This window comes from Carica papaya, chromosome 2 (genome assembly GCF_054855325.1).
Source record: "Carica papaya isolate Zhongbai chromosome 2, ASM5485532v1, whole genome shotgun sequence".
In the NCBI taxonomy this organism is placed as follows: Eukaryota; Viridiplantae; Streptophyta; class Magnoliopsida; order Brassicales; family Caricaceae; genus Carica; species Carica papaya.
In genome coordinates this window covers 4,354,950-4,499,128 of record NC_142310.1, presented here as the reverse complement: position 1 = coordinate 4,499,128, position 144,179 = coordinate 4,354,950, and the positions used below count along the sequence as shown (strand labels likewise).

General features: G+C 36.3%; 9 protein-coding genes and 1 long non-coding RNA gene across 10 annotated transcripts in view; 4 read left to right on the top strand and 6 right to left on the bottom strand.

Annotated features, from left to right (window-relative positions):
- Nucleotides 1-13,543: 13,543 nt before the first annotated feature.
- Nucleotides 13,544-18,858, bottom strand: LOC110824490 (flocculation protein). Its single transcript, XM_088212841.1, has 4 exons — nucleotides 18,136-18,858; nucleotides 17,773-17,888; nucleotides 15,289-15,532; nucleotides 13,544-15,050 (listed from the first exon to the last, which is right to left on the bottom strand). Exons 1-4 carry the CDS (start codon nucleotides 18,538-18,540, stop codon nucleotides 13,737-13,739), a joined length of 2,079 nt encoding a protein of 692 aa, XP_088068967.1. The 5' UTR covers nucleotides 18,541-18,858; the 3' UTR covers nucleotides 13,544-13,736.
- A 20,207-nt stretch (nucleotides 18,859-39,065) lies between these two features.
- LOC110824797 (Microsomal signal peptidase 25 kDa subunit (SPC25)) lies at nucleotides 39,066-43,343 on the bottom strand. The gene is made up of 5 exons (XM_088212840.1): nucleotides 43,151-43,343; nucleotides 42,887-43,038; nucleotides 42,039-42,120; nucleotides 39,759-39,901; nucleotides 39,066-39,303 (listed from the first exon to the last, which is right to left on the bottom strand). Exons 1-5 carry the CDS (start codon nucleotides 43,229-43,231, stop codon nucleotides 39,207-39,209), a joined length of 555 nt encoding a protein of 184 aa, XP_088068966.1. The 5' UTR covers nucleotides 43,232-43,343; the 3' UTR covers nucleotides 39,066-39,206.
- Nucleotides 43,344-53,870: 10,527 nt separating this feature from the next.
- PXN (Mitochondrial substrate carrier family protein) lies at nucleotides 53,871-61,122 on the bottom strand. Its single transcript, XM_088212839.1, has 11 exons — nucleotides 60,796-61,122; nucleotides 60,600-60,677; nucleotides 60,320-60,394; nucleotides 59,146-59,276; nucleotides 58,637-58,691; nucleotides 57,891-57,998; nucleotides 57,037-57,105; nucleotides 56,867-56,971; nucleotides 56,648-56,716; nucleotides 55,966-56,020; nucleotides 53,871-54,196 (listed from the first exon to the last, which is right to left on the bottom strand). The coding sequence occupies exons 1-11, from the start codon at nucleotides 60,874-60,876 to the stop codon at nucleotides 54,003-54,005; spliced, it is 1,020 nt and encodes a 339-aa protein (XP_088068965.1). The 5' UTR covers nucleotides 60,877-61,122; the 3' UTR covers nucleotides 53,871-54,002.
- A 4,727-nt stretch (nucleotides 61,123-65,849) lies between these two features.
- Nucleotides 65,850-72,634, top strand: LOC110819348 (U3 snoRNP-associated protein-like EMB2271). Its single transcript, XM_022048508.2, has 8 exons — nucleotides 65,850-66,002; nucleotides 67,824-68,285; nucleotides 68,792-69,134; nucleotides 69,828-70,052; nucleotides 70,454-70,682; nucleotides 71,163-71,341; nucleotides 71,674-71,739; nucleotides 72,205-72,634. Exons 2-8 carry the CDS (start codon nucleotides 67,831-67,833, stop codon nucleotides 72,280-72,282), a joined length of 1,575 nt encoding a protein of 524 aa, XP_021904200.1. The 5' UTR covers nucleotides 65,850-66,002; nucleotides 67,824-67,830; the 3' UTR covers nucleotides 72,283-72,634.
- Nucleotides 72,635-74,324: 1,690 nt separating this feature from the next.
- LOC110819203 (Nucleolar histone methyltransferase-related protein) lies at nucleotides 74,325-81,442 on the bottom strand. Its single transcript, XM_022048320.2, has 4 exons — nucleotides 81,208-81,442; nucleotides 80,992-81,093; nucleotides 80,544-80,687; nucleotides 74,325-75,105 (listed from the first exon to the last, which is right to left on the bottom strand). The coding sequence occupies exons 1-4, from the start codon at nucleotides 81,232-81,234 to the stop codon at nucleotides 74,671-74,673; spliced, it is 708 nt and encodes a 235-aa protein (XP_021904012.1). The 5' UTR covers nucleotides 81,235-81,442; the 3' UTR covers nucleotides 74,325-74,670.
- A 5,140-nt stretch (nucleotides 81,443-86,582) lies between these two features.
- Nucleotides 86,583-91,720, bottom strand: LOC110819265 (auxin transporter-like protein 2). The gene is made up of 9 exons (XM_022048390.2): nucleotides 90,794-91,720; nucleotides 90,464-90,653; nucleotides 90,136-90,321; nucleotides 89,883-89,995; nucleotides 89,370-89,553; nucleotides 89,173-89,270; nucleotides 88,226-88,433; nucleotides 87,861-88,118; nucleotides 86,583-86,934 (listed from the first exon to the last, which is right to left on the bottom strand). Exons 2-9 carry the CDS (start codon nucleotides 90,620-90,622, stop codon nucleotides 86,728-86,730), a joined length of 1,413 nt encoding a protein of 470 aa, XP_021904082.1. The 5' UTR covers nucleotides 90,623-90,653; nucleotides 90,794-91,720; the 3' UTR covers nucleotides 86,583-86,727.
- Nucleotides 91,721-104,953: 13,233 nt separating this feature from the next.
- SYP31 (syntaxin of plants 31) lies at nucleotides 104,954-108,876 on the bottom strand. The gene is made up of 6 exons (XM_022048556.2): nucleotides 108,567-108,876; nucleotides 107,670-107,920; nucleotides 107,428-107,573; nucleotides 106,699-106,737; nucleotides 105,634-105,831; nucleotides 104,954-105,516 (listed from the first exon to the last, which is right to left on the bottom strand). Exons 1-6 carry the CDS (start codon nucleotides 108,787-108,789, stop codon nucleotides 105,357-105,359), a joined length of 1,017 nt encoding a protein of 338 aa, XP_021904248.1. The 5' UTR covers nucleotides 108,790-108,876; the 3' UTR covers nucleotides 104,954-105,356.
- Nucleotides 108,877-109,135: 259 nt separating this feature from the next.
- LOC110819288 (Ribosomal protein L10 family protein) lies at nucleotides 109,136-111,413 on the top strand. Its single transcript, XM_022048418.2, has 4 exons — nucleotides 109,136-109,620; nucleotides 109,754-109,822; nucleotides 110,525-111,016; nucleotides 111,104-111,413. The coding sequence occupies exons 1-4, from the start codon at nucleotides 109,363-109,365 to the stop codon at nucleotides 111,248-111,250; spliced, it is 966 nt and encodes a 321-aa protein (XP_021904110.1). The 5' UTR covers nucleotides 109,136-109,362; the 3' UTR covers nucleotides 111,251-111,413.
- A 22,859-nt stretch (nucleotides 111,414-134,272) lies between these two features.
- LOC148268683 (uncharacterized) lies at nucleotides 134,273-136,192 on the top strand. The gene is made up of 2 exons (XR_015816706.1): nucleotides 134,273-134,593; nucleotides 135,978-136,192. It is a non-coding gene; the product is annotated as an uncharacterized LOC148268683 (long non-coding RNA).
- A 6,933-nt stretch (nucleotides 136,193-143,125) lies between these two features.
- The window catches only part of HSPRO2 (Hs1pro-1_N and Hs1pro-1_C domain-containing protein), a 1,812-nt gene continuing 758 nt past the window's right edge, over nucleotides 143,126-144,179 (top strand). The window contains exon 1 of the mRNA XM_022048386.2: nucleotides 143,126-144,179. This exon is cut by the window's right edge and continues 758 nt beyond it. Within this exon, the coding sequence (XP_021904078.1) occupies nucleotides 143,252-144,179 (928 nt within the window). The 5' untranslated portion in view covers nucleotides 143,126-143,251.

Here is a 144,179-nt window from a genome sequence, read left to right as displayed (position 1 = left end):
AAAAATTACAAAAAGTTGAACTTATTGGCGGGGAGGGGGGGATCTTTAGGTACGGCGACTCCACCTGTCCTCATTTGCAGCTGGGGTTCTTTCCTCGACTAACCTGCACGAAAAAGGACGCTGAACACAATGATAAAAAAATTTCGTGAAACAAGAAGCAAGAAGGGACTCATCGGAGGAATTTTTGAGTTTTGACTGTGGCAGCTTCGCTGGGTTTTGCCTACAGTTTTCAACTCACCCGCTATCCCTCTTGCTCCAATTTGGCCACAGGGATGCTCAAAATTTAATTTCGAGCAGGTAGGGAAAATTTTACATTTTTTGGGCGACTTGGGTGGGTAAGATGTGGCGATGGTTGGCAGTCGACCTTCTCATTCGGTGCCTGGTTCTTCTTCTCCGGCAGGGGCTAGCGGCTAAGGTTTGGGTTTGCTTATAACGCGAAGTATTTATACCCATTCTATGTCGATCTAGGCCGTTCACTGCGATTGATCTCGTCCGTCCGATCGTGCCTAAGTAAGAAATGAATATGAATTGTTCATCGCGATTGATCTCGTCCGTCTGATCGTGCTTAACGAAGGAATGAATTTGAGTTGTTCACGTGCGTGGAATCGAACCTGGGTCGTCGGATCGCTAGGCATGCGGATCGCTCACATGGCCTCTCATGTGGTGTCGACGTTAGCGTGTCTTGACACGTGGTATGTTCCGATTCGTCGGGGCTGCTGACTAGGCCGTCCCACGCGTTCGAATTTTTTTTGTACTTTGACCCCCTGTTTCTAATTTTTCTTTCAAAAGCACCCCCTAAACTCAAATTTTCACCCATTTTTTTCAAAATTATTTTTAATCTCGTCCCCAATCTATTTTTTCTCAAAAATTTAATAAAATAAAAATATAATAACTTGAATAATTATTTTAATTAAATAATTTAATAAGAAAATTTTATCCTGGGACACTTTTCGAGCCCGAGTATCACAACTCTTCCTCCCTTAAGAAAATTTAATCCCTTAAATTGGTCACTCTCTCACTCAATCGAACAGCTAGGGATACTGGGCCCTGAAGTTTGATTTCAGTTTTTAAGTGGCCTCTTCCTGCATATGATTATGCTATAGGACCTTGACGAAGGGAATTTCTCAATTGTAGAGTACTCTACTCTTCCGGTCTATAATGCCTACTAGTATCTCCTCATAGGATAGATCTTTCTAGAGTGAAAAGGGCTCGTGGAACAGGATGTGTGAGAGGTTCGGGTTGTACTTACGTAGCATGAATATGTTAAACATATTATGAACTCTAGATAGCTTTGTAGGTAGTGTTAGTTTGTAGGCAGTCCTACTAATCCTGTCTGAGATCTCAAATGGCCTGATGAACCAATGATTTAATTTTTTCCTCTTGCCAAATCTACTAATTTTTTTGAAAGGGGTGACCTTAAGAAACACTCGATCACCTTTTTCAAATTCCAAATCCTTCCTCCAGGTGTCTGCATAACTCTTCTACCTACTTTGAGCTGTCTGAATGTTCTTCTTGATTTTAACTATCTTGGTTATAGTCTCCTCTACAAGATCTGAGCCGAACACCTTTCGATCACACACCTTTTTCTAACAGATTGGTGACCTGCAGGGGTGGCCATATAATGCCTTGTACAGGGCCATGCCGATACTTGTTTGGTAGCTGTTATTGTAGGCGAACTCTATCAAAGGTAGGTGATCGTTCCAATGGCCTCCAAAGTCTAGAACACAAGCTTTGAATATATCTTCTAATGTGTGGATCATCCTCTCTTATTGTCCATCGATTTGAGGGTAGAATGCAGTACTGAAGGATAGTTTTGCTCCCATAACTTGCTGAAAACTAAACTAAAACCGAGAGGTGAACCTGAGGTCTCTGTCGGATACTACTGTCACTGGAACTTCATTTAACTTGACTATCTTCCAGATATATATTCTTGCTAACTTACACAAGGGGTCGATCATCTTGATAGCCAAGAAGTGGGAGGACTTGGTGAGCCGGTCGATAATTACCCAGATAGCATCATGTCCTGAACGGGGCTTAAACAACCTATTCACAAAATCCATTGTAATATATTCTCACTTTCACTTCGGGATCGGTAATGGTTGAAATACCCCGCATGCGCATTGGTGCTCTGCCTTCACCTATTGACATACTAGACACTTGAAGATAAAGTTTGCTATCTCTCTCTTCAACGTTCTCTACCGAAACTGGGGTCACATACTTTAATATATTTTAGTACTTTCAGGATGTATAGCGAATTCTCAGCTGTTAGCCTTTGTCATGATGTCCATTTTTAGTTCACTATCATCTGAAACACACATCATGTCCTAAAACCTGAGCAACCCATCGGCAGAGACTCGAAATTTTAGATTTGCTCCATATTCTGCACCCCTCTTGAGAGTTTCTATGGTGAAATCGGTTGATTGGACTTCTTTTATTCTCTGGATCAATTTGGGTTGGACAGTCAGTTGGACCAAACACGCAACTTTCTTCAAATCCTAAAGTCGTATTTGTTGTGCGAGCCCTATTACCTTGTATTCAGAAACCATTAGGTGAACTAACATACCTGCATTTTTTTTGTTGAGCGTGTCAGCTAGCACATTGTCCTTACTTGGGTATACAAAATATTACAATCGTAGTCCTTGAGAAGTTCTATCCAATGCATCTGACGCATGTTGAGGTCTTTTTGAGTTAATATGTGCTTCAAACTCTTATGGTCAGTATAAATCTCAAAAGTCTTCCCATACAGGTAATGGCGCCTGGTCTTCAAGGTGTGAATGAATGATGACGACAAGTTTTAAATCGTGGATGAGATAATTTTTCTTATGACTCTTCAACTGCCAGAAAACATAGATTATGACCTTGCCATGCTGCATCAAAACATAACCCAACCCCAAGTAGGAGGCATCACTATGCACTGTATATCCACCCGTCCTACTCGATAAAGCCAACATATTTGCAATAGTCAATCGCTTTTTAAGCTTCGTAAAGCTCATTTCACAATCCTCATTCAATTCAAACTTAATGTTCTTCTTTGTCAACCAGGCCAAAGGAGCGGCTAGGCTAGAAAATCATTTCACAAATCTGCGATAATAACCTGTCATTCTCAAAAAGTTACGAATCTCCTTAACTGATGTCAATTTCTCCCAACCAAGTATTTTCTTAAGTTTTTTAGAATTTACTGATACTTTATCCCTTGATATGATGTGCTCTAAAAATGTAGTTTACTCGAGCCAGAACCCACACTTACTCAATTTTGCATATAGTTTCTTCTCCTTGAGAACTTGTAAAACCTGAGTCAGGTGGTGAGTATGTTTCTCTCTGCTTTTTGAATAAATCAAGATATCATCGATAAATACAATGACGAACTGATCTAGGAATTATATGAAAATCATGTTCATCAAGTCCATAAAAATAGCTAGTGCATTGGTTAGTACAAATAATATGACCAGCAGCTCATAATGTTTGTACCTGGTTTTGAAGGTTGTTTTAGTAATGTCCTCTAACCTGATCTTTACTTGATGATAACTTGAATGTAATTCTATTTTGAAGAAGACTTAGGCACCCTGTAACTGGTCAAAAAAGTCATAAATTTTTGGGATTGGGTACTTGTTCTTGATCGTGATCATGTTTAATCCCCTGTAGTCAATACATAATCTTAACGTCTTATCCTCTTTCCTTATAAATATGACTCCAGCACCTCAAGGAGACACACTATGTCGGATGAACCCACTATCTTATAATTTATTAATCTGTTTTCTCAGTTCTTTCATCTCAACACAGCTCATGCGGTAAGGGACAATCGAGATAGGATGGGTACTTGGTTAAAGATCTATGATGAACTCAACTTTTCTATCCATTGACAGTCCAAGTAGTTCATCAAAAAATACATTCAGGAAGTCTCGGACTACAGAATCTCTTGAACGTAAACTTCTTTCTTAAGTTTGCCTAATATAGAGAAGACAAATGAGTTAAAGTACAATATAATAAGGAAATTTTCATGAGGTAATAACATTTAAAATTTTTATTAAATTGTAAATGGATCTTTTTTAGGAGGGTTGAATACAAGTTTCTTGTAAAAACAATCTACGGTGGTGTAGTATATCACTAACCAATTCATTACTAGGATTACATCAAAGTCCCCTATGTCAATCTCTATCAGGTCCACACTCAATTTTCTATATGTTATGTGTATATTACAAGCTTTGTATATAACCTCCTCTAGTAGTGTCCTACTTCCAAGAGTAGATACAAACAATACAGAATTAAGTCTTTTAGGTAATACATTTAAGTTTTGTGTAAAAATGTGTGAGACAAACGAATATAAAATATCAGTATCAATCAAAATATGTGTAAGGTGATTGCTGATGGTGTATGTACCCTGTATTACATCCGAGTTAGCTTCAGTGTCCTGCTGAGTGAGGTTATAAGCTCCACTCTAGATAGGAGGTCTAGTCTAATTTTGATTCTGCGGGCACTCTCTCGCGTAGTGTTGGACATTCCTACATATGCAGCAGACATTATTAAGACAATAGCAGGTTGGTCCCCATGATCTTTGCAACAATGTTGACAAGTTCTTCCACGTCCTCTTATTGGAGCCTGAGTCACCATCCTAAGCCTCTTGTTTTGCTGAACTTGTGTAGTAGGTGTTGATCTGCAGTGTGAAACCGGGGTCTAGAATTCCACATTGTTGGAGGAAAGATGTGAAGGTTTCTCTCTACTAACTGTGCCTTAGCCAAAACGGCTGAGTAGGTGCTGAGTTCAAATGCATACAACTGCTGTCTAATCTCAGGACGGAGGCCCCACTCGAACTTCTTTATCTTCTTGCCTTCATCCATCATGCTCTTAGGGGAATACTGGCCTAACTCTAGGAAATTTCGAGCATACTTCAACACAGTCATATCACTCTAGATTAGGTGTGCAAACTCTATTTTCTTCAAATGCTGGAGATGCTTTAAGAGGTACTTTGTATTGAAGGCTATCAGGAACTGTTCCCAAGTGACTGGAACAGGCAGGGTGGCCTGTTTGACCTTCCACCAGTGACTTGCCTCTTCCACAAGCATGTAGGTAACTAGTACAACTTTTCATTCGGTAACTACTCCAAGAGTCGTGAAGGCCATTTCTGTCTCAACTAACCAATATTCGACCTCTTTGAAAGAGGATACCCCTGTAAAAGTATATGAGTTTAGTATTTTATACCTTTCAATGTAGCTTGAATCCATCATGGATGGAACTAAGTCCCATGAAAGAGGAACTAAATTACACTATGGTGGGACCGAATGGCCTTGTGGTGGTACCGAATGATACGATGGAGGTATCGGATTGTACTGTAATGGTGTCGGATAATACAGTTGAAGAACAGGGTTGTACTAGGGTGGCTGCAAATCTTTCTGCTGTAAGGGTGGCTCAAACTGTGGCAGCGGAAGAGGGTAAGATGACTCTCTCTAGCATCTCAAAGAGTCGGTCAACATACTCTCAAAATGAATCATCCCGGGCTGCTCGATTTAGTGGGGACTTTCCTCTCCTCATATTCTTGTACCTGTATTTCACAAGGAATGGTTGAACGGTAGTTTGTATTTAATGTTTTTAAGTCTTTGTGTAAGGAATGGTTTCGAGGAACGTGACTCTGATACCAACTGTAAAGATCTAAAATCTTTAAAAAAATGAATTTATGATTTAAATGCGGAAGTGAATAATAGAGTTAGAGTTTATATTCTTTACACAATAATTTATAATGCTCAATAGAGTTACGAAAATGTCTCTTCTAAAAGACAAACGATAATTAAAGAAATAAAAAAAAGAGCGAATAAATAAGCATCATATAACAACTTTCACTAACACTTGAAGGGAGTCCGGGTGGTGAACTTCTCACAACCCTCTTGCTTATCAGGATTGGATCTTGGTCTTCTTGATCTTAAATAGTTAATGAAATGGTAAGCTATACTACCCCAGTAAGAATATCACATTAATCACATATATGGAAAACTTAAAATTGATAGAAATAAGAAAAATAACTAATGGAGCCCTTACTTTTATTAAATACATTTGACTTAAAGATGTTTGTTTGGTACTTACCATAACGAGTTTTTCAAAAAATAACCTATGAATACCCATATCCATATCACCTTTTATTTTCACGCATAAGAGAACAAGAAACGATAATTTTCATTTCTTACTTGCTTACTGGTACCCCTGGAAGTCCATAGGGATGTTCTCCTATTTGTAAATTCAATATCTAATTTTAATAATTAACTGGTTGTCCTCATTCCCTGTCCAGTAATAGGCGCCAAATATTCCATCACTTTGATACCATGTCCGGTATGAAGGTGAACCATATCTCCCAAACTTTTTCGGTTAGGGAATTCTCAACCTCGTTCAACTGAGGCAACGTTCACAGTAGGGTTCCCTATATACCGGGTATGTCCACAATTTCCTTGGATATCCAGTAAGTTTTTTACATAAAGATTGTTATCAACAAAACAAACAATAAACGTATACTAATATATTATATTATATTTACAGATCAATTAGACAACATTATTGCAGACGATATAGTTTGTTATAATAACGGATAGAATAACCAGATAACCTGTAACGCCCAATAAATTTTAATTTTTTACTATTATTATTTTTATTAATTTTATTGTTATTTATTTTATTTTATTTTTATTAAATTAAATTAAAATAAACCTAATAAAATAAAATAAATATAAAATTAGGTAAAAATATTAATTGGATTTAATTGAAATTAAATTTGGAAAAAAGGGGTGAAAATTAGAATTCTGGGGGTATTTTTGAAAAGAAAATATGAAACCGGGGGTCAAAATGTAATTTAAAAAAATTGTGCCCCGTCAGCAGCCACGTCAGCGGTCCAGTCAGTAGCCCTGGCCAACTAGGACCTGCCGCATGGCAAGACCACGTCGACCCGGGAACGGGCCACGTGGGCGATCCGCGTGCGCGCGATCGGACGGCCCAGATACGTCCCCGTGCGCACGGACGGCCCAGATGCACGCGCACGGGCGGCCCAGATTCAATCGCACACGGACGGCCCAGATTTAATCAAAATGGACTGCTGTGATCAAAAGGCAAAAGGATATAAATAGAACCCCCATACCTGACCACAAAAACCCTAGTCGCCTGCCCTCGCCGGAGAAGACGAACCAGACGCCGGAGGAGCCGGCCGCCGCCACCCGCCGCCACCACCCGCTGTCGCACCGAGGAGTTTTCTGACCGCCGATCGAGGTAAATTTCATACCCCCGGCTCGTTTTTCTACGCTGAGTTCCCATGTGGCCAAATCGGAGCCAAAATTCCGGCCAAACGGCTGGAAAACACGGCCGAAACCCAACGGCGCCGCCGCGCCCCTCAGTTTTGGCCTCCGATAAGGCCCTTCCCGACCTCCGTTTGATACAATTTTTATATCACCGTGATCACCATTCTTTTCTCTACAGGTTGATCAGAGCAAAATCACCAAAACACGAACCTCGCCGGAGAGCCGCCGCACCCGAGAGCACCGCCGGTAAGCTTCGGTTTTTTGTAATTTTTTGGCTCCCTGAGGGCCCTAGGGTTGTTTTATCATAGGGACCGATGCAAGTGTGGCCGAATTCGGCAGAAAACGGCCAACCCGCGCCGTCGCCGGAGCATGGCAGAGCCGCCGTGCCAGAATTGCGATATTGGCCGAAAGGGGCTCTGGGTCTAATTTGGGATTTTTCGAGACACGTGCAGGTACCAGTAGTGCGTTTCAATTTCCCAAAAAAAATTCAGAAAAAATTAGGGACAGCCTGCAGGCGCACTGTAGAGCCGTATTTGGACCCCGAAACAAGTAAGGACCCCTCACCCTATTTCCTATCACGGTATTAAAGTTCAATAAATGATAAAAACGGTATTTCATGAATCAATATATGTGTGAAATTGTTTAAGGTCGCTAATGGAGCCCGAGTCTGGTGTGTTTGTCGGTTAGCTATTGTTTGGCCTATTTTACGGTTTTAAATGCAGTATGAGGTCTTATGTTTTCATTTCATAGTTTCATGTGCATATATTACTGTTTTATTGATTATGGGTTGAATGATTGAGAAACTGATGTTGTATGTTGTCTTGTTTGGCATAAATTACTGGTTTACTTGTTTGTGTGTGAATTGATGATACTGATTGAGGAAAAGGGGAATGAAATGTATGTAAATTGATAATTGTATAATGTGGTCAGCCTGACTAGATATCCTGGGAGATGGTGGACGGACCGGGTCCGTAGGGAACCCTACCGGGATTGTGGTCTCTCATACCGGACGGGGTATGGAGACCTTATGTGTTTTGGCGCCCATATCGGACGGGGTATGGGGACGGCCCGTTTCACCCTCATACCGGACGGGGTATTGAGGTTTATAGTTTTGGTGCCCATACCGGACGGGGTATGGGGACGGCCCTGGAATCTGATTACAAGTGTTAAGGGCTCACCGGTAGCGGGACCCCTATGGATACTAGTAAGCTGGTAAATGAGGAAAAATATGTTGTGTAATGATTGAATTGCAAATGTGTGATAACTATTATGTTATACAGCTCATATGATTTCATGATGATGATAATGTTATTGCTTTCGTATATTGTTTTATGAATTTCACCGAGGCAAGTGGATAGTAAAGGATTTTATTATTGATAAAAGAATTTGTTGTAAATTATGCTCCATTGGTCTTTTTGTGTTTTCTACCCACCTTTACCTCCGTGACGGTGAGATAGTGTGATATCTTTACTGGGCTGGTGTAGCTCATTCCTTATTTAATCATTTCAGATTAGGAAGACATTGTTCCCGAGCCCGCTCCGCAGGAAGACGGCGAAGGGGACGCCTAAAGACTCCGTAGTTATATTTATAGCTTTTACTTTCGAGTTTCTCTTTCAGTTAGTTCGTTCTTTTATACTTTGAGCACGTTTTTGGTTTTAGTGTAAGGGATGTTAATCGAAATTTTTATTTTGTTTCTGCATTTGACCTTTTTAATACTCATATTTCATTTTAAATTTCCGGGGCCGTTACATAACCGAATAAACTAAATAAATCGATAAGACCATAGAAACTATAAATTAAGAATATGCACCATAAAATAACTAGCAGGTAAAGCAGTACAGAAAAATAAATAAGAAATTAGGACAATCGTGAACTAACCGGTTCTGGCTCCACTAGTGACTTGTAATTATTTTTTAGGGTTCTCTAATTTTTTCATAAAAATACGAAATTACACATCGTTAAGCCTCAATTTATTGTAACAGAGAATAGGGTGAGGGATCATTACCTGAATTGGGGTTTTAAGACGCTACACTATCTACTACGCCTCCTAATGGGTACCAGGTTTTTTGAATTTTTTATGTGAAATCCAAAACACTCGTCACGTACCTAAAAATACCCCAAAAATATAAAATAAGTGTCCAAAACTCTTTCCGGCCAATTTTGAGGTTCCAGCATGATAGTTTCGCCGGCCACAGCGGCAGTTCACCTCAGTCTGGCCGATTTTGGCTGATTTTACATGTATTCATGCGAAAAAATACGTTAAGGAGACTCGGTTGGCCGAAAAATCACAAAAAAGTTAAACCTACCGATGAGAGGGTCTCTAGGTCCGATGGCTCCGCCGGTCCTCCTTCGTGGCTGAGATTCATTCTTCGGCTAACCTGCACAAAAAAGGATGCTGAACACAATGATTGAAAAATCGTGTGAAGTGGGAAGGGGCTCATCGGAGGAATTTTTAGATTTTGGTTGCGGTGGCTCCACCGGGTTTTGCCCACGATTTTTGGCTCACCCGTCATCCCTCTTACTCCGATTTGGTCACAAGGATGCTCGGAATCGAATTCCGAACGGTTAGGAGGATTTTTACCTTTTTTAGGCAGCGGTCGGTGGCTCCGGTGCGGCGACGGTTGACGGTCGGTGGTTAACCCTTTTCTCCGGCGCCTGGTTCTTCTTCTCCGGTGGGGGCTGTCAGTTAGAGTTTGGGTTTTCCTATGACGCGAAGTATTTGTATCGATTCTTCATCGATCTGAGCAGTTCATCGTGATTGATCTCGTCCGTCCGATCGTACCTACGGAGAAAACGAATCTAGACTGTTTAATGCGATTGAGCTCGTCCGTCCGATCGCACTTAAGGAGAGAACGAATCTGAACTATTCACGGCGGCGGTTTACCTCAGTCTGGTCGATTTTGGCTGATTTTACATGTATCCATGCGAAAAAATATGTTAAAGGAACTCGGTTGGCCGAAAAATCACACGTCGGATCTTTGGGCATGCAGATCGCCTGCGTTGCGTAACCTCCTGCGTGGTGCAGACATTAGCGTGTCTTGACACGCGGCATGCTCCGGTTCGTCGGAGTTGCTGACTGAGTCGTCCCACGTGGCTAAAGTTTTTCTTTTTAAACTTTGACATTCTATTTCTAATTTTTTTAAAAAAAACATTCCCGAACTCTAATATTTATATATTTTTTTCAAAATTATTTTTAATATAATCTTCAATTTATTTTTTCTAAAAAAATTAATAAAATAAAAATATAATAAATTAAATAATTATTTTAATAAAATAATTTAATAAAAAAAAATTATTCTGAACTGTTTTTCGAACCCGAGTATCACAACAAAAATTCTTGGAGAAGGATAAAGAATTCCGATGGATGACTTTGGAGCAGGGAATCGAGTAGTTGATTGTTAAAATCGACTCTTGACGTCTTAAGCGAAGGATCGATCATGTCAAACATGTTGGGACCCATCTCTCATTGAGAGGGATGTAAAGTTGAAAGATATATTGAATTGAAATTAGGATAATAGTCTCTCATGTGCCTGATCAGTTAGCCAATGAGCTCATCACATCTCCAAGAAAGACTTGCCGGACTTTGTTCAAGCTCCTAAGAACTCGAGATACTACTTATTTCTGGATCACTATTATCTTCCATGGCCTGCCTTGGTGGCTACTAATTCTTTTTTTTTTTTTTTTTCTCAATTATAGCACTCCTTTTCTGCTCTCTAAATATCTATATAAAAAAAACAAAGATATACATCTATCTGTGAAGATATAAATATATATATATATATATATACGTGTGCGTGTGTGTGTGTGTGTATATATATATAAAAAGTAGAAGATTGAACAGACATTTCCAACAAAAAGGGTGACAATTTGCCAATTAGTTTCCACCAATCTATTTAGTGTACAAGTAAGCATGATCACATCAAACTGTAACAATTTGACTTCATTCACATCCAACAAATAACAAGACAATTTAATTATCTTTAATTAGTATACAAAAAAGAGTTATAATATATACATATATATATATATGCATGTATGTATAATTTTTATAAAAAAAAAAAAAACCCAAAAGTAAAATAAGTGGTTGAATGCCCATTTCATTTCAATGATGTGGATAAAGTTCGTGAATGTTGTTGTCATAATGACAATACAAACATGAAGGAGGGAAAAAACAGAAAAGGGGATTTATCAAGACACAGTTTACTTAAAAAAACTTTTTGGGAGTTTATCACTTTTCTCTTCTCTTTCTCATAATTTTGTCTTCACAAGCATCAAAATTTTGCCCTACCTTGACTTTGATTAATTAATCTAAATTAATATTGGTAAGAATTATATATAGATATATAGCGCACACATACATATTTTACCACATATTTACTTATTATATTATTGAAGATACATGAATTTCTTACACACGTATATATTATATAATATTAAATTATTTTGAGATTTGAAATGAATATTTGAGCATTTATTATTAATTTTTCTTATTGGGTCATTTTCATTGGTATATTTTATTTGTTTCTATTAATTCATATATATTAATGTAATTAAATAATGTATAGTTGCCTTATTTGACAGAAGATGGAATAGAATCTAAAAAGATAATTAAAAAAAAAATGATGATTAATGGAATGGGCCTGGTATTTGGTACATTAAGTCCACCTCCTCCAGCTTCAGTTTATATATATATATATATATATATATATATATATATATTAGAATCAATTTTTGTGATAATATATATTACTCATCTTTTTGGAGAGATTAAAACTTGTACTGTTACATTTTAAAAAAAAAAATTGCTTAAATATTTAAAACGTGTATTAATTCATGAAAGTATATAAATAGAGTAACTTAAAAGAAAAAAAAAAAAGGGCTAAAAATAATATTTTAAAAATTTTGAATTTCATCATTATTTTTACTATCATTCTCTTCATTGTTAATTAAACTATACACTTTTCTGAACATAATACATACAGATTATAAAAAAATAAAATTAAGAAACATTTTTATTAGAAAATAAATAATTTCATTTTTGTTACATTTTTTTATGTTTTCTCAAGAAAGTAGAGATTTGAAATTTCTAAAAATAAAAAATAAAATACGTAAATAAAAAAAAAAGAAATTCTAAAAAAAATCTATTTATATGATTCAATAATTATGTTTTGAAAGACATGATACCACTATCTACATACAGTTTGTCCCCAACTATTGAAGAGTCATTCACTGTCACCCATTTTTAACTACCAATCCAAATGGCTTATAATGAATTGTGCAACCCGACATACTTTCCATTCTGCGATAATCAAATATTTGATTGAATGTCTATTCTTTTTCGAAGGAAAATATTGCAGCCAATATAAGATTCTCGTAAGTTCTTTCTCTCTCTCTTCTCCATCTTCTAAAGATTTTTTTAAAAAAATTTTCAATATTTATATTAGATACTATAAACGAATAACTCACATACTTAATTCACCAGCTAAGGATCGGGAAAACCACTTGGGTTTTGTGTTGGTATGTGGTTTTTGTTTTCTCGAATAAGATTGAAAAAGGTTTTTGTGAGGTGGTGGTCTTCAATAATTTGAAGTAGTTAATTTACAAGGTTGCCTAGGGCTGTGGCTCGCAGGAGGCAAGAAGGGATGTGGTGGGTCAGGTTTCGTGGTGATGGGGACTCGCCGTGTCCATGGTTAATTGTTTTATGTTCCTCGAGCAAACGTCGGATGGACTTTTTATTTTGTTATTACTTACTCTGTTAGTATTTATTTAATAATCGACTCCCACATCGACAGGAACCTCTTTTTTTTTTTTTTTCCCAGAAAATGCGAAATTATAATTATTTATTTAAAAAATTATGATAATTATTATTTGCATTCCTGTTTCAATCATTCATGACCAAGGACAATTTTGCACACATCCAAACTTGCTAGGAATCATGTTTCCTCCAATACTAAGCCTGCCAACAAAGACTGTATTTTCCTTTTGGAAAATATGCAAAGTTGTTCTCATTTTTTAATTAAAATAATCAAATAATAGTAAAAATTATGACACAACTGAAAATATAAATATTATTCTCAACTTTTTAAAATTTTTCTACTTTAATTATTCTGCAAGTATATAATATACATTAAAAAAGCAAACACATACTTCACAAAACACACCATCCTTTTTTATGTTGAATCTTACCCAGCAAACGCTTAGCGTTTTGAAAAGGCAACACGAAACTTGCTCCAAAAAGAAAAGAGACGACATGAAAACAATTACTTCAAAATCAATTAACTAAAAAAGCCAGCCCATGGATTTCGATGTACTAAAACCATAACGGCAAGTATCTAGTAAGTTTAATTACACTTGAAAATGCCAAACCTGCAGCCACTATTTACATATGTAATTTTTTTTGTCCTTTTAGAACAAAAAGAGATCTACAAAATGAAATACGAAGACTAAAATGTCTAAACACCCTCCAGATCAATTCTCCCCTCCCTCTTCCATATCTTCACATGATTTATCACAACTATCGGATCCCTCCGCTACTGCATTTAGATCGTCACTGCTGCTACATCTTCTCATGACATTTTCCCCACTGCAAGGTGCGGGTTGCGCAACCAAACCCATGGCAGCCATCCTGTCAACAATGGCATTGACATCTCTGGTTCCACTGTACAGGCCTCGACTTCCCATTATGAGTATGTCTCGTTTCTCGTCTGCTTCTGTCAGAACTGCAGGCAGGACATCCATCAATGGAGGGTTGGTCTGGCTCGAACTACTGATAAGCAGCCGCAGTGTTTCTCTAGCACCTTTATCAACAAGAGAATCACTTTCAGGCAACCCTGAGCTCACAAGACTCGGGTGCAAGGGAGGAATGGTGGTCGAAATAGCTGGACCGGCACTAACGAGGTAACCTTGACCTGATGAGCAGATGTCAATAACTGGGATATGAACAATTGGGTCACAAATAAGTGGTGTGAAGGTGGGGATCTGCTGAGAAGTTGGAATGGGTAATCTCACCAATGGGTCTGGCAGCAAAGGTGGGAAGTTCAGAGAGGGAATGTCGGTCAGATTGAGAGGTGGTGTTGGTTTGAACAAACTAGGAGATGCAGTTCCTGATAACAAGGAAGAAAGAGGTGGAAGTGAAGGGAATCCAATTGATGACGAAGGGCACTGTGGGGGAGCTGTTGTTGCCTGTTGTAGACCTGATGCTCCTGGTGGACACCAACAATAGTAGGGAGAAAATAGAGGTGTATCTATTGAAGCCACATGAGATCCTAGGTTTAGAGTCGGTGGAATTGAGAGCTTCCCCATTGATTCCAAAAGGCTTGGTGTCCGTGTACAGCTTCTATCATCTGGAAACTTTTCACTTTCTCTGTGAATAAGACTAACCGGTTCTCTACTGGTTGCACAAGAAACAGTGATGTTGTCAGATGCTGAAAGATGGTTATCTCCTCGTCTTCTAAGTTTCTCTCTTGCAGCACTCCTCAGACTTCTGGGCATTCCTTCTTTGAAGGAATTTGACCTCGGACTGAGGCCGAGTGAATTTGCTTTAACTGGTTGACTGCCAGAGTGCCGCGAACGTGGAGACTTAGTACATACAGATGAAGTAATTGAGAAGTTGGCTGTTGAAACAGGCAGCTGGGTGGTTAATCCTGAAGAACTTGCTTGGGTCTTACCCATTGCTGATCCCATAAGATACACCCGAAGGTAATTTACAAAATAACCAAGGCGCGACTCACTGATTCCAGTTAATTCAGCAATTGATGGTTTTCTCTTAATCAAGTCTTTCATCTGTTATGCAAAATTAAGGATTATTGATTAGAAAACCCCTCCAAAAAAAGGCAACAAATTAAACAACTAGCACTCATACTTCTAGCTGAAGCATGAAAAGGAAACTAAACAATGTTTCTGCATGCCTAAAATAGTAATTGTCTTAATTTGAATACTTCAAGACACTAAATAAATAGACAATTTTCCATCGGTCTATGCAGTTCAATTTGTAATTCGAGTAGGACATGTGACATTATACCTTCAAGAGCAATTCAGTTCCCAAAAGTTTTCCCTTCTCTGAGCACCAGTAGTAAAATACTTTACCATCAGGTATCTTTATAAGGAAAGATCTGCCAGAATTGTCAGCAGGGATATGCTCAATGACCACAGCAGAACACTGAGATTTGCTGCTGAAGGTAAATAGTCTCTCTGTTTGACCATCGTCCCCAATGAAGGAGAGACGCAAATCTGATGTTGGCAAGAGTGCTAGACTTAAATTCCCCCTGTGCCAATTTCAAAAGGGGATGAATAAACCTTAGTCAATGTGAAAGTAGAAATTAAAAAAATTAGAAAAGATCATAGTGTTGTAAAAATAAGCCAATTTAAAGCTTCTTCATCTAGCAGAACTAAAGATTTAGTTGTCATTATTGATGGATTAAGAAGCCTGCAGAGTTTGGTGTCAGTCAATCATAAATCAATTCAATAAATCTCTGCATGACTGCATTTGGAGTGTAACTTAAAGGATTATATCTTATACTTATCTATCTCCAGTTTTGAAGTACCAGTACATCACTATGCGCTAATTGCAACTACCAAATGCTTTTACTTGCACATTCTCAATCCTGTGGAAAAGGAATGTAGGCAATATACAAAGTTCAATACAGGTATTCCAACTTGTAGCAGCTTCACTAACAATTATTGGCCCAAAGGTCATGCCCAATAACCTTCCCTAGCAATGTCCAACAGAGAACAAAATGTAATTGCAATTCAGGCATATTTGGTGTCCGCACTACAAACAAAAGCTAGCGACCCCAAGGTTGCAATCCACCATAGAACTCTTTTTTATGTATGGAAAAATATTTAACATGGAAATTCTTATAGGCATTTTGTCCTAGATATATTTTATTTGGAGAGGTGGAACCCCGGGGGATTCTTTAATCATCAAGTCCCTCATTCTTGAATATCCAACAGCCATACAAGATTTCAATAAATTGCTTACTGACACAAATAAATGTCAAACAAAAATTCTATCAATAAATTAGAAGGTGATCGCTCAAAAATACATCATAATTGAGAACAATTTTATACAGGCAGAAGAAGAAAATTCTTAAAAACCCAAGATGATAGTTCAGAGCAAGATAGGGATTACTACCATCAACTAAAGCATTAACAAATATATGAAACAAGCCCTTTCAATGCCTGACTCTATTACTATTAATTGGAAATGATGACCCCTATGTAACCAAAAGCAGCAGCAAGCTATATAATATAGGAGATGAAACTACCTTCACTTCCTCATAATTCAGAGATCATACTAGAATACGCCCACTTTACCTACAAGTAAAAAGATATATTTATTTGGAAGCATGATCATTATCACCAATAAACTAAAGTATACAATCCTGCAATTTTTACTAATTATGGAATTAGAACCATTCGACCAATGTTTGTTAAAGCCCTATTCAGTCTTCAAAGCATATCATATGACAGAATGCAACCAGAAATAAACAAAGTTAGAAAGTCAACAAACAACCAAATTTAATTAATAAGCAGCCAAATAGGCTGAATCAGCTAAACTATGAAAAGTCCAAAGGATGAGGATATTTCACAGGAATATCAAACAAAAGAAGAAGTGAGAAAAGAATATCACAAGAAATTTTTTTTATGGAAATGTGAAATTAATATAAACGCACAAAAGAAGCCACTTTGCATCCATTCAAAATAAATTCACTAAAAAGAGAAAGCAACTGAAAAATATACTAGCACCAAAAATCAGTAGGCACAAGCATATGTGACATATGCCATGTGAACTTACTGGAACATCAACATATCTCATGTACTCCGAAATATCAGTTGACTTAGAAAACATTTAAAATTTAAACCATCAGCTTGCGTAGGATATTGATGGCAATTTATAATAGTGCAATCAATTACCATTAGATAGCTGGCAAAAAGGCCAATTAATTATGAAATGAACAGAATAAATATGAATATACATAAAGCCAAAAGTAGAGCTAGCACTCAATTATAGACGGAAAAAAAACTCAAAGAAATGACAGATGAATATAATGCCATATAGACCAGTACAACTTAAATTTTAAAGCACAAAGCACAAAACGAAAACAAAATAATGACTTACATAGGCAAATTTAAGTTATTTTGATGTTGTGTTCACAATTTAAACTATGAACTTGCATAGTTATGTCAAGTATCTGAATATCCAAAAATAGACCAGACATTGCATTTTACTTTAAGCTTTTCCAACATCCTTCTGATAAAATTTCCGAACAATACTCGTCAGCAATTCCATTAGTGAACAACCAAAGCAACTGAAACTAAGACAGGAAACCGAAAGGAACAAGTATGGCTCTCGATATTTGCTAGTTACTACGTAAAAAGCCAGAAAAAACCTAATTTAAAACCCCAGTTCCTCTAGCAACATGTCTATCCTACATTAAGATGCGTGTAAAGAAGCGACATTACAGAACGCCCAAATACACAAGGACAGTTGGACTGCAATTACCTTGTTGCGGTAGGGCAGAAAAGAGTCCCTTGCTTGTTGATTTTTCCAACACGAATGGAAACAAGAGGTATACAAAAGCACCTAGCTAGCATGCCGACTTCCGATGGCTCAAAGTGCTGTTCCCGAAAGACAAAATAGAAAACTATTAGCCATATCAATAACATCAGGTATCATTCACAAAAATAATGCTATTAACCTGCAAAGATCCTCAATGCCAACAACACCACAATTCCCCTGGTTTACCCACGAGGAAACACAATAAAGAACTCCCAGGAAAAGCAAACTTCCACAATTACCATCGTCAAGAAATTAAAAGAAATTCAATCCAAAATTATCCATTTCTAATTCAAGCCAAGTACATACCTGACTCAAATGTGCCAGCAATCGATCCTCTGCCAAGCCACTGGAAACATTCATTTTCAGCAAAGGTTTCAACCTCTCGTCAGCCCGACAAGCCCCCATAACTTGCATATCCAGAGCCTGAAGCCACTGCAAAACCCTATCCTCGCGGTCGCTGCGCTGAAGTAACAAATCTCCATCTCCTTCCTCCACAAAGACGTCCATCAATGGCTCCACGAGCCCGATCTCGCCACTGACCCCGCCGTTGGTTCTCAAAACCCTATCAGACCCAACGCTCAACGTCTCGACGCTGGTCGACGATTGAGAAACAGCATCAGCCGAGTACGAGTCCGAAGAATCATTGAAATCCTCACCGTTGGATTGATCCGCACGAGCATCCCCAAAATCTTGTTCTCTAGATCCAGCCATGTCGAAATCGATTACGTTCTTTACCTTTATCCAACAAAAAAGCAAACAAGTAATTCACCACAAGAATCTTAACCTCAAATCTTTCGGTTTCTGCCTCTCCTCAAAACCGATATCCAAATCGTCCAAATCACAACCAGAAAACCTTAAACAGAAAAACCAATACTCTTAACAATCGCAATCTGAGCCTTCAAAATCAGACGCGAAGATCCCTAGCCAGAAAAACCAACACGTGAAGACCAAATCTTCGACAGGAGAGAAATCGCTGAAGGTAGCAAAAAGGTTTAGATAAGGAGAAGATTAAACGGAGATGAAGGGCGAGGGGGTTCGCTGTTATTTATAACAAATAGCTTGCGGATTTGAAAATGAATAATTAAATAAGGGTTTCGTAGTATGTTTGAGGTCCGCCACGGGGCCCACTGATTGCATGTATCCACGTCAGCGTCTATTTGCGGGACCTAACGAGACAAGTGGGACCCACATAAGTGGGCGTTGGGATAGGAGCCACGTCAGGTTGAAAACTTACCGTTTGGGGAGTTCGGGGGATACAGGGAGGGGGCGGATTGGACGGGTTTAATCGCGGTGGGACCACTAAAAGTACAGCTTGGTTGGGTTCATACATTTAAATTTAAAAAAATTAGGTGAATTTTTTGGCTCGTTAAAAAATTATAATAAAATATTTTTTTTATTTAAATATTTGTTACTATAATTCTATTCAAATATTAGTAAATTAAATTATATTTTTTATTAAATAAAATATTATGAAAGAGTTATTATCAACTTATATTATATATATTATAAAGGTCATAAATAATTAAATAAATAATATTAAAATTTATTAGTTTTGCAGAAGTACTTTAAAATTTAGAGTTATATTTTTTATACAATTTAATTAAAATGTTTAATAAAATTACATGAATATTTTTTAAAAAATATAAAAAAGAAAAAGTGTAATCTAGAAGACTTATGTGATTAACTTTCGCTCTGCAACTGGAAAAATGTGAGACAATCTTTTTGCTAATTTTTTTTACTATTCAAGATTCAGATTTTGGTATTCAAATATGAAATTGTTAATAATAAAATTATGAGTTACACTAATTTAATAAAAATATCAATACTTTGCCACCGATACATAAAATCGAAAGTTTATAAAAATCGTAAAACAATCAATGGAACTTATTTTTTTTCTTAAGTAAATTCATTTAACTGAAAATATTTATTCTTCACTCACCTTTTAGTTCCCATATGTCGTTTATGAAGGAAATAACTAGAATAATAATTCATATTAAACATTTTAAAAGACTAAAAGTAATCAACATTTATTTTTTTACTTACTTATCAGAGCCGCTGGCAGTTTATAGGGATTTTCACTATACGTGGACCAAGTATCTATTCTATTAATCAACCGGTCGTTCCCATATTTCGTCCGGTAATGGGCGCCAATGTAGCAGCCCCGGAAATTTAAAATGAAATTTATATTATAAATATCAAATGCGGAAGCGAAGTCAAAATTTGAATAACATCCCTTACACTAAAACCAAAACCGTGCTCACAAAATATAAAAAATCAAACTACCTAAAGGAAAAACTTGAAAGTAAAAGCTACGAATATGACTATGGAGTCTTTAGGCGTCCCCTTCGTCGTCCTCCTGCGGAACCGGCTCGGGAACGATGTCCTCTTGATCTGAAATGATTAAATAAGGAATGAACTACACTAGCCCAGTAAAGACATCACGATATCTCACCGTCACGGAGGTAAAGGTGGGTAGAAAACATAAAAAGACCAATGGAGCATAATTTACAACAAATCCTTTTATTAATAATAAAACCTTTACCATTCACTTATCTCGGTGAAATTCATAAAACAATATACGAAAGCAATAACATCATCATCATCATGAAAACATATATATGAACTGTATAACATAATACCTATCAAACTTTTCGTAATTCAATCGTTACACAACATATTTTCCTAATTCACCAGCCCACTAGTATCCATGGGGATTCATAGGGGTCCCGCTACCCGTTAATCCTTAACACTTGAAATCCATTCCAGGGCCGTCCCCATACCCCGTCCGGTATGGACGCCAAACCATAGACCTCATTACCCCGTCCGGTATGAGGGTGAAACTGGTCATCCCCATACCCCGTCCGGTATGGGCGCCAAACCATAGACCTCATTACCCCGTCCGGTATGAAGGTGAAACTGGCCATCCCCATACCCCGTCCGGTATGGGCGCCAAAACATAGACCTCATTACCCCGTCCGGTATGAGGGTGAAACAGGCCATCCCCATACCCCGTCCGGTATGGACGCCAAAACACATAAGATCTCCATACCCCGTCCGGTATGGGAGACCACAATCCCGGTAGGGTTCCCTACGGACCCGGTCCGTCCACCATCTCCCAGGATATCTAGTCAGGCTGAACACATTATACAATTTCTATTTACATAATCTTTCATTCTCCTTTTCCCTCAGTCAGTATTATCAATCACATACAAACAAGCAAAACGATAATTTATGCCAAACAGACAACATACAGCATCAATATCTCGGTCATTCAATCCATAATCAATAAAACAGTAAAATATGCACACGAAACTATAAAATGAAAACATCGAACCTCATGCTGCATTTAAAACTGTAAAACAGGCCAAATAACAGTTAACCGACAAACACACTAGACTCGGGCTCCATTAGCGACCTTAAGCAATTTCACACATTCGTTGATTCATGAAATACCGTTTTATCACTTATTGAACTTTAAAACCGTGATAGGAAATAAGGTGAGGGGTCCTTACTCGTTTCGGGGTCCGAACACGGCTTCACAGTGCGCTTGCAGGCTGTCCCTAATTTTTCCTGAATTTTTCTCGGGGAACTGAAACGCACTACTGGTACCTGCACGTGTTCCAAAAAATCCCAAATTAGGCCCAGGGCCCCTTTCGGCCAATATCGCAACTCCGGCACGGCGGCTCCGCCGCTTGCGGCGGCGGTTTGCCTCGGGTTGGCCGTTTCCGGCCGAATTCGGCCACACTCGCATTGGTTCCTGCGATAAAACAACCCTACGGCCCTCGTGGGGCCGAAAATTTACGGAAAACCGAAGCTTACCGGCGGCGGTGCTCTCGGGTGCGGCGGCTCTCCGATGAAGTTCGTGTTTTGGTGATTCGGCTCCGATCAACCTGTAGAGAAAAGAATGGTGATCACGGTGATATAAAAATTGCATTAAACGGAGGCCGGGAAGGGCCTCATTGGAGGCAAAAACTGAGAAGGGGCGCGGCGGCGCCGCTGGCTTTCGGCCGTGTTTTCTGGCCGTTTGGCTGGGATTTTGGCTCCGATTTGGCCACTGGGGAAATCATCGTGGAAAAACGAGTCAGGAGTATGAAATTTACTTCGATCGGCGGTCGGAAATCCCTCCGGTGCGGCGGCGGGTGGCGGCGACCGGCTTCTGGTTCGTCTTCTCCGGCGAGGGCAGGCGGCTAGGGTTTGGGGTCTGGTGTGGGGGTCTTATTTATACCCTTTTGCCTTTTGATCTCAGCCGTCCATTTTGTTTTAATCTGGGCCGTCCGTTTTTGATTAAATCTGGGCCGTCCGTGCGCGCGATTGATCTGTGCCGTCGGATCGCGCGCACGCGGATCGCCAACGTGGCCCGTCCCCGGTCGATGTGGTTTTGCCACGTGGCAGGTCCTGGTTGGCCAGGCCTGCTGACTGGGTCTGCTAACGTGGCACGAGCGTTTTTTTTTTCCTTCTTCAATTTTTCCCGGGCGCTATAACTCTCCCCCCCTTAAAGAAATTTGGTCCCCAAATTTGCCTCGTTACTCTTGATCGAACAGATGGGGATATTGGGCCCTAAATTATGATTCCAGTTCCCAGGTGGCCTCCTTGGGCGTGTGGTTCTGCCACACGACTTTTACAAATGATATTTCCCGGTTGCGGAGTATTCTGCTCTCTTAGTCTGTGATACCGACCGGTACTTCTTCATAAGACAAGTCCTCTCGGAGTGGAAGCGGTTCATGAGCCAAGACATGAGAAGGGTCCGGATTGTACTTACGTAGCATAGATACGTGAAACACATTATGAACCCGGGAGAGCTCAGGAGGCAGTGCAAGTCTGTAGGCAGTGGTACCAATCTTGTCTAAGATTTCAAAGGGTCCAATATATCTGGGGTTTAATTTTCCCCTCCTGCCGAACCTACTAATTCCCTTGAAGGGGGTGACTTTAAGAAACACCCGGTCGCCTTTCTCAAAAGCCAGGTCTCTCCTCCGGGTATCAGCATAACTCTTCTGCCTACTCTAAGCTGTCTGGATGTTCTTCTTGATCTTAACTATCTTGGACGTGGTTTCTTCTACCAAATCCGGGCCAAACAATCTTCTATCGCCCACTTCTTCCCAACAGATCGGTGACCTGCACGGACGCCCGTATAGCGCCTCGTATGGGGCCATGCCGATGCTTGCTTGGTAACTGTTGTTGTAAGCAAACTCTATCAGGGGTAGGTGGTCGTCCCAATGGCCCCCGGAGTCAAGGACACAAGCTCGGAGCATATCCTCTAGCGTACGAATTGTCCTCTCTGATTGTCCATCAGTTTGGGGGTGGAAAGCAGTACTAAGAGACAGCTTTGTTCCCATAGCTTGCTGGAAACTATTCCAAAACCGAGAAGTGAATCTGGGATCCCTGTCGGATACCACTGTTACTGGAACTCCATGCAGTCTGACTACCTCCCGGATATACATTCTTGCCAACTTATCCAAAGGATCAATCATTCTGATGGCCAAGAAGTGGGAAGACTTAGTGAGTCGGTCAACAATTACCCATATAGCATCATGTCCCGATCGTGCCTTGGGTAGTCCCAATACGAAGTCCATGGTGATGTGTTCCCACTTCCACTCTGGAATCGGTAAAGGCTGAAGTAACCCGCCCGGGCGTTGATGTTCTGCTTTGACCTGCTGACATACCAAGCACTTAGATACAAAGTCGGCTATATCTCTCTTCATCCCATTCCACCAGAACCGAGGTCGCATAGTTTGGTACATTTTCGTACTTCCTGGATGCATTGCGAACCTTGAACTATGGGACTCTGTCATGATGTCTCTTTTTAACTCACTGTCGTCTGGGACACACACTCTGTCCTTGAAACGAATCAATCCGTCGGCAGAGATCTGAAATTCTGAGCTCACTCCCTGTTCTGCATTCTTATTGCGGGTTACTAGGGCGGGGTCGACTGACTGGGCTTCCTTTATTCTTTGGATTAACTCGGGTTGGACTGCTAGGTGGCCCAAACATGTGACTCTCTTCAGGTCTCGCAGGCGAACCTGCTGTGTAGCCCCAATGGACCTACATTTTGAAACCATCAGATGGGCTACGGTGCCTGCACTTTTCCTGCTGAGGGCATCGGCCACCACGTTGCCCTTACCTGGATGGTATAGGATGTCACAATCATAGTCCTTGAGGAGTTCCATCCACCTTCTCTGACGCATGTTGAGATCCTTCTGAGTGAAGATATGCTTCAAACTCTTATGATCGGTGTAGATCTGAAAGGTCTCTCCATACAAATAATGGCGCCAGGTTTTCAAGGCGTGTATGATTGCGGCAAGCTCCAAGTCGTGGGTAGGATAGTTCTTCTCATGATTCTTTAGCTGTCTAGACCCATATACTATAACCTTTCCATGCTGCATTAGGACACAACCCAGGCCCAGATATGAGGCATCACGATAAACTGTGTACCCTCCTGATCCACTCGGTAGAGCCAGCACTGGTGCAGTAGTCAGTCGCTTCTTCAACTCTGAAAAAATCCTCTCGCAGTTCTCATTCCATTCAAACCTTGCATTCTTCTTTGTGAGTCGGGTCAGAGGAGCTGCTAGACTAGAGAACCCTTCGATAAACCGGCGGTAATAACCTGCCATCCCTAGAAAACTGCGAATTTCCTTAACTATTGTCAGTCTTTCCCAACCAAGTACCGCTTCAACCTTTTCGGGGTTCACCGACACCCCTTCCTTCGATATAACATGTCCTAGGAAGGCGGTTTGTTCGAGCCAAAATCCACACTTGCTCAACTTCGCATACAACTTCTTTTCCCTGAGAACCTGTAGGACTTCGGCAAGATGATGAGCATGTTCTTCCCTACTTTTTGAGTAGACTAAGATATCATCGATGAACACGATGACAAATTGATCCAAGAATTCTCTAAAGATTCTGTTCATTAGATCCATAAAGATGGCCGGGGCGTTGGTTAGCCCAAACGGCATAACCAGGAACTCATAGTGTCCGTACCTGGTTCGGAATGCCGTCTTGGGGATGTCTTCGGCTCTCACTTTTACCTGATGGTAACCTGATCGTAGATCTATTTTGGAAAAGACCTGTGCACCCTGCAACTGATCGAAAAGGTCATCAATCCGGGGAAGAGGGTACTTGTTCTTAATTGTTACCTTGTTTATCCTTCTATAATCAATGCACAGTCTCAACGTTCCCTCCCCTTTCTTTGCAAAGGTAACCCCGGCACCCCATGGGGAAATGCTGTGTCTAATGAAGCCACTGTTTTGTAGCTCAGTGATTTGTTTCCTTAGCTCTTCCATCTCGATGCGGCTCATTCGGTAAGGAGCTACCGAGATGGGCTGGGTTCTTGGCAGTAAGTCTATGGTGAACTCGACCTTTCTGTCCCCTGGTAGACCGGGCAGTTCATCCGGAAATACGTCTGGAAAGTCTCGGACTACTGGAATCTCTTGGATACAAACTTCTTTCTTGGGTTTACCTAGTTAGAGAAAATACAATATTAAGGCACTGGGAATTAAGAAGAAAAGAATTTGCCATTAGGGGAAATCAGTACCGAATAATTTTATTAACTTGTAAATGGCTCATCGTTGGGAGGATTAAATACAATCTTTTTGTTAAAGCAGTCTATGGTGGCGTGATACGCCGCTAGCCAATCCATTCCTAGGATTACATCAAAATCCCTTGTGTCTAACCCTATCAGGTCTACCCTCAATTTCCTATCTGCTATCTCCACGGCACATGCCCTATAGACAACCTCTCCTAGCAATGTCTCCCCCCCAGCGGTAGATACAAGCAATAATGAATCAAGTCTATCAGGTGATACACAAATTTTGGAAGCAAGAACATGTGAAATAAAAGAATGTGATGCACCAGTATCAAACAAAACATGAGCAATGTGGCCAGAGATAGTATACATACCATGTACCACGTCCGGGTCTGCGTCGGCATCCTTCTGGGTAAGGTTGTAAACTCTGCCCTGGATTGGAGGCCTCCCTTGATTCTGGTTCCTACGGCACTCCCTCGCATAGTGCTGGGCATTGCCGCATATACGACAGGTGTTGTTGAGGCGGTAGCAGGGTCGGTCCCCATGATCCCTGCCGCAGTACTGACAAATCTTCCCACGTGCTGCCCCCATAGCCTGAGGAGGGGCCTGGACGGCAGGTCTGGGCCTCTTACTGGGTTGGACAGGCATGGTAGGCGCTGGCCTGCGGAGCGGGGCTGAGGGTCGGGAACTTTTCGCTAGCTGATGGCGGGTGTCGAAGCTCCTTTCTATGATCTGCGCCTTTGCCAGGACTGCCGAATATGTCTCAAGCTCCATCACCAATAAGTGCTGTCTGATCGCCGGGCGGAGACCCCACTGGAATTTTCTGGCCTTTCGGCCCTCATCCAACAATGTCTCCGGGGCATGTCGACCCAGCTCCAGGAACTTGCGGGCATACTCCGACACTGTCATATTTCCCTGGACCAATTGAAGAAATTCCATTTCCTTTAAATGTTGGATGTGTTTAGGGAGATACTCCGCATGGAAGGCCGCTAGGAACTGCTCCCAAGTAACTGGTACAGGCAGGGTGACCCGCTTGAGCTCCCACCAGCGTACTGCTTCCCCTACCAAAATATAGGAGGCAATGGCAGCCCTCTGCTCAGAAACTACTCCCAAGGTCTCAAAAGCTCTCTCAGTCTCTGCCAGCCAGTATTGGGCCTCTTCGAAAGAGGATCCCCCTGAAAAAGTAGAAGGGTTCAGTCTTCTGTACCTCTCTATGAAGCTGGGGTCGATCAAGGAGGGAGCGGGGTCCGAGGTAGAGGGACTGGGGCCGACTGAGGGTGAACTGGGGGACCCTGTGGTGGCGCCTGCTGATGTGGTGGGGGCACTGGAATGTGCTGTGGCGGCACCTGTTGGTACTGTGGCTGTGGTACCGGATCGTACCGCGGCTGTGGTGTCGGGTGGTACTGTGGAGGAACAGGCTCCTGCCGGGGTGGCTCGGGATCAGCCTGCTGCAGCGGGGGCTCAACCTGCGCTAGCGGAGGAGGTCCCGGTAACTCCCTTCTCTCCTCTTGCCTTTGCTGGGCAGCTGCAAGAGCCTCCACCATCTCGAATAGTCTATCTAAATACTCCCGAAGTGAATTATCTGGGGCCGCTCGGTTTAGTGGGGGCCTTCCTCTCCTCATTCCCGTGTACCTGCATTCACAAGGAATGATTGCGTAACAATATATCGGTGAGTATTTCTCTAAGGCACATTAGTGTAAGGGATGGGTCCGAAGAAATGCGGCTCTGATACCAACTGTAGCAGCCCCAGAAATTTAAAATGAAATTTATATTATAAATATCAAATGCGGAAGCGAAGTCAAAATTTGAATAACATCCCTTACACTAAAACCAAAAACGTGCTCACAAAATATAAAAGATCAAACTACCTAAAGGAAAAACTTGAAAGTAAAAGCTACGAATATGACTATGGAGTCTTTAGGCGTCCCCTTCGTCGTCCTCCTGCGGAACCGGCTCGGGAACGATGTCCTCTTGATCTGAAATGATTAAATAAGGAATGAGCTACACTAGCCCAGTAAAGACATCACGATATCTCACCGTCACGGAGGTAAAGGTGGGTAGAAAACACAAAAAGACCAATGGAGTATAATTTACAACAAATCCTTTTATTAATAATAAAACCTTTACCATTCACTTACCTCGGTGAAATTCATAAAACAATATACGAAAGCAATAACATCATCATCATCATGAAAACATATATATGAACTGTATAACATAATACCTATCAAACTTTTCGTAATTCAATCGTTACACAACATATTTTCCTAATTCACCAGCCCACTAGTATCCATGGGGATCCATAGGGGTCCCACTACCCGTTAATCCTTAACACTTGAAATCCATTCCAGAGTCGTCCCCATACCCCGTCCGGTATGGACGCCAAACCATAGACCTCATTACCCCGTCCGGTATGAGGGTGAAACGGGCCATCCCCATACCCCGTCCGGTATGGGCGCCAAAACACATAAGATCTCCATACCCCGTCTTGTATGGGAGACCACAATCCCGGTAGGGTTCCCTACGGACCTGGTCCGTCCACCATCTCCCAGGATATCTAGTCAGGCTGAACACATTATACAATTTCCATTTACATAATCTTTCATTCTCCTTTTCCCTCAGTCAGTATTATCAATCACATATAAACAAGCAAAACGATAATTTATGCCAAACAGACAACATACAGCATCAATATCCCGGTCATTCAATCCATAATCAATAAAACAGTAAAATATGCACACGAAACTATAAAATGAAAACATCGAACCTCATGCTGCATTTAAAACTGTAAAACAGGCCAAATAACAGTTAACCGACAAACACACTAGACTCGGGCTCCATTAGCGACCTTAAGCAATTTCACACATTTGTTGATTCATGAAATACCGTTTTATCATTTATTGAACTTTAAAACCGTGATAGGAAATAAGGTGAGGGGTCCTTACTCGTTTCGGGGTCCGAACACGACTTCACAGTGCGCTTGCAGGCTGTCCCTAATTTTCCCTGAATTTTTCTCGGGGAACTGAAACGCACTACTGGTACCTGCACGTGTTCCAAAAAATCCCAAATTAGGCCCAGGGCCCCTTTCGGCCAATATCGCAACTCCGGCACGGCAGCTCCGCCGTGCTCCAGCGATGGATTCAGGTTTTACCCATAGTTTTCAGCTCATCCACCATTCTTTTTGCTCCGATTTGGCAATGGAGGTGCTCAAAATTAAATTTTGAGCAGATATGAGAATTTTTACTTTTTTTTACAGTCAGAGGTGGCTCCAGTGCGGCGGCAGGCGGTGGTCGGCTCCCTTCTCCGGCGACTGGTTCTTCTTCTCCAGCGAAAAATTGGCGGTTAGGGTTTGGGTTCATTGTGATGCGAGATATTTATACCTGTCTCGCTTAAATATGAACTGTTCATCACGTTTGATCTCGACTGTCTGATCACGTTTAAAGAGAAAATAAATCTGGACCATTCATCGCGATTTAATCTTGACTGTCCGATCGCATTGAAAGAGGGAGCGAATTTAGGCCGTTCATCGCGTTTAATCGCGACTGTCCGATTGTGTTTGAGTAGGAAACGGATCCGGATCATCCATGCCCGTGGAAATACTTCCGGACCTTCCAATCGTGGGCACGCAGATTGCCAGCATGGCACTGAGTCAGCGTGCCTTGTCACGCGATGCGCACTGGTTCGTTGGGGCTGCTGACTAGGCAGTCCTACGTGGCAGAATTTTATTTAATTGTATTTTGACTCTCAGTTTCTAATTTTTCTTTTAAAAACACCATACGAACATAAATTTTCACCCATTTTTTTCCAAAATTATTTTCAATGTCATCATCAACCTATTTTTTTTTTCTAATTTCACATTAAATAAAAATTTATTCATTTTAAAATTAATTTCGGATTAAATTTCAGGCCGAGGTATTACAACTCTCCCCCCTTAAAAGAAATTTGGTACGTCAAATTTGTTTCCCTCTCACTCAATCAAACAGTTTGGGATACTGGATTCTAAATTCTGATTCTAGCTCCCATGTGGCCTTTCTCTGTGTGTGATTCTGCTCTAGGATATTAACGAAGGGAATTTTTCGATTGTGGAGTACTCTGCTCTTTCGGTCCATAATACCCACCAGTACCTCCTCATAAGACAGATCCTTCTAGAGTGAAATGGGCTCGTGTACCAAAATGTAAGAGATGTACGAGTTATACTTGCATAGCATGGACACATAAAATATATTATGTACTCTGGATAGTTTTGGAGATAGTATCAATCTGTAGGCAATAGTACTAATTCTGTTTGAGATTTTAAATGACCCAATAAACCAGGGATTTAGTTTTCTTCTCTTGCCAAACCTACTGATTTCCTTAAAATGAGTGACCTTAATGAACATTCAATCATCTTTCTCAAATTCTAAATCCCTCCTCTGAGTATCTGTATAACTCTTCTGCCTACTCTAAGCCGTTTAGATGTTCTTCCTGATCTTAACTATTTTCGCTGTAGTCTCCTCCACAAAATTTGGGCTGAATAATTTTCTATCACCCACCTCTTCCCAACAGATCGGCGATCTGCATGGGTGAACATATAACGCCTCGTACGGAGCTATGCCGATACTTTCTTAGTAGTTGTTATTGTAGGAGAACTTTATTAAGGGTAAATGATTATCCCAATGGCCCCGAAGTCAAGAACACAAACTCATAACATATCCTCTAGTGTGCAGATCGTCCTTTCTAATTGTCCATCGGTCTGATGGTGGAATACAGTTAAGAGACAGTTTCATTCCTATGACTTGCTGAAAACTAGACAAGAACTGAGAAGTGAACCTTGAGTCCCTGTCAGATACTACTGTCACTGACACTCCATGTAACCTTACTATCTCCCGAATATACATTCTTGTTAACTTGTCCAAAAGGTCGGTCATCTTGATGGTCAAGAAGTGAAAAGATTTAGTGAGCCGGTCAACAATTACTCAAATAAAATCATGTCCTGAGTATGTCCTAGACAATTCTGTCACGAAATCCATTATGATATGTTCCCACTTTCACTTCAGAATTGGTAATGGCTGAAGTAGCCCGCCTAGGCATTGATGTTCTGTCTTGACTTGCTGACATACCAGACACTTGGAAATAAAGTCGGCCACCTCTCTTTTTATACCGTTCAACCAAAATCAGAGTTGCATACTTTGATACATTCTAGTGCTTCTAGGATGCATGACAAACTTTGAGCTATGAGCCTATGTCATGATGTCTTTTTTCAGCCCACTGTCACATGGAATATACACCAAGTTCTGAAATCTAAGCAACCCATTGGTAGATACTCGAAATTTTGAATTTACTCCCTGTTCTGCATCTTTTCTAAGGGCTACTAGGATGAAATCGACGGATTGGGCTTTATTTATTCTCTAAATCAACTTGGGTTGAACAGTCAGATGAGTCAAACAAGTAACTCTCTTCAGGTTATGAAGTCGTACCTGTTGTGTGACCCCTATTACCCTATATTGTGAAATTATTATGTGAGCTAATATAGTTATACTTTTTTTACTGAATGCATTGGCTACCATGTTGCCCTTGCCCGGGTAATATAAGATGTTACAATCGTAGTTCTAGAGGAGTTCTATCCATTGTCTCTGACGCATGTTAAAATCTTTTTGAGTGAATATGTGTTTCAAGCTCTTATGGTCGGTATAGATCTGAAAAGTCTTCTCATACAAATAATGGTGCCAACTCTTCAAGGCGTAGATAATGGCGGCAAGTTCTAAGTCATGAGTGGAGTATTTTTTCTCATGACACTTCAACTGTCTGGACTCATAGACTATGACATTCTCATACTGCATCAAAACACAGGTCAACCCCAGGTAGGAGGCATCACCATAAACTGTGCATCCACTTGTCCCACTCAGCAAGGTCAACATAAGTGTAGTAGCCAACCGCTTCTTTAGTTTAAAAAAGCTCATTTTACAGTTCTCGTTTCACTTAAACTTGACGTTTTTCTTTGTGAGTTGAGTCAAAGGAGCAGATAGACTAAAAAATCATTCCACAAACCTGCGATAACAACCTGTTATCTCTAGAAAGTTACGAATTTCCTTAACTAAGGTTAATTTTTCCTAATCGAGCACTGCCTCAACTTTTTCGGAGTTCACTAACACTCCATCATCTTGATATGATGTGCCTTAGGAAGGTTGTCTATTTGAGGTAGAACCCACATTTACTCAACTTTGCATACAACTTTTTTTCTTTGAAAACCTACAAAACCTAAGTCAAATGGTGATCGTATTCCTCTCTGCTTTTTGAATAGATTGAGATATCATCGATAAATGTAATGACGAATTGATCCAGAAATTGTTTGAAAACCCTATTCATCAAATCCATAAAGATGGCTAGTGCATTGGTTAGTACAAATGGCATGACCAGGAACTCATAATGTTCGTACCTGGTTCGAAAAGCTGTTTTAGGAATATTTTTTACCTTGATTTTTACTTGATAGTAACCTGAACACATATCTATTTTAGAGAAGATCCGACACCCTACAATTGACTAAAAAGGTAATCAATCCTGGGTAGGGAGTATTTGTTCTTGATCGTGACCATGTTCAATCATCTGTAGTCAATACATAACCTTAATGTCTCATCCAATTTTCTTATAAATGTGACTCTAATACTCCAAGGAGAAACACTATATCGGACGAACTCACTGTCCTGCAATTTCTCGATCTATTTTCTCAACTCTTTCATCCCTACATGACTCATGCAGTAAGGAAAAACTAAGATAGGTTGTGTGCTAGGCTGAAGGTCTATGGTGAGCTTAACTTCCCTATCCCCTAATAGTCTGAAAAGTTCATCAAGAAACATATTCAGGAAGTCTCGGACTACCAGGATCTCTTGAATACAAATTTCTATTCTTAAGTTTGCCCAATGTAAAGAAAACAACTGAGTTAAAGCGCTATATAATAAGAAAATTGCTATGAGGGAATAATATTCAATGCTTTTATTAGCTTGTAAATTACTCTTTGTTAGGAGGCTTAAATAGAATTTTTCTCGTGGAAACAATTTATAGTGGCATGATATGTTACTAACCAGTTCATCATTGGAAATACATCAGGGTCCCCCGTGTCAATCTCTATCAGGTCCATCATGGGTGAAGTTGAGTCCCATGGAAGAGGGGCCGAATGTTGCTGGGGAGGGACTGGGTGGCCCTGTAACGGTGCCGGATGATGTGGTGGGGGCTCTGAATTGTATTGTGACGGTATCGTATGATACGACGAAGGAGCAGAGTTGCATTGAGGTGGTGTTAAAGCCTCTCGTTGTAGGGGTGGCTCATATTATAGAAGTGGTAGAGGATTATATAATTCCCTCCTCTTTTCCCTGGCCTGTTTGGTAAGGGACCTCATCTTCTCGTATATTTGTAATTATTTTTCACAATAAAGGGTTGGACGATAGTTCGTATTTGGTATTTTTAAGTATGTGTGCAAAGAATAGTTCCGAGTAATGCGGTTCTAATACCAACTGTAAAGGGAATAAAGTCATAAATTAAATGCATAAGTGAAATAATTAGAGTTTACATTCCTTACACAATAATTTAAAATGCTCAATAGGGTTACGGGAATGTCAATTCTAAAAGAACGAATAAAAATACAAAAAAATAAATAAAAGGCAATATATTGAGCATTTTAAGACGACATTCACTAGCTTTTGAAGGGAATCCGGGTGGTGAACTATTCACAACCCTCTTATTTATCTAAATCTAGGTCTTAGTCATCTTGATCTGAAATAGTTAATGAAATGATGAGCTATACTAACCCAGTAAAAATATCACACTACTCACCGATATAGAAATTGAAGGTTGGTAAAAATTATAAAAATAACCAATGAAGCTCTTGATTCAAGTAAATTCATTTATTATAAAGAAAACCATTTATTGCATATATTTACCACTGCGAGATTTTTAAAGTTGACCTATAGAGACAATAACTTAAATAACATTTCAATCTCATTTTTAAGTGAGCAATAATAACCATTTTCCCTTTTTATTTGCCTACAGGTATCCTAAGGGGCCCATAAGGATGTCCTACTACGCGTAAACTAATATCCAACATCGCCAACTAACCGGCCATCCCCACACCCCATCCGATATGAGCGCCAAAAATACCATCTCTCAATATCCTGTCTGGTATGATGGTGAATTAGGTCGTCCCCATACCCTGTCCAGTATGAGCGCTAAAAATATCATTTCTCAATACCCTGCCCGGTATGATGGTGAATCGGGTCGTCCTCATATCCCGTGCAGTATGAGTGCCAAAAATATCATTTCTCGATACCCCGTCTAGTATGAAGCAACGTTCACGATAGGGTTTCCTATGTACCTAGTCCGTCCATTATCTCCCAAGATATCCAGTAAGGCTACCATTCATTAATTCATGTGACCAAATAATTTTCTGTTTGCATATTAACTATCAATTTCATAAATCAACCGTAAATCACGCAAGAGAAGTAATATATATATCAAGGAAACACAATTGAATTATTTAACCATTCTGGTATATCATCATGTATTTAAAGTTGTAAATTCAATAATCAGTTAAACAGGACAATAAATAAATGATTAACCTCCATTGGTAACCTGTAATTATTCTCAAAGTTTTCTAAATTACACAAAATACCATATTACCGATTATTAAGTTTTAATTCCATAACAGAGAATAAGGTGAGAGATTCTTACCAGAATCGGTGTCCGAAATACCGAACTTTCTACTGCTCCTACTGGCGGTCCCTGGGTTTCCTGAATTTTCCTGTGGAGATTAAAACACACTTCACGTACATAAAAATATCTTAAAAAACTCAAAATTAGTGTTAAAAATTTTTTTCGTCCAATTTCAGAATTTTGGCATGGCGGCACCGCCACTCATGGCGCTGGTTTGCCTCAGCCTAGCCATTTTTTGCCAGTTTTGGCATATTTCAACCGATTTTATACCTATCATTGCGAGAAAAGACATTAGAGAGTCTCTATTGGCTGAAAAAAAATCAAAAAATAAAAACTTATCGGCAGTGAAATTTTACAGTGCGGCGGCTCCATCGGCTCACCTTCGCAGCTGGGTGTTTTTCTTTGGTCAACCTATAAAAAACAGAACGGTGAATACAATAGTGAAAAAATTGCACGAAACGAGAAATGGAAAGGGGCTCATCGGAGGCGATTTTGGGTTTTACTCGCGGCGACATTGCCGTCGGACTTTGCCCACGATTTTCGGCTCATTCGTCATTCCTTTTGCTTCGATTTGGCTATGGGGGTGCTCGGAATCAAATTCCGAGCGGATATGAGAATTTTTACCTTTTTTAGTGGTCAGAGCTGGCTCCGACGCGGCGGCGGGCAGTTGTCAGCTCCCTTCTCAAGTGACTGGTTATTCTTCTTCGGTGGGAGGCTGGCAGGTGGGGTTTGAATTCGGTGTGATGCGAGATATTTATATCCGTCTTGCTTAAATCTGGGTCGTTCATCGTATTTTATCTCGACCATCCGATCACGTTTAAAGAAGAAATAAATCTGGACCGTTCATTATGATTTGATCTCGATCATCCGATTGTGTTTAAAGAGGGAACGAATTTGAGACGTTCATCGCGTTTAATCGCAACGGTTCATCGCGTCTGAGGAGGGAACATATTCAGACCGTCCACGCCCTCGGGAATGCTTCTGGGCCGTCCTATCGCAGGCATGCTGATTGCCAACGTGGCCTCCCACGTGGCATCGAGTCAACGTGTCTTGCCACGCAGCACGCTCTGGTTCATCAGGGCTGCTGACTGGGCGGTCCTGCGTAATGCAATTTTTTTTAATTGCGTTTTGACCCCTAATTTCTGATTTTTCTTTAAAAAAATCATCCAAACCCAAATTTTTACCATTTGTTTCTAAAATTATTTTCAATTTTATTCTCAATCTATTTTTTTCCTAATTTCACATTAAATAAAAATTTATTAATTCCAAAATTATATTTTTATACATTTTTAAAATTTTAAAATTAATCACTGATCAAATTTCGGATCCAGATATTACACATTTCTTCGGTTGCTCTGCACCGAAAATACATTAGATAGTCTAAGTTTGAGAAATGAGAGGAAACTAGAAAAGGATTCGGGCTCATCAGAGGAATTTTTTGGTTTCGGGTGTGGCAGCTCAGCCGAGCTCTGCCCTTCGTTTCTAGCTTTTTCTCGGGTTTTTCAGTGTCGATAAGGATTTTGGGTGGTTTAAAATAGAAAAACGGAATGAACAAGTGAAAAATTTACTTACCGGTGTCAGTTTGGGCCTCCAGTACGGTGGCGATGGTGGTCGGTTTTCTTCTCTGACGACTGGTTCACTTTTCGCCCGCCCTTCTTCTTTTTCTCCAGTGATTTCTGGCGGCTAAGGTTTTTAGGGAGTCCAGGTAAAGAGGTTTAAAGACCTCTCCATGTTCGATCTAGGCCGTCCGTTCGGGCCCGCGTGGACCAATCTAGACTATTGGATCTCAACTATTTGGAAAGTAAATCAGGATCGTCTGATTGAAAGCACGTGAGTCGTTCAATCGCGCCTAATGGAGAAACGGATCTGGATTGTTCGTATGCGCGAGAATGAATTCGGACATTGGATCGATTGACACACTGATTGCCTACGTGACCTCTCGTGTGAAACGCGTACTGATATGTCTGCCACGTGACTCACGATAATTGGCCATGCTATTAATGTGGTCATCTTACGTGGCCAACTTTTATATTTTTGCATTTTGGCTCTAGTTTTTTAATTTTTTATTTTAAATAGATAATTCTTTATTTTCAGTTTAACTCATTCTTTTAAAATTATTTTCAAATATATTAAAAATGTAGTTTTTTTCAAATATATTTAAAAATTTCTAAAATTATTATTAATATAAATTTGTCATTCCGAACTTGAATCATTGAGTCGGAGTGTTATATATATATATATATATATATATATAATTATAAATTTGAAATTTTTGATAAAAATTTCAAACTCACCTTTAGGCAATAGCGGCAATCACTTCGTGGTTGGTTTTCTTAATAAATAGCTATCTTAATGATGAGAATATGCAGAAATTATTTTTAAAAAAAATTAATATAATGATAAATGATTTAAAAAATAAAAATATTATTTACATAGTTTAAACTAATATATGATAGAGATCTTTCCAATACTAAGAAAAACTAAATCGAAATTCCTTTTATAAAAAAAAAAACAAACAAAACAAAATTAAAATATTATTTAATATTTTCGAAAAGTAGCAAAATAATAAATTACAGTAATTTATTGTATAAGTTATCTTAATATTTCTATTAAATTAAAATAAATGGAGAATCGAGCCTAAAGTTGTTCACGTGATTATGCCATAAGCTTGGACTAATCCCAGCTTTAGTAGTGTAGGAATAAATAATTGATGTGATTCGTCTTTAAGGAGACTAAAAATAATTTCTTTGGAAGGATAGGGGTCCATGACAATTATAATTTATAGTGACAGTGAACCCAAAAATTACTATTATTTTGTAATAAACATTAATAATTTTGTCCATTTGCTCTTTTTTTTTTTTTTTTTAAATTTGTTTCTCAAATCTTGCGAGGAACTGGGAAAAACAATATCTTAAATGTAGCTAATTTTAATACCAGGCATGACTTTTACCTCTTGTACTCTGGTACTACTAATCTACTCCCGTGTAGGTTACGTCACGAGCACGTAATCAAAATATCAAGAAACAAGGTAATTTCTAATTTGTGAAAACACATTCTATTATATGCCTAACTAAATCACGCTCAAAGTACTCTCTATTCAGTGTATATCTAAAGGAAGAGTTGGAAGAACGTAATATTTCAAGTCCAATCACATAAAGTTGTGCATGGTACCAAGTACGACTTAACTACATCATTGCTGTCAAAATAATAAAATTTCTAATTACATCATGCTGAAAGGTAAAATAAAACTACATTGCATCGTCAACACAATACGATTTTAGAAGAAATTGAAATTGAAATTGAAATTGAAATTAAAATCACCGTTGATATTACCTACACTGTACAACTATCTCAAAACTACGTATTCCTCGGCATTGAATTCATTTTGGTTTCAAACCGTGAGCCTCGCCCCCTTACCAGGAATCTTAATAGTTGGTCCCGTCTAATCCTCCTTAAATTAGTGCAACTTAGAGGGAAATGTCCTGGACCGACACCTACTCCTTTGGGCCTTGGCTTAGGACTACACAGACCCAGTCGCATCTCCCTCTAATATGTAGCCTTACTTTTAATACATATTTAACAAAGTCAAAAAAATTTTGATTATTGGGGAGATATTAATTAATTATCAATCAAGTAGGCTTTTGAATTAGCCTTTGTGGGGATTGGGACCACCTGTTTATTTATTTTTTAACTAATTCTGCTCGTTACTCTTAAATTATTCACTAAAAAGTATATGCAAAAACATTTTCTGTATGCAAAAAAAAGATATTTTCCTATACAGGCAAACAACAAACTTGTTGAAATTGTGAAAAAAATAAAAATAATAGTCTCCAAATTTTTTTGTTATTTTATCATAATCGACAATTCTCATGGCTTAAAACTGGTATATGCTCGATTTCTTGAACAAAGCAACACAACGTTTTTATTTATGACATTTCATTTTATTTATATGTTCAATATCTGTACTGTTTCCTACCTCTAATTCGTTCTTTTTTTTTTTTTTTTGCTTTTCAATTATCATTCAACTTTCACATCTATATATTTTTATAAATACAGTGCACAGAGATAGATCTATGCAATAATATTATTTTAAGCAAATTATTACCATTAGACAGAAAATGTGAAGAAAAAATTAAATCATAAGGCAGGGAACTGCCCTTGTATTTACTCAATCAGAACATAGTTACAACATAATTGTAGCTTTTAGTTTCTGGGACAGAAATATTAAATAGAAATAAGTTATGTTGCATTAAAAAAAATAGGTAATTATTTAATAAAATATCGTGATGCTGACAAAAGGAGGGTGACACCATAAGTTATCAGGAGTTGATAATAAGTAAGTTCGTGGAATAGCAAATTTTGCATGACAGCTACTCGGTATCTATTATTCTACATATTCGAATATTCTTGCCTCTCACACTACACCCTGTCAATTCTACCCCAACCTAACTTACATTTTGAAGTACGACATTTTTTAATTTGATTTAACTGCAACTGAACTCATGTGATTTTCTTAATTACCTTGGACAAGTAAATGTAAGCTAAACAAATTGCGATCATAAAATTACAAACCTAATAATTTAATGGATAACGACCAACACCAAACTACTTAACACAAAAATTACTCATTTAACATATGGAACAGATTTCTGACACTTTACGAGCTACGATATCAACTTTCAAAATTTCTTTGTAATCCTTACCTCCTGTCAAAAAAGATTAAGAGCCGTGCAGCGAATACAAGACAAACTATTCTTTTGCCTTTTATTAAAGAATATGAAGTATTAAAAAAAAAAAAAAACCTTTAAAATATCTTATACTATTGACATTGTAAGTGTAGAACTATTAAAGCATTGGATCAAGTACCTTTGGTCTATTTATGGTTTTCTGCAATGACAAGTCATTACCATATGCACTGTCAACCTCAACCATCTATATAAATATTTGAGTACTAGCAAAGTTATACCATCAAAGCCATATGATCATTAGGTTTAGTTGGACATTTTGACTTGAAATGTGAACTGCCATTCTAAACTTGATGAAAACTGATTCATTTAGTTTGATTCAAAATTTTCAGAATCAATGTGTAAAAATTAAAATCTGGGTCAAGTCACAATATAGCTGCAGTTCACTGTTTAACCAATAAATCTAAAGAGGTCCGACCTGAGGCTTTAGATCACTTCTTCTTTTTTGGTTCTGCGGCATATTCATTGATTAATGCTTCAACATCTTTCCAGAAGAGGCCTTCCACTAGAACCCCATCGGTTGTGAACCTGGAATATTAACAAGGTCTGAAACTTATTAGTTAAGATGTCTTTAAGTTTTTCTTGGAACAACTCAACAATTTTCATAGAACTCAGTTTAACAATAAAAATTGTTCAACTAGAAGTTTGTTAAAATCCCACTTAAATTAACAAAAAGTGAGTTTATAGGAAATTTTAATGGGATCGATGGAATGCATCATAAATTCCATCAAATTAATCAAATTTGGAATGCATCGCTTCAATCCATTTAATAATTTTCTCCGGTCCATTCTTTTATTTTCTAACAAAAAAACTTCATATCTCCCAGTTGAAACACAAGTTTTCAAATGAATTTCAAACATAGCCTTAAACTTGCTTGCTTCCTATCCAGAACACTTGAGTGTCTATGCAAACTACCAAGTAATAGAAAATGCGCATGTCTGTTTCTGATTGTGTGCATATGTGAAAGGGAAAGAGAGACAGACCACTGGGTAACGCTTTTAGTAAACTGAACTGGTTTTCCAGCTGAAATTGATTTAGGATCCGCACTTGCTATAGTAAGTGTATACTGATCAGAGAACCTAGGCAATTTGGAAGAGACCACCAAACCAGTGCTGGTGAAAGATCCCTGCACATAGCAATCCCGGTTCAGATGAAAAGCTGAAGAATAATCATATATAATATAGCCTAACCTTCTAATAGTAGGTAGTACCCACATTTGGAAGTCAGTTTTTACTAGCACAAAACAGAGCAAAATTGTTACTACAAGGGAAAAAAGAAATCCCATACTCTGTGGTATTGAACTATTCAGTACTGTAACCTTTAGCCGTTCAATAGCATAATTGTTACCCATCCGCAAGTAATGAAATGGCAATATTGTGGATGATGCACAATTCAGAAATGCACATGGAAGAAAGTACAGTCATATACTCTGAATAAGATAAAAGAAAAATGGATAGCATAGAAATCTACTATATTAATAACCTTTTAGATCTTTAATTTTTACACACGAAACAAAATCATAAATTGCACCTTGAATGAGTACAATGCGCACATTGCAGAAAAAATCCCTCTCTTTTTTTTTTGCTTTAATTTTGCAATACTTCTCTAGTAGCTTTGTTTGTCCTCTAAATGGAAAATTATTATAAAACCGAACGTTTTGGCTGCAACTGCAAGTCATATTGCTGAAAATCATCATTAGAGCAATTTACAGAGTATCAAGTCCTCAAATACATATGATTTGATTGGTGAGACAAGAAGCCTCTTTATCTCTTTTTGCTGTACATGTGATGGGGAATTTCTTTCCTCCTCTTCTCTCTCATCTAGGCAACATTAATCTCTTATTTGTGAACTTACTAGTTTCTTGCTCTCTCAAATTCCTCAACTCAAAGATCAGAAGAACTTGACTCGGTGACAGGTAAAAGTTGTCCAAATGTCAATATCTGAGAGGCGGTGGCATGAGATATTCAATACTAAATTAAAGCAGATATTTTTCTGCTTCACGACCAGGGACTTCAAAATGAAATGGGCATAAACACCTCTAATACTCAAGACCTCATAAAGAAGCATATTTAATCCCTAATATTCTTCAAAAAAGAATTCCATCTAACAGCAAGCAACATTCTAATACTCGAGACCTCATCAAGGAGCATATCTTAATCTAGAATATTCTTCAAATAGCACTTCATATAACATCACATCACAAAAGTGAGTACCCTTTAGGAACAAGAGCCCAAAACTCCACCTGATCGAATACTGAAGAGAAATGAGAGTATAGGCACTTCGAGAAAAGGATATAACGGAAACAGGTTGGCTGTAGATAACACACAAGTCTTACACTCTCATGTTCAACTAGCCAAAGCAATTTTTTCCTGATATTTAAAAGTTAACCAATGCACCGGAAGCGATATCTAAATAGAAAAGATATAAAAAAAAATAGATTTGAGGAGATATATTTAATCTGTTCCAAAGCAATTTTTTCTCCCTTAAGGTATACATATTCCATGAAGATCACAAGTCATAATAAAACTGATATAATCCTATATGAAGCAAAGGCGAAGCTATATACATGATAAAACATAGTCTTTAGCGAGGAGATATCATATTCATATTTGTGCTGGAAATCTAAAAGCGCAGACACACGTACAATCTGATACTACTTAGCAATACACAACTAATTTAAGTATTTAAACAAATGTCCAAAATTTAGTCATTCAAGAGCTATTATTTTTTCCATTTCTGTGTTCCTTTTCAACTGCTAGCCTAAGAGTTTCATCATCATTTCCATATTAAAATATATCATCAAGTGTTTTCACATGTACATACTGTCAGGCACGGATACCATACCCACGCTCATGCCATGTACAACACCAGTATGTCACTGAAACAAAAGAGGCCAAGCAACATATCATTTGCCAAAATGAGATGACTATCTGAACTAATCACTTCCCCATTCCTAATTACTCTACTGTACTTTTTATAAAAGTAAGTACAGAAATAGACCATATAAGAGTAAAAGTTTTTCAGTACCCGTAACCCTGAGATCTGAATTCATGCTTATGGTATTATAGTTTCATCTCCAAGTATCCCACTTATTTTTAACATTCTAATACATACAGAGCATTCCTGTACTATCTCAGATTAAGAAACCATGAATACAACAGCACAGCCACATTGAAACAGGGATAAAGAAAAAGTCAATATGTTATACTGCAAAATTGTAGCTACTGTACCAAAGTGTTTGATTAAAAAACAGAGAAACTCACCTCGGGAGGATAAGTGAACAAGATTGCATTCTTTTCTTTTTTGTATATGATCAGCTGCAATAGTCCATTAAAAACTATATACGTACCAGAGTCAAGGAACAAACATTGAAAGAAATTAAAATAAGAAACTAACCTCTAAATTTGAAAACTAACTGTCCAAATCGTTGAGAAGTAAAATTGAAGAAAAGAAGAAAAGAAAGAAATACAAATTTTGAAACACATGTCCATGGCCAGAGTCCCAATATCCTCAATGTACCAGGCTCTAAAAACCAAATCATATTAAAACGAAAGTGAAATCAATCGTCTATAACCAACTCCAGGATTCTACCACCTCATTCTTGTTTCATTCTGTTCAAATTCTATTTTCACTATACTCCTTGAACTTAATTGTTTGATACATAAGCTTAGAGTATAATTTTTACATTTTGATTCAGGATTGAATCACTTCCACTGATATGTTAAATTCAATTCCTGCTTCACTAGTTAAAAATGAAAAATCATCCTAATTGGAAAATCATGAAAATTTAAAGTGTCATTCTCATTATAACTAGTATCCTATTGCTATTCTACTCCTTTCGAAATGCATGGAATTAGCAACCAGACAGAGACTGTTCATGAACCATATTATACAAACTTAAAATCCATAAGGTCCTTCACCATCCTTTCCTCATCCAATTTTGCTCCATTTTCTCAGCAACTACACAGAAACGTAGGTAAACGGACTTTCAATTCAATTTATTGCATCCTCTATCACCCATTCCCATCTAATTTATGCATTTCTCTCACCACCAAACAGAAAGAAACCGAATGTTAATTTTGAAAATGAACAAACAAAGCAAAAAGGATATAATACGATACAGCCGATCAAAAAATCCCGGTTCTCAGGGAACTTCTTCTTGTAAAACTGCGCGACGAGAGCGATGACTATGACGATCGCTCCCATCAAAAGTCGCACGTTGCTCATCCGCACGTCCTCCACATATCCCCTACCGCTAACGATCTGTACAAACAAAACAAAATCTCGATCAACAATATTTTGAAAAAAAGGGAAACTATAGATCGATAGAATTAGGGCTTTTCATTTTTATTCCTTTCGGGAAAAGGAGAATTACTTCGGATACGGACTCGTCAAGAAGATGCTTAATAGAGTGGTGATCTAAGAGGTTGGCCTTTTTGGGGTTTTTGTTTGCCATTTCTGATTTTTTTTTCCCTTGCACTGTTAAAATCTTCTCTGGTCGTTTTAAGCGGGCTTGTGTCTGTAAAGTGACCTACGCGAGCAAGAAAGCAGAGGAGAGCTGAGTGCTATTTGTGTAACTGATGATATTTAGGGGAGGAGAAAGCGGCGCCGTTTCGACGTGTTCCAAGGATGGTGGTCCAAAACCGGTGCAAACAAAAGAACGAACCAACCTATTCCGGTCTCTTCCGGTCAAAAACTTTTTTGGTTTTTGTAGTTTACTTGATTTAAAATAAATAAATAAATTGTTAAAATTACAATTTTTCCTCATTCTGATTTAGTTTTATTTCAATTCAATCTTTGTAATTTATTATCTCATTAGATTTTTAAAAATTATTTTTCTCTTTTCAAATTTAATTTGTTTAATATTAAAATTAAATATTATTGTTGTGCTAAAACCATACTAGTATTTTTTAGTATCATTCTAACTGTATCAAATATTTTTCGTATGTAATGCCCCGTCTTAAATATGGAGGCATTACCGTAACCTTTCATCCCATTTTAAAACAAACATCCATCACGCAACGAATTCGTAACATTAAATTCATCAAAAAGCAACAATAATCTCCTTTTAAGTAAGTACTTAGGGAGTACATGATTAATCTGTATAAATCGATATTTCAACAACTCTAATCTCAGTATTAATAAAGCATATACACTCATGCATATCAAGAGAGCATTCTATACTAATAGTCGTCCATTCCTTAAGTGTGGTGCTCCATTGTTAGATATTCTAATTCTGACTTCTGATCTAACACATCTAAAAACAAAAGTAATGACCATCGATAGCACCAATAAGAAAAATGTAGAACTTAAGACTAAAATTATGGAAACCAAGAAATTTTCCATCCCGACACTCCTCACTTAAACTCTCCACACCCTACCTACCCATAATCCCCTCTCTATAATAGGATAACCATTCTCCTAGAGAATATGTTCCCTAAATCCAGTCAACTAGACATACTACTTACTCATACTCTCTATTCGCTACTCACATCAGACATCGACATTCCTAACACCCATTCTGCCACCCACAGCCACTAAGTGACCACCACCCCACACATCATAACATCAGAATACACACACGCATACCCTTCATTTCCCCTATACTATCATCCTATGCCAATAACTACTAGCCTTGAAGGGCTACACACACACACAACTCACCTATAACCATTACTTTACCTTAGTATCGGACATAATCGGTCTCTACATACCACACACCCACACTTTAATACACCTCTAGCCTAGAGAGGTCACTCACACACACACCCCAATAAGTCAATTGTCCATTTCTAAACCTAGAACAACGGCTTGTGAAGACCACACATACACGCTTCAGCCCATACCAACACGGGCAATGCCCAGCCTAAAGAGGCCCCCCACACACACCAACTAGTCTGTTATCTATTTCCAAACTTGGAATAATGACCTATAAAGACCACACATACACACTTCAGCCCACACCAACACCAGTAATGCCCAACCTAAAGAGGCTACACACACACACACCCCCCTGTTAGTCCACCTCCATCTCAACTAAAACCAACAGCCTGTAAAGGCCATACGTACACACATGATATCGTACAAAACAACCTCCAACCAATAACCCTCGGTCGGTGAAGGCCTTTTACAAATCCTCACCTAACCTGTAAACACCAACCGTAAAGGCCACACACACTCACGCAAACCAGATCACAAAAACACACTCAATATTGCAATACTCGGCTTGTAGCATCCACATACGCACACACCATCTACAACACCAAACTGCACTCTCACACTGTCACACTCAGCCTATAAAGGCCACACACGCATACAGACCTCTTCCCTAACCTTCGCCACATAAGAGCACCCAACACAACTTTTCTACTCTGATTCTATGAACTTGCCCTAACCTATACAAATCCCGCTCTCCCTATAACCTCACCCAACTGCTTCCAGTCGACCCACAATAATTCTCCTCATAATCAGTACTACTCCTATCCACACTCGACCAAATGACTTCAACTGTATCCCTCATCCCTCCTCCCTCACTCCTAATCACAAAACTCAAACTATTATAAGAAAAGAGAAAAAATAAAGATTTGAACTTGTTTTACCATAACTGAGTCTGAAGCCCTAAATTTTTTTACCTCTTGCCTCCATTTTCTATCCCTCAGCCACAACTCACTCAACTCCTCCCGTCCTTCGAAATCTCCCTATGATTTCACCCTCATTCGTCGTCTCTTTTGTTTCTCTTCTTTCTCTTTCTCAGTCTCCTTCCTTCATCTCTTTCTCTTTTTTTTTCTTCTTTTTTTAACCCAAAATTCCCCTTTTATACCCAACCCAGCTCAAATCCTATCCGTTGAAACTCCCACCCTTAATCTCCACCGTTCATCCCCTCTCTCTCCTTTATTCATGTATGTTAAACCATTACAATATCCCACCAAAAAAAAAATTGATCCCTCAAATTTTATATATTACCTCAAACAACTGTGGATAGTTAATCCTCATCTCGTCCTTTCGCTCCCAAGTCGCCTCCTCCTTAGAGTGGTGCTGCCACAACATCTTCACCATCTGTATCATCCGACTCCTTAACTTCCTTTCTTGCTGGTTAAGGATGCAAATTGGTTTTTCCTCATACGTCAAATCTCTCTCTAGTGGAAGGATCTCATGTTGTATAATGTGGTTCGGGTTAAACTGATACTTTCATAGCATCGAAACGTGAAACACATCATGCATCCCAACATATTTTGGAGGAAAAGTTATCCAGTAAGCCACTGCACCTACTCTTTCAATGATCTCAAAAGGCCTGATAAAACGAGGACTCAGTTTTCCTTTTTCCCAAATCTCAATAAGCACTTCAGTGGTGACACTTTCAGGAAAACACGTTCACACTCTAAAAGCTAAATCCCTCATCCAGTTATCCGCATACCCTTTCTGTCTACTTTGTGCTGCTTGTAAGTTCTCTCTTAATATATACACCCTGACACTAATTTCTTCCACCAATTTCGGTCTGAATAACTGTATTTCTCCAACCTCATCCCAACAAACTGGCGATCTACAAGGGTGTCATCCCTAGACTCACATGATAACAATTATTGTAGGCAAACTCCATCAATAGTAGAATATATTCCTAATTCTTCACAATATTCATTACACAGGCTCGCAACGTATCCTCCAGTATCTGTATAGTTCTTTCAGCTTGTCCACTCGTTTGGAGGTGAAATGTCGTATTAAAGTTTAACTTAGTGCCCATTGTCTGTTGTAAAATTCTCCAAAACCTAGATGTGAATCTTGGGATCTCTATCCGAAATAATGGAAACAGGAATTCCATGTAATCTTATCACCTCTCTTACATATAATTTGGCTAATTGATCCACCAAGTTATAAACTTTTATCTAGAAAATGGGAGGATTTAGTTAAGCAGTCTACAATCACCTAGATATTATCTTGATTCCTTTGAGTCTTAGGCAAACCTATCACAAAGTCCATCGAAATGTGTTCCCACTTCCATTTCGGTATCAGTAGAGGTTGCAACAATAACTCAAGTCTCTAATGTTCGGCTTTGACCTACTGACACATCAAACACTTTGACACATACTCAACAATATCACGTTTCATACCATGCTACCAGTAATACTTCTGCAAGTTTCTATACATTTTGGTATTTCCCAGATGTATAACAAATTTTATATTATGAGACACTTTAAGAATTTTCCTTCGTAGATCACAATCATTGGGCACACACATTTTATTTCTAAATTTGAGCAATCCATCATCATGTATACTGAACCCCGTCGATGTCCCCTGTATCACTCCTTTTTTTGATCGACTGTAAGCCAGTATCTGCCAATTGATTATCCTTAATTCTCTGAATCAAAACCAGCTGGGACCTCAGTAGTTCCCACTCAAACACCATTAAATGTGTTAGTACCCCTGTACTCTTTCTACTGAAGGCATTTGCCACCACATTTCTTTTCCTGGAATGGTAACAAATTCTACAATCAAAGTCCTTCAATAAATTCATCCACCATATCTACCGTGTATTGAGCTATCTCTGTATGGACAAATACTATAAGCTTTTATGATCGGTATAAATTTCAAAGATCTCTCCATACAAGTAATGTCTCCACAAATTCAGCGCATACACCACTACAGCCAATTTTAAGTCATAGGTCGAGTAATTTTGTTCATGTACCTTCAGTTTTCTGGACTCATAAGTAATTATTCTTTCATATTGCATTAACACACACCCCAATCCTAAGTGGGATGCATTATTGTACACTGGGTAGCCCCCACAACCCGTAGGAATGGCCAATACCAGGACAATAGCAAGTTTCCATTTAAGCTAGTTGAAACTACTCTCACAATTATCATTCCGCTCAAATTTAGTATTCTTCTTGGTCAATCCAGTACGTGGTGTGACAATACTCAAGAATCCATTGACAAACTTGTGATGATACCCTGTTAACCCCAGGAAGCTTCTAATATTAGTTACAGTGTTTGGTTTACCCCATTTTACCACTATCTTGACCTTTGCAAGATCCACTGATATCCTATCTCTTGATACAATATGCCCTAAAAATGCTATTTAATTGAGCCAAAATTCATATTTACTAAGCTTTGTATACAACTTGGCCTTTCGTAATATTTTTAACACCTTTACTAAATGTTCAACACGTTCTTCTGAATTTCTAGAGTATATTAAGATGTCATCTATGAACACAATTACATAACAGTCCAACAGAGGTCTGAATATTTGGTTCATCAAATTCACGAATAATACAGGGGCGTTTGTTAGTTCAAATGACATAAATAGAAATTTATAATGTCCATACCTGGTGCGGAAGACTGTCTTTGTTATATCCTCTACCCTGATCTTTAACTGATGGTATATGGGGCGCATATCTATTTTTGAAAATACTTATGCTCCTTGTAACTGATCAAAAAGGTCATCTATTTTAGAGAGTGGGTATTTATTCTTTATTGTCACCTAATTTAGATCTCTGTAGTTGATACATATTCGCATAGTCCTGTTTTTCTTTTTTACAAACAACACAGGCGCACCTCAAGATGACACACTTGGCCTGATGAACTTCTTGTCTAACAGTTCCTGTAGCTGTTTACTTAACTCCAAAAACTCTGATTTGGCCATTTGATATGGAGCCTTAGAGACAGGTTGGGTCCCCAGTTATAGTTCTATAGTGAATTCGACTTTTCTGTATGGTGGAAGTCTAGGGAGGTCCTCTGGAAATACATCAGGAAAATTCCTAACCACCGGTATCTCCTAGAGTATGACTTTTTTGTTCCTGTCCCATATCAAATACACATGTGAGAACTTTATCTTATAATTTATGTATTCAACAATGTGAAGACTACACTTGTAACAGTAGTAAAAGATAAAAATAAAATTTAAAAAAAAAATAATCTTCGAACATCTTGTCTAATACCCTTTCCACTAAGATTATTATAACTTTTTTTAATAGAGAAAAGTTCCTCGTTAGGAATCTGGAACGTAACTACCTTACGAAAACAATCTACATGTGCTTGGTGTGCAGCTAACCAATCTATGCCTAGTATTACATCGAAGTCGTTAATATCTAATAGAATCAAATTTGCCTCTAATTCTCTCCCCACTACTTCTACCTTGCATGTTCAATATATTACATCTGTATACAGTGCGCCACTAGTTGGTTGGACACCATAAGCATATGATCTAACTTTACCGATTCTACCTTCAAATTATGTGCAAATCTATGCGAAACGAACGAATGGGTCGCCCTTGGATTAATTAAAACCTTAGTAGAAACATTTGAAATATAAAATATACCTTAAATAACCTCTTGTGTTGTTTTTGCATCTTGTGCGGTCAAGGTGAAGACTCTAGGTACAGGACAATCATGTACCAAATGCTGGGTACTACCACATCTATAACATCCCCGACTGGTAGCTATACACGACCTATTCCCATGACTCCTCCCACAATGGGTACAATCAGTACTCTTTGAAAGTATCTGATAGCTCAAAGTCAAGTCCTGAACTATTCTCTATCTCTTCTCAGTCTGCTCAGAGATGGCGGTAATCGTTTATATCTAGGTTGTCCCCTACTATACTCAGTGTGCTCTCTATACAGTGTCTCTATTAATTGTGTCGTATTTAACACTGCTTGATAAGCGGGCAAGGCGAACATCGCTACCTGGTGGTATAATTCTAGTCTCAATCCTTTCTCAAACCTTCTGGACTTCTTTAGTTTATTCATCATCACTTCTAGAGCAAAACAGTCCAAATCTATATACTTCTCTGCATACTCTACTACTGACAACCTCTCTTGGCGCAACTCTACGAACTCGGTCTCTTTCCTCTGTAAGAGGAAGTCGGATAAGTATTCGACATTAAAAGTTTTTAAGAATACTTCCCAAGTTATTGGGGGGACCAAGATCCTTTTCTTCAGATTTCATCAATGTTCTGCGGACCCTCTTAACATGAAAGTGCCCAACTGTACTTTATGTTCGACCATTACTTCTATCACATCAAACAACTTCTCTATTTCCTTGATCTAATCTTTTGCCAGTAGTGGGTCCGAACTCTCATTAAATGCAGGTGGGTTGAGTCTTCAGTGCTTCTCAATGTTGCTAGTATCTACTCCTCTCTACCTCGTACTCTGATGTAGAGGGAAGAATGATTCTTGTCGTAACTCTCTTTCTCTCTCTGATCATCGTAGCTAGACTCTCCACTACTCTACACAATAAGTTGAAATCATCATGATGAGTAGCAGTATGCTCCATCGGTAGTGCCTAGGAGGTAAAAGGGGCACTTGATAGGTGGCCAGTGGCACTGCTGCGTAGGGGGGCAGAAAGCGGAGAGTGGCACCTACTGGAAGGAAGGTGCCCTGTAGGGTGTTACCAAAGTCTCTTGAGGGGCTAGTGTTGCTCCCCTTCAAGGTCGGCCTCTACCTCTCTTCATCACTTCCTCTTGTCTACTTGTATTTCAATAGTTAACATTAGTTTTTGCTTTTATGGATTATAAATGATCCTATCGTCTACCCCAAGTCCCCTATTTATGCTCTGATATCAACTGTAACGCCTTATCCTAAAGATGAAAGCATTACCATAACCTTTCATCCCATTTCAAAACAAACATCCATCATGCAATGAATTCTTACCATTAAATTCATCAAAAGGCAACAATAATCTCCTTTTAAGTAAACACCTAAAAGGTACATGATTAATCCGTATAAATCAATATTACAACAACTCTAGTCTCAATGTTGATAAAGTATATACACTCATATATATCAAGAGAACATTCTATACTAACGGTCATCCCTTCCTTAAGTGTGATGCTCCATTGCTGGGCATTCTGATTACGACTTCTGATCTAACACATATGAAAATAAAAGTAATAAGCATTAATAGGCCCAGTAAGCAAAATGTAAAACTTAAGACTAAAATTATGGAAATCAAGAAATTTCTCATCTCGACACTCCTCATTTAAACTCTCTACACCTACCTACCCATACTCCTCTCTCTATAATAGGATAACCATTTCCCTAAAGAATCTGTTCCCTAAATCCACTAAACTAGACTTATTGCTTACTCATACTCTCTATTCGCTACTCACATCAGGCATCGACATTCCTAACACCCATTCTACCACTCATAACCACTGAGTGACCACCACCCCGCACATCATAACACCGGAATACACACACACACGCATACCCTTCGTTTCCCCTATATTATCACCCTACACTAATAATTATTGGTCCTGAAGGGCTACACACACAGCTCACCTATAACCATTACTTTACCTTAGTATCGGACATAATCGGTCTCTACAGACCACACACCCATACCTTACTTTGCCTCCGGCCTGGAGAGGCCACTCTCACACACACACACACCAACCCGTCAATTGTCTATTTCCAAACCTGGAACAACGACCTGTCAAGACCACACATACATGTTCTAGCCCACACCAACATCGACAATGCCTGGCCTAAAGAGGCCACCCACACACACCAACCAGTCGGTTATCTATTTCTAAACGTAGAACAACGGCTTGTAAATACCACACATACACGTTCTAACGCACACCAACATGGACAATGTCTGGCCTAAAGATGCCACACACACACACCTGCTAATCCACCTCCATCTCAACTAAAACCAACGACCTATAAAGGCCACATATACACACATGACATCGTACAGAACACAACAACTCTCGACTGGCAAAGGCCTTTTACAATTCCTCATCTAACCTGTAAACACTAGTAGTAAAGGCCACACACATACGCACGTAAACCAGATCACAAAAACACACACTCAACGCTACAATACTCGGCCTGTAGTAGCCATATATGCAAATGTCAGGTACAACACTGAACCGCGCTCTCACACTCTCACACTCGGCCTATGAAAGCCACACACGCACACATACCTCTTCCTTGACTTTTGTCGCACCAGAGCACCCAACACAACTCTTCTACTCTGATTCTATGAACTTGCCCTAATAAATACAGCTCCCGCTCTCCTTATAACCTCACCCGACCGCTTCTAATCGAACCACAATAATTCTCTTCACAATCGTTACTATTCCCCCCCACACTCAACCTAATGACTTCAACTGCATCCCTCCTCTCTCACTCCTGATCACAAAACTCAAACTATTCGAATAAAAGAGGAAAAGTAGAGATTCGAACTTGCTTTACCATAACCGAGTCTGAAGCCATAAATTTTCTTACCTCTTGCCTCCATTTTCTATCCCTCAACTCTTTATGTCCTTCGAACTCTCCTTACGATTTCACCCTCCTTCGTCGTCTCTTTTGTTTCTCCTCTGTCTCTCTCTCGGTTTCCCTCCTTCCTTTCTTTCTCTTTTTTTTTTCTTCTTTTTCTAACCCAAAATTCCCCTTTTATACCCAACCCAGCTCAAATCCTATTTCTTGAAACTCCCTCCCTTAATCTCCATCGTTCATCCCCTCTCTTTGCTCTCTCTCCCTTATTTACCTATGCTAAGCCAGTACATCATAAATGTTTAACATTGAAATTGTACATGTTCGTGTTTAGAAATCTAAAATATTTTTAAAAAATAATTTATATAAATAAATAAACTAATCATAAAACATAAATTGTAGAAACAAATATAGTTATTAAATTGCAGCAAGATTAAATTGCAAGATATAAAACTACCTTTATGTAGAAAAGCTTAGATAATTTTTACAAAATTTTATTTTCAAATACTAAATAAGAGTAAAATAAGGTAAAAGTCCATATAAACTTTGTTGACTAGTTTTTTAAAGAGTAAGTGAAGATATCAGAAGGCTTTACCAAACTTTTACCAGTCTCTTCTAAACCTCAACTATACAACCTCCTAAACCTCAACTGTATAATCTTCTATTAACCCTCGATTATAAAACCTCAAATTAAGATGTCATGAACCTTACATTAGTAAAGTTAATTAAGTCTACATGTAGTAAATCTAAAAATAACGTGAAAATAATTTATAGATTCATACTTAATGTAATTATAATTATGCATAATCTCTACATATATATATATATATAAGTAAAATAAAAAATTACTACATGGTAAAACTTTAATTTTTAAAATACTTTTTGAATTTTAATATTTTGAAAATATAAAAATAAATTAAGTTAATAATATATGTAAGTTATCTATTTAATTTTTGAATAGAATTTTTGTCATATTTTAACATTAGAGACCTTCTTCAATTAATTTATTTACTTTTAAATTATATATATTTTCATTTTTAAAATTAAACATAGAAATAATTTTTTCACAAATTTAATATCAAAAGCTTCTTCAATTAATTAATATATAATATTTCATAATTACATATAAGGAGTTGTTTGATTGAGATATAAGTTTAATATATTAATTAGATTATCAACATGAAAAGAGTTTAAAAATAATTTATTTTTCGTTAATTACAAACCCATTAAGCCACGTACTTATACTTATCTATTTAGACTCTTAAAATAATAAAATAAAATTTTATTTTTAGTTCAATCGCATTAAATAAATTTTAAATACAATAGTTATCTATTTATATTTTTTTAAATAAAAAATAGAATTTTATTTTTAATTGACACTATTATAAACTGTTCACAACCTTCTTTGTTTATACTATTCATTTACTTATTATATGTTCCTTCTTCATATCATCAATATTTATTTAGTGTTATGAGGTAGTTTTATTTTCATCATTCATCAATTTTCATCATATAAAATTACTGAAAATACAAACAAAAATCCGAGGTGATATCGTCCATCATATATGGTATTTTATTTGAAATAACAACCTTAATGTTATAGCAAAGAAGGAAAATTAGTAATGAATGTCTGTAGTTGTAGAAGGTCGTTTTCAATTTTTCATCTTCTAATTAATGCCTTACACAAAAATGTGTATAGATTTTGGAAAGTAATAATAAAATTTAAAAAAAAAATGATAGTAAAAATATGACAGGTTTGAAATGAACAAAAGGTTAATTTCAAACTCAAGCCATATTTTCATATGATCATTTTCCAAATCTTATTTTCACTTTCAAATACACATATTTTGCCGCATTAAACATATCTAAATTCAGAAAATGAAAACCCCAAAAAGTTTTTTATAACCAAAGAGGACCTCATCATTTCATTTCAATGATTTAATTTTGATCAGCAACATCTAGCTACCTGTGTTCTCAGTATATAATAGAGGCCCCAGAGGGACGGATTCAGTCAAGAAGACTTCAGTCTCCTATTATTAATGCCATCCTTAATAAGCAACCATCGAGCACCCCTAACAAGCTCTTCTTTAACCATGAACAAGACAGCAGCTGCAAGAACACTTTGAACGATTTTAGTGCTCATTCCCTTGTAAAATCCATAAAATCCTTCATAACGAATCATCTTCAGGATAGCGTCCGATGTGCCTATATTATCACAAATTGCAGATTAATATATATGGAAACAGGAGGGAATTCGAGACATTGTGTGCAAATTGTTACATTTCAGGCCTGATTGTATTCCGCTCTTGATTTTCTGATGAAAACTCTAGAACAGTACAACATAGACAGAGGAAATGCTAGCCTATGATTATTAATACAGTTCAAAAGGAAATACAATGCATTTGTAGGTCAAAATACCAAAATTCCTCCATAACTATATAAAAATGTTCAAAATTTTTCTTGAATATTTTTTGTTCGAAATGCTCCTGAACTTTAAAAAAGTGACAAAATTATCCATCTCCATTAATTGTCAATCACGTCATTTATGAATGCTGACCTAGTATGTGACATGTCAAGCCACGTATACATTTGTTGTAAATTTGGCAATGTGAACGCTATGTCGTCCCACATTATTGCCAACGTCAGCATTTTTTAATAATATTAGTAATTAATTAATTTTAATTAATCAGATCAACACCTTTTTCCTCTCTCTCTCTCTCTCTCTCTCCATCTTCTGCCATTACCAATATCTAACTTGGGAGAAGACAACCAGCTCCGTCCATTCTACTCCAGTGCTCAGCCCCATCGGCTCCCCTCCTCATTCTCACTTGAACTCCTTGCATGAATCCTCCTCCACTCATCTCGTCTCTCTGCGTCCCTCAAGCTGCACCAGAACAAGCATGACACCCACCACCACAGGGCCAGTCACAAGCCCTAGAAGGTGTTTGACGCCATTGAAGATGAGGCTCTCCTCTTATATGATGGCAGATCTCATGTTTGAACCAGTCAACCCAAGTTGCTTGAATTCGCTTCAGTTTACTCAAGGCCTCCATTATGAGCAACCTCCTTTCCTGCGCTGGCCTCAGGCTCTTACTCACCCATGGTGGGGGACCCAACATTAACCACTACCTTTGGTAACTCAACATCAAAGCCAAGTTCCACGATGATCCAAGTCACCAAATTCCACGACATCAACCACGACAGCCTAGAGACGACCTCGTTCTTCGATCCTCTTTGAAGAATTATTGATGGATTTTGCAGGTTTTGATTGATTAAGAGGGTACAGAGGAGAGGGTGCCTCTAAGAAGAAGAAAGAACATAACATGGCAAAAAGGCTGAATGGTATAAAAGGGGGGTAGAAAAATCTAACATCGCGATGTCAGCATATTTAAAAACTAACGTGATGTGGCTTGTCCACATCACGCTCTTCATCAACAAGCCCAAATGCCAATAGAAAAACTTAACAGAGATGGAGAATTTTGTCACATTTTTTAAAGTTCAGGAAGAACTTTGAATAAAAAAAATAGTTTAAGGAGATTTTTGAACATTTCTGTACAGTTTGTGAGGACGTTGGTATTTTTGCTAAGAACAGACAGTAATAAGTCGTATGTTTTCTTATTTTCAATCAAGAGACATAAACCAACAATCTACTGCATAAGGGTCTCAGTACTGTACCGGGACCGTGCCTGTGTCCCGAGACTGCCCTCTGTTCTTGAAACTCAAGTCTTTGTAAGGTTATGTTGTATAAGGTCTAATTTTTGTCTCAAAACTTGGTACAGTTTTTATCAAGTTGCAGCACAAAAGTTTATTGGGTATCATTTTTTAAAATAACAAATATGAAAATGGATGTCATATGTCGACTGCAAATAAATGCTACCTAAGATATGCACAGTTGCATAGTCTTTCCCTAAGCTTATGAGCAAGTGAAGCAAATATTTCCTTATGAGATGAAATTTCAATAAAACAATTCAAACCTTTGTAGTGATCTCGCTTGTCCACAGTTGTGACCTGTTTTGCTTGAAGCCTTGCCTGCAAATCAAGAAAGTAACAGTTACCTGATGAACTAGAAAAAGATAATACATTTGCTACTGACAAATGCATGATCACATGAACTATCAAGCATACAAATCCAAATTATCGGTTCTGTCTTCATCATTTATTTTGGCTTATCCCACATTTCAATTTGACATATCTCTTTCAACAGCTGCACTTATACTCAATGAATCCTAACCACGGTGGATGCGATAATGAATTTCAGGGAGCCAAAATTTCTTGTAGTTCTCTTATAATCATTCCTCATAAAGCTTCTATACAGATAGGAAGTTTTACATCAGGAACCTATGAAGTGAGGGAAATAGATCAAAGAAGCCAAAATTCAAGCAGGAAAAATGCTACTAAAACAGAAATTTAATATCAGACAGCTGGCATTGGGAAAGGGCTAATGATGCAAAATAAATAAATAAACAATATGGTAAGGTATGGTGCTACAATAGAAGTGCCTGTTAATGGAAAAGAAACAGAACTAACAAAATTGCACGTGCACAGAGTGCTTCTTTCATCTTGAAGAACTTGGATCAATCCAATTGCAGTTATTCAGGCATAAAATTTTATCAAACTTGATTTTAAGAATAAACTTTGCCAAGAACATTTCATTACCTTCACAACCAAAAGAGGATATGTTACAATAGTAGCTCCTAGTTTTGCCAAAGCTCCAAGTAGAAATATCTATCACAACCAAGTTATTCATTTAGATAACAGTGCCAAGAAAGGGCAACTTATATGGAAGGATACAGGGGATAGATGAAATAAGAAGAAAATGAAATTATTAGAAGAGGTGACAAGCATGAAACAGGAAGAAATGAGCTGAAAGCTTACCTCCAAAGCAGTGATTTCACCACTACGTTTCTTTTCCAAGGTACGCTTCTTCAGTTTCTTCAACATTGTTTCATACAGCATAAACTGTATAGAAGGATTACTCACCTGTAAAAATAATCTGATCAATTACAGTGCCCCCTTACCACATCCAACAGTCACTTCTCACATACCATGATCAATGTCGGGAATACACCTTTCCAGAAGCCCCAGAGTCCAGCTTCATCATACACTTCTTGAATCTGAAACATTTTACATTTAAACTGTTAAAAAAAGCCTCTTGCACTGATTCACATCAAGAAGGTATTATAGGTCCCAACCAAGACAAGCAATAGTTTAGTGAAAGGCCACCTATGATTCCGAAAATCTGCTGAAGGATTACACAACATTTACCTAGCACAAGCAATAGATAATGCCTCCAACAGAAGTACAGAATTATGTGTTGCAATTTACCCAATTAACAATCGAGAAAAGGAATCAAATTACTTTTACCACTCAATTTTCAGCTATATCTTCCAGATGGCAGAATCTCTTAGCTCCCTATATTTCTCCTCTCATATGTAGTGCTTTCAAGCGATAAGTTATGTATTATTGACATGGTACAATCATAAGAACACATTGACAACTGCATTTAATTTCACATTTTCGCACATGAAATATGAACTCGAATCTAATTAGTTTTTGACACCTATCTCTTATATGTAACTGACCAGGTCCACTATGCAAAAGGTACAAGGCAACTACAATGATGAGAAAATCCAGTTTCTTAATTTGTTTTATAGTCAAATGAAATATGAAGACAGCATGGCAACTTTTATGTTCTAGCAGCCATTCAGTTGGTAAGCATAATTAATTCATAGGCAGATGACAGCAAAAAGTAACTCTTTAACATCTCTTGGTAATTTCTCCAGTGCAAACTGAACCATTAGGCATACAAGTGATTTAGGAAGCAATTGCAAACTTCATTGTCCTTATTCTCCTGAATAACCAAGTGAAAAACCAGAAAATGACAAGGCAACATACATACCGCATGGCTAGTTTCATAGGAAGGTAAATCTAGTGCAACAGCAGTAGTTTCATCAAAAGCAGGGGACAGAGAGTGACCAGGCGGAGATTTTGTGACTTTTGTATGAGTCTGCAGGGAACAATAGTGTAACATGAAACTGACTACCACAAACCAAGAAGGCCTACTAATATAAGCTGGATAAATCCACACAGAGGTTTTGGTTAAGAATTTTGTAGAATAAAAAAAAAAGTTTAAAATGGAGAATAGACATGCAAAGTTTGGATTGTAAACAGAAAATATACAAAGATAATTGATTTTACACTTGTTAATTTGTCTGGAGCAAAATCATGCAGAATTTCATCCCAATAACTTTTGACTTTCAATTCTATGCTACTCAGCAGTGGTAAGAGTGGTATGCTTTTCTTCTTCTGAAAGATCTTTTCTTTTTTTTTGGGGGGGGGGAGGGGGGGGTTGGAGGGGGGAGAAAAGCTAACAATGACATTCTATAGAAAACATAACAATTAATGGGGCAAATACAATTAATTTTCCTAAAAAAAAATCACTACAAATAAATAAAATCTTCTGCAAGAAGTACTTTGTTATGAAATTTTCAAATGTTTAGAAAAGTAAAAAAAAGAAAAAAAAAATCATTCATCAGCTTGGCTACTCTGTGCTGGATGCATAAAGAAATTGTTCCCTCTTGGGCTATTTACCCATCTCATATTAGGCAGCACCAAAGAAACTAAAAACATCAATTGAAGTTTTACCTGCATGCGTGTAACAACTACCCAAATAGGGTTTGTCAACAGCACATTCACACACCTAAAACAAGAAAGAACCTGAACATGTATCAGGTGTCAAATCACTATAAAAATCGAATTAACTTTCACAGGCATGTGCTAGCGTGCCAGTTATCGTTGTATGAAACCAACATCTACAATTAAGTCAGATTCCAAAGCAGATGAATTCATATTTGTTATGAACTATCTAGAGCAACAAGAAATATCAACTAAAACCCATAAAAAAGAGTCCTAGATGATTGTAAATCTTTTTATCTCACTAGATGAGTTTACATGTCTGAAACCATAATAGCAAGCTAGCAGCATATTCTTCCAACTGTACTCCCACACTTGGTCCAGAAAATTTCAAGCATAATACTAGCTCAACATAAAAATTCAGAATGTTGAGGTGTTTGGCTTGAAAAGGTAAGAACATAGCGTAACTTCAGAAATATAAAAATACTGAGCCAGAATAACTCCAAAAATATGTGAATTACCCAGCTAAAGCAGCTACCACAAGCGAAGAGAACATCCCAACTGTTCCATCACCTATCCCCTTCTTCTTATGTTCAAGTGCTGTAGCTTCAGCTCTATTCCTGAATATTTGATAGAAATAATAGTAAACACCCTGTATCAAGGAAATGATAGACACATAAGACACCGTGCAATTAAATAGACAAAAATACTATAAAATTCATATTATACATATAAAGGAACCCTTTATATTTTTTGTGTTAGCCAAGGTTATCTGTTGCATTCCTCATCATGCACATCTATCAAAGGGACAATAAAATGATAAAAACACATAAATCAGTCCCTGAGGACAGACACACCCGTCTTCTTTTTTCCAGAAAAGCTCCAGTATAAAGAAGATAATCTCAAATCAAGTCAAACCAAATCTACATGCAATGAAAGCAATTATGAGCTTTACGTCATAACATAACAAGTCCAAACATACTTTCAATCAAGCTTTGATTATAGATGGATACGGGGTAGGTGTGGGTGCAAACATATAAATTGCCATATGCCATTTTACATAGGGAACCTAAGATAAAAGAAGATCATGATTTAATTCAGTACCATCATGGCAATAGCATGTAGCACTGTGGGCCATTATGAATAATCAGTCCTAGAATTTTAGATTCACTTCAAGGGAACCTCTTGGTGATCATTAGCCCTTATCCTTCAAAAAGTTGAAAAAAGAAAAAAAATGGCATAGACATTGTAAGTTTGTAATAGAACTAAATACAACGATGACAAATCTTCCACTACCATTGAACCACATACCAGGTTATTGAAAGTCAAGATGGCCAATCAATAACTGCTTTGTTCCAGTGTTTTCAGTATTCAAAAGAATGTATATCACAAAAGAACCAAAGATAAGGCAACATTACAACAGTTTTCACCGTTTAATCATAAAACTAAACTCCAAAAGCTCTAATGTTATCGATTTTCTTAGCTTTTCCATCATGTCCTCCACAAACAAAAGGAAGATTATAGAAGCGCTCAAAAGACAATAAGATACTATAAACAATGTTGGATATAATCTTTATTTACTTAGAATAACAGGATATAAAATAGAAATTGCTTGGAGTAATCTTCAATAAACTGCATATGCCACGGAATTCAATAATTCTAACCAGAAAGCTTCGAGAAATAAAACAGCGTTACCTGAGATGCAGCTGTACCCACTAGAGACGGTGTTAAACCTCCATACAACCGTCCCCATCCCTCTTGATTTACAACCTACGCACAAATAACCCTCATTAAACAATTTTTTGAACTAAAACCTTCCAAAATTAAATTTCAAGCTTGCGTTTCTCAATTCAGCCTCAGATTCCCAAACTTTAGCTCATACCTAGATATCACCTTGTGCTGCGAATAATTTCTTTGGACAAAACTTCTAGGCGAATAATAATTAAAAAAAAAACCACGAGAATACTTCCTAAACCTGGCACATTTGTTCAATCGTTCCGAGTTTCCTCTTCTCCTTCTTCAGATCACGCTCCGTTTGTTGACGAGTATTTACCTATACACGTCCAAGCAAAAACAAACATTACAAAAATCAAATAAACAAATAACAAATCATTTCCAGCAAAAAATACATATTCCAAAAATATTATAGGCAAAAAAATCACGAATCGCACAGTTTGAAGAGGATAAGTGATAAGCTGAGCGATGATCCCACCGCCGGCTCCAGCCAGTCCATTGATCAAAGCATCCGACATGAGTCCCAAACTTTCTCGAGAAAATGCAATAAAGTATCACTTAAATTCCTCGGAAAACCAAACAATCAAAGCAACACCGTACACTAACAAGATCTAGGATTCTATGAAGAGAAAAAAATAGAAGAGTAGTGTCTAAGAATTTGGCAGCAGCTGTGTTGAGAAGGAAGTTTTTAACGGCGTGATGATGGTGTTCGATATCAGAGCAGTGGCCAGCTGGTCTACGTTTTTGGTAGTTCCGTTGAAGAAAGTAAATGACGCTAGTTCTCAAAGGTGGTGGCCTTTCTGACGATTAGACTGTTTTGCCCCTAGAAGAGTGGTGGTTTGCCGGTTTTGCCCCCGGGAAAATTACATGAACGTCTAGTTATGCGCACAGTTCCGAATCTTTTGACGACACCCTTCTTGGGATGCGTGTCCGAATTTCATATCAACTTGGAGAGTATACTAAAATAATAATTTTCTTATTTGATAAAAATCTATAAGCGAGAAAAAAAAATATAAATTACCATTTATATAAATAAAAATTTTATAAAAATAAAAATATCATTATAGTTGCAGTGAATCACAAAATTTTATTTTAAACTATATATTATCAAATTAATTTTATTTTATAAAATTAAGAAATTAGTACTTGACAATCTCTATATTTCTTTTATATAAATAAATAAATCATTAATTTTTTAAATTATGATATTGTAATATTATATTTTCATTAATTTAAAATTTATTTTTATATATTTATTTTAAATTATAAATTTGTGTAAATTTACCCCAATTTATTAAAATATCAAAAAATGTAAAATTAAAATAATAATTAAATAAAATCCTTTTAGGTACTAAAGCATCGCAAAATCTATAACATTTAAACTATAATAAAATAAATTTATGTCAATATAAATTTATAATTTGCTTTTTAATATATAACACAAAATACAGAATAATTTTTTATGTTAAAACATTTAATTTTTTTTTTAATATTGTTAATGTACAACCATTTCTTCATCTCATTTTATTTTCAACTTAATAAATGCTTTTAACTCTATATCAATATATTTTTAGAGTGACATTATGATATAACAAAATTTTGAAAAGATAATATTTTATTTTATTTTAGTACAGTATTAGTTATTTTACTGAAATTATTAAATTAATTTTCATTATTTTTATTTTCAAAAATTATTAAAATAAATATAAAATATATTCAAATAATATTAAAAATATCTAAATGCATGCATATCATTTTAATTAACTAGTGAATATGATACGGATTAACTAGAGTTACATCTTTTTTCTATTTATATTAAAAAGTTTTTATGTGTTCTCACACTTCTTTAAGGTTTCTAAAAATTAATAAATTTATTTTCTTAATAACACATATAAAATTAGTTATGACAAAAAGAATAATGATAACCTCACTACTAACTATTTTATTTATAAATTTTATAATAATAAAAATACATGTTTTATCGAGAAAAAAAAATTCTATAAGTTATTATTTTATAAAAAAAATAATTCATTATGATTAATATAAAAATCTAACTAGATCGCATTGCAAGAATTCATGTTGCATATAAAAATTTCGAGGTATATAAATATAAAATTATTTATAATAATATTTTTCATTTACAAAAAATAATAATAATGTTCATTAAAAAAAATCGCTGTGTTAATTAATATTAGATTACCGTTGACGGTTGACCAACCAAACGTAATGGTAAAGGCTTATCTAAGAATATTTTCTTCTACTGATAATATGCCTTTGTAATGTGCTTTCCATTATTTGCGGAAGACAACAGAGCTACCCCAATTAAATAATTGGGCCCATTTCTTTGTCACTGATTAATGACCAATTAGACTACATGTATTTTTTAAAAACAAAAACTAAATGACAAATTATAGTTAATTGTTTGGTTTATTGTCCTAAATTATGTATTTTTTTTATATTTTAATTTGAATATTTTATTATTTTATATAACATTATTAGTTTTTTAAATTGTTGTTTTATGACTTATTTTATTTTACCCTTTTTTAAATTTTTTAATCATACAAATATCTTCTCGTAAGTTATAAATTCTATAATTTTTTAATCTTATAGAAAAATGTTAATAATTGGTACGTATAAATTCTTGAAATAGTTTTGTTTATTATTTAAAATAATAGTCAGATTAATTTGATCAGAAATTAATTAAAAATTTTATTTAAAATTTAAATAAAAAATAAAATTTAACTTTTAATTGATTACAAATTATGTACTGTACAGTTTTTAAATATAAAGAAAAATTAATAGTGTAGCACCCGGAAAGGAGGAGGAAAAAAAAAAAAAAAAAAAAAAAAAAAAAAAAAAAAAAGGGGGGGCCATGTCAGCAGCCACGTCAGCAGGCCCGGTCAGCAGTCCCGGCCAACCGGGGCCTGCCACGTGGCAAGATCGCGTCACTCCGAAAGGAGCCACGTTGGCGATCCGCGTGGGTGCGATCCGACGGCCCAGATCAATCACGCGATCGGACGGCCCAGATTCAAACGCACGGACGGCCCAGATTCAATCAAAAACGAACGGCCCAGATTAAAACGAAACGAACGGCTGTGATCAAAAGGCAAGGGGTTATAAATAGAACCCCCACACCAGACCAAAAACCCTAGCCGCCAGCCGCTCGCCGGAGAAGACGAACCAGAGGCCGACCGCCGCCACCCGCCGCCACTCGCCGCCGCACCGGGGAAATTTCCGACCGCCGATCGAGGTAAATTACATACCCCCGACTCGTTTTTCCCCACTGATTCCTCCTATGGCCAAATCGAAGCCGAAATCCCGGCCAAACGGCCGGAATACGCGGCCGAAGCCCAGCGGCGCCGCCGCGCCCCCTCTCGGTTTTTGCCTCCGACGAGGCCCTTCCCGGCCTCCGTTCGATGCAATTTTTATATCACCGTGATCACCATTCTTTTCTCTACAGGTTGACCGAAGCCAAATCACCAAAACACGAACCTCGCCGGAGAGTCGCCGTACCCGAGAGCGCCGCCGCCGGTAAGCTCCGTTTTTCCGTGATTTTTTGGCCCCCCGAGGGCCCTAGGGTTGTTTTCTGACAAGGACCAATGCGAGTGTGGCCGAATTCGGCCAAAAACGGCCGAAAACAGTCAACCCGAGGCGACTCGCCGCCGCCAGCGGCGGCGCCGTCGCCGGAGCACGGCGGAGCCGCCGTGCCGGAGTTGCGATTTGGGCCGAAAGAGGCCCTGGGCCTAATTTGGATTTTTTTGGAACCCGTGCAGGTACTGTTAGCGTGTTTCAGTTCCCCGGGAAAAATTCAGGGGAAAATTAGGGACAGCCTGCAGGCGCACTGTGAATCGTATTCGGATCCCGAAAACAAGTAAGGACCCCTCACCCTATTTCCTATCACGGTATTAAAGTTCAAAATGATAAAACAGTATTTCTTGAATTAACGCATGTGTGAAATTGCTTAAGGTTGCTAATGGAGCCCGAGTCTAGTGTGATTGATGATTTACTGTTATTTGGCCTGTTTACAGCTTTAAATGCAGTATGAGGGTTGATGTGTTCATTTTACAGATTTGTGTGCATGTACTACGTTTTTATTAATTATGGGTTGAATGACTGAAAAAACTGATACTGTATGTTGTCTGTTTGGTATGAATTACGATTTGCTTGTTTAAATGTGAATTGATGATGCTGATTGAGGAAAAGGAAAAATGAAAGATTGTGTAGACTGATAATTGTATTATGGGGGTCAGCCTGACTAGATATCCTGGGAGATGGTGGACGGACCGGGTCCGTAGGGAACCCTACCGGGATTGTGGTCTCACATGCCGGACGGGGTATGGAGATCTTATGGTTTTGGCGCCCATACCGGACGGGGTATGGGGACGGCCCGTTTCACCCTCATACCGGACGGGGTATTGAGGTTTATGGTTTTGGCGCCCATACCGGACGGGGTATGGGGACGACCCGTTTCACCCTCATACCGGACGGGGTATTGAGGTTCATGGTTTTGGCGCCCATACCGGACGGGGTATGGGGACGGCCCTGGAAACTGATTATGAATGTTAAAGGTTAACGGGTAGCAGAACCCCTATGGACCCCCACGGATACTAGTAGGCTGGTAAATGAGAAAAAAGATATGTTGTACAATGATTGAATTACAAGAGGCGTGATAAGTGTTATGTTTTACAGCTTAGATTATTCAATGATTATGATAATGTTATTGTTTTTCTCATATTGTTTTTCATAAATTCCACCAAGGTAAGTGGATGGTAAAAGTTTTATTATTGATAAAAGGTTTTGTTGTTAATAAACAAGTTTATTGTAAATTATGCTCCATTGGTCTTTTTGTGGTTTTCTACCCACCTTTATCTCCGTGACGGTGAGATATCGTGATGTTCTTACTGGGCTAGTGTAGCTCACTCCTTAATTAACCATTTCAGATCAGGAAGACATGGTTCCCGAGCCCGTTCCGCAGGAGGACGACGAAGGGGATGCCTAGAGACTCTGTAGTCATACGCATAGTTTATTTTCGAGTTTTCTTTCTTAGTTAGTTTAACCTTTTATATTTTAAGTACGTCTGTTTGGTTTTTCGTGTAAGGGATGTTAACTGAAATTTTGATATCGCTTCCGCATTCGATATATTTAAATACTCATTTCATTTTAATATTTTCCGGGGCCGTTACAAATAGTATATAATAGTTATCTATCTAATTTTTTAAATATATATATTAATGAATTATAAGTTTGTATTATATAATTAATTTTTAAACTTGTAACAATGCATAACGGGTCATAACAAATTTAATTTTATTATTTGGTCCCCTTCCTGCATGGGCTACCAACCCATTATTGGGCGAGCCCATTTATAGGTTCAACCCATACGCAAAACGCACAGTTTCACTAATTGCAGAGCGGATCCGGTGGTGCAGGGTCCCGAGCTCACCGGGTGAGACAGGTATAAATACCACCTTCGTCTCGCCCAAAACCCTCCCTGATCGGGCTTTCTTCTTCTTCTGTTTTCTGATTCCGTGTCGACACATCAGAAACCCTAGGATTTCTCCAATTTTTCTTCCGTTTTGCAGGTCTTCGGCTTGGAGCTTGGCGTGAAGAGACAGCAGCAACTTCCTTCTTCAACGGAATAGAGGTGTTGTATATTTATTTCCTTATTTTATCAAAGTAGTCCGTTGTTGTTAGAAACTCTAGGGATTGAATATTTACTGGTGTGTATAAAAGAAGAAGACCATTTTGTAACAAATTTGGTAAAATAGTAAAAGAAAAAAAGCAACACATTTGTAAACCTTTTGAATTCGGAGAGAGTCCTAGTTCAATTGACCCATTAAATTGGATCTTTTCGTATTTTAGGCATTCCTCCAACCCAATGTCAATGACTTTAACCTTGCCCCGGCCCATGGGCCACATATTTTTAACTATTTTTACTTATTAAATATATTTAGGATAATTCATTTTAAAAATATATTTTTTATAAGGTCTTTAACAAATATTTAGGCTGTTAATTATAATGTTTAGGATCCATTAGTTTTAAATTCTTCAAGTTGTAGCATGTAAGCATAGATGTATTGACGACATTTAAATGAAAATTTTGTTAGAATTCATATTTCCTTCTTAAAATATATTTTTAACATGTATGTTAAATTTAATATGTAATTTTATAAGATCTATATGTTTAATCTCATTTTTACTTGCACACCGTGAATAGAATTGGGTGATATTGAGTTACTATTATCCCATGTAACTGATTGGAAATATTATGTAATTAGTTAATAAAATAAAACTATCTAAACAATAGTTTATGATATTTATATTATATATTTAAATAATAGTAATTTTGACTTCCAAATAATTAATATGTTATAGTTATTCATGTATGGATCTCATTCTACTTCAAAAACTTCTGTAATTTTAATGTTGTTATAGACCATTATCGATATGCAACAATTACCAAATCAATAATAAAATAAAGTAGGGTATTTGGGCCAAAGACTAGCCAATCCAGTCCAATATAAATTGAAAATATTATTATTATTATTATTTTTTAACATGGCAGATTTGGATTTTCTTATTCCTTAACCTATAGTCGAACTAACATTATTATTATTTTTTAATATAATCTATATTAAATAGTCAAACAATTAAATAAAGTCTATAAAGTCATTGCTATATTAGATTGACTTTTTTACTTAAGGGTCCTAAGACTTGTATTTAACTCATTAAGACCAACTATTCTCCACATCATATCTTCTTTCAAGGTTTCCCAAAGTTACATATTTATAATTTTAGAAAATATACTTTAAATTAAAAATCAATATTCATTAAGGCACGTGATTTTTATTAAATAATTAATTATAAATCTACTAACATACAAAAAATTCACATATCTCGCCATCTTTAATTTATATTATTTTTATTTTATTTTAGGTAATCAAATAATTAAGTAAAATAACACTTACTGAGATATTTTTAAACTTCAAGCTATACTCTGAGAGAAATTCTTAAAAACAGATTATCCCTTTTTTTATTTCTTTAAGAAGAAAAAAAAAACTTTTGGATATGTATAAATTCAAATAATTTTTGAACTTGTATTATCCTAGCCTGGATTTTTTATTTTGGTAAAAAAAAGAAAATTAACTTGCAAAGAATGAAACCAGTTATTTTAATTTAAAATTAAATTTTAATTTAAATAAATACAAAAATTCGGGTTTGTAATAATTAACCAAAAAAAAAAAACCAATTAGACTCGACGGACAAGTCACATTTGTTATTCACTAAAACAAACTGGCCGTTAACTTAACGCTCTACCGCTACTACCAAGTCCCCCCAGGGAAACCTAAAACCCTAACGCTATATCCTGCGTCGTCCACCTCCAGTGTCTGCTTCAATTCTCCTCAGTCCACTGTAATTGAGTACGCGATTCATATAACTGCTGGTTCTCTGCTTTGCGCAGCAGGTTGACAATGAAATACAAGGTTCAGAAGAAGAAAGTCTCGGCCTCCAACGGGAACAGAAAGAGCAACAAGCATTCTATCAGTCGAGACCCGTTTTTCGAAGGTGAGTCTAAGAAGAGGCGTAAGATCGGCTACGAAGATGAAGACATAGAGTCCGGAGACTCCGAGGAAGAGAACGAAATTCTCGGAGATTCTGATGGTGGCGGTAGCAGTGGCGATGAGGAGCAAGAGGAGTATGCTATGGAGACTGCGGATGAGAAGCGGAAGAGGTTGGCGGAAGAGCACGTGGAGAAGGTACGGAAGTATTGGGAGAGAAAGAGGCAAACTGAGGGGGAGGATGAAGAACGAGGAGGAGAAGGTAGCGAGAATGAGAACGAAGGAGTGAAAGATTCACTTGTGGCGAGCATCTTGCAGAAGGAGCAGCTCGAGGAGAGTGGTCGTGTTAGGAGAGTCATTGCTTCCAGGTAAACATGGTGTTTTAGACGTATGGTGATATATCTATGCATAGTATATCTGTACATGTATAGATATGTAAGTATATATGTATGCCGATGTTTGTGATACAGAGTATTTGCAGTTTCAAGAATAGCTTTCGATTCTGTATGTGTTTGAATTTCAAGAAGTGTTTCTGTTTCATTTCCATGATTTTTGGTGTTAAGCGGATTCAGTTCAATGTCTGTGTCCACCTCGAGAAACAAGAAACTCTATGTGATGCTCTGACAAAATTGCTATGACTATCTCATACTAATGGCTAAGAAGCTTATTTTTTCTTCTTTTGCAGAAATTATCTTTTAGTTCTGGTAGGTTCGGATTACAATAGCAAGATTTGCAAATATTGAATGATAACTAGGCACGCTCTATGTTAATTTTTGCTGAAGAAATTGTGCCACTTACATGAATTTTTGTTTCTTTGTTTCAACCTGTAGTAATTCTATTTTTGTGTTCTTATATTGTCTGTTCCTCAATTCAGAGTTCAAAAGCCAGAAGCTGCTGATGAATTTCGTATCCTAGTAAAACACAGACAACCTGTTACTGCTGTAGCTCTTTCTGAGGATGATTTAAAGGGCTTTTCTGCCTCGAAAGATGGCACCATTTTGCATTGGGATGTGGAAAGTGGAAAAAGTGAGAAATACCAGTGGCCTAGTCAGGATGTTCTGAAGTCCCATGGAGTCAAGAATACAGAAGGGCGAGTTAAGAAACATAGCAGGCATGTTTTAGCATTGGCTGTCAGTTCTGACGGTAGATATTTGGCTACCGGAGGCTTAGACCGGCATGTTCATCTATGGGATGCTCGTACACGAGAGCATGTACAGGTAAATTCTATTATGAATTCTTTGAGGATAGAAGGGTGATGTCAAAGCTTTATAACTTAGGTCAAAAGAGAATTGCAGAATCAAACAAGTGCTTTTGGAGCACTTGGACTTTAATAATCACAAATTGACCAAAGGGCATGATTTACTTGGGACTTTACCTGCATGCTTGAATATTGATTTCTTACAATCTTATGAACATTTGACACCATATTGTTTCCTATCCTTTTCCTAATAAGAAAAAAAGAATCAAAAGTATTGGGTCCTGTGCTGATGATTGACTACATTGATTGAGAATTTCCAGCTTCGTTTTTCATGAAGCATAGAATTGGGTTTAATTAGTTAAGCTTAAACGGCTCATGTTAAGCTAGACATACCATCCCTTGTCCTTCTGGAATCCCTCTACAAAACAAAAATTGTATTTCGTGAGGTCCTTGAGGGAGGGGATTGCTGGATGCAGCTTACAGAATCAGGAGACAAGGTTTTTCCATGTTCATCTGCTGGAAACCCAAGTCAATTGGTCAAAATCACTTCTTAGGCTATCTCGATACTTTAAAAAGCATCTCATCTTAACTCTGAGCACCTATCCCTGTGACATGAATGTTTAATTTAATTTACCTCGATATAATGTTTGTTATAGTTCGCTCCTAGTTTATCTTGAAGTTATGGTTATCATGTGCACATTATTTTGTACAGGCTTTTCCAGGTCATAGAGGACCTGTTTCATGCTTAACTTTTAGGCAAGGGACTTCAGAACTCTTTTCTGGTTCATTTGATCGAACGGTCAAGATATGGAATGCAGAAGATAGAGCTTACATAACCACCTTATTTGGTCACCAAAGTGAAGTATTAACCATTGATTGCTTAAGAAAGGAACGAGTATTGACTGTTGGACGGGATCGGTGTATGCAGTTGTTTAAGGTAAACGGCAATTCTAGTGACTTCTTGCCTAGTACATATTGTAAATTTTTGCTACATTTCATTTGAAAAAAAAAAACAATAGGTAAGAAAAAGAGAAGAAAATGGGAAGGGGAAATCAGATTTTTTTTTATTTGTGTCTCTAGAAAATAGACTGAAAAAATGATTTGTGGAACTAGCTGAAATGGGTTTCAGAAACAAATGTTTGATCCGTTATTATTCTTTTCAACTTTTACTTTCCATGTTTGAAGATTTTGCCCTAGGTCCTCACAGGCATTAGCATCAAAACTAACTGATGCAAACAATGCAATAATAGATGGTACTTTTCTTTGAGCATCATTAGGAGATGCATCTTTGAATTGGTCGTTTAATATTAACACCACCTTTTATATTCTGCTACATAGGTTCCTGAAGAATCACGGTTAATATTCCGAGCCCCTGCATCATCTCTAGAATGTTCTTGTTTCATCAGCAATGATGAATTTTTATCTGGTTCTGATGATGGAAGTATTGAGCTCTGGAGTGTTACGCGAAAGAAACCTGTATACATTGTTAAGAATGCTCATCCTGTTTTGACTGCATCGAAGGATATTAAAAATGAAGATCATGGAACTTTTGCTAATGGGCATTTAGGTAAATTCTCGATGTCTTGAATCCTTGCATTGCTGCAGAGTCCTAGAAAGGGAAGAGAAGGGATGCTTGGGAATTCAATAACCTTTTCACTCTCAATCTACAGCTAGCTTTGTGCCGTTGATTGGTTCATCCAATTTTTAAATATCTAAAACTTATTTTCTACATATATTTAGTGACTCTTCTTGCACTCTGTCTGATTTGTATTCTTAAATCAGAGTATTTTCATCACGAGTGAGGAGAGCAACCTGGCCTGCATTTCGCTATGTTTGGAGGGGTGTTTTATAGTAGGGAAAGGGAATATTATAACTGTGATTAGAAGTTTGCTTGTTCAGAGAACTCTAAGGATCTCCATTTCCAGTCTATTCTAATTTTAAAGAATTTATTGTCATAAGAGAATAGAATGTTATTGTACTTGTTTACTTTGCGTCGATTGTTTTAGGTAATTTTATGCTTGTTTAACAATGCTTTATCATCCTGCAGAAAATGGCAATACCAATAATGAGAATTATCATTGTTCATCAGCATATTCATGGGTTAGTTCAGTTGCTGTATGTAGAAGCAGTGATCTTGCTGCATCAGGAGCTGGCAATGGCTCAGTCCGCCTATGGGTTGTTGAAAGTGAGTCCAAAGATGTTCGACCTTTATATGACCTTTCGTTGGTAAGTTAAAAATCATATTCCTTGAAGCAATTAATTTTCTTCTTCAGATATCAACATTATGACCAGACCTGGTTCCATTTATGAATTATCTTATCATTGCGGAAAAATTTAACGTCTTTAGTAGCTTTTGAAACAGTCTACATTGAAATATGCAGAAAAATTCCATACATCATTTGAATATTAATTGCTAAAGAGTATCCAATAGATTAAATTCCATACCGAAGTATTTGTTTTATCATGTGTTCATGTATGCATTTCGGTTCTTCCATATTTTTCTTGCAAAGACCCACAAATCAAACTTGTTGCTTAACAAGACCTTTTGTGTATGACAGTCTGGTTTTGTAAATTCTCTGGCCTTTGCAAGATCCGGACAGTTCATCATTGCTGGAGTTGGACAGGTTAGCATTATTTTGCAGATTATGACTTGACTGCATTTTCTTCTTATCTTCTTTGTTTCTTCTTCCTGCAAAATAAAATTTCTCCCAGCAGATTTGAAGTTTTCGGACGGGCTAGTGCTTGAATTTTGATTGCATAAGATTACAGTTTTATAATTAACCTTTTCAATCATAGCATACCAGCGGAAGCACTTGACTCCCTGATTCCAAGTTAATTGTTAGCCTTAAAATTGAGACTTTAGTGGTAAAAGATGGTGGTGAAGTGCACTCGTAAGAAGCAATTTGAAACTTATGCCAAGTGGATGAAGGATATTGAAAAATAAGTCTGTATTATAATATCTTTGAACCATCCGCAAATTCTCCAGTCCTCTTTACTATGTGATCTATATATCTTTTCGCGGTATGAATTGTTCCAGCCTATTTTTTAAAGGTACATATGGTCCTAACATTTGAAAATCTTTACTGCAGGAGCCGCGTCTTGGAAGATGGGGACGTCTACCGGCTGCTCGGAATGGGGTTGCAATTCATCCCCTTAAGCTCTCATAAGATGGTGATATTTTTGCAGATTGCTACAGTTTTCAGGTGGACTATTGTTTGGATACGGAGAAAACAAGGCCAACGAGGGGACACTCGTTCATGGTCATCACTACAATTTTGGCATAGCTGAGAAATTAAGCTAAAAGTTCAATCTGTAGGATATAGCTTTTGTTCAATTTTATGTACAATTACATATTAATGTTCTCTGGGCTGTTCTTTTTTTTTTTTTTTTAACTAGATTATTTTTTCCTGATGAAATTTTGTTAGCGCCGTGAGTGGAATTGTAGGGTGAGGACTTTTCTGCATTATCTACCTAAAATTGCTGTAGAACCTATTTGGAGGGGTTTCATTCAGCACAAAAGACTGGGTCAAAGCTCCCTAATATTAGGACGGAATAGGGAAAGTCCAAGTGTATAAATTGTTGAAAAATTAAAAATATGATGTAAACTAAAATTAAAAATATCCGTCGTCTCTTTCATATAATCAGATTACCGACAAAGATTTTGGAAGGCCAAAAAAAGTTTGCACTGATTTTTAATTCTCTAGCTCTTTTAAATAAATTTAATCACACAAATCTCTCAATTTTTTCAATTTAAATTTAGAACAAAATTTGAAGTTATAACGTTTAAAGTCTTTTAGAAAATATGAAAGAAAAAGTAGAGAGAAGACAGAATTTCTGTCAGTGTCAAAATTTTGAGATGTGTGAACCAAATTACAAATAGCTGAACTTTTTTTTTTGAAAAAAAGAAAAAAAGCTTCAAAAATGATTTTAAATTTCGCTTCTCTTTTGTTTAGAAACTTTAATATTCATCATCAAATATTAATCTTACCATTCTAATTCATTTTTTAAAGCGCTTAAAGTCTATTAAAAATCAAAATTACCAAGCACCAAAATTAAGCAAAGATCAATCGCTACAGCTTAAAAGCTTGCTGAAGAAGAAACCTGCGAACATTTATGTCAGTAGTAAAATTGTTTGTGTAGTCTCAAAACCTTTCTCCGTAGACATATATAATTTGTAGATGATAGAGACATCAAGTAATGAAAATATTATTGTAGGTTCAACTTCAGAACACTTAACTGTGAACATTAGTTTTTTTAACCGTTAAATATTAATATTCAAAATATGATAATTTCTAAAATCAATAATATTAACAGTTAAAACACTAATTATATTTTACGATCTCCGAGTTACTGTACTCATGGAGAAACCTTATTTTCTTCTCCCTCCATTTTTTCTAGTATGTTTTCAAGCAGGATCTCGTAACAAGAATCTTCAATGAAAAGCCACCAGTCTTCACCATAAACCTGTGAACAATCCGCGATAAATTCGGGTCTTGTTTGATATAAAAAAAAAAAAAACATTAATTTTAAGTTCTTAGTTTCTTCATTCATATGTTTTATTTTTAAAAAAATATAATTTAATTAACAATAAAAATAATTATTATATTAAATTTAAAATTTCAAGATATTATTTTTAATATTTTTAAGAAAATATATAAGTTAATTTTAAAAATAAAATAATAAAAAGAAGTTTTAAAAATATTTCTTTTAGTATTTTTTAAAAGAATATTTTATTTATTTTACAATTGTATAAATTTTAACTAATTTCTTACTGTACAAATAAATTAAAAAATATTTCCATTAATCAACCACGTTTGGGAAAAACAAAAAATATTAAAAATAAAATTATAACAAAAAAAATGTTATGAATTAAATTATAATAAGTGTTAAATGTCGAAAATTAATTTAATATTTTTTTAATAAATCATTATCATTTAAATGATGATTTATAACTATCGTAATTTAATTTAAATAATAATTAATCACGTAATTTTTTGTACATAATTCCATTTGTAATCTTAGATAATATATTACTTGATACATCAATCTATAACTACAACTTACATAATTTACTTAAACAAGGAAAATAAATAAAAATTAAAAAATACAGTATAAAGCAGCATGAATTAAGTTATTGCAAGTGGTATAAGGTAATACAAATCATAATAACTTCTGATTACAACAACTTATGGTATTAGCATAACAAAAAGAAGCAAATTGTTGAGCTTTGGATTAGCTATTTCATTTTCACACGAAAAGTTTTTACACCTGTCACATACATCAAATTCTTACCCCACACTGTAAATTTACAATCAAATGCTCTACTGCGGAACTATACCACAGAGCTATGGACTCTTGCACCACACTCTAAATCAATAATTATTTACAGAAGAGTTTCTACAAACTAGTTTTCATATTAGATTTGTTACCGCATTATCTTTTATCATACTAAAATAGTTATACTCCAGTCCCAGCCGAAGGCCGAACAAGAAAAATACTTTCTGTAAGAGTAAAATCTGACTGTAAAATCGCTAGCTACCACCACATTGGCAGTTTCAATTGTCCCTCTTAATACATGTGGCTGCTCCTGCTGGTGTCAATAGCACACCATCTTCTTCGTCATCATCACTGCTGAGCCACCCATAGCAAGGTTTTCGTTTCCGACTGGAAAGAGAATCCGCTGGTGGTAAGGCATAGATTGGCAGAGGGCAAGATCCTGAAGACGAGATCTCCGGGGAGAAGTACTGGATTTCTTTTCCAGGCTTGTCTTGTGAGCTTCTTCCATCCATACAACATGAGATGAAGCCTCTTGAAGGTTGAGAATCGATTTGTGAAGAGCTTGCTTGAGCTGGGTGAATTTGTACCCCATACTTTTCTCGTGATGAATCATTGTCTTCTGTCATATCTAATGATAGTGTATTCATTTTCATGGCCTGAACAGGCGACGATTCGGCTTGGATTTCAGATGCAGTATCCTTCACTTCATTATCCTATTCAAGAAGCAAAAATTAGAATCCAAGAAATAAACTTCATTTATGAAATAAGTTACTACCTATGAAATATGAACAAAATTAACTAGCGGGGATGCTAATTTATATTGGTGTCTACTGATTTATTAATGCCTCAAGCATCACAAAGTAGAAATCCCCTTGGCTACCAAGTGGAGTACTTGTGTAAGGAAAGGAAGGAATAGGCTTCTGAGGATTTTTCTTCTTTTCTTTTTTTTTTTTGCTTTCAACAATGTTAAAGGCTCTTGGCTCCGAACCCTGTATTTTTTGTTCAAGGGTTATCCTCTTGATACTAATGAGATGGGGGAGACCTTGCTGATAACTTCATATGTTTGAGTAAAGTGTCCATTTTTTCCTCTGATAAAAAAGCTTCTTGCAGTTTAAGTCTCTCCCTTGTTTGAATATCTCAAAAAATTGCACAAGACAGATTTTCTAGAGAAACCCCAGTTATCCAATTCCAGATATGGATTTGCCAAGTACCAAAAACATCCAATTGATTCTTTTAAACATGTCAGACAATCAAGATCAGGGACATCAGAAGCAGATCAAAGAACCATAGCCAGAAGAAGTTACATCTGACACAAATCAAGCACTGACGGAGGTCTTGGCGACTAACAGAGGAGGATCCAGCAGCAATTCCATTGGCCAAATCGGTCAGGTGTGCAAAACAGAGAAGACGGCACCGAGAAAACAGGAGGGAGACAGATGTTCACTTCCAAATTGACAAAACTTGATTTCCCAAAATACTCAAGAGATGACCCCACTGAGTGGTTTAACCGAGTGGCGCCCTGATGCTCAAAAGGCGTATTGGTCTCCTTCCATCTTAAAGGTGAAGCAAACCAGTAGGGGTAATGATTGCAGCATGCTTTTAAGGAAGAAGAAAGGGAACGACGTGAGCTGACTTTAAAAAAGAATTATGGGCTGGTTTTGGGCCAACAGGATGTGAAGATTTTGATGAGGCCTCATCAAGAGTGAAGCAGGTGGGCTCAGTCCATGATTACTAGAAAGAGTTTGAGAGACTGGGGAACCGGGTACAACGATGGATCAGAAAGCGCTAAGCACATTCATGGGGGGGCTTATATCAGAGATTGCAGAGGGAATCGGGATATTCAAACCCAGGTTACGAATGAACAACCTGCTTGATCTGACTTCCCAGATTAAGACAACCAAGACCATAACCATAAAGCAGTTTTCATGGGATAAGATGCAGAAAAAACGAGCCCAAGGACTTTGCTTTAATTGCAATGAAAAATTCACCACATGCCATAAATGTCGCAAACCTCAACTCCTATTACTCGAACGGGATTTAGGAGTAAAGGAAGATAGCCACATGACAAATGAGCCTGGGATCTCTCTTCATGCTCTCACAGGGTGGTCAACGGCAAGAGCTATGAGGATCACCCCCAGAATCTGCAATCAGAAATCGGTTGTCCTTATTGATAACAAGTCCACTCATAACTTCATTAGCGAGGGAATCACTAACGGTCTGTAGCTTTTAGTGGTGCTGACCGAACCATTTCAGATGAAGGTGGCAAACGGAAAACTATTGAAATGTCAAGGGAGATTCGGAAACATCCATGTCTTACTTCAAGGTATTCCATCACCCTAACTCTCTACGCCTTGTCACTATTGGACTTGATTTGGTGTTAGGAATTCAATGACTAGAGCAATTAGGGCCAGCAACATGTGATTGGAAAAGGATGATCATGGAATTTCACTAGAATAATCAAGTTCCGAAGTTACAAGGGATTGACAAGCAGCCCATCCAACTTGCATCCGTGAAGGTAGTTACAATGGTACGACAAAGGAACTCCATGTTTGCTGTCTGTTTGCGAGCTGAAGCAAGGCTGATACAGACAGTGGCCAAAACTGATATGTAGCAGCCGTTTGAGGAATGAAAGGACATTTTTCAAGAACCCAACCAATTTTCACAGAGAGATTGACCGCCATATAAAGCTTAAAGAAGGAAGAAAACCTATCGACGTGAGATCCTACAGGTATTCTTATTTTCAAGAAGTTGAGATTGAAAAACAATTTCTTGACATGCTTAAATTGGGGCTTATTAGACTGCTTCCCCATCTCAACTGTAGACAACATGTTGAATGAATTGCATGATGTCACCTTCTTCACTAAATTAGACCTAACTTCCGGATATCATCAAGTTCAGGTGCACCCATCTGACACTCACAAAACTATATTTTGTACGTACAACGACAATATGAATATTTAGTTATGCCCTTTGGTCTTTACAATGCACCCTCCACTTTCCAAAGCGTCATGAACACAATATTCTGCCCATACCTATGCAAATATGTCCTAGTGTTCTTTGACGATATCTTGATCTATAACCCCAATTGGGCCTTGCATATGGAACATGTTAGATAAGCCTTTGAGATTTTAAGGCAGCACTAGTTCCTTGTCAAACTCAATAAATATGTGTTTGGCCAACAAGAATTGAAATACTTAGGACATCTTATTTGGACCAACATAAGACACAAGCCATGTTGAATTGGCCAAGGCCAACTAATATTACCAAGCTGCGTGGTTTTTTAGGACTGACAGATTATTACAGGAAGTTTGTTCGGAATTATGTGATTATGGCACGACCACTAACCAATTTACTGAAAACAGACAATTTGGGTGGAGGGAGGAAGCAGAAGCAACTTTTGCAAGTCTTAAGCACACTATGACTTTGACATCAACACTGGCCTTGCCCAACTTTAATGACCCTTTTATTGTTGAGATTGATGCTTCAGGAGATGGAATTGAGTTGTTCTTACTCAACAAGGAAGGCTAGTAGCCTACATGAGTCAAGCATTAGGATTGTCAAAACGATCATGGTTGACACATGCTAAAGAAATGTTGGTTGTTGTAGTCGCTGTCAAAGTTTGGAGTCCTTATTTGATGGGCCGCAAATTTTTCATCCAGACATATCAACGCAATCTGAAATATTTTTTGGATCAGCGCATCATTACTCCAGAACAAAAAGAATGGGTTGCTAAATTATTTGGGTATGATTATCAGATCATCCATAAGTCTGACAAGGAAAATACAGCTGCAGATGAGCTTTCACGACAAGTTAGCAGACCATCTCTTGATGCCATATTTGTTTCACAAAGTCAAATATGGTATGATATTAAGGAAGAAGCAGCAAATCATCCTTACATGCAGAAAGTTGCGAAATTAGCTAATGAGAAGCCGAACAGTCCTTGCACATGGAGAAATGAATTGTTTTTTTATAAGAACTGTGTGATGATTCCACCTAGATCCAACATCATTCAGCAGCTATTGCAAGCATTCCATGATTCACAAGTTGGCAGACATTCAGGTGTATTGTGAACTTACAAACGGCTCCCCAAAAAGTTTTATTGGCCCTTTATGCATCGGATGGTACAATGATATGTCTCCCTTTATGCATCGGATGGTACAATGATATGTCTCATCTTATGAAATCTGTCAACAAGCAAAGCTAGAAACTCTCTCTCCAGCAAGTCTTACACAACCATTGCCAATTCCATGCCAAGTGTGGGACGATATCACTTAATGGTAAGGACACCATTCTTGTGATAGTTAATCATCTTAGTGAATCAACACATTTCCTGCTAGGGGCTCATCCTTATACTGCAAAAGTGGTGGCTGAAAAATTTATAGAAGGTGTGGTAAAACTCCATGGAATGCCACGGTCCACTGTGAGTGATCGGGACCCAAGTTTTATCAGTCATTTATGGCGTGAGTTTTTTAAAATGTCAGGTATACAGCTGAAGATGAGCTCTTCTTACCCTTCATAAACAGATGGTCAATCTAAAGTTATCAATCAATATGTTGAACAGTGCACTGATGCTTGCCCATCAAAGACCCCGCAAATGTAGCTCTCTTCTTCCATTGGCAGAATTGTCATACAACACCACCTTTCATTTGCATATTGGAATGACACACTTCCAAGCTCTTTATGGACGTCTCCCACCATCCATTCCCCATTATCAAGAGGGAATTACCACAGTAAAAGGGGTTGGACAACTTGTTGCAAGAGGTACTCTGCCAACTCAAGGCAAATTTACATGCAGCCAACAATTGTATGTAGCAAGTGGCTAATTCAAGGAGGCGTAATGTTGAATTTCAAGCAGGAGAATGGGTTTTTCTTAAACTTCAACCCTACCACCAACAAACCACCTTTAAAATAGCATTTCAGAAATTGGCATGCCGCTTTTATGGTCCATACCAGATTGAACAAAAAGTTGGTCAGATTGCATATAAACTCAAGCTTCCAGAACGGTCCCGTATTCATCCTGTCTTCCATGTTTCATTACTCAAAAAGAAGTTGGGAGACTCCATTCTCACAACAAATAAATTACCAGCCACTAATCAAGATGGAAATATTCTTCTACAACCAGAAATGCTCTTGGAGACATGTTGTGTTAAGAAGGGATTAGAGTTTGTTGAGAAAACATTTAAGAACTGCATGAGAAGTTTGTCAATCTGAACCTTGAGGACAAGGTTCCTGAAAATGGGGTGAGTAGTGATAAGCCAAAAAGGTCCCAGAGAATGCCCGTAAAGAACCCATGATATAATGACTAGAATTGTCATGCAAGCTGCAGATTTTGGGATGCTGAAGACGGGGTTAAATTAACAGAATGTGGTCACAAGCTTGCTACTTAAGAATCAGTAAAATAATTAATACTGGTTGCTTTCAGTTGCTAATTTTTGGTGTTGCCCTCAGTTGCTAATTTTCAGTTCCTAATTTTCAATGTTTCCATATCCTATTTCTTAGAATTTGGAGTAGTTGTTAACTTTCTTGTATTTAAAGTCCTCAGGAATCATCAATAAAGCAGAGACTATTCATACCTTAAATCAGTGGTTATTTTCACTGTAAGCATAATACCTTCTCATTTCAGCTAAGTTATTCAGTTCTGACTGGGACCTATCACACTAATAATTTAACAAAAATTTGAGTTCAACAATCAAATTCATTCAGTGAGTTTTTCCTAAGTTACTAATGAAACAAACTATACATAATCCCCCTTGAAAATTTGCCCTCTTCATCTTTTCCACTTTCTTAGTCCAGATTATGCATTTTAACACTGCACAAGGAAATGGTGCTATATCACTGATCATCATGGTCCAAGTGGATGCAGATTGCAGGACAATGAAAACAATTAATGTCATGTTAGATTTCTTTGGTGTTTGTTCTTTTCTTTGTTAACAAACAGAACAATAAGAATGAAACATGCATATTACTTCCATGTTAGATTCTTTGGCTTTTGTTTTTTTTTTCCTCTCTTCATTAACAAAAAGAATAATGAGCATAGAATTAATTTATATTATTTCCATTTCTAGTTACTTTCACTTCAGCAAACAAACCAAGTACAATGAAATAAACATTAAAACAGAACTTCGTTCTGAGGGGAAATGTAAATAATTACCTTTTGAGAACTATTACTCTCTATAGAAGCTTTCTGTTCAATATTTTCCTGAGAATTTTCCCCCAACCCTTCAAGTATTGCATCTATTAGAATCCTATAGGAAGCCTCTTCTATGAAAGTCCACCCTTCATCTCCACCATAAGCCTTCAAAACATACGAAAACAGAAAACCCTCAGAAATCATTAAATCTTATCGTTTTCTCTGTTCAGTTTCCTAGAATCCAAAGAGGAACTGGAAGAAAAAAAAAACAGAAAATTCGGTTTTCACATTCCATTTCTCCTTTAACTCTACAAGAACAAATACCTTTCAGCTGAATATCATCCTTGATAACCCGCATGGTACAGAAACGAAACAGTTCTTTTCCGAGCAACCAAACAGACGATAGAGCAAAGCAAACCCTTCCGCTAAATTAGGTTTAAAATAAAACAAGATAACAGACTAGAGTCACCTTGAGGAGTTGCCTCAGAGTTTTACGAACCAAATTATCAGAAAACCCCATAGGGCGGAGGGCATCAAGGGCTGCATCAATGCGCTTGAGACCCACCTGATTCTTTTTTTTTCGAAACGAAAGAAAAAAAAAACAAGTGATCGAGAGCGGGAAAACGCAAGATCAGGTAAACAAACAGAGTTAATGAGAGGAAGATGAAACGACATCGTATTAAACCTTTCTAGTTCTTCTGCTTGGTGGCATGGTCTGTTCCTCTTCTTCTAATCTCCGCTGCAGTTCAAAGTATTCTCCGTGTTTCTTCTGCTGAGAAAGATTCACGCCACCATTATCAGATGAATCAGGAGTGACGAAAACGAACCTGCCGGGAATAGGACAGGAATGAAACAGGCAGTGATCCCATTGAAAACCTGTTTGTTGTCGGTTGTAATTAAATTAATTGCAGGCGATTCCTCGCATAAGCGACGCGTGATTGTCGGTCTGAAGCGATTCACATTTATATTTTTTAAATATTATTTTAAATAATATTTTATTTAATAATAACAAAATTTCATATAATATTTTAAATTAATAATATTTGTATTGATTCTGAAATTTTTTTTAAAAAATAAATTATAAATTAAGTACATAAATAAAATAAATAGTTAAGATTTACATTCCTTACACAATGACTTAAAGTACTAAGTAGGATTATAATAATGGTCATTTTAAATGAAATACAAAAAATTAAGGAAATAAACAGAAAACAAATAAAACTGACATCCTACTCGCAATTCTCTTGTGGATCGGATTCTGGATCCTGATCCTCTTGATCTGAAATAGTTAATAAAAGAATGAGTTACACTAATCTACTAAGAATATCACGCTACTGATCGTAACGAGATTTACAAAAATAACTTGTAGAGTTAATAACATAATACATATCATGATTTCATACGCAATCGATTGGAACAATAATTTTTTATTTTATCAGCCTACTAGTATTTATAGGGGTTTATAGGGATGTCCCCACAATGCGTGAACTATTTCTTTTAATATTTTTAATTAACGGGCTGTTCTCATACCTCATCCGGTATGAGCGTCAAATTATCAAATTTCGATACCCCGTCTGGTATGAGGCAACGTTCATGGTAGGATTTCTTATATACCCGATTCGTCCACCATCTTCCAAGATATCTAGTAAGGTTGTCGTTTCATCCATTCATTTAATCACACAATTTCTCATTTGTCTTTAATCTCCAGTTTTCCAATTCAACCGTAACAAATAAAATAAACAATACATGCATTCAAAACTATAAAATCGATCAATCAGATATTATCATACATTCAAACTGTAAAATCAATCAACAGTGAATAATTTTCGGTTCTGACTCCATTAGTAACCTGTAATTAATTATAAATATTTTTTAAATTGCACAAAATAACGTATTATTATTAAATTAACTTCAATTCCATAACATAGAATAAAGTGATGGATTCTTATTCAATTTGATGTTCAAAAATCTAAACTTGTTGACGCACCTACTGGCGGTCTCCGAGTTCTCTGAATTTTTTTTCGGGGATTAAAACATGCTACAAGTACCTACAAATATCCTAAAAAATCCAAAATTAGTGTCAAGACCCTTTTTTGGCCAATTCTGAAATTCTAACACGGCAGCTCCGCCATGCTTCAGCGATGGCACCGCTGCCCGCGGTAGCAGTTTGCCTCAGGTCGGCTATTTTCGGCTGAATTCGGTCGATTTTGCTTTAATCCCTACGAAAAAACACATTAAGGGGATTCGATTGGTCGAAAAAAAAAATAAAAAATCGAAACTCACCAACAGCAAGATTCTCCGGTGTGGCGGCTCCACCAGCTCACCTTTGAGGTTGGGTGTTTTGCTTCGGTTAACCTGTATAGAAGAAACAGTGATTATAATGGTGGAAGAATTATGCAAAACAGAAATCGGAAAGGGTCTCATCGGAGGCGATTTTTATAATTTTTCGCGGTGGTGTCGCCGAGTTTTGCCGCGGTTTTTGGTTAATTCGCTAATCCTTTTGCTTCAATTTGGCCATATAGATGTTTAAAATTGAATTTCGAGCAAATGGCGAATTTTTATCTCTTTTGGCGGTCGAAAATGGCTCCGGCGCTGCCGCTGGGTCTCTTTCTCCGGTAAGGGTGTCTGGTGGCTAGGGTTAGGGTTTGGTGTGAATAAGGTTATTTATATCAATCCCCTTTTAATTTGGGCCGTCTATCGCGTTTGATTTGCACCGTCCAATCGCGATTAAATAAGAAGTAAATCTGAACCATTCATTGCGATTTGATCTGAGCAATTCAATCGCCTTTAAATAGGAAGTAAATCTGGACTGTTGATCACATTTAAATCTAATCGTTAGATCGTATTTGGGGAGAGAACGCATCCGAGCCGTCCGTATGTGCGGGAGCGAATCTGGACTGTCCGATCGTGGGCGCACGGATCGCCAACGTGGCCTCCCGCGTGGCACTACATCAGCGTCCCTTGCCACGCGGCACGCTCCGGTTCGTTGGAGTTGCTGACTGGACGTCCTACGTGGCACAACTTTCTTAAATTACGTTTTAACCTTCAGTTTCTGATTTTTATTTTAAAAATACTTATAGAACCCAAATTTTCACATTTAAAAAAAATTATTTTCAATTTAATCATCCACCTATTTTTCTTCATTTTTATATTAAATTTAAATTAAAAAATTATATTTATAAATTAATTGGTTATTACAGTTTTAATTTTTACTAATAATAAAAATTAATTAAAAAATAATAATTGATTTGATCAAAAGTTGATATTTTGTTTAATATTATTTTACAAAGAAAAATTATTAATTTTTAAAATTTACATATTGCATATGTCCACAATTTCCCACAAGAAAAAGAGGAGTAACGTATTCAATTATTAATTTTTAAAACAAATATATTTAAGATTCAAAATCTTCACATGCACTAAAAGTGAAAAAACCATAGTATATTGAATTGTAATTTAATTTTTTATTTTAAATCATTTTTTAATATATATATTTTTTTTCTTTCACTTGAATTTTTACATGTATTTAAAGGGATTGGAGGCCAATTTGCATGATTAAGCTTTCAACTTTATATTATATACTCATTGCGTGTTTATTGGGCTTTTTGGCCCAATTATGATATACCACTTGGTTTGGTCCATTATAATTTAGCGTATGCTTTTATATTAATTCTTTAAAATAATTAATTTGTTCCAAATCGTAATCTACTTTAAAAATAATTAATTCTTTAATTGTTTATACAAAAAGTGTAATTCGAATAAATATTTATTACAAAATTATATTATTATTAATGTGTATAGCAAATAATTAACTTATTTTTATAAAAATATAATGCAAGTGGTGAATATATTTTTTATAAAATTATATTATTGTTAATGCCTATAGCAAATAATCAATAGAACCAAAATGTCTATTAAAACTACACTACCGGAATTGATTTTAAACACTTGTCCATTAATGAAACCTACATATAGATATACCCAAAAGTAATATATACATATACATATATATATACAAACTGCTACAAAACACGCCTATGTCGGAGTCAAATGTGAAGTAGTTTCACTTTTCTCAATCACTTTTGCTATGAATTGAAGACGTGTAATTTGCCAATCTAATAAAAAAATATATTTATAATTCTAATTGATGCTAATATAACACTCAATTATTACTCACTTTATGCTAAGATAAATATTTAAATATAAATGAAAATTAACTTAATTATACTTTTAAGATAGAAAAATAAAAAAATAAAAGTGACCACTCATTTGATTGACAACATCTTTTATATATATATATAAATATATATATATATATATATATATATATATATATTAAAGGGATGTTTTCCTTAAATCACTTTATATAAAAGTGTGTTGGTAGTTTCTATCATCATCTTAATTTTGCAAAGGGAATAATAAAGCAAAAAAAAAAAAAAAAAAAAAAAGCACAATTTGTTGTCATCACCTCTTTAGAGGATTACAAAGAATTTGGTAGTAAATAACACAGAAATTGAAAGCTACCTAAACATTTATGTAAAGAATTTAATCTTCAATAAAGTTTGGAATAGTATTATTTTATTATTCTGCAAATAAATAAATAAATAATATAGTCATTAGTCGGTTCAACGTGTCTAATCTTATATAATATTCTAACATATCTGTAAAATTATTAAATTAAATATATTTATTTGTAAAATTTTATTTAGATACATAATAAATTATTATTTTAACTATTGATTATGATTGGATAATTTATGTTCATGATATTTTATTTATTTTATTTTTTATTTAAATTTTTAGCATGCGTGATTATTTTTTTGTCACCTATGTAAAATATAAGTAAACTACTTTTTTCATTTAATTTTTTTTAGTATATTTTGAGATAATGTTACAAATTCAAAGAATATATTCTAAAGAAACAAAGTTTTGAGATGTAAATTGTTTTTATATCATATAGTTTAAAAACTATAACAGTAATTATTAAAAGAATTTACCAATTACTAGGATTATTTTTGCCTGAGATAAAAAAAAACATACTTCACTTTTTTAGGCTAGTTTTTCTGTAACTTAAAAAAGAAACTAGTTTTTATGGTTGTTAAATTTTGTCTGGGCAAAATTATCCCACTAACAACTTGTTTAATTTAATATCAAATACTTTATGTAAATCTCAAAATATAATTTTTCTCTCTAGTTTAACCTAATTATTTCACTCTATATTGTAATTTACACCTTGAATTTTGGGTGACTGATTTAATTGTCATTTCACATATAATTAATTATTAATTATTAATTATTAATTTATCTGCTAGTTTATATATATATATTTTTTTAAAAAAGATATAATGTTTATTTAATTAATAATATTTTGTTTGTTTGTGCCATAATTTGTTCAAAAAAAAAAAAAAAAGAGAAAATGAAGAAGTTGAAGAGATCCTAACAATTGGTATCTCATTATTGGGCAGCAGAGAATTATATAATACTCTTACTAGAAAGCAAAAGATGCAGAGCATGAGAATAAAGATGAAAGGTACACACCATATAAATATAAATATATATATATATATGTGTGTGTGTGTGTGTATATATATATATAACTTGTTATGATCCACATCAATGAAACACTCAATTGGGTAAAATTAAATTCTAGTTCCACCAGTCAAAACCTTTGAAAAGGATATATACAAGCAAGCAACAACAAAAAAAAAAAAATTTATAGAGACATCAATATCACTATATGCCAAATTGAGTTCAATTTTAGATTCCCAACAAAAATTCTCTTCTTTTCCTTTTCAATATGTATACATACATATAATTATTATTATTTTTTTTATAAATGCATCTATTTCATTATTTTAAAATTTAAAAATAGGTACTCCCAATTAATCTTTTCACACATAATAACACCATATAATCCGAAATCATAAATAATTAAAGTGGTAAAATTAGATTGAGAAAACTAATCGCTTCAATTATCAAATTTTTTATAAAGTTCACTAGAAAGAAACATGAAACTAACGCTATGAAAAGTTAAAAAAAAAAAAAAAAAAGAAAAAACCATTCACAATCATCTACCATTTATATAGCAATGTTGAAACAAATGAAATATAGGAAAAAGCAACAAAGTAGGGAAGATATATAAGCGAATGCCTCCCCCCATGTATATTACAAGACCAGACACAGATCAAAGCTCTCACTCTCTAATTCAGTGATGTGATGAAGAGGCTGAAGGTGGACACTGATAGCACTTGGCAAATAGCCCGAATGTATCAACTTGCTTAATGAAATTCGTCATGCTGGCCCATCCTCCCAACCCGAACCCAACCACGAACACCCAGACCACCACAAATGCGTTCAGCGCATACACCGCTGTCCAGCTTGGGAGGAAGAATGGAGGTTTCTCTGCCGCATTCTGGTTAGACAAAAGTTTAAGGGAGTAAGATAGTTTAAATTGATGGGAATGACCTAATATCTATATTATAAGTTTATCCCTCTTGAAAAGTGAAATTTACATTTTGATACTTGCCGAAAAAGAAAAAGTATAGTAAAAAATTTCTAAGGATTACAGTTAATAATGCTTTTCTTTTTAATCTCTTTGTGTAATTTTTTTTTTTAAAAAAGCTAGAGTTAGAGTGAAGAACAAGACTAGTGGGTCAGCTTGCCAGCTATTTCCAAGGTGTATGGTGTAGAACCATGGCTATAGCATATAACTGAATGATAAGGAAATTCCACCAACCCTCTTTTTTTTGTTTTCTAAATTCATTTGATACATGGCTAAACTCCGAAAATTCTAAATCAAAATCGGGTAAGTGATTTAACAAATATGATACAACATTACAGATTTTGATACTTAATCGGTGTGATGTTAACATTACTTAACATGACCGATGGGATATGCAGGAGAACTTAGCTTTTATTTTTATGACTTCTCTATAGATCTCACTTTCCCAAATAAATACAAAAATCTCGAAAAACAAATGGGTTTGCCTAGTACAGACAAGTAATATTTCGATAGCTTACATGTATCTCGACTAATTCAATGTACTGACTTGTCTTTTAACTCTAACTAGCTAGTAATTAGGACCTCAATGATATACATGCCAAACAACCAGTGTGGCCCAAAGTGTACCTACCTTGCTGCCTAACATGCAAGATGTTTCTATCAGTATACATATCTGTCAAATTGGTTTTGATTATTATGGCCGAGAAACTAAGGCCAATAATATACTTGAATAGCAATTTTATGTCAGCATTAGGCAGTGCCAACATAACTTGTTCGTATCTTCGACAGGAAACAAAAACCGAAAAGATAAGATGTACGAAGACAAGATCATTTACCTGTCGAGCTGAGGCTGATCTGTATGTGAGCATATGTGCTAAAGCCGGGATGATGTAAACAGTGAAGCTGACCAAGAGAGCTCCCACAGCAGAGTTAATGGGACCGAAGAAAGGAAATATTATGGCCAAGAACCAAATTGGTATCACCACAGGTAACCGAACTAGAGCCCTCAAGCAAATGCTCTTAGTATCATGCATTCCCACAACTTTTTCCCACACAAAATATAAAGGCGTACAAGCAAACCCGAATGTTATAAACTGCATTTGTGTTACAAAATTCAAGCAACATGAAGTCAATTCAGTTAACTCATTCGGCCAATTTGGTTAAGCAACAAAATTGTTAACGTGGAAGATATGAAAAGTACCTGGTGGATTAACATTAGGATGACTGCAGCATCACGCCATCCAGAGGGCGGAAGAAGGGAGAAGGCATTCGAGTGGGTGAGAAGTTGATCACCAAAAGCCCAATAGACAGCAGCAGCTGATGGAAGCGTCAGGGTGAAGACGTAAAAAGTAGCAAGCAGATAAATGTACTTGAACTTTTGAGGCTTCCACATTGCATGCATAATTTCCCTGTTAACATTTAATTTACACCAACAAGTTTAGTTTCCAAAATTAATCATCAGCACAATTCCATTAAATTGATCACAGTTCAAAATCAGTGGCCAAAATGATCATCTGAGTTTCAAAACTAAGTACCAATTTTTAGTAAAAGCAACAGAATTTGTCTCAAGCCCATTGATAGAAAAGTTTCCAATGGTTAAAAACACCGAATCAGACCTAGTCATCATCGAAAAATTATGGAGATGATGATGTGTTTTTTCTCGAAAACCTCCAGCCCAGTACAAGAAATCTGCTAGTTCAATTTTTCTATATCAAGAAAACTGAACAAATCAAGTTTATTCTCCAAACTATGGAGACTCGCTGATTCACATACTTGTCACCAGTTAGACATTATATCAAACAGAAAGCAGGCAACATATACTGGCATTAAATAATTTTTTCCCCCCAAAACCCATCAAGCCGGCAGATTACACTATAAAAATTTCAATAATCAGTCCAACAAATTAGAGGGCGAAAATTTTGATAATCTTGGATGATACGCCTTCGCTAAAATCACAGCTTTTAGCACCAATTTCACATACTCAAGACTCTAAAGTCTTCATTAATGGAGAATCAAATAACAACATGGTCTAATAATCTTGTCTTCTCCCAAGAAATGGAAAGGACAAACAGACAAAATTCATTTTCTACTCCAACTTTCTCTTATCCATTCTTTAATAATTCAAACACAAGCAATGATAACACTTACACAGTGACAGCATGCCCGCCGAAAGTGTATAATATATTGGTGGCGCCTGTGAAGTACAAAACCAGCTTTGTTGGGCCAGAGTGAGTTACCCCTTCAGCCTGTAAAAAAAAAAATCAGAAGGGTTAAAAGGGCACGATCAATGGCTGAGATTTAATGATGAATGTGAGAGAAAGATCAAGGACGTTGATTGGGTTGACCTTGCCATGAAGAAGTGCTGCTATGGTCAAATACCAAGCAGTATAAGTGGTCATGCCAAGACCAAGAAAAGACCAGATTCTGTAGTTGTGAAATGAAGGGATGAAAACAGTTGTGGCACAGCAAGCTCCAAAGATGTAAGTCCATGTCCTCTTGTCTAAGTTGTCGTTTATGTAGTATATATTACTGTGATTATAACCCAGAAAATTAAAGAGAACAAATTAAAATCAGTCAAAATGAACAAAACCCATGTTGATAAATCACTCAACATTGAAAATTTAACCTGAAATTGGACAAAATTGGCCAAACCCATGTTGATTAAACTATCAAAACTGAAAACTTGACTCAAAGTTGGACAAAAGTAGACAAAACCCTTGATGGTTTAGCTTCTCAAAATTGAAAATTTTAACCCAAATTATCTAAAATTAGACAGAATCCATGTGGATTAACCTTTACAAAGAGGAAAATTTAAACAAATTAAAGAGAAGAAAAAAAAGGCGGTATATTCAAAGGACCTTGCACAGGCTATAAGCTGGATAACAGAGCCAAAGAGGAGAAAAGTGCAGTTGAAGGCTAATCCTGCAGCTTTCCAGTATGGACCCAGAAGTCCATCAAGCACTTCAAACCACTGCAAGACATTTAAAAAAATTATAACTTAATTAGAAAATAAAGAATGAACTTTTTTATATTTTAGAATAATTATTACTATATACACCCACACACACATATATATTTGTGTTTTTGGCTGTTTGCTATTGAAAAACTCACCTGAATAACATGGTTTTTGAAGCTGACATTCTCTTTCTCCTTTCTGCTTCTGTACTCAACATAAAGAACACTGATTAAATAAGCAGTCCAGCTCCCAAGAATTCCATAGAAAATTTGCAGAATAATCCCAGATAGCATCCCCAGTTGAGAGAATGAGTATGGCAATGTCAGCAAAACTTGAGCAACCTGTATCACCCACACAAAATTACTAACAAAATTACAAAAAAAAAATTCAATGAAATAATAATCTGGGCATTTCTTAGTTTTTTTTTTCTTTTCCTTTTTTGCTTGTTTTAATCTTTTCGTGTTCAATAAAAATCCAAAGTACCTGATTTGATGCACAGCTAAACCAGGCATCATAAACAGACCCACCATGCCAAAGAAAGCTCTTGAAGCTAAACATTTCTTTTTTCTCTTCAATCTTCTCTTCATTCTCTGTTTCATTAAAACTTGAAACCATAGCTCCTTCTGCTTCTTTATGTGCCATGATCTTCTACTGCCCAAATCTCTACACAGATCTGAAACAGAGAAAAAAGAAAAGAGTACCCTTTTCCTTAAATAACTAAACTTTAAGAACTCAAAAGCAAAACTTGCATGCTAAAACCAAGCAAAAGTAGAAGAGAAAACACGAAAAATGAACATGCAAACCATGCGTTACCTGAGTTTTAGCTGGCTTGTCCGAGAGAGAATTTAGAGTTGAGAAACAGAGGACGTAGGAAACGGATTTTCTTCCTTGCCAAACGTACGACTTCACCTTGGAAATAGCCTTTTTTTTTTGTTTTTTAAGTACTAAAGTTTGGCGTGTGCACAAGAATGTGAAGAAGGAGATGAAGAGAGGCAGAGGAGCTGCATTTGCCTTGCTTGACTCCCTATTTAAATCTTCTTACGGCAAGAAAAAAACAAAAACAGAGTAATTCTGTATAGCTTTTTTTTTTCGACTGCGATGAGGCTACCTTTTTTTTTCTTAGATTTTAGCAGATTTAATTCTTAACAAACAAAAGGACTATAGCATTATCTCAACTCCTCTAAATCGTGAAACCTAAAGAGAGAATTGGTAAAGCATTTAGCTCTGCCTCTCAAATTTTTAACTTCTAAAACTCTCCTTTCAATCTATCTCCATTACAGACCCCCTAAATGTTGCTTTATCTGCAGGATTTCGCAATTGGGTAATGTTAAAAACCAGAAGCAGTAAAAAACCCAATAAGCAATAAAAGTGGTTTCTCTTTCCCTTTTTTTCCTTGGGAAAATGACAAAGTTTGAGTTGAAGGAAAAGAAAATAATGAAAATCTGAGTAAAACAAACTAGAACAGAAGCTGGTTTTTTCTTTTTTGGTTTTTTTCAGAACCGAGATCTGACAGAGCTGCCTTTTTTAGAAATAGGAAAAGAAATTAGAACAACAAAGAATCAGTTTCTTCTGTTTTTTTCTTTCTTTCTTCTTCTTCTTCTTCTTCTTTTTTTGCCCCGAGCCTGCAATATACTCTGTTTTCTGCGACAGTAGTAGATAATAATAATATCTTCAACCCCCTCTCTCTCTCTCTCTCTCTCTCTCTCTCTCTCTCTCTCTCTCTCTCTCAACCTCCCTGGTCTCTATGTGTTGTCTCCATGCATAACTTATGGGGTTTTAAATGCCTGATGAAGTGTGTACAGAACCAAATCTCAAAATAATAAACTTAAAATAAATAAATAAATAAATAAAACACTTTTTTTTTTTTAATTTACATTAAATGTCAAATATATTTGAAACATAAAATTAAATCATAATTTAAACCATTACAACCATTCTAATTAAAGAAATTCAGTCAACGGCCACAAGATAAACCCATAAACATTATCATTTGTCAGAATTAAGCCTAATTTTATTATCTTAATGCCACCAATACACTTAATATATTCACCCAAAAAATCACGTATTATTTCTTCAGATTGGCGTTTTTAAGTTTTTCCTTTTTCTTCTTGATTTTTAGTTTAATTTCTTTTCTTTTTAAATTAAATTGATTTTATACAATATGGGTTATAATAAATTTATGTTTTATGTAGATAAATATAAAAGATTCATGAATTTTATTTATTTAGATAAATAAAAATATTTTTAAATTGCTTTTTTTTTAAAACCAAAATTGGATTTCATTTGGGATTATATGAAAATAAATTTATTAATTTAATCTTCTTTTTTTTTTTTTAACTTCTAAAATACTGTCTGTAAAAATTATTTCGAATCCAGACGATCATAATGGAAACTAATATCTTTACCGATTGCTTTAATGCGGGTAAAAACTAGTGTTTTTAATTTTTCACCTTTTAACTTATGTTTTTTTTTTTTTTAACTTTTTACTCCTCGGTAAAATCTGACATTTATTATTTACCAAATTACCTTGTATATTTTCCAATTTTTACTCTGGCCAGGGATCCTAACACATGCATCCAGTCCCACACGGTACAAGGAGCTGTAAAGCACTAAAAGGTGAAATTTAATTTTCTTTCCAAGATTCCTAATTCCATTTACTATAAACTTGCTCAATCTGTCTGCTAAATCACAAAGTCGTATTACTTTCTTAATCAAAATTTAATGCATCATCAAATTATTTATTAATTGTTAATTAAAATTCAGGATTATTAAATATATAATAAGATTTTCATTTACAAAACAAATTATTATCTGTCAAACAAGACTAATAAGTACTCTGTCTACGTTAAAATTCATCAAGTTCAAGTTTTATTATTTGAACCAGTTTGTATCTTATTCATACTCGAATTATTATTTAAAAGCCCAGATCTTAAAAAGAAATAATGTCATAAACTAAATGCGGAAACGAAATAATAAAATTTAAGGTTACATTTCTTACACAATAATTTAGAATGTCTAATAGGGTTATGAGAACGATTCTTCTAAAATAATAAATAAAAAATTAAAGAAATAAATAAAAGGCAATATGCGGATTATTTTAGGACGACATTCACTAGCTTTTGAAGGGAGTCCGAAAGGTGAATTATTCACAACACTCTTGTTGATCGAGATTTGAGTCTTGGTCCTCTTGATCTGAAATAGTTAATGAAAGGGTGAGCTACACTAATCCCGTAAGAATATCACACAACTCATCGATACATAAACTGAATGTTGGTAAAAATCATAAAATAACTAATGGAGCTCTTAGTTTAAGTAAATTCATTTATCATAAAGAAAACCATTTATTGTATATATTTACCGTTGCGAGATTTCTAAAATCGACTTATAGAGATAATAACTCAAATAACATTCCAATCTCATATTCAAATAAATAAGGACAATCATTTTTCATTTTTATTTGCCTATTGGTATCCTTGGGGACCCATAGGGATGTTCTATTACGCATGAACCAATATCCAACATTGTTAACTAATTGGCCGTCTTCATACTCCGTTCGGTATGAGTGCAAAAAATATAATCCATCAATATCTCATTCGGTATGAGAGTGAATTGAGCCATCTCATACCCCGTCCAATATGAGTGCCAAAATTACAATTTCTCGATACCTCATTCGGTATGAGGTAACATTCACGGTAGGGTTCTCGATGCACCAAGTTCGTCCACCATCTCCCAGAATATCAAGTAAGACTACCATTTATTAATTCACATGACCAAAAATTTTTTTATTTGCATATTAATTACTAATTTCACAAATCAACTATAAATCATGCAAGACAAGTAATATATATATATCAAGGAAACACAACTGAATCATTCAACCATTTCGGTATACCATCATGTATTTAAAGCTGTAAATTCAACAATCAGTTAAACATGACAATTAAAGAACTAACCGGTTCCGACTCCATTTGTAACATGTAATTATTCTCGAAATTTTTCTAAATTACACAAAATACCATGTTATCAATTATTAAGCTTCAATTTCATAACAGAGAATAAGGTGAGAGATTTTTACCTAAATCATGTTCCGAGCGTGTCTTAGGCAATCCTGTCACGAAATTCATTGTGATGTGTTCTTACTTCCACTTCGAAATCTGTAATGGCTGAAGTATCTCGTCTGGGTGTTGATGCTCTCTCTTGACCTGTTGACATACTAGACACTTATAAACAAAATCGACCACCTCTCTTTTCATCTCGTTCCACCAAAATTGGAGTCGTATACTTTGATACATCTAGGTACTTCCGGGATGCATGATGTAACGGCCCCGGAAATTCAAAATGAAATGTGTATTAAAAATATCAAATGCGGAAACGAAGTCAAAAATTTGATTAACATCCCTTACACTAAAACCAAAAACGTGCTCACAAAATATAAAAGATCAAACTACATAAAGGAGAATCTTGAAAGTAAAAGCTACGAATATGACTATGGAGTCTTTAGGCGTCCCCTTCGTCGTCCTCCTGCGGAACGGGCTCGGGAACAATGTCTTTCTGATCTGAAATGATTAAATAAGGAATGAGCTATACTAGCCCAGTAAGGACATCACGATATCTCACCGTCACGGAGGTAAAGGTGGGTAGAAAACACAAAAAGACTAATGGAGCATAATTTACAATAAATTCTTTTGTCAATAATAAATCCTTTACCATCCACTCACCTCGGTGAAATTCATAAAACAGTATGCGAAAGCAATAACATTATCATCATCATGAAATCATATATAAACTGTATAACATAATACTTATCACGCCTTTTGTAATTCAATCATTTCACAACAGATTTTCCTCATTTACCAGCCCACTAGTATCCATGGGGATCCATAGGGGTCCCGCTACCCGTTAACCTTTAACACTTGAAATCAGATTCCAGGGCCGTCACCATACCCCGTCTGGTATGGGCGCCAAAACTATAAACCCCATTACCCCGTCCGGTATGAGGGTGAAGCGGGCCGTCCTCATACCCCATCCGGTATGGGCGCCAAAACACATAAGGTCTTCATACCCCGTCCGGTATGAGAGACCACAATCCCGGTAGGGTTCCTTACGGACCCGGTCCGTCCACCATCTCCCAGGATATCTAGTCAGGCTGACCACATTATACAATTACCAATTTACATAATCTTTCATTTTCCTTTTCTTCAGTCAGCATCATCAATTCACATACAAACAAGCAAAACAGTAATTTATGCCAAACAGGCAACATACAGCATCAGTATCTCAGTCATTCAATCCATAATCAATAAAACAGTAAAATATGCACACGAAACTATAAAATGAAAACATCAAACCTCATACTGCATTTGAAACTGTAAAATATGTCAATTAACAGTTAACCGACAAACACACTAGACTCGGGCTCCATTAGCGACCTTAAGCAATTTCACATATTCGTTGATTCAAGAAATACCGTTTTATCATTATTGAACTTTAATACCGTGATAGGAAATAGGGTGAGGGGTCCTTACTCGTTTCAGGGTCCGAACACGGCTTCACAGTGCGCCTACAGGCTGTCCCTAACTTTTCCTGAATTTTTTCCGAGGAACTGAAACGCACTACTGGTACCTGCACGTGTTCTAAAAAATTCTAAATTAGGCCCAGGTCCCCTTTTTGGCCAATATCGCAATTCCGGCACGCCGTTTCCGGCCGAATTCAGCCACACTTGCATCGGTCCTTGCGATAAAACAACCCTAGGGCCCTCGGGGGGCCAAAAAATTACGGAAAATCGAAGCTTACCGGCGGCGGTGCTCTCGGGTGCGGCGGCTCTCCGGTGAGGTTCGTGTTTTGGTGATTCGGCTCCGATCAACCTGTAGAGAAAAGAATGGTGATCACGGTGATATAAAAATTGCATCAAACGGAGGCTGAAAAGGGCCTCATCGGAGGCAAAAATCGAGGATGGGCGCGGCGCCGCTGGATTTCGGCCATTTGGCCGGGATTTTAGCTCTGATTTGGCCACAGTGGAAATCAGCGTGGAAAAACAAGTCGGAGGTATGAAATTTACCTCGATCGGCGGTCGGAAATCTCCCCGGTGCGGCGGCGGCCGGCGTCTGGTTCGTCTTCTTCGGCGAGGGCAGGCGGCTAGGGTTTTTGTGATCAGGTGTGGGGGTTCTATTTATACCCTTTTGCCTTTTGATCTCAGCCGTCCATTTTGATTTAATCTGGGCCGTCCGTTTTTTATTGAATCTGGGCCGTCCGTGCGATTACATCTGGGCCGTCCGTGCGCACGCTTGATCTGGGCCGTCCGATCGCGCGTATGCGGATCGCCAACGTGGCCCGTCCCCGGTCGACGTGGTTTTGCCACGTGACAGGTCCTGGTTGGCCAGGACTGCTGACGTGGCGTTTGTTTTTTTTTTTTGTTTTTTGTTTTTTTTAAACCTAATTAAAATATTTAAAATAAAATAATCAATTTTTTTTTTCATATTTTCCGGGCGTTACACATGACAAATTTTGAGATATGAGCCTCTGTCATGATATCTATTTTTAACTCACTATCACATGGAACACACACCCTATCCTTAAATCTGAGCAACCTATTAGCAGAGACACAAAATTCTAAATTTACTCCATGTTCTACATCTTTCCTGAGGGCTGCTAGGGTGGAATCGGCGGATTGGGCTTCCTTTATTCTCTAGATTAACTCAGGTTGAACAGTCGGGTGGGCCAAACATGTAATTCTCTTTAGGTCTTGAAGTCGTACATGTTGTGCAGCCCTATTACCCTGCACTATGAAACTATTAGGTGAGCTAACATGCTTGCACTTTTTATGCTGAGTGCGTCGGCCTCAAGACTGAGGCTCCACTCGAACTTTTTTGTCTTTCTACCTTCATCTATCATGCTCTCAGAGAAATACCGGCCTAACTTTAGGAACTTTCGAGTATATTCTGGTACAGTCATATCACCCTGAATCAAGTGTGCAAACTTTATTTCCTTCATAAGTCGGAGATGCTTTGGGAGGTACTATGCATTGAAGGCCATCAAGAACTATTTCCAAATGGTTGGAACGGGCAGAGTGGTATGCTTTAGTTGCCACCAGCGACCTGTCTCTCCCACCAGCATGTAGGTAGCGAGTATAACTCTCTGTTCGGGAACCACCTTAAGAGTCGTGAAAGTCTTCTATATCTCAGCTAATCAGTACTCGGCCTCTTTAAATGAGGATGTCCCTGCAAAAGTAGATGAGTTTAGTATTTTGTAATTCTCAATGTAGTTTGGGTCCATCATGGGTGGTATTGGGTCCCGTGGAAAAAGGACTGGATTATGCTGGGGATGGACCGAATGGCCTTGTGGTAGTACTGGATGATATGATAGAGACACCAAATTGTACTGTGATGGTACCAGGTGATACGGTTGGTTCACCGGACTATATTATGGTGGTGTCGGGTGATGCAGTTGGGGTACCGGACCATACTGTGGTGGTGCCGAATGGTATTGTCGAGGAGCAGGGTTGTATTAGGGTGGCTTAGGATCCTCCTGCTGCAAGGGTGGCTTAAACTGTGGGAGCGGGGGGTGGGGGGGGGGGGGGTCAGGTAGCTCCCTCATTTCCTCCCGGGCAGCGATGAGTCTCCTCAGTATTTCAAATAGTCTGTTAACATCCTCTCGAAGCGAACCCTCCTGAGCTACTCGGTTTAGTAGGAGTCTTTCTCTCCTCATCTATCTGTACCTATATTTCACAAGGAATAGTTGATTGATAATTCATTTTTTTGGTGTTGCCTTAGGTTTTTGTGTAAGGAATGGTTCCAAGAAACGCGACTCTTATACCAACTGTAAATGTCCGGAACTTAAAAAGAAATAAGGTTATAAATTAAGTACGGAAGCGAAATAATAGAGTTTAGAGTTTACATTATGGTCTCCCGTATGGCATCGAGTCAGTGTGTCTTACCACATGGCGCGCTCTGGTTTGTCGAGACTGCTGATTGAGCGGTCTTACGTGGCGCAATTTTTTTTAATTGCGTTATGACCCCAAGTTTTCAATTTGTCTTTCAAAAATACCATCGGAACCCAAATTTTCACTCTTTTTTTTTTCAAAATTATTTTCAATTTCGTTTTAAACCTATTTTTTTTCCATAATTATACATTAAATTAAATTTTATTAATTTCAAAATTAAATTTTTATACATTTTTTAATTTTAAAATTAATCCCGTATCAAATTTCGGGGTCGGGTATTACATATTATATGTTCTAATTTTAGCAATTATACTTATTATATTTGTGATTTTTTTAAAAAAAATTATATAATCAAATATTTTGATTTTATCATAATTTTCAATAAATATTTTTGTGTTTAATTAATTTGTCAAATTAATTTATATATTGAAAAACAATTATTAATTTTGTTAATATAGATTTAATTTTATTTTTTTTTTAATTTTTCAATACATATACAATAAAATAAAATAAAATAAAAGAAAAAAAGTAGATGCATACAGCTATAATGAAAATAACTAGTTTGACACGAATTTGGTGAACTACAAAATCTTCACTGGTCAAAAAGTTGACATCTTATTCCATGATTTTAAATTAAATTAATAATGATTAATTATGTCCAAATTTTTGCTTATCATCAGCTTAATTAAATAATAAAATTTCTAACATGTTTAATTAGTGGGTGTTTGTTGGGCGGAATTTTTCTTTCTCATTTCATCTTTAAAATTAACTTTTTCCCCATTATATTCTGCCTGTCTCCCTTTTTAGTTTTGACTTTTGACCAGCAATAATACATGGTTAAATTAAATTAAATTTAATTAATTAATTAATTTCTGTAACATATCATATTATCCTATATCTTACTCTTACCAAACTATATATATATATATATATATATGCGTGTGTGTGTGTCGTGGAAATTGAAGAAAAGAAGACCTAATCAAATAGAGAAAAAATTGTGCAGTGCATGAGTACATCTTGAGTTAGTAATTAAAGTAGTCCGTTCCTTTTCTTTTTGTATGGTTATGGATGTTTCTAAAATTATCAAATTAATATATATATATACACACATATATATATATATATAGAGATTATACGTATACCCTTTTTGAGTGATTAGTGGAAGAGGTGATGATTAAAGGAATTTGTTAGTCTAATTATAGAGAAGTTGTGTTCCCTACATGAGCAAGTTCTAAATCATTGAAGTTAATTAGCCATAATCCACTAAATTCTTACACAATTATTCATTAAATATGTACGAAATGAACTGAACTTGTTTGACAATAAAATTGAAAGGAAGAATTTATAATTTTGAATTAAATTGAACTACACTTAAATACAAAATTAATGTAGTTAAAAAAACATTAATTTTTTGTATAGAATTATTCAAAAAAATTCATACTAAAATATTATAATTAGACACATATTGTAATAAATTACATGAGCATGATGATTTGAGTGGTGGGTTTGATTTTGATTGTAGTGCAAGTAAGTTATAAATTAGGGTTTCATACAAGCAATTATTGATGATTAGAAGGAATTTTTATTTTATAATAATCTTTTTATGTTCCCACAAGGCGAAGAATATTTGCTTGAAATACCAAATTGGATATGACAAAAGAATGTATTTATTTTTAGGGTTTGCCTAATCTTCAAAAGCTTATTCTGGGATTTTATGTGAGTTGCAATAAAGCTTTTCTTTTTATAGGCTTATCCTTCATTTTATATGTCCCTTTCTTCACCTATATATGCATGTATACAAACACACACACGTATATATATATGCATATATTTATAAGAATCTATTTTGATTATGGATTTGGAACAAGCATCCTAATATGCTTTTGTCCCCAATTAGTCACTCGTACCATACATATATCATTATGTAACACTAATTAATTGAATTCAAATTTTAACGTAATTTTAATTTTAAATTGATAAATACCTTAATTCATATCGTTAGCAAAGTTATTTAATTAATAAATTTTAAAATTTTATATTTGAATTCTAAAACATAAATTTATCTGTTTAATTCTAAAATGTGTAAATACCAATTATCTCGTTTACGAATATTTTTTTTTTAATAAAAAATTTGAATATTTTTTATTTTTTATTTTTAATTTTAATTATAATTCTAAAGGCACAGTTATTAGGAGTATGACATTAACTTTAATAATATACGTACATTCTAATCAAAACTTTCTCATGATCAATTTCAAGTCTCCTCCACACTCATAATTATTAATTTTGAATAAAGAGAACCAATTAATCTTAGAAAATTATTTTATATTATATCATATTATGTTTTTTTCGGGCCATGCCTATTATACGAGCATGACTATATTGTAATCACTACTTTATTATTAAAAAAAAAATGATATTTATGGGTCCTAGAATATGGATTTTCTAAAATTTGGGCTTGGACCCATTTGAATTAATATTTTTAATTTGCACACTTATTATTAGATGCTGTCAAAGTGCATAATTAGGGATGGGGTCATTATTATTTTGTTTAAACATAAGAAAGTAAGTATAATAAAAAATAAATGCTAGTTAATTTTGATTGAGTTGACCAATTTGAACAATTAAAAGAAACCAGATATAGATATACACAAATTATAGATATACCCAAATTATATGATTGATTTGATCAAAGCATTGTTCAATAAATCTCCCATCACATTATTTTTTTTTTAAAAGATATATAAATTTTTTTTTTTTAAAAAACACTATTCAATCAAGAAGGTCCCATGAATGACAAGATAGGGACTATGTCAACATTTTGATTTGCTTCAAAAAGCATACATTATATCTAAAGATAAAATTAATGGACATTATTGACATACAACATTGTATTATATACATATTTTAAAAGCAATTTTAATTTTAATTTTAATTTTTGGAGATGGAGAAGAGATGAGGCAAAAAGATGAACTTTGTTAGTTCTCAAATTAAGTAAAATGAAAAAAAAAATTAAAATAAATAAATTACCCATTTGTTTTTTTTTTTTTTATTTTTCATTAATTTGTAAATTATCTTGATGTGGGCTTTTATTTTTCATTTAATATAATCAATAATTATTATGTTGCCCATAATTATAATTATAATTATTTGCCTACCCAACTCATAGGCAATAGTTGCTACATGCTTAGACCCATCAATTTAATGGTAATCATGATTGTTGTAATGAGGCTCATACATGCATACATAAATATAATATACTCAATGTACATATTATTATAGTAAAAAATATAAGAATATATTTATAGTCATTCCTCCTTGATCAATCTCAAAAAATTAATTTACTCTAAGTTAATTACAAGATTACGAACTAAAAATTTTCAAATAATTCCCGATAAATAATGGAAATTTTATATTTCTATAGTAAATTGTAATGTTATTTATAAAAATTAAAATGAATAATAAAAAAATTGGTTCGAATTTGAAAAGAAGATTTCTTTTATGACTTCATCAATAAGTTAAATTGGAACGTTGTTATTATTATTATTATTATTTTTTTATTAAGAAGAAAAATATATTCAAAGGTGAGTTTGTAATTGCACCAAAATCAAGGAAAGGTTACATCAAAGTAGATATACACAATACAAACAAAGTGGGCATATACCATCAAAAGATAGAAATTCATAGCAAAACCCACTCAACAATCAACATGCTCACATGTTCAAATAATATATATATATATATATATATATATTAAATATTTAGTATTCATAAATTTTTTCAAAAATTTTGTTCATTAAAATTAATATAAAGTATTTGACACTAAAATTTAAAACTAACAAAAAGAACATGTACATATAATTTAACTCATAAATCATTACTTGCTCATGAATAGTCTAACTCTAAAATATTGCTGCAATACCAATTTCACTTCTCTCCTCTCTTGGCAGCTTTAGCTTCTCAATTGTCTGAAATAAAATTGCAAGTTTTCACATATATATATATTAATACAAAGTGAAAGGGTAATTTGTTTTTCTACTTGTACTAATCTTAAATTTAGATATCCCAATTATTTTTTTTTTCCAAAAATTGAATGAGTAAAAATTAATTTAACAAAATACAATATTCTAAAAAAAAAAAATATTTAGATAGAGAGTCCCCTACCACAGAGCTGTATGTAATCTGAAAAAAAAAAAAAAAACCCAACTTTGTTCTTTGCTCATTAGTCTTTTCAATGATCACCTTCCAGCATCTACCAAATCTATAATGGAACATGAAAACTAATTGGGACATTGGCCTTGTGTCTGCCATTTCATGCCATACCCATCAACTTATATATATATGGGGGGGGGGGAGCACATTCCAATTCTCCTCTCATAATTTCAACTTTGTCATCTTATAATATTTCATATACTCCAAATTTTATTACCATAAGTTATTAATATAAATATTTTACTCCCGTAGATTCAAGTCTCATCTTTTTATACACACGTGTAAGACATTTTTTTATGCATGTATGTATGTATGTTAGTATTTTTACATATTTTTTTAGTAAATTATTAAAATTAGTTAAAAAAATAGGTCATGTTTGCATAAAATAATTTATTTTGTTCTAAAGATAACTTTAACTATTTTATTTTTATATATACATTTCTGTCATTTATAAAAAACGAAAAAAGAAAATTTTTAATTTAGAATTGCAAATGCTTTATGAGACAAGTAAAGTCTGTGTTGGGTAAATGAAATGCCTCTTAAAAGTCTAAACCTACTTTTAAGTTTTAAGCAAATTCGTTAAGTTTAATTTAATTTTTCGATTAGGTTTTTAAGATTCTAAGCAATGTGGGAGGTCCTATCTTTGCCATCCACTGTACAACTTGTGCAGATTGTTGGAGCAAGAGCTAAAAAAAATAAAATAACTTTTCTTTTCCTTTAATCACTTTTTACATGTGAAAACCAACTCTCACTTTTGTATCTTTTTGGTTTCATATCTATCTATCACCCTGCAATCAAAGTTCTTCTTTCCCTCATTGCCAAAAAAGATAATTGCCTGGGAAAAAGAGAGGCCCAACATCACTGATCTAATTTTTGCTTCACTAAAGAAAAAAAAAAAACCAAATTAGAGAAAAAAAAAAAGACTATGATTCTTGAATCAATTATTTAGGCTTTACACATCTTTACTCACCAATTATTTTCAAGTGAAAAGGAAGATTATTTCTGACCCGAAATTTAGGTTATAAATTATAAATTTACATTTCTCAAAACTTACACGTAAACCCTATCTCGTTTTGCTCTAATAAAAAAGAAAAAGTTAAAAAAGAGTTATATATGTTTATGGCCAAAATTATTCTTAATTTTTATTTGTTTTCTTTTGATTGTTAGTATCTAATTGGAGAGTCAAAAATGGTTGTGGCAAACAAGAAATTAAGAAATCCACTAGGAGTTTTTGAAGTGAAAAGGCAGATTCCTAACAAAATTATAACAAGTTAGTGGATACCCCCCACCCACCATCTCCTAGATAATATGGTATATATATATATATTCAACAATGTGTGAGTATAAGATTGACTGCTTCTTCAACAATTTTAAGCTTTATCTTATACTCTTTAAATGAAGATTCCATTTTTTTTTTTAAAAAAAATACCCACATAACAATTCCCAAATATGGTATCTACGCAAAAAAAAAAAAAAAAAAAAAAAAAAAATAGAAGTAAAAGAGAGTTTGTTACAAAGGTATATATGATCTACAGCATATGTAAAAACCTTGGGGAGTGGAAGATCCAATTATAGACCTGTAATTTGGAAGGTGAATTTTAATCGAATATATTTCTCAATTATTTATATGCTGGTGTATGAATTTCATTCTATATTTGTCACGGTTGGTGAGATAAGATCATCAAATGTGTTCAAAGCACATTGTCTTTGTTTCCTGTTATTTTGATCTTACAATAGTTCAAATTCTAATTTCTTAATTTGCAATTCTATCTTTTTATTATTTATACCTTTTTTTTCATTTTATATAAGATTGTTTGCTTCTAAATCAAATTTGTAGAATCTAGATTATAAATAAAATGACTGAAAACCAAAGTCCAGGAATTGGATTATAAAAAAATAAAATCATATAATCCCAATTGTAATAAAACAAAAAAAAAAAAAAAAATGAAAGTGCAAATTAAGCAATACCTAATAAATACCAAACATAATGTGACACTAAATAAATGCAAGAATAATGACAGAAAAATCAATGGTAACTTAATTTTCCAGTTACCTATAACTTGTTCTATCTTAAAGTTTACTCTGCTAAGTCATCATAACCAAAATCCCATTCGCTCATCACAAGAGGCAAAACTGCAAAGAATTTTCAGACACTCAGTATAGTAAACATACATGAAAGCACAGTTGTCGCATACCCTTTATTTATTTTATTTATTTTTTTTCAAAATCATACATTCCCCAAGATGCCAAAGCCAGCAGTGACTTCAGTGGCAGTGTCTAGCAGCTCTCATGGAGTCCCTTGACCCTGGTTCCATTCCTCTTTTCGAGCCAGGTAGGGTCAGAAAAAGAAAGAAATCCCTTTTCGAATCATATATCCAAAGACATACTCCATGAAACAAGGTATCCTCATCTTCCACTGATGAACCATTATTGGATGCCACCTGTAACACCTTGATAGCTACCAATATATCAGATGGGCATAGATAAATCAAACCCACATTCTACATTAATTCCTTTTGGATAGCCGTAAAATGAGTCAGTCAAGGCTCCAGACCAAGCAGAGTAGCCCATAAAAGGGCAAATGCAACAATACATTGTTGGTCATTCCACACATTTTATTCACACTTTACATATCTAAATTCCATGAAAGAAAGATTTGTAATTGTAATCCTTAAAAATCAAGTCATCCCCTACTAATAATTTGAACTTCAACTTTTTGAGACCTAATGGTTGAGATAAAAGATATATATGTATCAAAGCAGTAGTGCTGTAACTTCTGTACGTACAGTCTCATCCAAGCAAGAAGAGTAGGCACGAAAGAATAAAGAACAAAGAATCGTCACATTTCCTTTAGATGAAGATATTTGGAAAGACTTTAATTTGTACAAATCAGTATTACAATTGAAATAATTTATTCAGACTGATGCATAAATTTAGAAATACCAACATGATCACAGCAAAAAAAAGAACAACGTATACTTTTCCAGTTCTAGTTTTAAGCTTGGAACTTCCCATCTGGGATATTAGGCAACAACCAAATGCTAACTGAATTTACTGAATAAGAACCCCAGCTTGTTCTTGCCAGCATGTCACAACCTCTCCCCCCCCCCCTTCTCTCTCCCTCTCGTCTCAATACTTGAATCTTCAGTATTTGGGTTACACATTAAAGTGAAAACCCAAGTAGTTTGCACAGCAACAAATTGAACTGCGTTCCAGTAATGTCATTCAAGCCACAAAGAAGACGAAGATCATCAGAAAAAGGATTATAATGGCAAATATCTTGATTAAAAGCCACCTATTAGATGAAATTCTGTTAAGATGTCTCAACAGAGCACTGCGAGCACTTTCAACATTGGCCAGTGATTCATCCATGTTATCATCAATCCTGCTCAACATAACCACATGGAAATAAGAAGAAAGCAGCCAATGATTCTTCGCAGTTAACAACAGGAAGTAGGTGAGAAGATATAAATGTCTAAAAGATATAAGGAAACTAGAAGACCTGATTGCTAGTTCCCCTTGGTGTGCTACCATTGTAGCTAAATGCGTAAAGATTCCACCGAGCTCTGTAATTGTAGATTCCACACTGTGAAGAGCAACTGCTCGGCTTTGTGCATAAGTCTCCTGACGCGGTACTACCTGTTGTAACATGGACATTTCCATATGCTGGGATGGAGCATTGTCCACACCAGATCTACGCCTGTTTTGAAGTGACCAAGGTGTTATTTGGACTGCAACATCTTTATCACAGAGATCAAGAGGGGGGGTGGGGGGAGAGGAACAGCAAACTTGCAGTAAGAGAGGAAAGAGATGCACAGGATTCAATCGGATGATATATAAATTCTTATCACAGAGAGCACATATAAAGTGAAAAATGCATCAACAGCCTCTGCATTGAGTAACTCTAGTCCATCTGAACAGGGAGATCCAACTTAAACCTTGGGTGAAAAGGTCTTAAGGATTAAAGTATTAACATTTACCAGATATGCTATTGCTACAATTTACAGTGTAAACAAAGGAATTTCAACTGTAACATGCCAGAACATTCAGTTCCAAAGTCAAACATATAATTTCAATTGCAAAAATTAATATTTTATTTTTTTGAAGGAGCAAGTTAATTGAATAGATTTCTCAGACTGCTTAAGCTTTTCTAAGAAACTCCCTTATTATTTTTTTCTTTTCTTGGTTCCTCCAAGAGGGAAAATCCTCTGAACTCAAGTATTCATTCCCATACACTTTCTAATAAATAAAAGGACCAAAAGAGCTGAAGTAAAATACAATCAGAAATCAGCACATCTATTCCTGGAGATAAATATCACCATTAGCACAGTATCATGGCCTACAAACGAGTATGTGCAAATAGAAAATACAATATATCCGTGTATCATTAAAGCATCCATAATCCACGTAAATACTTCAAATGATCTAATCATGATTTGAAATGACATAAGATCAACCAAAATACTATGGCATTCAGACCAAACAAAATGAATAATCAGCAAAAAAGTTGTTAAGAGAAAAGGTAAAAACCTCAGACTTGATCAATGCATAATGACACAGAACACACCTCAGCTGGTTGCCAAACTGAACCCCATTTCCTGGAAGCCTAGTAATAAGACGAGGAGAGCTGATCAGACACTAATAATCAAAGCAAGGTCATGATCCTAGCATAAGTAAAGTTGATACATCCTCAGAGTTTAACGCTTATAAAATTTTTAAAAAGTTATGAAATATGACAGTCTTCATAAAAACTTTAGCAGAATAAACAGGTTTTCTCAAGACTGTCAAAATCACACTCTTTTTAACCTTCAGCAGTAACTAAAGCAAAAGTTGTGCTAAAAAGTACACAAAAGAATCTATTAGTATCATACTTCTATTAACAGTCAACCCTTTTTTATAGAAAATATTAATCGATGAGAGCACCATCTAATAAAATAAGAACGACGTTGGCCTGCAAGTTAAAACTCTGGAACAGCCATTTGTAAATTATATAAAAGGATTGGTAAGTTAATCATATAGATCAAAGCACGATATGTCTGCTTCTTTCATGCATCCAATGTAATGCGAAATAATTTATACTTGTTGACTGAGACAAGAAAATGACCAGCTTTCTTCTTAAGAAGGCATGTACTATGCCTTGCTATCTAGCACACAGAAATGATAAGATCATTTACAATAACTCCTTGCTTCCACTATATGTTAGTGTATCACCCCAAACATAGTACCATGGGGCAGTAAAGGGGATCTAGAGGCATGAAAAACAATGTCTATCTAAAGTTTCAAATAAGATACTTACAGTGGCTGCAAACTCTCAGGCGCACTAGATGAACTTGACCATGGAAGTGGATCAGTTGTAGGTTTTGCTTGGTGCTGAAATTGGTTATCTCGCAATGAATTTTTTGTAGAAAAAATCTGTTTTCTGTTCTCATGGGCCATGATATTCTGCAGAGTGGAAAACCATGTAAAATATAGAGGCTCCAATAAATGAAAACAGCCCTCAGTAGTGTAATAATGATTACAATTCTAGCCAGCACAAACCTCTGTTCTTGTGGTTAAAACATCTTGAAGCTTTTTGGTAGCTCCCATTAGTTTGCTTTTGAGGTCATCGAGAACAGCTGTTGAATGAACAACTCTGTCCTCTGAATAATTCCCATCAACAATCTCCATGTTTTGAAGGGTTTGCAAATCTGACAGAGCAACATTCATCGCCGTAATATCATTCTTTATCAAAACAGTCAATTCCTGTATTTCAACTATTGGATCATCAAACATGGATGACTTTTTCGCTACTGCAGGTTCACAAAAACATGAAGTTTATTGTCCGTCAGCATAACAGCAACATCCAGAAGCAAAAATCTCAATTGCTGCCAGCAAATTACAAAATTGCTACCACATACTAAGAAACAATCTTTATCATCTAGAAATCTTTTTCTCTTGATCTTGCAGATCAAAAAGTGAATTTTAGACTACTTCCAGAAATCAAGCTTAACAATGTATTGGTTCCTAAGCATGCTAACTGCAATAATAATGAAACAAGAGAAAAACAGAACTTCAAGTGGCCTCACTAAATCTCCAGTTTCCGTAAGAGAAATTCCATTTCCTAAAACCTTTAATTCAACAATATCTTAGAGAGTTTAAACAATCATGATCTAATAATGAGATGCAAACAACTCATCGAGTGTAGTGATTTTGCGTTCTCAAGGACATTTCAATTACAAGGTAGCTCAAAACCAGTTTCCATCTCTCTTGGTTCACGCTGTCCAAGTTCCAAATAGCTTAAGCTAAGCCTTATCAGCCTGGATTGTGGTTAATTAACAACAAATTTTCAACTCTTCAACACACGTTCATTTCTTCTACATTTTCTCAGCAACCAAAAAGACTACCTAGAATTAGAAGCTAGCTAAAATAATTGATGAAAGAGAAAGGGCGGTATACGTTTGGCAAGCCTATCGATCTTCTGAACGGTTTCTTGGACTCCCAGCCCGATCTGGGAAGCCTTTCGGTTGAATTCGGATCCAGAAGAGACCGGCCGCGACGGCTTTGTTGACGTAGCAGGATCTTGATCAGCATGGTCGACTGCTGTGATCCCACCGATCTTCTTCAAGGTCTGAGAGAGTGATCGGAACTCACCCGTCCGATCCCGGTATGTGGAGGCCATTACTCCCGGCGGTTTGAATCAGTCATATGCGGTTCAAATATCGGATTTTTTTTCTTGTCATCCAAAAAAAAGGGGAAAAAAAGAGAATGCAAGATTTATTTGCTTATTCGAGCCGCGCGTTCGCTAAACGCTGCGTTTCTGCCTCCACTGCAAATGCTCAGGAGAGAATCGGGCTTACATTATTTGGGCTTAACTCACGGGTAAAAGCCCATTTGGTCTATAAAATGGGGATATCACAACCGTCAGATCTAATTGATCGAGAAGTCCTTGACCGTCCGATCTAGGGCAACCAAAAAAAACCCTCACCATCTTGGTCGTCCTCTTCATTTCAGTATATAATCCCCTCTCGATCTAATTTTTCCTTCTTCAGCAGCCACTCGTTTTCATTAGGGTTTTTCCCTCTCCAGTTTCGGCATATCTCGCAGGGAGGTTAAAGAGACGGCGTCTTTCCGCTGTCCGCCTTGACTAAGCTCTAGCTTCGTCTTGGCCCTCGATTTTGCTCTCTTTGTGAGTTGTGTAGTTACGTAGTCAGTTATTTACACTATTGTATATCAGAGCAAAGCTAAAGCAGAAATGGCGGTGAAATCATCTAAGGCAGATAAGAAGATAGCTTACGACGCTAAGCTATGTCAGCTCCTGGACGAGTTCAGCCAGATCCTGATCGTGGCAGCCGACAACGTTGGGTCCAACCAGCTTCAGAATATCCGCAAGGGTCTTCGCGGCGACTCAATCGTGCTCATGGGCAAGAACACCATGATGAAGAGGTCTATCAGGATCCACGCCGACAAGACCGGCAACAAGGCCTTCCTTAACCTCATCCCACTCCTTCAGGTTCTTTCTTGATCCTCAGTAGCATCTATCAAATACTTTTCTTTTTGAAAGGAATTCTTTGTTTTGTTTTTTCCTGGAAAATGTTATCATTCATTCTGTGAAATGAAGGAATTAATTTTAGTTTTTGAACTAGGGAAACGTCGGTTTGATCTTTACTAAGGGCGACTTGAAGGAAGTGAGCGAGGAGGTTGCCAAATACAAGGTTCGTTTGCTTATTAAGCTATTCACTCTCGTTAAGTTTTCCTGGATGAAAATCTCTTTTTCAGTGATTTCTTTGTTACATGCTGCAACTGGTGACTTAGAACTTCGCCTTTAAGAATCAATTAACGAGTTCTATAGTGCTAGCATCTTATAGTTCTAGAGGTATATGTTTTTTTGCGGAAGGCAAGTTGGCATATGAGTGTTATCATTTGAAATGGAGAATGTTTAGTAGCTCAGAGACACTTGAATAAGTTTTATGTTTTTAGTTTTTCCTACTATCAAAGAACCAGATAATAAGTGCTTATTTCCATAGTTAGGAACGTTGTAGTTGTGAGCTGAGTTGAATGTATTCTGCTTATCTTGCTTTTATGTTTGTTGAGTTGAGCGTTCTTATATAATATCAGGTGTTTTCTTTCTTCTTCAGGCATGCACATGCATCGATTTTTTGTAATTCTATATGAAAGTTTATTGACTTGCTTTATTTTTATGCAACGCAAGTTTATCAACTTATGACTATGTTGAACAGTATGATATAATTGGTTGCGATGTTGGTAAAATAACATATTTCAAATTTATGTTAATCTTTTCTGCTTTAGGAGGGCATCCTTTTCTTTCTTATGATATGAAAGTCATCTATGTGATTTACCGCCCTTTTTGCGTGGACTTCAGATTATTTATGTGTCTGATCTTCCATAATGAACAGGTTGGAGCTCCTGCTCGTGTAGGATTGGTTGCCCCAATTGATGTTGTTGTCCCTCCAGGAAACACTGGTCTTGATCCATCACAGACCTCTTTCTTCCAAGTGCTAAACATTCCCACCAAGATTAACAAGGGTACTGTTGAAATTATTGCCTCTGTGGAACTTATCAAGAAGGGTGAGAAGGTTGGATCTTCTGAGGCTGCTCTTCTCGCTAAGCTTGGCATTCGGCCATTCTCTTACGGTCTGATTGTCCTGTCTGTGTATGACAATGGATCAGTCTTCAGTCCAGAAGTACTGGATCTCACTGAGGATGACCTTGTTGAGAAGTTTGCATCTGGTGTCTCAATTATCACTGCATTATCGCTAGCCATCTCCTACCCAACCTTAGCTGCCGCACCACACATGTTCATCAACGCCTACAAGAACGTGCTGGCTGTTGCCGTTGCCACCGACTACTCCTTCCCTCAGGCTGAAGAAGTGAAAGAGTACCTAAAGGTTTGTAAAATACATGTTGGCAGCTGTTAAATTAATTTGTTTTGTTTGTGTTGTGAATTAAAACTTACTGTAACTTTATGAATGTAGGATCCTAGCAAATTTGCAGTTGCTGCCGCCCCAGTTGCTTCTGATGCAGGTGCTGCTCCTGCTGCTGCTGCTGCAAAGGAGGAGATAAAGAAGGAAGAACCAGCTGAGGAGTCTGATGATGATATGGGTTTCAGCTTGTTTGACTAAGCTTTATGTTGTTGTTATAAATTGTTAGGATGGTTATCTTTACCGTGTTATCCAACAACTTTGGGCGTTTCTTTTGTTATCTTTTTCTGTTAATCAGCATGTTTGTCGAGAATTAACTAAGATTGCGGTATTGATTTAATGTTCATTTGTTTGTTACCTGCAATCTCTCTTATTTGAAAGGTTGGGTGACCGGCATCCCATGAAGTGGAGGCGCAGGTTATATCTACTGAAACCCTCCGTCTCTTGTGCAGATGGACGAAGTAGGGATGTCAATAGTCAGTCAATGACGACTTTATTTTGCTTTATTTTTTTTGACATGGTTGAATTTCGCTTCGATTTCATTAGAGAGTTTTATGGGCCTTTGGTTGTTCAGAGCTCAGCCTGTAAAGGTAACAACCAACTTGGCCTTCTATAAAGAATTAAGATCAAGGACGATTCAACCAAGATTTGAAAAATGTTTAAATGAATATAATCTGCCTGATTTTTGGGTAGTTAAACTAGAAATTTATTTTCTTTAAAAATAAAAATCAGTAAAATTTGTTTTTAAATGTCGAGTTGCTATAGTTTTTATTTTTAAATATAATTTGAAGTTTTCGACATTAAAAAATGTTAATTAAAGAAGGGGCAATATGTGAGAAACAAATGTATCTATATGTAATCATTCTATAATTATCATGGAAATATGTCGTCGAAATTAATCGGCATATTGGACTTCCAATTCTTAAAATGCCAAGAAATAATTTTACAAGTTTAAACGATGTCAAATGGGGTTGGTGGTTACCACGTTCCCCTTTGGTCCATAATGGCTCGGCCGACTAAAATTGGGCCAGAATGTTTATCTCAGCCTCTCCAACAAAATTAAGATGTTAATAAATAATCATTGAATGAGATTTCATAAAATAGTTTTAGAAATCTACAGACTGATCCGAGTCTGACTCTAAAAAATTTGAATTAAAATTAGTTGCCTCTGCAATGTTAAGAAAACAAAAAATAAAAAATAAAACATGGTTGTACGTATAATAAATTTGATGTCTGTCCACAAAATAAGCAAAAGACCGACAACGTTCGTTCGTGTTTATAAGTTTGTTTGTTTGTTTGAATTCGGCGGTGGGCGGGGGATAATCTTAATTAATTAACATAAGACTTTTGATTTTCCTAAGAACACTATCTTAATATTTGTGTGATTATTAAATGGTCGTCGACTTTTTAGTTTAGGACACGACGTAAGAGTTCTCCACCGTATAAAACGAACCCAATTAATTCTTTATTCAAAAACCAAACTTCAAGATTATATTTTTAAAAAAAATTGAAATTCAGATAATATTTTTAATTGAAAGAAATTAATTATTTCCAAAATAAATATAATAGACTCAGTCAAAATTTGATTCAACTGTAAAACCTTTTGAAATTATAATTTCAATTTGGAGTTTGAAATTATTTTTTATTATATTTTCCTTTTTTTCAATTTCTTTGAGCTTGAATGTTCTTAGATAATAAAATAAGTGACTAGTAAAATTATAGTCCAACAAGCAATCTGACTTATGATTTAAATTTAGAGTTGAATTTTTTTATTTTTTATTTTTCAATTAAACTATTATTTGTTATTTGTTCAAATTGAATTTTGAGTTAGATTTTAATTTAATAAAATGAGAATAAGAACGTGATGTAAATATATGATTGAAATTATATATTTTTATAAGTTAATATATATATATATATATAATAATACATTAACTAAAAATTAAACCAAACACAATATTATTTGGAATATCAATGACTTGGTTTTAGCCAATCTAAAAAGAATCTAGAAGGGTTTAACTGTAACGGCCCCGGAAAATATTAAAAAAGAAATGAGTATTTAAATATATCGAATGCGGAAGCGAGATCAAAATTTCAGTTAACATCCCTTACACGAAAAAACCAAAAAAAAAAACGTACTTAAAATATAAAAGGTTAAAATAACTAAGAAAGAAAACTCGAAAATAAACTATGCGTATGACTACAGAGTCTCTAGGCATCCCCTTCGTCGTCCTCCTGCGGAACGGGCTCGGGAACCATGTCTTCCTGATCTGAAATGGTTAATTAAGGAGTGAGCTACACTAGCCCAGTAAGAACATCACGATATCTCACCGTCACGGAGATAAAGGTGGGTAGAAAACCACAAAAAGACCAATGGAGCATAATTTACAATAAACTCGTTTATTAACATGAAAACCTTTACCATCCACTTACCTCGGTGGAATTTATGAAAACAATATAAGAAAAATAATAACATTATCACAATCATGGAATAATATAAGCTGTAAAACATAGCACTTATCACGCCTTTTGTAATTCAATCATTATACAACATATCCTTTTCTCATTTACCAGCCTACTAGTATCCGTGGGGGTCCATAGGGGTTCCGCTACCCGTTAATCTTTTAACATTCATAATCAGTTTCTAGGGCCGTCCCCATACCCCGTCCGGTATGGGCGCCAAAAACCATGAACCTCAATACCCCGTCCGGTATGAGGGTGAAACGGGCCGTCCCCATACCCCGTCCGGTATGGGCGCCAAAACCATAAGATCTCCATACCCCGTCCGGCATGTGAGACCACAATCCCGGTAGGGTTCCCTACGAACCCGGTCCGTCCACCATCTCCCAGGATATCTAGTCAGGCTAACCCCATCATACAATTATCAGTCTACACAATCTTTCATTTTCCTTTTCCTCAATAAGCATCATCAATTCACATACAAACAAGCAAACAGTAGTTCATGCCAAACAGACAACATACAGTATCGGTTTTTCAGTCATTCAACCCATGATTAATAAAAACGTAGTAAATGCACACAAATCTGTAAAATAAACACATCAAACCTCATTTTGCATTTAAAGCTGTAAACAGGCCAAATAACAGTAAACCACCAATCACACTAGACTCGGGCTCCATTAGCTACCTTAAGCAATTTCACACATGCATTAATTCAAGAAATACCGTTTTATCATTTTGAACTTTAATACCGTGATAGGAAATAAGGTGAGGGGTCCTTACTTGTTTTCGGGATCCGAATACGATTCACAGTGCGCCTGCAGGCTGTCCCTAATTTTCCCCTGAATTTTTCCCGGGGAACTGAAACACGCTAACAGTACCTGCACGGGTTCCAAAAAAAATCCAAATTAGGCCCAGGGCCTCTTTCGGCCCAAATCGCAACTCCGGCACGGCGGCTCCGCCGTGTTCCGGCGACGGCGCCGCCGCTGGCGGCGGCGAGTCGCCTCGGGTTGACTGTTTTCGGCCGTTTTTGGCCGAATTCGGCCACACTCGCATTGGTCCTTGTCAGAAAACAACCCTAGGGCCCTCGGGGGGCCAAAAAATCACGGAAAAACGGAGCTTACCGGCGGCGGCGCTCTCGGGTACGGCGACTCTCCGGCGAAGTTCGTGTTTTGGTGATTTGGCTTTGGTCAACCTGTAGAGAAAAGAATGGTGATCACGGTGATATAAAAATTGCATCGAACGGAGGCCGGGAAGGGCCTCGTCGGAGGCAAAAACCGAGAGGGGGCGCGGCGGCGCCGCTGGGCTTCGGCCGCGTATTCCGGCCGTTTGGCCGGGATTTCGGCCGTTTGGCCGGGATTTCGGCTTCGATTTGGCCATAGGAGGAATCAGTGGGGAAAAACGAGTCGGGGGTATGAAATTTACCTCGATCGGCGGTCGGAAATTTCCCCGGTGCGGCGGCGAGTGGCGGCGGGTGGCGGCGGTCGGCCTCTGGTTCGTCTTCTCCGGCGAGCGGCTGGCGGCTAGGGTTTTTGGTCTGGTGTGGGGGTTCTATTTATAACCCCTTGCCTTTTGATCACAGCCGTTCGTTTCGTTTTAATCTGGGCCGTTCGTTTTTGATTGAATCTGGGCCGTCCGTGCGTTTGAATCTGGGCCGTCGGATCGCACCCACGCGGATCGCCAACGTGGCTCCTTTCGGAGTGACGCGATCTTGCCACGTGGCAGGCCCCGGTTGGCCGGGACTGCTGACCGGGCCTGCTGACGTGGCTGCTGACGTGGCCCCCCTTTCTTTTTTTTTTTTTTTTTTTTTTTTTTCCTCCTCCTTTCCGGGTGCTACAACTCTCCCCCCCATAAAGAAATTTGGTCCCCAAATTTGCCTCATTACTCTTGATCAAACAGATGAGGATATTGGGCCCTAAATTCTGATTCCAGCTCCCAAGTCGCCTCCCTAGGCGTGTGGTTCTGCCACAAGACTTTTACAAATGATATTTCCCGGTTACGGAGTATTCTGCTTTCTCGGTCCGTGATACTGACCGGTACTTCTTCATAAGACAAGTCCTCTCGGAGTGAGAGCGGTTCATGAGCCACGACATGAGAAGGGTCCGGATTGTACTTGCGCAGCATAGATACATGAAACACATTGTGAACCCGGGAGAGCTCAGGGGGCAGTGCAAGTCTGTAGGCAGTGGTACCAATCTTGTCTAAGATTTCAAAGGGTCCAATGTATCTGGGGTTTAATTTTCCCCTTCTGCCGAACCTACTAATTCCCTTGAAGGGGGTGACTTTAAGAAACACCCGGTCACCTTTCTCAAAGGCCAGGTCCCTCCTTCGGGTATCAGCATAGCTCTTTTGCCTACTCTGAGCTGTCTGGATGTTCTTCTTGATCTTAACTATCTTGGACGTGGTTTCTTCCACTAAATCCGGGCCAAACAATCTTCTATCGCCCACTTCCTCCCAACAAATCGGTGACCTGCACGGACGCCCGTAAAGCGCCTCGTATGGGGCCATGCCGATGCTTGCTTGGTAACTGTTGTTGTAGGCAAACTCTATCAGGGGTAGATGGTCGTCCCAATGGCCTCCGGAGTCAAGGACACAAGCTCGGAGCATATCCTCCAGCGTACGGATTGTCCTCTCTGATTGTCCATCGGTTTGGGGGTGGAAGGCAGTACTGAGGGACAGCTTTGTTCCCATAGCTTGCTGGAAACTATTCCAAAACCGAGAAGTGAATCTGGGATCCCTGTCGGATACCACTGTTACTGGGACCCCATGCAGTCTGACTATTTCCCGGACATACATCCTTGCCAATTTGTCCAACGAATCAGTCATTCTGATGGCCAGGAAGTGGGAAGACTTAGTGAGTCGGTCAACAATTACCCATATGGCATCGTGTCCCGATCGTGCCTTGGGTAGTCCCGATACGAAGTCCATGGTGATGTGTTCCCACTTCCATTCTGGAATCGGTAAAGGCTGAAGCAACCCCCCTGGGCGTTGATGTTCTGCTTTGACCTGCTGACATACCAAGCACTTAGATACAAAGTCGGCTATATCTTTCTTCATCCCATTCCACCAGAATCGGGGTCGCATAGTTTGGTACATTTTTGTACTTCCTGGATGCATGGCGAACCTTGAACTATGGGACTCTGTCATGATGTCTCTTTTTAATTCATTGTCATCTGGGACACACATTCTGTCCTTGAAACGAATCAATCCGTCGGCAGAGATCTGAAATTCTGAGTTCACTCCCTGTTCTGCATCCTTCTTGCGGTTTACTAGGGCGGGGTCGATTGACTGGGCTTCCTTTATTCTTTGGATTTACTCGGGTTGGACTGCTAGGTGACTCAAACATGTGGCCCTCTTCAGATCTTGCAGTCGAACCTGCTGCGTAGCCCCAATGGACCTGCATTCCGAAACCATCAGATGGGCTAGGGTGCCTGCACTCTTCCTACTGAGGGCATCGGCTACTACGTTGCCCTTACCTGGATGGTATAGGATGTCACAATCATAGTCCTTGAGGAGTTCCATCCACCTTCTCTGACGCATGTTGAGATCCTTCTGAGTGAAGATGTGCTTCAAGCTCTTATGATCGGTGTAGATCTGAAAGGTCTCTCCATACAAATAATGGCGCCAGATTTTCAAGGCGTGTATGATTGCGGCAAGCTCCAAATCATGGGTAGGATAGTTCTTCTCATGATTCTTTAGCTGTCTAGACCCATATGCTATAACCTTTCCATGCTGCATCAGGACACAACCCAGGCCCAGATAGGAGGCATCACTATAAACTGTATACCCTCCTGATCCACTCGGTAGAGCCAGCACGGGTGCAGTAGTCAGTCGCTTCTTCAATTCTGAAAAACTCCTTTCGCAGTTCTCATTCCAATCAAACTTTGCATTCTTCTTTGTGAGTCGGGTTAGAGGGGCCGCTAGACTGGAGAACCCTTCGACAAACCGGCGGTAATAACCCGCCATCCCTAGGAAACTGCGAATTTCCTTAACTGTTGTCAGCCTTTTCCAACTAAGTACCGCTTCAACCTTTTCGGGGTTCACCGACACCCCTTCCTTCGATATAACATGTCCTAGGAAGGCGGTTTGCTCGAGCCAAAATCCACACTTGCTCAACTTTGCATACAACTTCTTTTCCCTAAGTACCTGGAGGACTTGGGCAAGATGATGAGCATGTTCTTCTCTACTTTTTGAGTAGACTAAGATATCATCGATGAACACGATGACAAATTTATCCAAGAACTCTCTGAAGATTCTGTTCATTAGATCCATAAAGATGGCCGGGGCGTTGGTTAGCCCAAACGGCATAACCAGGAACTCATAGTGTCCGTACCTGGTTCGGAATGCCGTCTTGGGGATGTCTTCTGCTCTCACTTTTACCTGATGGTAACCTGATCGTAGATCTATTTTAGAAAAGACCTGTGCACCCTGCAACTGATCGAAAAGGTCATCAATCCGGGGGAGAGGGTACTTGTTTTTAATTGTTACCTTGTTTATCCTTCTATAATCAATACACAGTCTCAACGTTCCATCTCCTTTCTTTGCAAAAGTAACCCCGGCACCCCATGGGGAAATGCTGTGTCTAATGAAGCCACTGTTTTGTAGCTCAGTGATTTGTTTCCTTAGCTCTTCCATCTCGATGCGGCTCATTCGGTAAGGAGCTACCGAGATGGGTTGGGTTCCTGGCTGTAAGTCTATGGTGAACTCGACCTCTCTGTCCCCTGGTAGACCGGGCAGTTCATCCGGAAATACGTCTGGAAAGTCTCGGACTACTGGAATCTCTTGGATACAAACTTCCTTCTTGGGTTTACCTAGTTAGGGAAAATACAATATCAACGCACTGGGAATTAAGAAGAAAAGAATTTGTCATTAGGGAGAATCAGTACCGAATAATTTTATTAACTTGTCAATGGCTCCTCGTTGGGAGGATTAAATACAATCTTTTTATTAAAGCAGTCTATGGTGGCGTGATACGCCGCCAGCCAATCCATTCCTAGGATTACATCAAAATCCCCTGTGTCTAACCCTATCAGGTCTACCCTCAATTTCCTATCTGCTATCTCCACGGCACATGCCCTGTGGACAACCTCTTCTAGTAATGTCTCCCCCCCAGCGGTAGATACAAACAATAATGAATCAAGTCTATCAGGTGGTACACAAATTTTGGAAGCAAGAACATGTGAAATAAAAGAATGTGATGCACCAGTATCAAACAAAATATGAGCAATGTGGCCAGAGATAGTATACATACCATGTACCACGTCCGGGTCTGCATCGGCATCCTTCTGGGTAAGGTTGTAAACTCTGCCCTGGATTGGAGGCCTCCCTTGATTCTGGTTCCTAGGACACTCCCTCGCATAGTGCTGGGCACTGCCGCATATGCGACAGGTGTTGTTGAGGCGGTAGCAGGGTCGGTCCCCATGATCCCTGCCGCAGTACTGGCAGATCTTCCCACGAGCTGCCCCCATAGCCTGAGGAGGGCCCTGAGCGGCAGGCCTGGGTCTCTTGCTGGGTTGGACCGGCATGGTAGGCGCTGGCCTGCGGAGCGGGGCTGAAGGTCGGGAACTTCCCGCTAGCTGAGGGCGGGTGTCGAAGCTCCTTTCTATGATCTGCGCCTTTGCCAGGACTGCCGAATATGTCTCGAGCTCCATCACCAACAAGTGCTGTCTGATCGCCGGGCGGAGACCCCACTGGAATTTCCTGGCCTTTCGGCCCTCATCCAACAATGTCTCCGGGGCATGTCGGCCCAGCTCCAGGAACTTGCGGGCATACTCCGACACTGTCATATTACCCTGGACCAACTGAGCAAATTCAATTTCCTTTAAATGTTGGATGTGCTTAGGGAGATACTCCGCATGGAAAGCCGCTAGGAACTGCTCCCAAGTAACTGGTACAGGCAGGGTGGCCCGCTTGAGCTCCCACCAGCGTACTGCTTCCCCTACCAGCATGTAGGAGGCAATGGCAGCCCTCTGCTCAGGAATTACTCCCAAGGTCTCAAAGGCTCGCTCAGTCTCTGCCAGCCAGTATTGGGCCTCTTCAAAAGAGGATTCCCCCGAAAAAGTAGAAGGGTTCAGTCTCCTGTACCTCTCTATGAAGCCAGGGTCGATCAAGGAGGGAGCGGGGTCCCGAGGTAAAGGAACTGGGTCCGGCTGAGGGTGAACTGGGGGACCCTGTGGTGGCGCCTGCTGATGGGGTGGGGGCACTGGAATGTGCTGTGGCGGTACCTGTTGGTACCGTGGCTGTGGTACCGGGTCGTACCGCGGCTGTGGTGCCGGGTGGTACTGTGGAGGAACAGGCTCCTGCCGGGGTGGCTCGGGATCAGCCTGCTGTAACGGGGGCTCAACCTGCGCTAGCGGAGGAGGTCCGGGTAACTCCCTTCTCTCCTCTTGCCTTCGCTGAGCAGCTACGAGAGCTTCCACCATCTCATATAATCTGTCCAAATCCTCCCGAAGCGAATTATCTTGGGCCGCTCGGTTTAGTGGGGGCCTTCCTCTCCTCATTTCTGTGTACCTGCATTTACAAGGAATGGTTGAGTAACGACCAATCGGTGAGTATTTCTTTAAAGGACTATAGTGTAAGGGATGGGTCCGAGGAAATGCGGCTCTGATACCAACTGTAACGGCCCCGGAAAATATTAAAAAAGAAATGAGTATTTAAATATATCGAATGCGGAAGCGAGATCAAAATTTCAGTTAACATCCCTTACACGAAAAAACCAAAAAAAAAAACGTACTTAAAATATAAAAGGTTAAAATAACTAAGAAAGAAAACTCGAAAATAAACTATGCGTATGACTACAGAGTCTCTAGGCATCCCCTTCGTCGTCCTCCTGCGGAACGGGCTCGGGAACCATGTCTTCCTGATCTGAAATGGTTAATTAAGGAGTGAGCTACACTAGCCCAGTAAGAACATCACGATATCTCACCGTCACGGAGATAAAGGTGGGTAGAAAACCACAAAAAGACCAATGGAGCATAATTTACAATAAACTCGTTTATTAACATGAAAACCTTTACCATCCACTTACCTCGGTGGAATTTATGAAAACAATATAAGAAAAATAATAACATTATCACAATCATGGAATAATATAAGCTGTAAAACATAGCACTTATCACGCCTTTTGTAATTCAATCATTATACAACATATCCTTTTCTCATTTACCAGCCTACTAGTATCCGTGGGGGTCCATAGGGGTTCCGCTACCCGTTAATCTTTTAACATTCATAATCAGTTTCTAGGGCCGTCCCCATACCCCGTCCGGTATGGGCGCCAAAAACCATGAACCTCAATACCCCGTCCGGTATGAGGGTGAAACGGGCCGTCCCCATACCCCGTCCGGTATGGGCGCCAAAACCATAAGATCTCCATACCCCGTCCGGCATGTGAGACCACAATCCCGGTAGGGTTCTCTACGGACCCGGTCCGTCCACCATCTCCCAGGATATCTAGTCAGGCTAACCCCATCATACAATTATCAGTCTACACAATCTTTCATTTTCCTTTTCCTCAATAAGCATCATCAATTCACATACAAACAAGCAAACAGTAGTTCATGCCAAACAGACAACATACAGTATCGGTTTTTCAGTCATTCAACCCATGATTAATAAAAACGTAGTAAATGCACACAAATCTGTAAAATAAACACATCAAACCTCATTTTGCATTTAAAGCTGTAAACAGGCCAAATAACAGTAAACCACCAATCACACTAGACTCGGGCTCCATTAGCTACCTTAAGCAATTTCACACATGCATTAATTCAAGAAATACCGTTTTATCATTTTGAACTTTAATACCGTGATAGGAAATAAGGTGAGGGGTCCTTACTTGTTTTCGGGATCCGAATACGATTCACAGTGCGCCTGCAGGCTGTCCCTAATTTTCCCCTGAATTTTTCCCGGGGAACTGAAACACGCTAACAGTACCTGCACGGGTTCCAAAAAAAATCCAAATTAGGCCCAGGGCCTCTTTCGGCCCAAATCGCAACTCCGGCACGGCGGCTCCGCCGTGTTCCGGCGACGGCGCCGCCGCTGGCGGCGGCGAGTCGCCTCGGGTTGACTGTTTTCGGCCGTTTTTGGCCGAATTCGGCCACACTCGCATTGGTCCTTGTCAGAAAACAACCCTAGGGCCCTCGGGGGGCCAAAAAATCACGGAAAAACGGAGCTTACCGGCGGCGGCGCTCTCGGGTACGGCGACTCTCCGGCGAAGTTCGTGTTTTGGTGATTTGGCTTCGGTCAACCTGTAGAGAAAAGAATGGTGATCACGGTGATATAAAAATTGCATCGAACGGAGGCCGGGAAGGGCCTCGTCGGAGGCAAAAACCGAGAGGGGGCGCGGCGGCGCCGCTGGGCTTCGGCCGCGTATTCCGGCCGTTTGGCCGGGATTTCGGCCGTTTGGCCGGGATTTCGGCTTCGATTTGGCCATAGGAGGAATCAGTGGGGAAAAACGAGTCGGGGGTATGAAATTTACCTCGATCGGCGGTCGGAAATTTCCCCGGTGCGGCGGCGAGTGGCGGCGGGTGGCGGCGGTCGGCCTCTGGTTCGTCTTCTCCGGCGAGCGGCTGGCGGCTAGGGTTTTTGGTCTGGTGTGGGGGTTCTATTTATAACCCCTTGCCTTTTGATCACAGCCGTTCGTTTCGTTTTAATCTGGGCCGTTCGTTTTTGATTGAATCTGGGCCGTCCGTGCGTTTGAATCTGGGCCGTCGGATCGCACCCACGCGGATCGCCAACGTGGCTCCTTTCGGAGTGACGCGATCTTGCCACGTGGCAGGCCCCGGTTGGCCGGGACTGCTGACCGGGCCTGCTGACGTGGCCCCCCTTTCTTTTTTTTTTTTTTTTTTTTTTTTTTTTTTTTTTTTTCCTCCTCCTTTCCGGGTGCTACATTAACCAAATTATATTTATTTCCAAAAAAATCTTATTATATTTATTTATATGGATTATTAATTAAGTAGATTGATAATGTCATTAATACGTGTATATATGAAAATATAATCAGAAGATTGACAGAAAAATATAGAAAATCAATAAATTAATAAATTTTAACTTTTCTTTTTATAATTTATTTGAAAAATATAATAATAATAAGAAGAATGATCCAATCAAATTGGAAAAGGTTTGAAGGGATAAGAGAAATTTGTGTCGGTCCATGAGAATCACAATTTCTTGACTTGATGCCAACAACACAAAAGTTAATAATCACAAACACCATATATTACACAACAAGCACTTTCTTTTGATGCGTGCGGGACAAACCCTTTTTTTTATAAATTCAAATTTCAAAATGATAAACTTTGTTTACCTTATTAATTATATTATTATTTTGATAATTTGAAATAATTTTAATTTTACAACATAATGTATGACCAAATTAGTAATTTTCTTTAATTTTTAGTAACGTGTTTTTTAATTTGATTTGATTTAGGTTTGAATTCTTTAATTAGTTTGAGGAATTCCCAATTGCTTAATTTTGAGTTTGGAGTTTTATAAATGAATACGATATAATTTGGGTTATATGATATTAGAGTTTTGCAAGAAATTCAAATCTTAGAAAATCAAGTTGTCAAGTGGAATGATGTTTCATTAATAATTATTTCTTTATCTTATCCAAAACTTTTTCAATTTCAAACCATCAATCTTTAAAATTTGAGCTAAAATTATCAATGGAGATTTTACCATATATTAATATCTAACGGTTACATGTGTTGGATGTAGGATTAGAACATTTCCCCATTGACGCACATCTAAAAATAAAGAATGTTCGTGATATTGTCAAATCATACACACACACACACATATATATATATATATGTGTTGAATTCATTTTCAATATGTGGGAACACGATGATCACATGTTAGGTCTTATTTTCTTCTAGGTTATCTATAGTCAAAATTAATTGAATTTTCTATAAATTTGACACCAATTTATTGGGATTAAAAATATTGACTTGCAATCAAATCATGTTGAAACTTAGACCCACAAATTGTTCGGTTCAATTGCAATCAGAAATAAGGTTTTTTTTTTTTTTTCTCTTCTGAATTGTATCCTTAAATTTGAGGGGTCTACTACTTTTAATGTCATGAAGTATATGGTGGATTTCTTTATAAAGTGATTGTCAATTTGTTCATCTTGTTGCCTAATTATTGGACCAATTCCTTTCCCCTTGCCATTAATTGTGGCTCCTTTTCTTTTTTTTTTTTTTTCCTATAAAATTATTTCATTTCACCTTATATTATATATACATATATATATGTGGGTGTATAATATTAATCCCATTTGAGTTATGGGTTTTATAAATGTAATAATGTTACCCTCTACTTTACTTGTTATAATGGAAAAAAAAGAAAAGTGGATTGGAAGATGAAATTATTGCTACTTCACTATTTAGATAATTTTATAATTTGATTTTATTTTTTTTTTAAAAAAAAAATTGATGAAATTTTATAATTGATTTAACTATTTTTGTAATGACTAATTTAAAATTTAATATAATTATATATATATTTGGGTTTAAGATAAGAACGAGAGCAAATCGTTGTCTTGATTTATTGCAAGAAAATGCAATAATCACACTATAAGAAAAGAAGCGGATACGGATGTAGATGGATGGCGTCCCATTATTCCTCTTCAACATTTATTTCACGCACATGCATTAATGCATATATATATATATATATTCAAATATAATATATATATATATATTGGATATTAATTTTCTACATAGTAAATCCTAATTTGCTACGAATTTTTTTAATTTCGAACAAAAGATTTAAGCAATTTTATTTTTTTTTCTATTACATATATTCCTCCCACTAATTTATATTTTTATTTGTACATTTTAATAATAAAAACTATTTAATTTTTGAATTATATGTATAGTACGTCCCCCTCAACTTAACTCTACTATTGACTTTCTACTTGGTAGATTACTCATTTAGACTCTTAAAAGAATAAGTGAATAGTAGTCTCTTGGATGGGACCAAAACCAGATCAAATATTTGACCAACTACTAAAATATTCCTTTGTGGGAATTCAATGTATTGATCTGATTACCAACTTAAAGCAGAGAATATTAAAATCTATTTCGCTCACACAGTCAAAGACTCCCTTTTGGGATTTAATTAATCTACCAATTGCTTTTTTTTTTTTTTTTTTAGTAAAATGAAAGTTAAGTTGGTTCGTAATTCATTAAGATTATTTTAATTAAAGAAATTTAATTCTTTTTCTCTCAAATATTTAATACTTAATTCAATTTACTTATTATAGTCTCGTTGATTCTTCAGCGAATTAAATCATTAATTTACCGAATCAAATATTAAAGAACAGCTACTGTCAATTCATAATATAACCACAATGCGGTAAGTTTTTACACCATCAGCGAAGTTCGAACTTGTAAATTTAAAGTATACCACCGAGGTCTTATGTAACGGCCCGAACTCTCATCCAGAGTTCTGACCGAATGCACACAATATCATGATAAAATAATATGTGAAAACGCTCGTACAACAAATTTTAAAATAATAAAAAGTACATTCATTGCATACTTAGCTCAAAATATTCAATATCCATGGAGCATGTTTAAACTCTAAAATAAATACTCATTAAAAAGAAAATAATTAACATTGAGTACTGTTTGAATTAAAATAAAAATTAAACGATATTCTAAGAAGTCTTTCATTATTTAAACGCGCAATTCTGAACATCCTGATATGAAAGAAATGAATAATAATAGAGTGAGCTTAATATGCTCAATAAGCATGTAAGTACCAACAAATAATAGTATAATTTATCCAATTTGGTAGAAATAAGAAAATTAACGACAGAGATGGTTTAAAACACTGATTTTTTTAATCTAGAAAATAGTGGTATCTACACCATAATTCAATCATCAGATCTTCTAAATCAGTTTATTAGTAAATATTCAGAATTTATTATTTCAGTATCATAACCATTGGCATAAACAGTTCAATAAATAAGATAATTCAGTATTCAGTATCACAATTTAGACAGTAAGCAGTTCAATATTAATTCAATGTTTCAGTATCATAAATGTTACACATTACTTCCTATTCATTCCTATCGGTTTGTATCCTGTTAAAATAGTTTTATTGCACGGTGTCGTTTTCGCCGGTATCAACGAAAGCAGTAAGGATCTCCTCTAACTCGTGAACACATTACAGTTGACTGTTTATAATACACAATATACAGTTCACAATTCTTATCATTTCGCCATGTCTGGCTAAGCCGTATCCAGATGTAAGGTTCACTACAGTCACACGCCAAAAGACTACATACACACACATCCACTCATCGATGATACCAGTTAGAAAGTTTTCTTAAATCTTTTAATATCTATTTATTTATTTCAACTCACTAATAAATTTTTTAATTTTTATTATTTAATATATTTTATACTTATAACACACATACTGTAACCATTCATCACCCTAGATTCTTCTACATATCTTTAATATACTCTCAATTATATAACAACCAGTACATATACAAATACAGTTACCAAAATGTAGCAAAATAATTCATCAACAATTTCAATATTAAACATAAGTAAGAACACAACAATAAGTAGTAAAATTTTGTCAGAATCATGCGCCTAATTACCAATCATTAAATGTCACAGTTTTAATATCTTAAAAATATTAAACTACATTTGTAAGTGCTTACACACTTACTTGATTTCCGTTCACATATCTACTTCACAGAAGAGTTTTCGAATGCTAAATACAATCGTGCGTAACCACCGAAAATACATATCGTTGCACGCCTCCACATGATGTCATTGAAACGTGCACGCACTGCCGCTGAAAACTGTCATGCGCCGATGTCGATGTCATAGGCCATACCCCCGTCTTATTGGGTAATGAATGGAGCATACTTTTTTAAATTATATAAACTCAAGTTAAATAAAATAACTTAACTTTATTAATAAAAGAGTCACAGAAGCGTTACATCCCTTATATATAAAACATAAATATATGTATAAGACTCTAAATTTCTTTACTTATATTACTAAACAAAAGTACGAAACAATAAATATAATATAAGAGTCTAGACTTCAGAAATTTCCTCCGTATCACTACTCTCTCTGCAGCAGTATTTTCAGTATCTAGAGGGTGATATAAAATATCCAGTAAGCAATATTATGAAATCATAATATAGTACATGCAATATATAGTTTCTTTACATACAACAGAATATATATCATATAATATTTTCAAAACAGACATTAATCAAAAGACAAAATGTAACGGCCCCGGAAATGTTAAAATGGAATGAGTATTTAAACACATAAAATGCGGAAGCGAGATCAAAATTTCAGTTAACATCCCTTACACGAAAACCAAAAACGTACTTAAAATATAAAAGATTAAACTAACTAAAAGAGAAACTCGAAAATAAAATTATGAGTATGACTACAGAGTCTCTAGGCATCCCCTTCGTCGTCCTCCTGCGGAACGGGCTCGGGAACCATGTCTTCCTGATCTGAAATGGTTAAATAAGGAGTGAGCTACACTAGCCCAGTAAGAACATCACGATATCTCACCGTCACGGAGGTAAAGGTGGGTAGAAAAACATAAAAGACCAATGGAGCATGATTTACAACAAATCCTTTTATTTATGATAAAACCTTTACCATCCACTTACCTCGGTGGAATTCATGAAACAATATAAGAAAAACAATAACATTATCACAATCATGGAATAATATAAGCTGTAAAACATAGCACTTATCACGCCTTTTGTAATTCAATCATTATACAACATATCCTTTTCTCATTTACCCGCCTACTAGTATCCATGGGGGTCCATAGGGGTCCCGCTACCCGTTAACCTTTAACATTCATAATCAGTTTCCAGGGCCGTCCCCATACCCCGTCCGGTATGGGCGCCAAGACCATAAACCTCAATACCTCGTCCGGTATGAGGGTGAAACGAGTCGTCCCCATACCCCGTCCGGTATGGGCGCCAAAACCATAAACCTCAATACCCCGTCCGGTATGAGGGTGAAACGGGCCGTCCCCATACCCTGTCCGGTATGGGCGCCAAAACACATAAGATCTCCATACCCCGTCCGGCATGTGAGACCACAATCCCGGTAGGGTTCCCTACGGACCCGGTCCGTCCACCATCTCCCAGGATATCTAGTCAGGCTGACCCCATCATACAATTATCAGTCTACACAATCTTTCATTTTCCTCTTCCTCAGTAAGCATTATCAATTCACATTTTAAAACAAGCAAGTCGTCATTCATGCCAAACAGACAACATACGGTATCAGTTTTTCAGTCATTCAACCCATAACTAATAAAAACGTAATATCTGCACACGAAACTATAAAATAAACACATCAAATCTCATACTGCATTTAAAGCTGTAAAACAGGCCAAATAACGGTAAATCATCAATCACACTAGACTCGGGCTCCATTAGCAACCTTAAGCCATTTCACACATTCGTTAATTCAAGAAATACCGTTTTATCATTTTGAACTTTAATACCGTGATGGGAAATAGGGTGAGGGGTCCTTACTTATTTTCGGGATCCGAATACGATTCACAGTGCGCCTACAGGCCGTCCCTAATTTTCTTTGAATTTTTTCCGGGGAACTGAAACACACTAACAGTACCTGCACGTGTTCCAAAAAATCTCAAATTAGGCTCAGGGCCCCTTTTTGGCCAATATCGCAACTCCGACACGGCGGCTCCGCCGTGCTCCGGCGACGGCGAGTCGCCTCGGGTTGGCTATTTTCGGCCGTTTCTGGCCGAATTCGGCCACACTCGCATCGGTCCCTGTGAGAAAACAACCCTAGGGCCCTCGGGGGGTCAAAAAATCACGGAAAAACGGAGCTTACCGGTGGCGGCGCTCTCGGGTGCGGCGGCTCTCCGGCGAGGTTCGTGTTTTGGTGATTCGGCTCTGGTCAACCTGTAGAGAAAAGAATGGTGATCACGGTGATATAAAAATTGCATCAAACGGAGGCCGGGAAGGGCCTCGTCGGAGGCAAAAACCGAGAGGGGGTGCGGCGGCGCCGCTGGTCTTCGGCCGCGTATTCCGGCCGTTTGGCCGAGATTTTGGCTCCGATTTGGCCACAAGAGGAATCAGCGTGGAAAAATGAGTCGGGGGTATGAAATTTACCTCAATCAGCGGTCAAAAATTTCACCGGCGCGGCGGCGGGTGGCGGCGGCCGGCTTCTGGTTTGTCTTCTCCGGCGAGCAGCAGGCAGCTAGGGTTTGTGGTCTGGTGTGGGGGTTCTATTTATAACCCCTTGCCTTTTGATCTCAGCCGTTCATTTTGTTTTAATCTGGGCCGTTCGTTTTTTATTGAATCTGGGACGTCCGTGCGATTGCATCTAGGCCGTCCGATCGCACGATTGATCTGGACCGTCCGATCGCACGCACGCGGATCGCCAACGTGGCCCCTTTTCGGAGCGACGTGGTCTTGCCACGTGGCAGGCCCCGGTTGGCCGGGACTGCTGACCGGGCCTGCTGACGTGGCTGCCGACGTGGCTTTTTTTTTTTTTCCTTCTCCTTCTCGGTCCGGGCGCTACACAAAAGCACAAACCAGAAAACAGATTCATGTTATATACTTCATCACTATTATGGAGGATCAATCAGCTACCATACATTATGCGTAGGCATAGATACTTTTCACCGGTTCCCAATGTACCTGAATGCGGAACGACATACATGAGTAACTTGAAACACTGCTACCCCCCGAACACGAAACAGTTAGGGCATGCAGATCAGACTGTTTTCCTATACACCCAGACATAGAACGTTTATGTATAAATACACACTTATTACTTTACCAATGCACCCAAACACAGAACAATTATGTATGGCCAGATTGAAGCATAGCATAACACAGGTGTTTTCGGAATAACTCCTTTCTATAATGAGTGATACACATATATCAAATTCGCATTCCCAAAACACAAAGCCAAAGAACACTGATATCGAAGTAAAACTTTAATAAATACTTACTTAGTAAATGCAGAAAATAAATAAAGCATGTGCATATTTTTATATCGAAACTACATAAGCTATAAATTCATAATATTCACTTACCTTAGATCCTTAGTAGTCGTAGTTTTAATTCCAGTAGAGTTTCAACTTTATTTATGACTTTTTCCTCTAAAAAATTCAGCAGAGTTTTAAGATGATTTTTGGTCACTTCTTTAACTCAAAAATATCAAACACGATACTTAAACACTAATACCAAAAATCAAAGAGAAACCAAACTTCAAAACTTAAAAAAAAAACTTACATTTCTAATGGTTTATAGCTTCCATTTGATTGTAAGCCTTATTTCTTCTCTTCCTTTTTCTGTGCTCTCACAAATTTAGCAAAGTTTTTCTAATATTTTTATTTAAAACCTCAGAATACTCTCAAATATTACACACTTTGTACTCCTACTTCTTCTTTCACCTCTATGCTTCTTACTATTTTTCTCTCACCAGAGTTTTATGGAGCGGCCTGAACTCTCACCCAGTGTTCTTATCGAATGCCCACAATGTCATGATAAAATAATCTATAGGAACATTTTGTGCAATAAATTTTAAAATAATAAAAAGTACATCATTTACATACTTAGCTCAAACTATCCAATATCCATAAGGCATGTGTAAATTATAAAATAAATACTTACTAAAAAGGAAATAATTAATATTAAGTACTGTTCAAATTAAAATAAAAATTAAAAGATCTCTTGACAAGTCTTTCACTGTTTAGGAGCGGGGTTCTGAATATCCTGATCTAGAAGAAATGAATAATAATATGGTGAGTTTAATATGTTCACTAAACATGTGAGAACTAACAATTAATAAGATAATCTATCCAAGTTTGTAGAAATGGTTCAAAATATTTTTCTCTTTAATCTAGAAAACAAGTAGTATTTACATATTAATTCAATCATCAAATTTTCTAAATCAATTTATTCAATAAACATTCAGAATTCATTATTTTAATATCATAACTCAAGGCATAAATAGTTCAATAAATAGGATAATTCAGTATTCAATATCACAATTTAGACAATAAGTAATTCAGTAGATATTAATTTACTGTTTCAGTATTGTAAACGTTACACATGATTTCCTATTCATTTATATCTGTTTGTATCCTATTAAAATAGTTTCACCGCATGGTGCAATTTTTACCAGTATCAACGAGAGCAGTAAGGATCCCCTTTAACTCGTGAATACGTCACAATTCAGTTCACAATTTACAGTACACAGTATATAATTCACAGTTCTTATCGCTTATCCACATCTGGTTAAGCCGTATCCACAGGTAGGGTTCACCACAGTCAAACACCAAAAGGCTACACACACATCCAACCCTCGGTGATATCGGTTAAATGGGTTTTTTAAATATTTTAATATCTATTTATTTATTTCAGCTCACTAATAGTTTTTTAATTTTTATTATTTAATATATCCTATACTTATAACACACATACTGTAACTATTCATCACCTTAAATTATTCTATATATCCTTAATGTACTCCCAATTATATAACAACCAATATATATACGAATTTAGTTACCAAAACATAGTAAAATAATTCATCAACAATTTCAGCAGTAATCATAAGTAAGAACACAACAATCAAAAGTAAAATTTTGTCAGAATCATGCGCCTAATTACCAATCATTAAACGTCAGAGTTTTAATATCTTAGAAAGATTAAACTATATTTGTAAGCGTTTACACACTTATCTGATTTTCGTTTGCGACTCTACTTCGTATAAGAGTTCCCGAATGTCAAATACAATTGTATGTAATCACCGAAAAGATGTGTTGTTCCATGCCTCTACACAATGTCACCAGAACGTCCACGTGTCACCGCCAAAAACCATCACGCACCACTGTCGAAAATCGTCACATGTCGTCATCGAAAACTATCTCGTGCCGCTACTGGACCACTGCGTGCTGCCACGAACCAATCAGAACATGCTGCAGAATGCACCACACACTCAGATTTGATACAGATAAAGTGAAATCGCACTAGAAAATGGTGCGGATGTACAAAATGGTGTTTTGGCCACCAGACTCTGATCTTCTTCTCCAGCGTTACTCTGTCGCGCGCAACTCATCTTCCTCTCTCCTTATTCTTGCTTTATTGTCGATCGGGAACGATTTGGGCGTGCCACCACTATTGCCATTGTAAGGATCCGAAACTTAAAAGGAAATAAAGTTATGAATTGAATGCAGAAACGAAATAAAATAGTTTAGGATTTACATTCCTTACACACTAATTTAGAATGCCCAATAGGGCTACAAGAATGTCCCTTCTAAAAAAAATTATGAAAATCAAGAAAATAAACAAAAAGTCAATAACTGAGTATTCTAGAACGTCTTTCACTAGCTTTTGAAGGGAGTCCGGGTGGTGAAATATTCACAACTCTCTTATTGATCGGGATCTGGGTATATTCCTCTTGATTTAAAATAATTAATGAAAGGGTCTTGGTCCGAGCCCGGGTATTACAACTATCTTCTCCTTTTTCTCCTTTTTCTTCGTATTCTTCTCTCTCTCTCTCTCTCTCTCTCTCTCTCTCTCTCTCTCTCTCTCTCTCTCTCTCTTTCTCTCCTCTCTCTCTCTTCCTCTTATAAGCAGGAACAAGAAGATTCTTCCACGCCTCGCCTCCTCTTTCTCCGATGAGCTTCAGAGAGTCTACACCTCCTCTTCTTTTCCTTTTTGAACATGCCTCTGCAACTCCCCCATTTTTTTTCTTTTCTTTTCATCAAAACGACGTCATTTTAATGCTCTCAAAATGAAGTTGTTTCCACCTCCCTTTTTTTCTTTTCTTCATATCAAAACAACGTCCTTTTTGGGGTTTCCTAAAATGATGTCGTTTTGACTTTTTCTGTTTTAAGAACATATGGGTTACATCTTAACCACTAAGCAACTGTATTATTATTGATATACTAATTGCCACTTGAGTCGAAAGTTCTTTTTTCATCATATTATTATTATCATTATGATATGCTACTACACAAGTAGTTTACACATATGATAGGTTAGTTCTCTTAAATAGAGCTTATTCTCTCCTACTAATAAAACCTAGCTAATACCATTTAATCAGCCCAATATAAGGGGCATCAAAAGCTCATTTTGTCATCCTAGATCACTATTAAAACAGGTTCTTATATAAGAATCTCCATATAGACTAGACGAACTTATCCATTTACTACCTATCCCATATGTTGCTCTACTGGTGCAGGGGGACTTAATTTCCTAGCAGAGTGTAACAAAACAATATAAAATGCATGTTAAAGTTAAGATCATAGCGAGATTGCACGTATCTAAAAACAAAAAGAAAAGTGAGCATAATACATCTTTGATACTATCGAACCCTAACCCTAAATAATATTCCTTTCTGAAAATGAAAGGATATGTTGAGAGTTTATATTTTTGAAAGGCACAAAATACTCTGGTGTAGAATCTTCCACAAGAGTTTCACTAGAATGTCTCATAATTAGTCTCACTGCATTAGCCTCAACCCTAACCCTTACTTTCCTTATGACATAAAAGATGATTCAATTGAGTACTTATTCTTGGACTATCATCTAATTAAAACCATATTGCTAACATCAAGTTCGGGGATAGTTATCAACTATACTCTTAAGAGTGTTATTAAAGATTTGCTCAAGTTGGCTTAAGTAGCAAAAAATAAAACATGAAACAAGGTCGAATATGGAAACACATTTTCCTTAATGCCTCAATCATGGTGGATTTACTATACCTATTGTGGGAACAAATGGAAATATGGGAATCTAATTGCTCATTCTAGTGCTTGCATTTTTTTATTCTTAACTAATTGTTTTCTCATATATCGAAAGCTATTATGTGTATCATCCCTAAATCCATTAATCTACAGCTAAATCTAATTATAGGGTTTAAATTTATTTATGATTCTCTGGTTATAAGCCAAGGTGTCTTTATAATTGTTGTCTTGCACGATGCAGCTAATAACAATTTTGTTGCTTAGGGAAAGTTTGTTGATTTTGCAAATTCTCTCATCGTAAATTCTAAGGCTATACTCCTTGCAACCACTTTGAAGAAACTATAACTCAACAAAAATCTAAAAATCTGTAATGATTCAACCCTCGTGATCGCCCCACTAGTGGATAATATAGAGACCCCTAACTAGTATGTTGAACATATTGTATTTATTTTATATTTATTTATTTTTATAATGTTTATGGCTTTTAATAAATTAATAATAAGGAAAAAAATAGACGATTCATATAGTAGAAATTATTTTTCTATATTAATTATTTGACGTGGTACATATATAATTCAAAATTAAATTCTCATACAAAGTATATGTACTAATTATTTACCATGGAAACAACCAATTTCTTCTTCTAAATTTTTTAATCTCATAATCTGGAATAATTACTTATCAGCCACTTGTAAATCAACCCTCAAATTAATTAATTCTTTCTTCTTAAAAGTTTTACTTTCATGAATTTGATATTTGTCTTTCCTATCCCTTTGTAATTATATGTTATTAGTATTTCTTAATAAATTTCACAATATTTCCTTCGTATATATGATATCTTATTGAATTTTTATTGCATCATTAAAGTTAGTTCATAATATCATTGTGAAATTGGTTATCAAAATTGTAATAACTGAGAAAGAGAGAGATATATGTATATATATATATATATATATATATATATAAAGAAACAAATAAATGAATAAAATAAAGGAGAGAGGGAATAGTGAAATGGAGAGTATAGATTATATTAGTGGAAAAGAAATGGACGACTAGGATCCGTACAGATGGGGAGAGGGGATAGACGGCCAGGATGTGTGGTAGGTGGAGTATAAAAAGGGAAGGAAAAGAAGAAAAAAAAGAAGGAAAAGGAAAAGGAAAAAAAAAGAAAGAAAAATAGAGGAAAGAAAAAGGGAGAACGGGAAAGGGAAGAAGGAAGTTGGTGATGGAAGATTCAAAGAGAGAGGAAGTCGGAAAGGGAAGAAACGAGAAGAGTGAGCTGAAGAAGGAGGAAAGCGACTGTGCAAGCTACGGAAGTGCGGAAAAATGGAGACCGGAGGTATGGTGACTTAAATATTGAATATAGAATGATGAAATTTGAATTTATTTCTGTAAATACTGAAGGAAGATATAAACAGTAAAGGAAATGGAAATTTGGAACTAGTGATTGATGAAATCAGAAAGGGGAGGGAGATTGCAGGTGGTGGAACAGTCGGTTGATGTTGTGAGTGAAGGGAGATGGAGGAAGTCACGAGGGAAGAGACCGATAGTTACGGAGAGGTGTCGTCGAGACAGAGTGATGAACTAGAACAAGAAGTAGAGGAAATGAGAAATGGAAGAGTGAAGGCAAGGTTTCGGTTATAGTGAGAGGAAGGAAAGAAAAAGAAACAGAGGAAGTGAGAAACGAGAGAGGGAAGATAAGGTTTCGGTTATGGTTAGAGGATTTGGGACGGTGAGTAAATAGGTGTAAGAGAATCCGTGGGAGGAGAGGCGGTGTGCTGTGAGAGGTTGATGATGATAGAGAGAAGGGTGTAGGGAGCCGAGGGACATAAAGAGAAGAACTGAGAGGGACAGAGAGTAGAATGGTTAGAAGGAGTAACAGTGATAGATGAAATGCAGGGTGAGGTGAGTGGAAGGAAAAAGGGGATTGGGATGAAAGTTAGGGAGCAGTGAGCATGTGCATGTAGGGGTTACGTGTGTGAGTATTTGGTATGGATATGTGTTTGTGTAGGTGCGTTTGGTGTGTATGTGTGTTTGTATAGGTGTGTTTTGTGTGTATATGTGTTTGTGTAGGTGTGTTTTGTGTGTTTGTGTGGGTGCGTATTAGGGTCTATTATTTAAATATGCTTATAGATTGGAGAACTGCATTGTAAGGTTGATTGTTTGTTAATAACTGAAGTTGGAATGATAGGTGTGTGGGTTAAGTATGCGTGTAAGTGGGGTATATGGATTATGGACGGGGTGTAGTGACAGTAGCGTTGGTTAGGGGGAAGGGACGTCGATATTGGTTGTCGTCACTTAGAAATGGTAAGTCGATCGCCGATAGTGGTGATGCCTGCGAGTTGTCATATTAGTGTCGAGTGGAGTCTCCAATGTTGGTGACGAAAGAAAACAGTAATGTTGTGTGTGTGAGTGGCTAGTTAGGGGTAGAGCGGTGGAAAAGTAAAGAGCGGTCGCCGATACTAGTGACGGATGGGGATTACAGTGTGGGTGAGTGGTTAGGTCAGGGCCGAGGGGAGGGTATCAAGGGGTGACCACACCTGGACGTGGTAGTACAATAGAGGTAGATGAGTAGTATTAGGGTTGGGGGTAGGAAGGAAGCATGATTAAGGCAACGTGAAAGGAAACATAGGACAATAGGTTTGTGATTGAGTTTTCATACTATATTTGAAATTTAAATTTACCATACTGAGTTATATGTACTCATTCTCTATTACTTACAGATGAAGTAGAACTGGAGACGGGATCGGAGTTGCAGGTTTTCGAACCTAGCATATAGAGGAGATGGAGCATGATTTACTACTGGTAGGACGAGATAGTTATGTGTTTGGTAAGAGTGTAAACCATATGTAAAAACAATGGTTATGTAATTCATAAGCTACTATGTTGATATGCTTGCGGTTGAGAGTTTCTATAAAAACAGAGTAATTTGTTGCAATACTTTCTTTTAGTTGTGTAATCGATTTAAAATGAGATACGAATGTTCTGTATACTAATTTATTTGAGACAACACCGCCGAAAAAGAAAAAAAAAACGGGGCGTTACAAAAATTTTATAATATAGTTATGTTTACAACTATAGATCGCTAAAAAAATGTTAGTATAGTATGATATAAAACTCATACTACCGCTATTGGATTGGAAAATTATAAATTTTTTATATAAAAAATTGATGTCTTGAGTTTCAATCCTACACTTTATATATGTGTTAAGAAAATTACATAAAATTGAAAAATAATTTCTTTCATATAAAAATTTAATTTTTTTTTGCAATTTTATTCATGACCAATAAATCATCTTTAAATAAATATTTTTAAAATTTTGCTCTAAAAAATTATTATGTGCTCCAAAAATAGAAATGAGTTAGAAGACTCGGTAAATGAAATTGTCCATTTTAAATTTTGTTTTCATATTTTTTAATTTGATTAAAATTTATAATAAAGTCATCGTATTTAAATGATAAAATAAACTATCCAACCCAATTAATTAATTAATTAAAATACGTTTTGTTTTTAAAGAAAATTTAAAGCTAATTGACTAAAATTGATTAAGAAACATATTATATGATTCAATTGGATGTTATGTCTATCCACAACGAAAGAAGCCGTCACGCCGAACCTTCAACACTTAACCTTCAACGTTTCATTACAATAAATATTACAGACAATTAAAAAATATATTTTTTTTCTTGAATTAAGTTCTATAAATCTTGTACCTTTGAACAAAAAAATAATTTATTTAAATATTTAATTAAATTTAGCTTTATTATATTAAAGTGAATAGCAAAGATTAACTTGAAATTTGCGTAAAGTTTACGAAAGTTTGTAATTTATCTATAAAATTTGAATCATTTTATTTATCTATCGGTTCAAACTATTAAACTATATTAGTACGTAATATAATTTTATATTGATGCACAATAAAATATATATATATATATATAATTTCACGAAATTACAAAAAATTGAACTCCAAACTTCAAGCTATATATATATAATAAAAGGTTTGAGTAATTAATACTTATGACTATGCATGCATGTTTTTTTAATTGGATTTTAATAAACAGTATTTGAAATAATTACATTTCGATATCAATTATATAAAGATAATATGATAATTTAATAAGATTATTATGCAAGAAGGTAAATGGTAAGGTTGAGAAGTAAAATAGTAATAACCCACGCATGTTTGGTGATATAATTAGACTAATGCTTTCAGTAATTTAACTTTTAAGCTTTCTCATTAAGATTACTTGAATATCAAATTATCAATTCATTATAATACTTGGTTGGTCGGTCTAAGCATGGATTTAAAATTATCTTTTTGTCTTTTATTAATTCAGATTCTCTTTAAAACATACCATGAGTAAGAAATATATATATATATATATATATATACACATACGTATAACTCAAGTATAACAGTAACGAACACCTCATGTAGAAATATTATTGAAAAAGGTAAATTAGTCATTATGAATAAATAATTAAATTTTAAGTTTACATTACGTAGGGATTATAATTTTAGAAGAATTATATTAAAAATAATATAAATATTAACAAAGTGAAAAACAAAAACAAAAAATTGATTAAAATATAAGCAAAATTAATATATATAAATATATATTAAAAATAAAAAAAGTACCACGTGAATAAAATGTGCAAAATTCTTCCGGGTAAATTTTGAACACACTCATCTACTATTTCACTAGACTATTACAATAATTGTTAATTATGATGTTATTTAATTAAAGATTAAAACATTATTAAAAAGGCCCTAGTGAATATAATTGATTTTATTATTGATTATTATATGATAACGACATGAATATATACATAATTTAAATATTTTACTTGACGTAAGGGTTAATTTTTTATTATAAAATAAATATAAATACAACAAACGATAGTAAATAATCAGGTATGTAGGTAAGTAATTGATTGTCTCAAAACAATTTCTCTTTGCTACGAAATTATTTCATTTAGCAATAATATCTATACTTTAATTAAAAGAAAATTTATTTTTTACATCTTGTTTTTATATTAAACTATGTTAAGTAATCAAGTTTACTATCTTATTATTAAAAAATTATAAATTCACGACAAACGGTTGAATAACTTTTTTTATGTAAAAAATTATATTTTATGTTAAAAATTAATTTTGCATGTATAATTATTTTTACTTTATTATAATTTAAATGATGTGATGTATTTTTATTACATTTGAGTATTTTTTTTTATCATTTTATATGAAATTATTAATTTTTTAAAAAAATATATTAACACGTTTCTATATTTATAAACATAAATAAAATGATAAAATTAAAAATACAAGAGGCATTTGTTGCAACTATAATTTTTGCTGTGAGTTTTAATAATTTTATTAAAATAGTTATTCACTAAGAATAAAAAAATTATTTGGTATTTACTAAAAATATCTACATAATATTTTCACCAGTTTAGGAAAATAGAAAATATAAATTTGATGAAAATTATTTTTGAAATTATAATTATAAATTTTTATTAAAAATAAAATTATTATTAAAATAATTATTCACTACATAATATTTTAACTTTGTCTTTTGTAAAGAACATATTTTAATTATAAAAATACTTTAAAAACACAAAAAGGAAAGTGCAACATTATTCCAAATGAACCTTAATTAATAATCTCAAGTAAAATAATGTACATATCTTACATTATCATAATAAGTGTAATGATGAATCATAACAAGGTCAAATTATATAGTATAAAACTATAGTCTACCTTAAAATTAAAGTAAAGTTAAAAAAAGATTATTTTTATTATCTTTTTAATATTTTAATTTATCATAAATTTTGTATGATTTTATCAACATACTAACGGATTAAGTTATTAACCTTAATGAATCAATCATTATAGATCAGTTACTAATGATTCATAATAATATATTTATAAAATAATAAAATTTATATTTTCAATAATATTGAATTTATAATTTTAAAATAAAATTTAATGATCTATCAGTAATAATTATGATGATTAAATGATATTTAGTTAATGACAATAAAAAAAATTAATTAAATATGAATGAAATCCAAAGCAAATGATAAACAAGATATTTGATTATATCTAAAAAAAAATTAATTTAGTGTGCTACAATGTCGGTAATTTATTAGTCCTTTATTGTGTTAGGTTTACAAACTATATTCCACTAATCACTTAAAAAAATTATTTATTATAGTCAATATTTATTTTATCTTATATGGTATTTTTTATTTTTAATCTTTTAGAATAATTCACGGGGTCAATATTAATTTTTTTTTATATTTTAACAATAGTTTTAATTAATAAATGTAATTAATTTATTAAAATAAATCAAATATTTATTTAAAACAAAAAGAATAGTATTGCATTTTATCGTAATTAATTATAAATTTTAGAAACTTTCACGATTTATAATTTATGTTATAAAAACGTCAAATGCTTATTAACACCTAAATTTAAAAAATAAATAGATGTAAAATCAAATAATAAAATATTATTTCAATAAGATAAAATTCGTATATATTGCTCTGAAACATTCTATCCTTGCGCACCCAGTAAGGCATCCATCCACAATAAATTCTTTATTCTTCCTTATCTACAGCTGAATTTATTTATTTATTTAAAAAAAAAACGGATAATTCATAAATGTGGCAAAAAAATAAATAAAAATGGATAATTGAGGGAATGGGTGGGTCCTCCGTCGGTAAACAATATAAACATGGTGGGGTCCAGTGGTTTGCCATAAAACATGCTTCCTTGCTAGGAAACCTGTGATAGCTCCCAATTTGACTCCCTTCGAAGTCAAAAAAAAATTAAAAGTAAAATAACAACTTTCTCGAAGCGGCGATTTAAACTAAAAACTAAAACGATGACGTTTATTCAGCTTTGCGGCGGCTCATAAATGTATTATGTAAATATAAATTATTGAATCCCCTGGCGCATAACCACTCGCCAAACGTGCAAGCCAATCAAACCGTCATTCGATTGAAGTTTCTCCACGTGGCAGCATATCGGGAGCTCGCTTGGCACCGCCAGGGGAGGTTAATAGGGCCACGTGGAAGATGACAGGTGGGGTAGATGACAGTAGGTGGTTCAAATGAAAGACATGCCACGTGTTTTGTTAGGGTGCGTGAGATCACGTGCCGAGCCGCGTGGTTGGTTGGTTGGTTGGTTTGAGGAGGAGGCCAGCGGCCTAGTTGGAGAGCACTACGCCGGAGTGGGCGCCTGATGGGCAATCAACTGGCGACACGTGGGCCAATTAATGGCGGTGCAGATTTCCCAAATTTAAGCGGCTTACACGGAGGTTTTTCTTTTTAAAAAAAAAGTCTAACAAGTGAAGCTCCTTTAGCCACCTTTGAAAATTGGTCTTAAAAGAAAATAGATAAATTATTAATTGCGGAAATCAGACAAGATGGAAAGGGAAGATGCTTATCTACAATTGAAAAATTTTCAACAAAATTCTAAAAAATAAATTATTATATAATTTTTTCGTAAATATTGTGATAAATAATTTACATTTATTACGTCATAGTGTAGTCATTTTTTTTTTAAATGAGAGGAATACCATTAAGTCAATTTTTAGTACGAACGTGTAGGATTAATAATATAAATATAAATATAAATATAAATGTTTAATTTTTATTAAAAATTTGTAATTAATTAAACGTCAAAGTTTTCAGCATAAAATTCAATTTTTTTTTTCAATTTATTTAAAAGTTAATTATTTATATTAAAACTATACAATTTTTGAAGTTTGGACCGACTTACCAACTAATGCTTAAAAATATTATTTTGAACTCAAAATATTATCTTTCCAATAAAATATTATATAACATTAATGATAGCATATGAATTTTTTAAATGGTAATTTCATATAGAATAATGAAAAATTAGACATTCTGATACAAAAGTTAATTATAATTTAATAATACTTGAAATTGTTATACAGAAATCATTGCAAATTTTGTGGTTTGTGGGTTATTGTTAAATTTGTAAAATAAGAATATCAAAATATATTTGATCTATTATAATAATAAATAAAAAGATTAATTTGAGTCATTCCAGCAGCTTCTAGTTTGTGCTAAAATTGTCTGTTACTTGATGTTAATGGTCGCAATCTACAGTTGCCGTTACCAAAAACTTCAATGAAACGTAGTAGGCCGGCGTCGTTTTCCCTACAAGCATGGAACAGAATTTGCAATTCCTTGATTCCCTTAAACAGACAATGGCACAGCCCGTAATTTTGTTGAAAATAAAATTAATAATTAATTTTTTTAAATAACTATTTTATTTATTTTAATTAAAAAAAAAAACGGATAAGCATTTCTTAATTTGACCACGAGGATAAGTTGTCACGTCAAGGGAAGCATCCTAGGTGGAAATCAGAGCAAACGAACAAAATATGCAAACTGCAGAGTTCCATTATGCGGTACGATCTGCTGCAAGTTGTGTTATTTGCAACCTTTACGGATTTTTTACTAGTAATTGGATATTTAGGATAACATTTACTTTGCAAATTGATTAGCTACTTAATTAAAACTATGCCATAATTTATTATTGGTTGTATATAATTTATTTATTATTTATTGTACTATAATTGATATACATGTATATTAAATAATTAATAAACGTATAAATTTATTTAAAAAATTCTAATTATATATACACGTTAGTCTTATCTACTCACCTAAAGCAATGCAAATAAAATAAGTGTAACATTTTTTTAAAAAAGTAATTTAATAATTAAATACTATTTTTTTTATTTTTAATTTCATGATAGTTTGTTAAGGTGAGATGATTCAATTTATTTAATAGGTACATTCCCTTGATTTCATATAGTAATTTTTTAATTTGATATGGATATAGGTTATATTATATATATATATATTTTTTTTCTATTTTTTTCCTTTTATGCTCTAAATTATAATTAGCAAGGTAATATAAATATTTTATTACTTTAGTAATATTGTACATAGCATAACTACTCTACAATTATACTAAAATCAAAATATTTAGTTAAAAAATAGTTAGGATAATTTATTAAATTAATTTATAAATGTTGGCATTTGTTTTAAATTGATTATTAATACTTTATTCATTACAATATAATTCATAATCTTTTTGTTTAATTCAATTTATTGACAGAAAAAGATTAAAATAATTAGATCATATTTTTATACTTTATAATGATTAATTTAATTACTAAATTAATAATAATAATGATAAAATAAAATATTTTATTAATTTATAAACTTAATTAATTAATTAAAATTATTTTTTCAAAATATTCAAACATAACACAATAAATCTAGGCTTTCAATTAAAAAATAACAATAATTTTGACGTTAAAAATATTACAATAAAATTAAAATAAATATTAAAATTTGGAGACTAATATGATAATTAATTAATTAACTAAGTAATTATAGTTAAAAGAAAAAGTTATTAAAGTTTACATAAAATTAAAATTATATAACACAGACAGAATCAATGAAAGAAGAAAGAGGTACGAACGCAATTAAACGACACGTGTCGTTAGATGAGTGGAGAATGAACGAAGACCTCAAAGCAAGCGAAGGCACTAGATACGCTTCCATCGCGGACTTTAATTGAACCAAAAACAAACAACGACCAGGGTCCAACTTTGGAACCGTTCCACATACACGCCTAACCACCACTGCACTTTCCTTCTCTTTATTTCAATTGGATAAGCTCCATGTGCCTCTCTACTCTATCAACACTAATTTTATTTTTTTATTTTTATTTTTCAACACTGCTGCGACTTTCAAATTCCTCGTCCCCTTTCCACACGCCTTTTCCTCCTATATATACCCCTTTCCCTCATCTCTCTCTAATCAACAAAATCATAACCTAAAAATACGAAAATCTAAATATCCATTTCCATTTCCATTTCCATTTTCAGTTTCAGCGATAACAAAAAAAAAAAAAAACCAAGAAAGTAGCTAGCAGCCATGGTGGATTTGGATTGGAAAGCGAAGATGGTTTCTCCTGATATCCCAAACAAGTCTCCCAAGCTCTCTAACAAGCTCCACGTATCTATTCCGACGTCGTTTAGCCTCTCCATGGCTTCTCCCGCTTCCGCTTCCGCTCCGGCTTGTTCCGCTTACGATTATTATCTTCGCCTTCCGGAGTTGAGGAAGCTTTGGAGGGTGAAGGAATTTCCGGAGTGGGAGAGCGAGTCGATTGTCAAGCCGGCTTTGCAGGCTTTAGAGATTACTTTTAGGTTCGTGTCGATTGTGTTGTCGGATCCGTTGCCATATGTCAACCGGAGAGAGTGGAAGCGGCGACTCGAGTCGCTGGCCACCAGACAGATCGAGCTTGTCGCGGAGATCTGTGAGAACGATGTGGCTACCGGAAGAGGCGGTGCGGCTCCGATTGCCGATGTAAGCTCTTCGAGCGGGGTGTTGGAGAGGGATGGTAGCTCGGCAGAGGTTTGGAAGCTTGGCGGTGGCGCGGAGAAGACGACGTTCGTGAACCGAACCAGCGAGGCTAGCTTGCTTCCTCGTCTTGCCACGTGGCGGAAATCCGAGGACATAGCACAGAAGATCTTGTACTCCATTGAGTGCGAGATGAAGAGATGTCCGTACACCCTCGGGCTAGGGGAACCGAACCTTGCCGGCAAGCCGAGCCTGGAATACGACGCCGTTTGCCGGCCTAACGAACTACATGCCCTGAAAAGAAATCCTTACGACCACGTAAAGAACCACGAGAACCAAAAGCTATACACCACACACCAGATCCTGGAGTCGTGGATCCAGGCGTCGAAGGAGCTACTAGAACGCATTGTTAGGCGAATCGAGAAGAAGGAATTCAAAGAAGCCGCCAACGACTGCTACCTGCTGGAGAGGATCTGGATGCTTCTCGCCGATATCGAAGACC

Coding starts and splice junctions, on each gene's coding strand:
- LOC110824490 (XM_088212841.1), bottom strand. CDS start 18,540: ATGGCTGGATCTAGAGAACAAGATTTTGGGGATGCTCGTGCGGATCAA. Junction 15,533..17,772: donor TTCTGCCCTACCGCAACAAG/GTAATTGCAGTC, acceptor AAATTGGCACAG/GGGGAATTTAAGTCTAGCAC. Junction 15,051..15,288: donor GAACTGAATTGCTCTTGAAG/GTATAATGTCAC, acceptor TTTGCATAACAG/ATGAAAGACTTGATTAAGAG.
- LOC110824797 (XM_088212840.1), bottom strand. CDS start 43,231: ATGGCAAACAAAAACCCCAAAAAGGCCAACCTCTTAGATCACCACTCT. Junction 43,039..43,150: donor TTGACGAGTCCGTATCCGAA/GTAATTCTCCTT, acceptor TTGTTTGTACAG/ATCGTTAGCGGTAGGGGATA. Junction 39,304..39,758: donor ACTAAAAGCGTTACCCAGTG/GTCTGTCTCTCT, acceptor TTAATATTCCAG/GTTCACAACCGATGGGGTTC.
- PXN (XM_088212839.1), bottom strand. CDS start 60,876: ATGTCGGATGCTTTGATCAATGGACTGGCTGGAGCCGGCGGTGGGATC. Junction 58,692..59,145: donor GTGGTAGCTGCTTTAGCTGG/GTAATTCACATA, acceptor TTCTTGTTTTAG/GTGTGTGAATGTGCTGTTGA. Junction 57,999..58,636: donor TAGTTGTTACACGCATGCAG/GTAAAACTTCAA, acceptor TGTTCCCTGCAG/ACTCATACAAAAGTCACAAA.
- LOC110819348 (XM_022048508.2), top strand. CDS start 67,831: ATGAAATACAAGGTTCAGAAGAAGAAAGTCTCGGCCTCCAACGGGAAC. Junction 70,683..71,162: donor TTTTGCTAATGGGCATTTAG/GTAAATTCTCGA, acceptor ATCATCCTGCAG/AAAATGGCAATACCAATAAT. Junction 71,740..72,204: donor TCATTGCTGGAGTTGGACAG/GTTAGCATTATT, acceptor TCTTTACTGCAG/GAGCCGCGTCTTGGAAGATG.
- LOC110819203 (XM_022048320.2), bottom strand. CDS start 81,234: ATGCCACCAAGCAGAAGAACTAGAAAG. Junction 80,688..80,991: donor CTCTGAGGCAACTCCTCAAG/GTGACTCTAGTC, acceptor TATGTTTTGAAG/GCTTATGGTGGAGATGAAGG. Junction 75,106..80,543: donor AGAGTAATAGTTCTCAAAAG/GTAATTATTTAC, acceptor CTTCTTGAATAG/GATAATGAAGTGAAGGATAC.
- LOC110819265 (XM_022048390.2), bottom strand. CDS start 90,622: ATGGCACATAAAGAAGCAGAAGGAGCTATGGTTTCAAGTTTTAATGAA. Junction 90,322..90,463: donor TTAGCTGTGCATCAAATCAG/GTACTTTGGATT, acceptor TGGGTGATACAG/GTTGCTCAAGTTTTGCTGAC. Junction 88,119..88,225: donor TCCTAATGTTAATCCACCAG/GTACTTTTCATA, acceptor ACACAAATGCAG/TTTATAACATTCGGGTTTGC.
- SYP31 (XM_022048556.2), bottom strand. CDS start 108,789: ATGGCCTCCACATACCGGGATCGGACGGGTGAGTTCCGATCACTCTCT. Junction 107,921..108,566: donor GATCGATAGGCTTGCCAAAC/GTATACCGCCCT, acceptor GTGAACCTGCAG/TAGCGAAAAAGTCATCCATG. Junction 105,832..106,698: donor CAGTTTGGCAACCAGCTGAG/GTGTGTTCTGTG, acceptor ACTTCAAAACAG/GCGTAGATCTGGTGTGGACA.
- LOC110819288 (XM_022048418.2), top strand. CDS start 109,363: ATGGCGGTGAAATCATCTAAGGCAGATAAGAAGATAGCTTACGACGCT. Junction 109,621..109,753: donor ACCTCATCCCACTCCTTCAG/GTTCTTTCTTGA, acceptor TTTTTGAACTAG/GGAAACGTCGGTTTGATCTT. Junction 111,017..111,103: donor AAGTGAAAGAGTACCTAAAG/GTTTGTAAAATA, acceptor TTATGAATGTAG/GATCCTAGCAAATTTGCAGT.